The following is a 139,119-nucleotide window of genomic DNA, read 5'->3' on the forward strand; positions in this document are numbered from 1 at the left end:
ATCATATGCCAGCACCTGGTGCTCGTGACTTGGCCAGACATCAAGGCCCCAGCTGTGGGCAGATTGGCCAGTCTGCTCCAGCAATTCAAAGAGAATCTCTCCCACCCAGCCCTGCAGACCTGTGCCTCAGCTGGGGAGAGACTCCCAATAGTTCCAGCTATTCAAAGACCATGTGTGTTCTCCTCCTCCCCACCAGCCACCATCGAGGCTGACAAGGGAGCTGTTTTCTGCTCAGGGGGAGGTGCCATGTGCACCCTGGTGTGCCAGCCTGTGGTTCTGTCTGCATTACCATCCCACTGCGTGGGGCAGTGGGATGCCTCAAATGTGCAAGCTGGGGTATGTGAATTGTGAGGGATTTGGTGGCCAAAAAGGGACCATACAGGAGAATTAGCACTCTGGTTGCTATTGAGCAGTTCCCCAGACAATGGAGAAGGACTGATGGTGCCTTTGACCCCAGTGTGGAACTTCTGGATAGCAGAAAAAGGATCAGGTAATGAATGCACCATCCAGGAATTGAGGGGCCCTGCCTCTGGCCAGGGAAGAAAAGGGATTACCATATTTATTTGAGTGCATGGATTTGATGGCCTGGCACACCTGATCAGCTGGCTGTGCTTCTCTTAATGTAGCCCTCCATGTGCCTTGCCTTTTTGGCAAGAAAGAATGCACACGTGGCCCATATTTGACTTAGTGTTGAACTTGACAGAAGTTGCTAAAAGATTGAAATGCTTTTTAGCTTAATGGAAACATTAAGGAGGCATTCTCTGGAGCTGCTGGGGAAGTGCTTCTTGCCCCAAGCAGTGCTAAGGATGCCAGACCAGTGTTCTCAGGGGTACACCTGCTGGTGAGATCTCCCCGTGCCTTGTTCTTCCAAGGAGTATTTGAATTTTCATCAGCACAAAAGGCTAACTCAGGCAATTGTGCCATGCTGCAGATTTGTCAAGGAAGTGGCTTCTGGGTCAGAGCACTGGCTGTCACTACTCTCGTCAACTACTTCAATCTCACAGAAGAGTGAGGAATCAAACTTTTTTTATTCTTTGTAGTCTTCAAAGCCTTTTACCTGCACAGTGTCTTACCAAAAATAAAGAGCTAAAGCTTTTCAGTCTCTCAAAGCAGTTCAAAGGAAAAAATATTTCCAGTTCTGAAAGTCATCTGTTCTGACGGTCTTTGAATTAAATTATCCTTTTTTGTTCCACCTTTCGGAAACCAATCCCTAAAATGCATTAATTATTTACATAATTAGCATTCACGTGTTTTTTCTTTTAGGCTAAGCCTGGTTTTCTAAAGCTAAGAGAAAGTGGCCATTAAGCTAAAGCTCTTATAGCAAATTCCTTTAAAATAAACAAAAAGTACAGAGCTTGCCCTGAGTTGAGAAGGGGAGAAGAGGATGACAAACAAATTGGCATCGATACACCAAAGCCTCCTGAAGTCACCTTTGTCCAGCCCTTCGTGCACTTGACTTGTGCGTGACTCTGCCTGCAGCTCCCGGCGTTGCTGCCGACAGCAGCCGGAGAATGCTCGGGCTCCCCCCTGTGTAGGAGATTCCCTCTCTGGAGTGCATGAAGTTGACTTAAATTCATGCCTGTTTGCAAAATGCTTTAGTCAGTGTGCCTCTCTTGAGGAAAGGCAACCTTTTTCTCCAAAATAGAAAAAGCAACATGACGGTTTACCTACTACACTGGAAAGCAGTGTTTTACCGACTTCACATCGTGAAATTGCAAGTCTGTCTGCAGGAGCAAAGGGGGATCACATCATACAAGAACATTCCTCTTGGCTAACAGTGACAGGCAGGTGTCTGTCCCACTGATAACAGAAACAGTAGTTCTCAGATTTATCTGGTTTTTAAGAAATTTCTACTTTAAATTCCATTTGAGGCATATTTTGATATATTGTGTAGGAGAACTGCAATTTTGCAGCAACATTATTAAAAAAAAAAAAAAGACATTTCCTTCTTTACCCTATTCCACTTTTTCTTCCTCCCTTCACCCTTTGCCCCAAATATCAAAGATTCAAAATACTCTGCTTTATTATTAGAACAATGCTAATCATTTTTAGTTTTAAAATTGTACACAGAAGTATTTTACTTGAAACAAAAACAATATCTTAAAACTAGACTTTTCTGTGCCTTCAATGACTACAGCAAATGACTGGCCTCAATTGCAAGGTTCAGATCTTAGCAGTTATTAAATATCAAATTATAGAAATTAAATATTATGCAGAAGCCATTAGAAAAATCTCAACAAGTACTAATAGATTAGGTTATTTTTTTTTCCCGATAAAAAATATTAACCCTTATTTTAAAAAGCTTTACTCTCTGCAGAGGAGCATGATGCTTTTTCTATGTGACCAGCTTATCCAAAACACAGTGTGGTTAGGAAATGAGGCATTTTTCCCTCTTGGCTAGTTTTGATGAAAGCTCTCCAAGTTGCACATTGTGTCTGAACATTTCTTCATTCATAGCATGTGCCCATCGAAAACTGTTTTCTGTTTGCAGCATTTCAGCTGTACTATTTATAAGCTCGTTGAACAATGCTAGTAGGGGCTGTAAAAGGTGTGTATTTCATATGCAAATCACTAGCAATAATTTTCTACAATTACACATAGTTGCTTGCATCATTATTTTCATAAAAATGGGTTTAGCAGGAGAACATTACAGAAAAAATGTCTGTATTGGTAAGATTTATTTTTAATCAAACAATTTTATTTATATCCAAAGTATAAAAACTGCGAATGTCCCTACCTCTGCTCACATTATGTAAGACCACAAGCAATATACATGGCTTTTAGATGCAGTATGCTAAAATATCTTTGCAGAAAAATAAACAGGGTTTAAATATGTAGTATTTCTTGAAGATGACTGCTGCTGCTAAAAGCAGTCACCTTACTAATGAGTAGAAGTATTTCTTACATCAACTTTTATGTAAAGTAATTGCTTTCAATCACATTCTGTTGTAGTAATAATCACCAAGCAGGTGTTTTTTTTCTTATTGTAAACAGGTCCCTCCGCCTACAGTTTTTATCAAAAATCAGTCCAGATTGAATTTTCACCAATATCAAAGGGAAATTCCTGTTGGATAAAACTCATTCACCTTTTAAATTCATGGTTGTTCTCAAAGGCACTGCTGTAGGGTATGACTAGGTTATACTAGAAGGGTTATAACTAGGGCATCAAGTAGCCATGAGCCAGAGATCCACGTTAATGCAAGTTCAGAAGGGAAGATTCCTATCCACTCAAAGAGCAAGGTTTAGGAGTAGCTTCCCAACAGTAGTGAGGGTAGTAGTAGAGAAGGGAGAATCCCTAGCTGCTTCTAAGACAGTGACTTGTTTTTTTGTGAAAAGGACTGTATAACATGTTGGCCATGACAGAAGCAGCTGGACCTCAAAAAACCTGTTTCAGTTTTGGGACCTGAAACAAAGAGGATTCCTACTATCTGAATAGTGCCTCTTTGATTCAAGAAAAACAGTTGTTTACAGACATAATAATAATAATAATAATAATAATAATAATAATAATAATAGTAGTGGTAGTAGTAGTTGTAGTAGTAGCAGCTAAATCATCCAGCTGCGTTCTCAAAGAAACCTCGTTTTCTACATTGCTTCACAATTATTTTCTTTCTAATATTGTTACAAGCACTTGAACTTACATATCTAAGTGAGGTATGAGACTATGCAACTGTTCCAAAATATTCTTTCTCCATATAATGGGCAAGATATGGAACTGAGTGTTAAGCACACAAAGGAGAGCGTGCTGTTTGCACTTGATTGGGAGATGTGGATGTCTTTGGGAGAAAGGACTTTCCAGGCTGTATTTACCTCTTCTGGGTGTAAAACAGAACTTGGCAAACAGACCTTTATGGGATAAATGTTTGATCGTTCAGAGTTAGTTATGGTGTCAATAATAGGATGACTGTGCATTAAGTGAGCGTTGCTTCTTTTTAAATGCAAAGCTGTGAAATAACGCACAATGGCGCAGTTCTTGGCTGAACTAACAGAGAGTAAAGAGAACTGCGATTTCATTGCCAAGAGATTAAAAGAGGCTTATGCTTCCAAGAGTGAAGTTGCTCAGATTTGTCAGTTTTTAAACAGTTATGGATGCAACTGATGTCTAAGTAAACTGCTGCAGCACAGAAGGAGAATTTAGGTTGCTTACTGGGTTGAGTTACTCTATTCTTGAAGCTCCTTTAGATTTCTGTTCTACTCTTCCACTTCAGCTTCGATCTGAATTTTATTTTAAGCTTTTATATAAAATTCTTCTTCCTTTGGTGCTCAAGTGTTACATAGCTGCTGTCTTGCCAGTACACTCTGATGCTACTTTAGGCTAGAAAAGGGTTTTCTTATAATGAGTGTTCATTTTTTGAAACTTCTTCTCTGTGAGCTAAACTCTTAAGATTTCCAACTCACATGCACTTGGAGATGAACCGTCTTGTTTTTAAAATCCAAAGATGCCACTTATATATATTCTCTATTTTGATATCCTTGATTCAGCAAGGAACACAATTACACATCTTGCCCATCTCTCAGTCGAGCTAAATAGCAAATTTTGAAGTTTCCAGTGGCATCTATCATTGTATCTAAGAACTAGAAGCAGTGTTGCTATAAAATTAAAATAAATCCCCAGAGTGTAATGTAAAAATTCTGTTTCTTGAGGAAAAAAAGAAAAAAGAAAAAAAAGCAGAAAAAAAAAAAAGCAATTACATTAACTGGCACTCTAAACCAAGGTTTCCCAACTAGTACAGTATTTTGCTGGCAGAACCCTCCAACACTGCTTGCAGCCACAGGAAGTTTAAAAATATAAATAAAGTTCAGATGTCAGCCACTGTTCATCTCTGCCTGGGTTACAGCAATGTATGGGTATTGCCCACAGCATGTTACTTGTTCAGTATTGTTGCCTGTGGCCAACAGAGGTTCCAAATATTCCTGTGCAATGTGTCCATACATGTCCTTTCAGTCGGACTTGCTGTGAAGAGCATGAAGGTATGCAAAGTTTGTTATCAAGTTGCTTTATTTGCCATTAAATATATTCGTTTTATAAATTTTGAATTGCAGAACACATTTTACTGCAAATCAGATGAGTTAATTGGACCGATTTTTTAATGGTGCCTGTCAGACCCTTTTAATTCAAGGCAGAAAATTTTGGAAACTGCACTCTTTTTTTTTTTTATTTTCCCTCCCCCTCCTCTAATGTATTCAGTCTCTTTGAAGTTTATTTATATCAAATACATGCCTAAATAATTTAAGGTGAATTCCAAGCTGCCTAATTTAGGTATCTGCCCGATTTGGGTGAGTCAGTGCCTGACTCCTGACACCGCCGGAGTTCGAGTCCAGCCGGACACCCGTGTCCCCCCTGGCGTCCCTCTAGAGGGCAATCCTGCCCGTCCCATCCAGCCCCGCTGAGCCCGAGCCAGCCCGGAGGAACCCGCAGGAAATATGAGACTCCATCCATTTGGCCGTCCCCAGGGACAAGCACCCTTCCAGCAAAGGCTGGAACCACATTCGGCTTAAGAAATGGCACTGTATTGCAGAAAACAGCCGCGTGGCTCTGGGCTGCCTGGCGGGAGCGGGCGCCTCCCCTGCCTGCTGCACACACGGTGTGGCCAGCACCAGCAATCACTGAAAGCCAGCCCAAGAGCAGCAGAAAGGGGTCTGGCTGCCCGTGTGGCCTTGTCTTTTTGCACAAGGGGCTTGTTTGCCGATTAGAGTCTTAACATGAAATGTATGTAAGTTTCAAGGAGCTGGCTCTACACCCCACTGTTTCTCATCTCCTTTCCTTCCGGGCTCCATAACTCTTGTGTCTGGCTGCACAGTGGCCTAGTTTCAAGATGTGGTGAAGTGATAGACGATGTACTAGTACCATAGCAATACTTTTTACAGAATGAAACTGCCAAAATTAGTTCCTGCTTGAAAGTGGTTTTGACATCTCATGCCACATCTCTGCCTACTGAGTGCTGTAGGCTATTGCAAAGATCTACAAGAAAGAAGACTTGCTGAAGGTTTCGAGTTGGATTCTTGCTTATCCCAAATGTTTGCAGCACAGGAAGCAAAAAGGCTTCTAAATTTAGGTTCATTCTTCTGCTCCTTGTCGTCGTACCAAGCACCAGCACACTGAGCTGTTCTGAGTCCCAGCTCAGGGACAAGCAGTGCCAGCTCTGCCACCTCCCTGCCAGACGCCGTGGTTCCTCACCCCTGCCCAGGGGAATCTCTGGCCGACTGGATCCTTTGAACTAACTCAGAGAAGGCATTCTCCGGGGAGGGCTGGCACCTCAGAGTTTCTACAAGTAAAGGTCTAGGGACCTGCCACCCTTAGAGAAGTCCATACAAGTGCAAACTGTGCTTTCAGCTTCCCTGGGGTTCTGAGCACATCTGTGCTGGTGACTGAAATCTCCTGCAGTTTGCTCAAGTCAGTAATGGCTCAAGAGCAGTGGTGATTTTTTTACTGAAGAGTTCTCTCGCTAGAGCACCACTACTCCCCTCCCTGGTGACCTGGAATTTTTCACAGATTGCCGCAGTGTCACAGAGTGGCTTTTGAGCCAAAGGCACAAAGTGGGGAAAAGATGAACATTTGAATAAATGACGTGTATAGCACAAGTTCAAATGGTGAAAATAAATGGGACTTGTCTGGCTGGGAAGCCAATCTAAGCTTGCTACCTGCATTGCCTGGAGACAACTTGGCTCGTTCCCTTTCCATTGAATACTGTTATTGCAACAATATGCTCGTGCTACTTTATGCTTAGCTGAGGCCCTTCAGGTCTCCTCCTGGGCTTGAGTCCCTAGTAGCTACAACGCCTCAGGCCAGCACTACAGAGCAGAAATGAGGTGAAGTTCAAACTGGCAAGGTATTTTCTCAAGGGCTCTGAAATTGAGTTTGGGATTCCACTGGCTTGCTCTTGCCTTATGGTTGCCTTTCCTTAGCTCCACTAAGTAAAGCATTCAAGTAAAATCCAACTGAGATCTAGCGCTACTTAGCAGCTGGGCCGGGTGTTAAAACACGGTACCCTTTAAGAAAAGCCTCAATTATGCTTACGATAAAGGAGGGGGCAAACCACGTAAACGTCGGTGTTCATAGCGCTAACAGGCTCAGAAAAGTTCGCGGGAAGTGCTCCTTATCTCCAAAGAGAGAATGATGCGCTAACTGCTAACTTCTCTTGCTAATAAATGTATCCTTCGTTGAAGTGATTCATCGGAGGAGTTACAATGCTGGTAGTTCCCGCTTTTAAGGGCTCCTTTTAACAGCTGTCTATCAACAGCAATAATAAAAGGAGCAGTCAAAGTTAAAATCAACAAACTATTATCTGTTAGGATTATTCATGGATATGACACTGTAAACATACCAAAAGTCCCAAATGCTAAATTTAGAAGAGCGACATAAGTGGAAGAACAAAATTTTAGAGAACTGCATCTAAAGAAAGCGCCAAAAATCTGAAATGGTGAGGATTTTTTATTTTAAGAGGCACTCTGTGTATTGTTCAGTTCAGAGGAAACAGCATGTGACTAGGAAAGTGCTGAGCTATTTATGGGGCAGATTTATCTGAGATTTTTGTCCAGTTATTTCTCAGTTGACTTACATGACTTTGTATTGCTTCTGAATTTAAAAAAAAGTTTGAAAAAACAAACGAAAGGTTTATTTATCAGTTACATTCACAGCACTGCTCAGAGCTCACGAGTTCTACCTTCACATTTACTTGCCGCTTGCACGGTGTGTATTTGCCTTGTACTTCTATCAGATACATCCTCCATGCTGCACAGAATCCATCATGCTTCATGGCAGCATCAGCCCTCACCTACTTATTTTATAATAAACACCTTTTATAAACATCTTTAGACTGAACTTCTTTTACTCTGGAGAAAAAAAAAAAAACGTAAAGCAACTACAATATAATTTGAGCACTTGGCTGTGTACTTTTATTAACAACAAAATTAATCTATTTATTAGGAACAGCAGCGCTGGCCGAGTTCATTGTGTAAGCAAAACATTTCACGAAAAACTGCCAAGTTCCAAAGGTGTGTTATATATAGACAAAAAACATAACTGCTAGAACTGGCCATAGGTTACAAAACCAGACTTCGCTCTCCCACTTTTTTTTAAAATTATTTTTTAATCTTTGGGAAACGGTTTGGTTTTCTACAAGCTGTTATTCGAAAGGGCACGTATGATTTGGCAGACTAATGTAACGTCTTATGTGCTCCTGTCAATTTCAGGGAAGATAAAATCTACAAGGATACTTAATTAAAAAAGAATGCGATGTCTGTTTTATAAATCACTGCTGCCATCTGCCCCGCAAAAGCGGAGCATGGAAGCGGTCTTGTGTTTAACCAGCGTGGGAAAAAGCCTGGGTCTGAATTAAACCAACTTACTGAAATAACTTTTTTTAAAAAGTACAGGCTTAAGCCTAACGCGGCACCAAACACCGGCGTTTCCTACTTGGCGCTATGCACAGAAACCCGCGTTAAGGTCACATAAAGGCGGGCGGGCAGCGCTCCCACGGGCGCTGCCAGCTCGGGGCAGCGCCGGGGGCCGGAGCCTGCCGGGCCGGGCAGAGGCTGCGTGCGGGTGTCACAGCCCCGTGTGTGCGAGGAGCTCTCGGCGCGTCCCCCAGCTCCGCCCGCAGGGCTGCCCCGGGCTGACCCGCGGGCACGCCGGCGTGGGGACGGATTTACGGGATCGGTGCGGCCGCGGCCGGGGTCTCGGGAACAGCCGGGCGATCTCTCCGCCGGCCCGGCCGGAGCCCGGCTCTGCCTGGGGATGACCCGGATCCCCCCGGTTTTGTCGCAGCCTGGCGGTGGCGGGACGCGAGTGGCGGGTGGGTGTTGGGAAGGCGCGCGGGGGGATGCGGGACCGTGTGCCCGCGCGCGGCCACGTGCTCGCCGCCACCTGCCGTGGGCACGCGGCCCCCGCCGCCGCCTCCCCCGCGCGCGCACGTGCGCGGCCCGCCGCCCGACTCTCCACGCGAGACCGCGCGGAGCGGCCCGGCCGCGCAAAGGCCGGGGAGGGCGGCGGGGGGAGCGCGTTTTCCGCGCGGCGGCGGCCGCCGGCAGCGAGCGCGCCCCGTCCCCGCCGGTCCCCGGCCCCGTCACGCGGGGCCGTGTCCCTGAGCGGCGTCGGCCCCACCTGCGGGCGCGGGGTCCCGGCGAGGGCGTGTCGCGGGGCGGGCGCGTGGCACCCCCGGCGGCGGGGCCTCTGCCCGCGCGGCACCGAGTGGGCGGCGGGGCGCGCGCGGCGCGGGGGCGCGCGGGGTCTCCAGTGGGAACCGCGCGCGTTCCCAGTGGCAGCGCCGGGGAGGGCGGGGGGTGGGGAGCCAGGGGACGGGGGAGGAGCGGGCCGCTCTCCCCCCCCACCCCCGCTCCCTCCCTCCCCTGCCCCTGCCCCGGGGCGGCGGGTGGCGCTGGCCGCGGCGGGTCGGGGCTCGGTGTCCTTGTGCGGAAATGACACACGGTCCCGTCACGTCACGCGAGAGCGCAGCGCGCGGACCCTCGCACACAAAGAGCGGGGGGGAAGCGCGGGTTCCAGCGGCGGCCGCTCCAGCCGCCCCCGCCGCCCCGGGGCTCCCGTGGCCCCGCGCGGAGCAGAGGTAAGTCTCGCCGCCGCCGCTGGTGGGGACGGGCGCCGTTCCACGCACCCCACGGCGAGCGGGGAGCGCCGCCCCGGCGGGTGGGGGAAGAACGGGGAAGGGGGGGGGCCGAGCGGGGGAGGCGCGGGGCCGGCCCCTCCCCCGGCCGCCCGCGGGCCGGGGCCGCGCGGGCGGGGGTCTCTTTGTTCGCCGCTCCGAGCGGCGCTGCGGCGGCGCGGGTCGCGCGCGCCCGGCCCGGGTGCCTCCATCCGCGGGGCTGGGGGAGGGGGACAACGGGGAGCCGGTGGGGGGGGGCAGAGGAACGGTCACGCCGCCGTCACCTCCAGCCTCACCTTAACCCCTTCCCCCTCCTCCCCCGCGCGCCGGCCACATAGATCCGCCCGGGCAGGGTTCGGACCGGAAGCACCAACCGCCGCCTCCGCCTCGGGCTCGTGGGTCTGACCGCGGAAGCGGCCGCGGCCGCGCCGCGTGCGGGGCGCGCGGGGCGTCCCCCGCCGCAGCGCCCGCCCCCGGGCGGGGCCTCGCGCCGCCGCCGCCGCGCGCGCCGCTCCCACGTGGCGGCCGCTCCGCCGGCCATCGGTAGGCGCGGGGGGAGCCCCGGCCGCGCCCGTCCCCGCCACGGGCCCGCCCGGGCACCGCCCCGGGGCTCCGCGGGGCCACGCGTGCCCCGGGAGCCACCGCCGGGGTCAGGGTCCCGCCTGTCCTATCATACACGGCGGGAGGAGCGGCGGGCGGGTGGTTGCGCTGGAATTCGTGTCGGTCCTCGCTGAGTCGCGCTCTGAGGGGCCCGGTGAAGGGCACTGCGGGGGAACGGGCCGCCCCTGGCCCGACCGTCTCCCGCCAGGTCACCCGCGGCTTCCCCTGCCCTGATCAGCCGCAGCCTCCGCCCGGATCACGCTCACCGCTCCTGCCCCGATCACCGCCCGCTTCCCCGGCCCCGATCACCCGCTGCCTCTACCCTACTTTTCCCTGCGGTGTGTCCACGCAGCCCTTTGTAAATAGAAGGGAACAAACTCTGAACCAGCAGAATGCGAGCCGGCCGCAGGCCAACAGCCATGTGACGGCTCCCACATAGCGTTGACGCAGTCCCAGAGTTTTTTTGGGTTGAAGTGTGAGTAGGGTTTGTCGCTGCCACCTATAAACACAGTATATGCCTGACCCATGGGGCAGAGACATCTAAGCAGGGAGAGAGAAACCTTTTCCCTGTTTCCAACTTTATTGATTTACATCTCGTAAAACAAATAATCACCCATGTATGTTCATACATACTTCTTATCTCCTGCTAAATCAAACTCAGTATTGGACCAACTGAGTTTTTATCTTTGCTAAGTATTTTCATAGGTTAGGTAAGTTCAGTGGATAAAAATAAACAGAAGGTAAATGAAGTTTGGAGGAGAATTTAAACTGCACAAAGTTCAGGTGGAACAGTATTTTAAAATAAAAGCAGAGTGAGAGGGGAGAGAGGAAAACAAAATGTTTTTAATAGACCAGTGGAAAACACGTGGTTGAAGAAAAGACAAATTCATGCATTACTGCTGGAAATAAACCAGGTTAGTGTTTTGCTGACCCCTGCAAGATTAAATTGCTGTTTGGTAAAAGTACAGAGGACAGATTGAGAAAACTTCAGTTTTAGGCAAATTGTGAGAAAACTGAGAAGAGTGATTTTGGTTTGTTGAGTTGTTTTTTTGATTGTTTTTTTTTTGTTTGTTTCTTTGTTTGATTGGTTTTTTTAGGGGGTTTTGTTTGTTTTTTATTTTTTTAATCTGCATATTTAATTTAATTAAAATGAAATATGAAAGGCCCAAATTAAGAGCATAACCTCTTAGTCCTACTGAAAAAACACCATTGTTGCAGGCTGGCTTCAGTGGAGATCTGAGGCTTCATGTCCTGCTCCAGGACAGCAAAGGAGGTTTTCAAAATATGAAAGTATAGGGATTTTTATTCTCCATAAGAGTAGTGCTTCCAACGACATCTGCTGGTTCCTTAAAATCTTTTTCTTCATAGTTTTAGAACTTTCTATTCATGTATTCGTAGTAAAAATGCTTGTAATGTTGGAATACTGTTTTCTACAGTACTTAGTTTTACAAGGGTCAGTACTGGATATCAAGAACAAATTTTATTGAGAAACAAGGCTGCAGCACCCTATTACCTCAAAATGAATAGAACAGAAAGCATTTGCTTTTAGTATTTCATATGCTGTCTACTTGCAATTTTCTCTTTGCTCAGTTAAATGAGGCAACATTCAGATCTCAGTTTCTTTAAGATGGGTGGTCAGTTTCAAATAACTCTCCTGGTTTTTGTTTGGTAGTGTTTTTTTATTAAGGTGATTTCAGGTATTGGACTTCTTTGACCCTCTGCTTCTTCAAAATTTATAAGGCCTTGTCAAAATTATGTAAATTTTGTTGTCAAATCACTGGCCCATAGACCTGAACAAAAGGCAAACATTGCCTTTAAGAAATACATTTTCCAGCTCTGTCTTGGAGTGGTATTTCTGTCTAATTTAGTTGAATTGAATTTGAGTTGCATTGTATTTTACAAATCGGAGGAATAAAATCTACCCTGAGGATAATTGCAATATTGAAATTATTGAACCCAGTGCTACAGCTAGGAAATGAAAGATGCAGATTACTTGGCACCCAAAGCAGAACGCAGAACTCGCAGTTCTCTAGGTTTGCTTCTCAGCCCAGCAGGAGAGCCTTCCAAGAGACAGCCTGGAGAGCAGCATGCACCCTGAACAGGAGGCAGCTCCTGGGCAGCCTGAGCAGAGGGCACACGCCTCCGGTCCTTTTTGACTCTGGGGCTGTAGGGCTGGGTGCTGAGAACTGTTATTTCCTCTCATTATTTCCAACTGTTCTATAGGAATCAGTCTTCTAAATCATCACGAGGGACGGAGTTCCACGCCATTGCCAGGCACTTGGAGCAGCCCTCTGCTCATCTGCTGTGTGGAATGGGACTGCTTCCACCTACCCACACCAGCTTTCAAGGCTCTGGACTTCCCATGGGAAGCTTTGGTTACTTTCTGTGGTTCACCCAGTGCATGTTAGGAAATATAGGCAGAGAGTCTGAGACAGGGAGCAGGACAGACACTTGAGTGTTTGCCCAGATTAATTGATTAATCATTGTCAATTGCTGAGAAGGAATATATGTACAGTGCTTTTGATTGGCTCTGGGTAAATCATACTCTAGTTACGTAGCGTAATACCATTGCAATTCAGTGATCAAGTCCTGTTACATGATGGTATGTGTAAGAGGAGGTGCTAATTTTGGCTGTTAAACAGCAGTTGAATGTACATGTCTTACAAAATTTAGCTAGTGTCATCTCCTTAAAAGATCAGCTTTTTTTTTTTTGTGTTCCTCATTTATTTAACTTTATTAGGATACCTATGCTGTAAGAGGGGTGTTGTATCTTTCACTGCATGCTGAAAGCTAAGGAAACAGAGCAGTTTATTCTGCATATGTTATCAAACACGTATTTAATGTTACTAACAAACATGTATGTCTTAACATTTGCCCAAAATGTAGAAGAACAGTTGATGTCTTCAGAGACAGTGCTCAAGAACACTTTTCATTATGAGCTGAGTTTTATATATGAAGCAATGTACCACCATGAGGCTTTAAAGGGAATAAACTTAATACACAATGTCTCAATCCCTGTTTTTTTAATAACATTCTTGTAGCCAATAATGAAGAATTAGGGACATTCCTGCCAACCTACATGAAGAAGCTAAAATACTTAGTGGGACGATGTGCATCCAAGAAGCAACTTCTACATTTTTACCATGCATTAGTGAATTGAACAATACAATGTTATGTAAGGAGTTAAATTCTAAACAGCAAGCTTCTATAAAACTGATAATCATCATTATTGTTATTATTTAGTATCTTGTTTAAGGTAGTGATTAATTTTCATTTATGATTAGCATTAACAAGTGTGATGAAATCCAAGTTGCTTTCCACGTGCAGCGTGTGTACAGTTTTAAAGTTTCCTGTGTGGTTTTCACACTATTTTTTTTTTCATTTGTCAGAACTTAGTATCTAAGTTATGGGAGTTCAAAGAGTACAGAGTTACTTTAGTTACAAACAGCAGGACAGCAGTATTTTTTTCTGGTGGAATTTTTTAATTCCATTTTTAAGTCAGGATGTGAAAGTGATCAGTCAGGCTTTCTTTAAGAATGATTGCAAAGGCAGAGAATTACCTTCATCTTACATGATTAGCAGGATCTTTTCTCCCTGTATTATGCTTTTATAATGATCAAAATCATAAGAGGGGTCAGGAAAGCATCCTTCAAGGCAAACACATGAGTAATTGTTAGGTGGTAAACAGGAGGAGGAGAATGCACATTATGGGAAGAAATAACTTATGAATCAGTTTGGATTCAGTTTTGTGTATCAATAACTACATACACCTTGTGCTACTTTGAAATAGCAATATGCATTATAATAGATGATATGAGACTGAAATACATTCCGAGTATGAGTTGCAATTTCTTCCCTTACTCATAAAATCTGTTGTACCAGTGCTTTAAATCTTTAAAGCTTCAGTGCATATTTTGGGTAGGTGCATTTTTGGTAGGTGGTTCACATGTTCTGTTCTACGTGCAAAAGCAGCATCAGGGTGGTCGTTAACACTAAATGCACAGAGAAACATTCCAAAACCTTGTTTTTAAGGTGTTCTTCCATGCTTTGGAGCTCCCAGCACTGCCCTATGCTTTGAGCTTCTCTGTTAACCATGGGTAATACCATTTCAATGTGGAATGTCATTACCAAAATGATAAAACAGTGCAGTTGTCATGACCTGGTACATTTTTGGAATAGAGGCAGATGTCTAAGCAAGAGTAATCGAAGTAGGCAGTGTTAAGTCCCTTCATTGAACTGTCTTGTTCATTGCCTAGTCTGATGAGAAGGGAGAGCAGGATCTGTGGGAAGGGAATTTGTCCAGTAGTGACAGACAAGGTGTTCCAGGTCTCCCCTTCGTTCCCTACTCCCTTGGATTTGGCTGTTGACATAGGTGTAGGTGTTTGGTTTGGAATCTTTCTTCCAGAGGGTTCACCAGAAAACAGGATGCAGTGCAGCATCTGTCTGTATCCCAGTGAGATAAAGCTGCCAAGGCTGGTTGCTCTGCCAGTCACAGCTGCAGGCGTGGGTTCCCAACTTCAGCACAGAGTGTTCACTCTTTCCTAGAACTTGCTAACAGCTGTCCTCTAGATAGCATTGAGTAATTATTAGGCTGAGGATGATAAGTATATTTATCTTCCGTTTTGAAAAAAATACATATAAGATTGAAATATGTTTTGTGTACTCAACATGACAAGGAACAACTGTTGGATGTTTGCTTTACTGTATGTATTTCTCACTCAATTGCTTTTTGCAGTATTTTGCCCCAAGATCTTTTAGACTTTTTTTTTTCATTCCAGCTTTGCTTAATCTCACAGTCTGGGCTAGAATGCTACCTCGAAACAGACTTTGACAGTGCTACCTCTTTTAAAGAGGAAGTAATTATTATTAGGAAGAACTGATGCACAGCAAACAATATTTTAGCAAATATGAAATGTTTTATCTTTAGTGGACTTGAAACAATCAACAAAATTGTTGTTAATCTTACATATACAGGGATGGATGCACAGACACGCTCAGAAACAGATACAGGCTTTTCCCCTTTCCATAAATCCTAATTTCCTGTGGAAGCAATGATGCCATTGCTATGTTGGTGCCTCTTTGTTGGCTCACTAGTCACCCGTGGGTCCACTGTGACCCAAATTTGAAGCGAGATGGTGGAATAAATAAGGTATCATTGAATAGTTGAATCAAGCCAGTTGCTTGCTGGTATGAGGAGAGATTTTAATTCCTCCTTTCCAGCCCAAACCTTGTGCATACTCCTGAGCTGGGCCCTTTACTTCTGAATTACAAGGAAAGTGACCCAGGAAAAAAAGAAGTGAGTTGATTTCTGACAGTTTATCAAGATGGAAGGTTAAGGTGGGCACCATGCTTGACCAAGGGAGCAGGTGGGGCTGCAAGGCAGGAAATCAAAGGGACAATTGAATCCCATCTCTTAACAGAAGCTGTTATATGTTTGATGTGCTTCATTTTCTCAATACCAGAGTTCTTACAAATCTCACAAAGAAGACAGGAAACTAGATAAGGAAAGAGATTATTACTAGGGCTCCCAAAAATGAAAAAAAAAAAGAAGTTCATGCTTTTTTTTGACACCAAAGATCTCAGGAATGGAGCACAGTCTTCTTAGGCTTCATTGTTTCTGACACTGATTTTCACTATTCACTTTTAATTGTATTCTGGCAGTTTTCGGATAAAAAACCTCAAAAGTTAACACTGTATTTCAAATTTGTGAAACAATGTTTTAATTCAGTGTTATTTGACCGGAATTCAGGGTAACTTTGGCCTGCCTAATGTTGTTTCCTTCAGAAAGTTAACTGTTGCTTTGCTTTAATTTTCACTTTTTTCCAGTATTAAAGAGTTGTTTTTCAGGTACTCATTTATCTTCTCCTTTTAGTTTGATTTTTTTCTCTGATAGGAATTCTTCTAAAGCATTCTTCCCATTTTAATAATAGTAATAGCAGGAATTAGAAAGAAAATAAAATTCCTAAATATTCCTTCCTAAATATTTGTTTCATCCACTGCCACCTTTTAATCTTCTCTTCTGCCTTTCTGGTTAACATTTTTTACTGTTTTGCTCCAATGAAGCAGTCTAGGATTATATGAAAAATCATTTTGATCTCCATTTTAGAATGTTCTGTAGTGGTATTGATAGATTTGCTTACTGTCACCTCAGGCTCTCACAGAAAGATTGTGTGTCACACTCCCTGAGCACTGACATGTGTTGGTCTTGTACCACAGCCCTCAGAGCCACGCCTAGTGCAGCATGGAAAAGTGCAAGGAAGATCCAGGCAGTAACTATCAGTGTATGTGGGATATCAGGGCAAAATATGAACTGTTAGTACAATGGGATTTTCTTAAGGTCCAGGAGGGCTTTCTGATGGTGCTGTGAGAAGTAGACTGCTGTAGGATTTTTCATGAAGAGCTGTAGTGGCTTGGTCTAAATCTCTAAATACTGTTGAGTTAATAAGACCGGGTATTAACCCATGTCAGGGTTTATCAGGTAGTTTAGAAGTTGGTGCAGGCCACTTAGCTTCACCCTGTTATGTTTAGAGAGTTTGCAGAAGTTTAAGTGACAGGATTATGGTACTGTTAGGCTTGCATAATTGATATATGGATCAATTCACAAATCAATACAAGTCCTGAAATAGGGAATTATGGTGGGTAAAAGGATAAGGTATCTGAGGGGTTTGTAGTAGCTCTACATCCGAGAGAGACTTATTTTTGTACGTGATGATGAAGACAATCTCATTTTATCCCCTTGAGGATGCCCTTTACAAGGCTGTGTATAGGGGCCATGTGGAAGATCAGCGCATCAAAGAGTATCTTGGCTTCAAGGGTGGCCCAGTATAAGCTGATTTTATAAATCTGTGCATCTTTTGTTTGGGTGCCACCTATTGTAAATTGTACAAAATCTAATCCAGAATGGAACTTCATAGTTACCATTACAGCCATCAATGGCCTACAAATTGAAATTCATATCTACACAGCATTCAAGTGTTTACAGAGTTTTTAAAAAGTGTTTTGAAAAGTTAAAAAAAAAAATCAGCATTATTCAGGAGAGAGATACAGACTATTTTTCCCTCCACAACAGATTCTCTGTCTTTCTCTCCCCATCTTTCTTATCAATTTCATTTTAATTCCCACTCCTGGGCTATGTGTACACTTTTGATTGACTGGTTTTATTGACTTCCACTTGTAAAGCAATAATATTCTGGGGCCAGATAAGCATAATGCTGCGTGTAGAGGAGCATGAGCAGAGCGTGACCGTTTGCCAGTCACCCGCTCTCCAGTTGAGAGTGTCAGTTTGCAGCTGCGTGCCCTGAAAGGGTCACTGATATCTGACCAAGTTGTTTGCTTTGTAGATCTCCAAAGATTCAGAATATCTTTTAGCAACACGTACGGAGATTGATATTTGCCCCCAAGTAACTTGCAAAATTATTTTTCAAGTAAACAGAAATACAGATGAGTTTTTCACGTGAGAAGTAACACTAAAATCATGCTAGCATAATACATATATTTGCTTTTCCCTACAAAAACCACATTATTTAGAGGCTGACAGAGAAAAAGGACTTAGTGTAGATCTATGTGCATTGTTCTGCTGGAATTGATGCAATTTATACCAAAAGATGAAAGATTTTTAAATAAAAACTTACTCCAGGATGTATGTTACCATTAATGATGAGTTTTCTTTCTGTGATAACTTTGTGTCAACCACAAGGACAATATGAACATATTTGACTGTAATAATAGTGATTTTGTACAGGGGGAAGACTTTAATACAATTAACTTCCATTTATATACTGCCAAGATACTACAGAGAAGGTTTGAATGAGTTTTAGATTTGTCTGTACCAGAAAAAGACGTAGAGTTTAAAATAGTTCCCTACCTGCTGTGTGTTATCAGCAATATAGTTTGCCTGTTGAAGGGTCTGTAGATGGCCATGAAGGTTATTGAAAATAACTAGTTATTACAAACATACAGACTGGAAAGACTGGGACTCATTTGTGGGCTGTTAACTCAATACTTCTAGATGAAAAGTTATTACAAGAGGAGATGTAGATATTCTCTGATTCCAGAAGATGCTGATATTTATTTTTGTGGTTTTGTTTTGTTCTTTAGTGAGATAGAAGATGAATTCAGCTGAAATCACTGATGATGATGAAGGTAAAATATTATACTTTGTATAATTTTTGATCAGGCAGAAATACTTGTTGATTTAAAGTATTTTCCACCTAATAGAGAATGCAGTTGGATCAAGACAAATTACACTAATGGTTTTTTTTTTAAGTTATCTAAAATAGGGCATTATCTTTGTTAGTCATTATTATTTCTGCTCTACATCCTTCCTCCCCTCCAAAAAATCCTCCTGTAATACTTTAGATTATTCTTTGGACAAGAAGATGTCATTTATTGGAAAATGGAATGATTTGACTTTGAGGTGGCCCCAATATACACTTACCATAGAAGTAATAAATATAATGAAGTTCTTCAAAACACATATTCATAAAAAGAAACAAATCACAGAACATTATACTAAGGATGTCATGGTTTTCTGGAGAGGGTGCTTTATCTTTCTAAACATTCTCTTTTTTCAGTAAAAATTCCTAAAAAAAATGTGAAAGTAGAAACAGAAAATGAAGATGAAGCTCTAGACTGCTCAGTAACTTCCAGATCTGCTGAGAAACACTCACTGGATGGTGCAGTGACTTGCCTCCAGGATTCCAGCAAACGGAAACAGAGCTCCCTTGGCTGTGATGGGTCAGGAGGCCAGCAGGATGCCTTACCCAGCGTGAAGAAGAGACGCTTTACACAAGAGGTGACTGCTACACACATGACTGTGATTTTTTTGGTTCATATTTCCTAGGCTAAATTCTCTGCTGCTTTAAGTAGAATGCAAGTCTTTTAACTAAATTTGCATTGGTAATGAGTTTGTTGCAAATGTGGCTAATCTTAAGCCAGTTTGCACACAGCTGGGTATTCTCTAAATAACATGGAAGTGATCATATTTATGAAATACACTTAATAGTTATGGAATAATTCATTTATGTGAATTATATTTTTGTTGTTCAGCAGATAACATAGGAAGGGGCAGTGACTTGGAGTAACTGGGCATGACTGATTACAATCCCTCTCCTGTCACACAGTCCCTCAGCTTGATCCTGAGTGGTAGAATCAGGGCTGTAATTCTTTCTTCTGTGACAAAGATTTAATGTCAGTAAGACCAGTATAAATTACTGTATTATTGGAAGGATAAAAATGCAGGGATGCAGAAGATTTCAGTCACATCAAGATGGAATGTATTACAGCATCTGGTGTGGCATCCCAGCTTGGGACAATCCAGATGTTTCTCTAGCCAGTGAAGGAGATGCCCAGTCTTTTCCATTATCCTGGTCTTGTGCTTCACCTCTCTAAGCAATGGTGGATTTTAATTAATCTCTTCTGAAATTGAGCTAGTTTCTTTTTGTCCTTGTTCTTTTCAGTAGGGAGAGCAATGATCATCTGTTCTGAGAAAAATCTTCTGCATGTGGGAAAATTCATGTGATGTTGTCCACTCTCAGTCCTTCCCTTCCAAGATTAAAATTCTCTTTTTTTCAGCTCTTCTTCAGGAGTCACCTTATATTTTTGTTGTTCCATTTGAGAGTCCAGAAAGACTAGTGTCCAGTGTTGGATAGTAACATCCACCTGCCACCCTCTAGAGCAGTATAATGACCTCCTGTTTTTCACACTCAGCACTTTATTAAAATAACCTCGATTCAAATTCATCCTCTTTTGAATAACTTCAGGCCCTGGGTTATATTTAGTTTGTGACCTATCCTAATGCACGTATCCTTTTCTGCTCTTCTGCTACCTAGCCACTTATTCCATGTTTTATTTGCACATTTCATGTCTTCTTTATAGCCATAGTTCTCTGTGATTCTTTTTCTTGACTATCATCTCTCTGACTTCTTACGGCTGCTTTTTTTCCCCTGAATGCCTGTGGTAGGTAGGTTTTAATCTTATTACACGGTTTCTTTCTTTTCCTTTCTCTTTTTCTTTTTACAATTGTTTTCCTTACATTCAGATTCTTAAAAGAGCTTTATAATGGTCTCTGAATGTGCTTGCTTTGCATTTTCCTGTTTGCCATTAATAAATTTTAAAGTTTAATTTGAATTTAATTATAACTTTGGATTTATAATATCAGAAGTTGACCCGGTAATAATGATGAAAATTCATTCTTGTCTGACCCCATTGAATCAGCATGTTTAGTTAAATAACCAACCAGAAATAGTCCTCAATCTTAACAGAATTTTTTAAGTTAATTACTTCTCTAGTACCAATATTCTGTTTTAATTGATGACTTTATTAACTATTTCTATTTAAACAGTGGAAAAATCTTAATTATTCTAAAGAATGTTGTGCTTGTATATTTTTACTGCATGTCATATAGACATCTATCTATGATATAAACAGAGCTGTACTTCTTTTGGGCTGGTAATTGTATTACTAAATTACTTTTTATCTGAAGAATTAGCTTTTTTTTTTTTAATTTTGAGTGCCACTTCATAATCAGGAATTAATTTTCCCTGATTTTCTTTAAAAAAACAATGTGTAGAAGATTGTAAGTCTAAAAAAGTTATGTGCAGCACTTTTCCATATTCTTATGTGTCTGAAAGAATCTATGTTTCTTGCCTATGTATTTATTTATTCTTTACTCCTGTGCTTGAATATTATGCACTGTATTCTTAGAGATATTTAGACTTTGTTTATTAAGCATAACAAAGGTCATAAATGGACTTGAGCATTGAGCAGAACAAAAACTAAACAACTTTTAAAACTTGGCTTAGGATTCCAAGAGAGTGTGTGAAGAGACTATTTTACAATTTCTTGTATTGGTCGATGTTTTGCAAAATACTGCACTTTGCAAATGTTCATAAAATGTTTAAAACATAAACACTTGCTGTGCAACTGTAGTATAAAAAGCAGCACTGTCTTACATACATTGAATCTCATAGAACAATATCTTTGCTTCTTTTTTGATAGTACTTTAGAACTGATGATCTTAAATGGGTGCAGTATTATCTGAAATTCATGGATGTTTAAAGATCAGTGTTACAGAAAACTAATTAGTTAAATTGGACAATTTACAAAAACCATGTATTTATGGTGATGATAGTGCTGTTCCCAGATGGAAACCATAGACAAGATAATTAAAAGCAAAAGAAAAGAAAATGAGAATGCATCTGAACTAAAATATCCTTAAATATTTTTAAGGCCCAAATGTTTTGTCATCTGCTAGGAGAACACTGGCTATATGTTTCTGAAATGCAAATATTCTGAAATGCAAATCCATCCCGCAGCCAGATCCAGGCACTGGGAGCTGCATTAGTGAAGGAAGAAGTTCAGCTGCTATCATAGTGAAGATCTGCTGTAGTTCTTAGCATGAGCTCCAGAGCACCGTGTCCAAAACTGAGACTGCAAACTTTAATGATCTTACTGTCAAAATAATGAATTAATGTTCTTTAATACACATTCTAATATTGATTTGGCCTGACTGTGTGTGAGGTGCACATCAATTGAAGTTACCCTTATATTGCCAAGTTTTATTATTAATTAATAAGGGAAAATAAACAGCAGGAGGTGAAATGAGAACTGACAGATACCTGGTGGCCCGTGGCAAGCTATTTAGCAGCAAGGTATTTTAGTAGTAGAGAAGGAATTGAAAGAGGCATATGCTGTTTTTGAAGGAATATTTGGTATATTCTCAGTTAACAGGAGTTTTAATGAAAGAGCAACTCAGGTGGTAGGTCTCACTGGTTGTGTAAGAAAAGTTTTGTTTTGTTCTTTAGATATAAAATAGTAAAAAGCTTTGTAATTCAGTTTGTATGCCTAACTGGGGAGCAGTATTGTGCACATTATTGTCAGTGGAGATTTTCATGGCCTGCTTTTAGGTGATGTCTATGCAGAGCTCTGTTACTACCTGGAACTTCCTCTGTTTCTTCACTGACAAGTACAGGTGGTGTATGACAACTTCAGTCCCAGCTTAGGAGCCTGCAGTTTGGTGGGGGCAATGTGGATTTCAGTTTGCTCACAGTCCAGTCGTTGTTCTGGCTTTATTATGAGTGGGACTGGAGTGGGACAGTCTTCTAACTGGGACCTGGAAACCAAGTGTCCTAGGCACCATGACAGCCAGGGATTCTGCACACTGAAATGCATCTCCTTGGCATTACATTTTTGTTTGATCATCTCTCAGCTTTGGATGTGCAAACACAAGGTTTTGTATGTAGGGTAATGTGATGTGAGAGCAGAACTTGGAAACAGCTTCAGTTTAATTGTATGCTGGTTTCTAAACTTGGAGTGGAAGCCAGCTTGTTCTTTCTGAGTCTCCTTTGAGTATACATTGCATTAGAAATTAAAAAATAATTAGATTCAATTTGTCACTGCAGTAAGCAGATGCCAAGTATGAGTACACATAGGGACCACATTGATTTCATGACTTACAGTTCTGTTTCTTAAGAAAGAAACCTTAATTCAAATTCCTCACTGTAGGACATAATGGGGCCTTAACTAGAATTTCAAATTTCTTGTGGCTCTCAGCTCCGACCTGAAGTCTGTGTTTCATTTGTTTTAATACTTGAATGCAAATTCTGTAGTGTTTTATCTAATTCATGTTCTATAGAACAATTCAAGAAAATTGTTTCAGTATAGAAACATCTACAAATCCGTGTTTTCTCATGTTTGAATTCTTTATGTTGGATTTTGGTTCTGTTTTATCTGTATCTGTATTCTTAACTTTTAAGAATTATTTGCAATATCTAAGTGTTTGTGGAAAAAACCTCAAATCAAGCCCTGCATATCTACTGTGAGATGATGAAAATGTTTGGTTCCAATTTCAAGCAATGAAGAATAAGTACAAATAATTGAGAACATTGAGTCCTCAAGAATTCATTACTAGTTTTATATAATTTATAAATTATATAAATTTCTATAGTTTAAATAATTTAGAAAGTTAGAAATCCATGAGTCTAAACTTCCTTGTCTTTCAGAAATAAAGAAATCTTCTGTTAGGCTTCCTTTAAAAAAAGATATTGTACCAAGGTACTTCCCACTTTTTTATTATTTAAATAGAATACCTTTTAAAAATTAATACATTTCTAGGATTTGTTTAGTACTTCTGCACCATTATAAAGAATTTTTAAAAACCTGTATATAAACCTTTCACATCAGAAAAAAAGAGAATAAGCATATTTTTGTGGTTTTTAGCCTTTGTGACATTTTCAAAAGCTAACCTAAAGAGAGTGCTGGAATGTTAAATGCAGTTGTTGGAGGCAATGGCAAGGTCACAGGACTAGGAGTCAGAAAATCTAGATGCTATTCTTGGCTCTGTTGCTGACTTGTTGCCACCCAAATTCTTGACAGCCCAAGATCCTCATATCCAAGGTGAAGCCTAATGATACTTAATTTGGGGGAGTAATTAGAGCTCTGTGGGTAGAGTACCAAGAATTATTATTGCATTTCTATTCCATGGGGAAAGCTATGAGCCAAAAAAGGGAAAACAAAAAGGAAACCTAAATAATTCTTTACTGTATTTTTATTTTTCCCAGTGAAATTATTAATTTTTATTGTTTAACACAAGTCCCCTGGAGAAAATTTGACTTTGCATATTTATGTAACAATGCCTGCTTAAGGAGCACATATTTATAGCTAATATTTTTAAGGGAGTGTTACTAATACAATATTTGTTCATTTGAAGGGTTCCCTTTCAAACATGAGGAACAGAGATGCTGGCTCACCCACTCAGGTAAATGCAGAGCAGCCAAGCAAGAACAAGAATTCTAATGTAACATGGCTCTGTGAAGAAGAATCCTTCAGTGACATAATCACTCCATCTTATAAAAAACCTCTTTATGGCATCTCACACAAAATCACAGAGAAGAAGAACCCACCAGGAGCAGAGCAGTTTGCTTCTTACGAGTTGTTTGAAAAAATCAACCCCAGCAGTCCCTCACAAATTCGGACTTTGAACGATCAACGCAAAAGAGACTCAGCCATTGCAGTAGCGGCAGCCACAGCAGATTCAGAATCAAATATATATTCTTTGATACAGAAAATGTTTTACACGTTGAACACACTCAACACCAATATGACTCAGCTTCACAGTAAAGTTGACCTGTTGTCTCTGGAGGTTAGCAGAATTAAAAAGCAAGTCAGTCCAGCAGAGTCTGTTGCTGACTTCAAGCCTCCCCCGGAGTACCAGCTGACTTCTACAGAACTCAAACAAATCATGGATCAAAGCACATCGGGCGGGGACCTGGCTTGCCGGTTGCTCGTGCAGCTCTTCCCAGAGCTCTTCAGTGACGATGAGTTTGGCAGGAGCTGCAGTGCATGTGGCTTTCTCAACAAAAGGAAACTTGAATCTCTTCATCTGCAGCTTATTCGTAACTATGTGGAAGTTTGTTATCCTTCTGTGAAGAATACAGCTGTGTGGCAGTTGGAGTGTTTGCCTCAAGTCAATGATTTTTTCAATAGATTTTGGGCTCAAAGGGAAATGGAAAACAGTCAGCAGAATGTGCAATCATCCAGTTTTTATGAGACTGAGCAGGTCGAATCCTCTCATTTTATGGAGGATAAAGAGCAGGAAGAAGCTTTGTCCTTGGACAGGAGTAATGTCATTGCCTCAGATTACATGCTGGATGCTCAGGATCTCAATGAATTTTTAGATGAAGCTTCTTCACCAGGAGAGTTTTCTGTTTTTTTGTTACATAGACTGTTTCCAGAACTCTTTGACCACAGAAAATTAGCTGAAAGGTACAGCTGCTTTGGAGACTCTGGAAAACAACTGCTGGATCCTCATCGGCTTCAAATAATCCGTAGGTACACTGAAATTTACTTTCCAGACGTGCAAGAAGAAGAAGCCTGGTTGCAGCAGTGTGTTCAGCGAATAAATGATGAGCTTGAAAGTACGTATATGGATGGAAGTGAATGTGACCAGATGAGAGATGACTGTTACGATTCTTCTAGTTTACCAGATGATGTATCAATCATAAAAGTGGAAGACAGTTTTGAATATGAAAAGCCTGGCAGACGGTCCAAAAAAATTTGGCTTGTACCCATAGATTTTGACAAACTTGACTTTCCCCCTCCTGATTTTGATGTCCCTGTCCCGGATTACCTGTTGAACAAAGAACAGATTAAAAGCATATATGAAAGCAGTCTTTCCATAGGCAACTTTGCTTCCCGATTGCTTGTTCTCCTATTTCCTGAACTATTTACTCATGAAAACTTACGGAAGCAATACAACTGTAGCGGATCTTTAGGCAAGAAACAGCTTGACCCCACTAGAATTAAATTAATTCGACATTATGTGCAGATACTGTACCCCAGAGCAAAGAATGACAGAGTGTGGACATTAGAGTTTGTTGGGAAGCTTGACGAGAGGTGTCGACGAAGAGACACGGAGCAAAGGCGCTCGTACCAACAGCAACGGAAAATCCACGTGCCAGGGCCCGACAGGAGGGAATTTCTCACCTATGCAATAAACCCTGAGAGATTTCGGGAAGAATTTGAAGGGCCGCCACTGCCACCGGAAAGAAGCAGCAAGGATTTTTGCAAGATACCACTTGATGAACTTGTTGTTCCTAATCCAGACTTCCCTGTGCCTTCTCTGTATTTGCTGTCTGACAAGGAGATAAGAGAGATAGTGCAGCAGAGCCTGTCAGTCGGCAACTTTGCTGCCAGGCTTCTTGTAAGACTCTTCCCTGAACTCTTTACTCCGGAGAATCTGAGACTGCAGTACAACCATTCAGGTGCTTGTAATAAAAAACAGCTTGATCCCATCAGACTGAGACTGATCCGTCATTACGTGGAGGCAGTTTATCCTGTGGAGAAAATGGAAGAGGTGTGGCATTATGAATGTATACCGAGCATCGATGAAAGGTGCCGGCGTCCTAACAGAAAAAAGTGTGATATACTGAAAAAAGCTAAGAAAGCAAAAAAAGTGACAGGCTCTTTAAACTGCTAAGACTTTGACCACTAAATTATTGTCAAGAGTATGCTTTGGTTTAGACCGAAGGGCCTGTTGGGAGCTGAGGGTTCTCAGCAGCTGGGACAGTCAGGCCCTAAATTTGTTGCGTTTCAGTGTGTGTGTTGCATTTCTGTTGGCACCGCAGCAGTGGGAAGTGGCTGACTACATTTGTACATGGGTAAAAGACCATCAGTGACAGCTATCAATGACTCGCTAAGAGCATGATATTCACTGGTGCAAATACATGTATTGAAACTATTGCTCCACTCCCCATTTCTGCATCTTCTTTTTCTATCACTTTCTAATAATAAAGAAGTTTTTTTTATGGTTGTGCTCTTCAAGAGCAGTTTTTCATTATACCATTATAAACAGTATTTTTAATTAATTCAGATTTTGAAATGTGTAGACTAATTTAAATTTGAATGTGCCATTTTCATTGGAAATCATTGGAATATTAGACTTTGCTTTTACAGTAACTTCAGCTTCACACTTGTTTTGTTCTTCATGATATTGAGGTACTGGAAGTTATAATACTGTGTCAAAGAGTGGGTCAGAGTGGTGTCATTTGCATTTTTGACTGTTACATTGGTTTTATTTCTAAAATCAAGAATTTCTGTTGAAGAATTGAGACATGAGCATAGACACTGTGGGAACGGTTTGTTTTTTTTTTTTTGCATTGACACCACAAGCCTGATCCTGCCCCCATGAGTTCTGTTATTGTTTTGTCCAGTGTAACTGCTGGAGTGACTGAGGATTGCTTGTCTTGGGTAAAGCCACCAAAACAGACCCAAGCCTATACCCATGGAATATCTTCCCATCATCTACTTGCCACCCTGTTTGTAAAATAGCAGAAGCAACAGCAACATCAAAAAGACCTGAAACAAGGACTTAAAAAAATTTTAGACCCTACTTTCTATCAAAATCATGATTCCAAAGGTTTCCAGTGTTGATATTGAATTGCATATATAAAAAGTATGTGCAAAGATTGGTTTTGTGGTGAAATCCAGTGTTTCAGGGTCCCAGCATATGAGCTGTGGTAATGTAACTTACTCTTTCCATGAGTGCAGCAGCATCTGAATATTTGGGTGTAGGGATAAGGAACTCCCTCACTTTGCCAAATTGTTTTAGTGTAATTAGTAGCTATTTGGAGACATAACTGTGTATGTATAGCTTAGGTTCATATGGTCAAGTTTGCATCTTTAATATCCTCAAATGTAACAAAGACCATCCAGAACCCAACATGAATTTGCTGTATGACTTGTCACTGGAGAGTGCTGCTTTAAAACTAGTTTTCTCTTTTTAAAAAACAATAATACTGATAGAAATGGTGAGGGAGAGTCAATTATGGATTCTTAATACAGTAAAGACAGTGGTTGCCTACAGAGCATCACTGGAACACCTTGGAGCAATTGATGTTCTCTGTGGTCCTTTTCTGTTGTTTACTTAGATGGGTCATAGCAAATTTTAAGTCAGTTCCAATGTAATTTTCTATTTTAGCATTTGTAAGGAAGTACAAAATATTTGATATTTTTACTTCAGATTTTTAGAATATCTTGTTCGTAGACTCATATTGATCCCTTTAAAAGGAAAACAGAATGGTTTTTCCTGATGGCAAGAACTAGTACATGTATTGTGTTAAACTGGGAGTAAATCATAGTTAGTAGCATTTGCTCATTTTGCCCATATGCTAGAAACATTCTCAGAGAATGTATGAAAAAAAGTCATGAATGTACTAAACAACACAATGGTACTGTTTATATCCATTTAAATGTTTCCTGTTGGTTTAAGTAATAGCAGACCATACTCAAAATGGATATCAGAGCAAATACGGCTATAATAAATCGAAATCATTTTACCAAAGATAAAGAACTGATACCACAATGTCTGCATGTGTTCATTTTAGTGCATAAATTTGTCAAATTGAATGTATCAAAAACCAAGACTCTCTTGTCATTGTATGTTACCTAGAAACTCTGTGAAATTTTTTTATGTGCACTTTTATAGGATATATAAAGTAACAGAAGATCTTAACAGCTGTTTAATTTGTAGTTGCAAATGGCTGGCCAAAAGGTAAGAGATACAATTTTATTTTCTTATCCTAATGTCATATGTTTCACCACTTAGCGATGTCAAAGCTCCCAGAAGAATTCAATATATATTGAACTTTTTTACAAGGGATAGATGTTAGTAGCTAGCATGCAAGTTTGAGACATACTGGCTTTTACTGTAGATGCTAATATTAAGTAAAAAAATCAGTCAATTGATATTATCTAAAAAGTAGTGAAAAAACCAATTTGACAACTTTGATCATAAAAGTGATAATTTTTGAAACTGGGTATAAAAATATCTTTGTTGTGGGTTTTTTTCTCTTTTTATTGCTGTGTACATTCCTTTTGTCCAACTCTTTACAACCCTTTCATGATTCGCTTGATTGTATGATTTATAACTGATATCAAGAAAATACAGACATATAAATAGTGGCATTGTTCACTAACACAAGCTCTTGCAGTGCATCTGAAGAACAGCCACTTCATCCAGTTGGTCAGTCTTGTAAATATATTAAAGGTATATTATTTTCATACAAGAGGAATGTTGTCTGGTGATTGTTCAGGTACAAGCAAGATTATTTTCCTATAAAGTCTCTTACTAAGGTCTGAGATAACCTTAGGTAGCTGGACAAATACATAAAGGAAAACACCCCAGTTTGCTGCAGCCATTTAAAAAGATTTTTCTGTCTTTCAGACTTCTTCTGTTTAAAAGAATAAACTTAAAATTTTGGAAGTGAAACTGTGATAGGAGGGTTGCTAGATATTGAAGTATTGGGTGCATAGGTAGCCATGCACTCTGACTTCCTATGGATGAGAGTTACTTTCTACCAACCCAGTTAAGGTGGCTATCAAGTGTCTCTACTTGTTACAGGGTAACTATATCAGCTTTCAGTAAGTATTGAATTGCCCATTTCTAAGCTTTCTAAAAGAAACAGTGTAGTATTATTATTTATTTTTGCATCTTATGCATTTTCTACAACTTAAACATTTCCTTAGAGGTTCTGTAAAAAATACAAAACAGCACATAAAAGGGAGGTGACGTATACATCAGTTTATTGCCTGTTAAGTGTATTCAAGTGACAGAATCAACAACAAGTGTGTTGGCAAATGAGAAAAATCTTTACTTGAAATCAGTTATGCTGATGCAGTGCAGCAGTTATGGATGCAGTGTTTCATGTTCTAAGAAATGTTTGTGACTTTTTAAATTATCTTCAAAATGCATACAAGTTATTTCTAGGTACATTTTAAAAATGCTGTCATTTGTCTCTTTTTAATTATTATTTGATGTTTATGTTGTAGGAGTGAGAAACAGAATTGTGTGCTCAATGCTCTACAAAGGCACACCAGGTCTAGTTTCATGCTGGAAGGGCTAAGATGAATACTACACCCCCAAGAAGCCCAGAAAAAATAATGTACAGGTTTTATTTATAATTTATTTTCATTCAGATTTCATTTTGCTGATTAAAGCGACGTGGAACAGCTGGAAAATTCAATGTCTTAAGCTTGCCTGGAGGGCAGGGCAAAAATTGACAAGTGCTCTTACTTACAAAAGTTTTAGTTGATTGCAGTTAAAATTTATGGAAGAACAAATGTGGCAGGTTTTTCTGAGTAAATTAAACAAACTCCATCACTGTCATTGCAAACATTTCTTTACTGCCTTGGTTTGACTTCCTGATTTTTCTTCCATTATTACTGCAAGTCAGCACCAATGGAGTTACAGATTTTTCCTCAGGAACATTTTGAAAGTATATTTTTTTAATGTGTCTGAAGTTGGTAAAAATGAATAGATTAAGTTATGGTTTAGTTTCTTCTTAATTCTCTCTTAAAATTGATTTTGCTAAGAAAGGCAGAACAAGCAAGAAATACACATTTGTCTTCATCCTTTCCTACCTACTTTTTTTGTTGCAGTAAATGTTAAGACAGATAAATTTCTGTTAGTAATAGTGCTTTCAAATCCTTATTTTGCCCTCAAATTCATTCATCAAAACTTCTCACTGGTAGTAATAGTCTTAATTTTTTATAGAAGTGTCTCACAGAATACATAATACCTGTGTTTGTTAGAGCTCACATAAATCCTGTTCTGAGGGGTCATCTCTCCTGCAGCAGAGTGCCAGCTGAAGGAGCTGTCCTGGCTTTGCCAGTTCTAGCACTAACAAAATCAAACCTCCATCACATTCACATTTTCCTTGTACCTCATCTGACTGGCAGATTAGCCCTTACACTGTATTATTTTTACCCACCATATTCCTTTTCATTTTTGTTATTTTCTGGCTGCTGTCATTTCTAGCTAATGGCCATGAAAGCCTGTGACATGAGCAGACCAAGTGCTTTCTCCATTTCCTGGTTTGTTCCATCGTGGAACTGTGGTCCCCACTGAGCATTTTTCTTTGATTAAAAATTCAGAAGGAAGAACTTTGATTCCCTTGGGAAAGGAAGAACTCTAATAGAAGAGAGATAAAGCTGTTCTTTTCCCACTTCTCCCCTTTCTTAGCCACACCCCAAGATGAAATTGAATAGAGCAATTTTTATCTATGTTTTTAGCTATGGTTTCCTTAATTTCTGTTTTAAAATTTAGTGAAACTGACTTCCCAGTCATAAAATGGGTGAAATCATTACATGTCCAATCACACTAAAATTGATGTTAATAGATGGAAAGAAATTATTACTGGATATTGGAGGAAGATCAGCTAATTTGTATCTATACACACAGAACACACACACACAAATGTCAAGTAATCACTCCCAATTTCCTTCACAAATTTCATTATAGCAAAGCAGCTGTTTGTCCTTGTTTCCACAGGCATTTTGTAGTCTTGTGTGTTAGAGGTCACTTCTCTGGAAGGCAAAATGTACCTTAAATTCCTTTCAGGAATGTCCCACTTTGGTTAGCTCATATGGTAGTGTGTTAGCAAGTTCTACAAATGTTTCATGTGAGAAGAAAATCCTAAGGTAACTGTCAGCAGTGAGAATGAGTCACTTGGTAGGATTGCATCCTACATTTGAAATCTGACCCCTTGTATAAAACCAGGAGTTTGGTATTATGTCATGTAATGTTGTCCCTTGTCTCTCGCTCCCTATCTCTCCTTGTTCCAAGAGTTCAAACAAAAGAGGGTCTTCCTCCCTGTAGTGCTTGTCTGTATGCAGAAGCACTGGAAACCAATAAATTTTAGCTTCAGTGGTGCTCAGATGTGCATGGCTCACATGCATCCCTTTGCTTTCCTTTCCCTTCCATGCTGAGCGCTGTAATTTGGTAGGTGCTGAAGGCAGACTGTCCTGTTCTGACATGCCATTACAGGAAAAAAGCAACCACCCCCAAAAAACAAAAGAACAAACCAACCCAACCAACCAACAAAACCGCAAACCCAACTCCCCATCAGAAATACTTGGGTGCTTTTCTGTTCTAAGAAAAAAAGAATTGCTTATTATGTGTGGCCAGAGGGGTTGGGGAATACACCCTGCCTCTCTGTCAGTCTGTAGGCAGCAGAACTCGGAGCCTGTTCAGGAGTGCCAGTATATGCCTGCTTTAGTTGACCAGGCTCTCTTCTGCCAGACCCAAGTCCAACTCCTGTGGGAGCAATTCCCCACTATTCCTGCACAGGGCTCTCTGTCCCATGCCCTGCTCCATAATGCAGGCTGGCCCACATGCAGCAGATTCTGCAGCTGTGTAGCACTGCTCCTGCAGCAGGTGAGACACACAAAGCTGCCGGTAATGCGGCAGGCTGTGCCAGGGACAACGGGCTCCTCCACCCACTGTCTGGCAGTGCTTGCCTCTTATGGGACCAGGCAAAGTCATCGATCTGTGCAAGGGCAGGCAGGCTGCACATTCCAGGTCCATTCCTTGACATCCAACATGAAAGTGGGTTTGCCTGTGATTAATGCAGAGGTGGCTTGGACAGCACAAGTTCACAGGGCAGCCTCCTGTGAACTTGTCAGTCACTTCTCAAGCTGTCCAAGCCTCCCCTTTCCACCTCTCAACAATATATTCAAGAAGCCCTTACATATAGTTCCTCCACCTCACAGAGTGGTTGAGCCCCAGATCAGTTTCTGTGTGCTTTACATGCCCCCCAGCAAAAACTGTGGAAGTGACATGCCTGTTCATACACCTCCCAGAACACATTCTGACCCTTCTTTGGGTCACAGTTTTAGGTCACATGATATTTAAAGGCTGCAGAAACAAGTGCAACCTGCTTAGCAGTGTCTGACCCCAATAAAAAGGTCTGATCAATAGAGAAGCTTATCCAGGAGAGATCAATGTAGCCGAGCAGAACAGCTACTCACCTTCCTGCTGTCATAGTTTTCCTCTGAGATCACCCCGCCTTGTGACTGAAGCTTTCTATTTTGAAGCACATGGGTACAGTTCCCTCTCCAACCATTTCAATCCTGAAACCACAGAGGGCTGTCTCATGCATCACAGGACTCCTGTAGGAAGTCTGCCTTTCTTTTCCTTAGCTCATACCACTGGTGGATTAACACTTCAAACTTCTGAAAGCCTGTTTCTACCTTCTGCTGTCAGTGAGGGCCCGGTTTTGGTTTCCAAAAGGCTTTTCCAGAAGTCAAAAATTTAATTTTTTGGCATAATACTGCATTTATAGTCTGTTCAATTCAAATTACCTAGCTAAGTGCTCTTTGTTATGTTAATTGCTCTCAGGGATGCAACTGCCCTGCTCATCTTGGATGCCAGGAAGGTGTTGACTTTTTGTTATTGTCACTGTTTTTATCCTGCACAGAACAGACCCTTTCAGATAGTTAATTTCTTCACATCCCTACCTTAGCTACTCCCAAGCCCCAGAGCATTCCTGGCATTTTTTGTGTGGGGTCTTCCTCTGGTCCTGCATGCTCTGGTGTAAGCTACTCCTGCTGGAAGTGAGGGAGTGTGTACATGCTGACAAGCATTTGACAGGTTGCTGACCAGCAGCTGGAGCTCACTGACCTATTACAACACACCTTGCTACTTGTTTCTCTCAGCACCCCTGGAGATTATGGCAGCCACTTAGAATAGCAAGAATAAGCGGAATTGGGGAACAGAGGATGCATCTATTTCCATTGCAGCTGTGCAAGTGCCAAGAGTGGTGACAGCAATGCCCACAATGAAAGTACAGCCCGCTGTCTTCCTCTGGGTGCTCTGCAGGGTCCCTTCACTTCTGCAGAGTAAGGATCACCAAAATCCCCTAGGAAAGCTTTCCAGGATCATGTCCTCTTAAGAACAATTTTTTTTTGAAAGGTTGCTATGCCTGTAAATCAATAGCTAGACATATATCTGCATCTTTAAACATCTACACAATCAGGGGAAAAAAAAAAGCAAACCAAGCAAAACAAAATGAAAAACCAAAACCCAACCAAACTAAAACCAAAACAAAACAGAAAGCAAACAAAACCACAAACAAACAAACAAGCCAAACAAAAAACAAAATCAAAACAAACAAAACAAAACCAAAACAGCACACATTTTAGCTATGCCTGAAGAAAGCAAGAAATTATTTTAAATCCTTCACTCAGCAGCCATCACTTTGAGGCTATGGAAAGGTACACCCTGCTTAAACTCAGCTATTGAGTAGCTGTTGCCATGAAAGAAAAAGTGTCCTGGGATATGCTCTTGCTGCCTCTTCAGGGCTATCTTTGTTCTTCTGGGCTCTCCAGACTAGGTTGGGAGCAGAGAGTACTGGATGAACAGTAGCTACCTGCTCCTACTGGCCAGCTTTCCTGCAGACACACAACTGTGTATGGCTGTCTAAACACATATAAACAAAAAGTCTGTGTGCCTCACAGTTCATCCAACAAGTAGGGTTGGAGGAAGCACGTTAAATGTCGCCAGTGCAAGTGGTTATTCCTGAGATGTCTGTCCTAAGTGACAGTATTTTCCTGAATTAATACAGACGTGAGCTTCTCTCCCCAGTATGGTCTGACCTTTACTCAGCTCCTTAAAATGTCTAAGTATTAAATATCTACCTAAATGCCACAATGAAATTGATACATGTCAATCTGAGATTTCATCTTCCTCTGCATGGTTAGTTAAACAGTAAAAATCAGCAGTACTACACAGAACTCCTCACTGATCAGTATTCTCCATGAGAGCTGAGAATTACCGCCATGGTTTACTCATAACTTCCTGACACACCTGATGAGAAGAGTGGCCTGGCTGAACAGAGAACTTTGGCTGGAACTCAGAAAAAAAAAAAAAAAGAATGTTTATGATGTCTGGAAGAAGCAGTAGGCAACTCAGGAGGACTACAGGGAAGTTCTGAGGTTATGCAGAGAGAAAAGTGGAAGAAACTGGAACTTAATCTGGCTACTGCCATAAAATACATTAAAAAAATGTTTCTATAAATACATTAGCAACAAAAGGCTGGCTAAGAAGAATCTTTTATTGGATCATTTACTGGATGGTTGTGGGTGGAAATGTACTGACAAAGAAGGTTGAGGTACTTCAAGCCTTCTTTGTTTAAGTCTCTGATAGTTAGAACAGTTCTTCTGCAGGCACTCAGACCCCTGAGCTGGACAACAGGGAGAAGAATGTAGCCCCCATAGTCCAAGGGGAAAGGGTCAGTCACCTGCTGTACCATTTAGACACAAGTCTATGGTGCTGAATGGCATCCACCCAACTGTATTCACAGAGCTGGTGGAAGAGCTCACAGAGCCACTTTCTATCATTTACCCCCAGTCCTGCCTCACCACTAAGGGTCCAGGTCACTGGAGGTCAGCCAGTGTGATGCCCTTTTACAAGAAGGGTTGGGAGGAGGATTTAGGAAACTACGGAAGACTGGTCAGCCTGATCTCAGTGCTGGGGAAGGCCCTGGAGAAGACAAAATTGAGTGCATCGTGTGGCATGGATAGCACAACCAGGGGATTTGGCAGAGTCATCACGGCTTTCTGACATGGCATGGATACTTTAAAAAAAAAAACAAAAATCAAATTTGGTCAAAGTGAAAAGCCATCAAAAGGCATGGCATGCCATCAAGAGCAGGGACATGGACCAAAACTTGCCAAAATTGATCCATTCAAATCCCAGAAAGAGAAAAGGACTTACTCTGAAAAGGAGATATGCTGAAAAGAAATGCAATTAAAGGAAAATAAGAAGAAAAGGGGGAGATTTAGTGGCTACAAGAAAGTGGTCTGGGAGAAAATGGCATGCAGTGCAAAGGACCAAAACAGGCCAAAACTAAACTCACAGATGTTGCAAAAGCAGGGGAAAAAATGAAGGAGGAAGACACAACTTGGAGGGGAAGATATCAATGACATGGCATGGATACTTTAAAAAAAAAAAAAGAAAGAAAAAAATCTTCCCCACAGTCAAAGCCATATGCCATCAAATGCAGGCACATGCAGCAAAGCTTGCCAAAATTGATCCCCACTGAAGGCCAAAACAGAGAGGAGGGACTTACAAACACTCTGGAATGGAGATAGCATCAAAGGAATTGGAGGAGAAAAAAAAAAATTGGGAAATTTGGTGACTACAAGAAAATGGCCCAGGATTATATCAGGTGCAGTGCAAAGGACCAAAAAAGGCCAAAACTAAGCTCACAGATGTTGCAAAAGCAGGGGAAAAAGTCAAGGAGGAAGACACAACTTGGAAGGGAAGATATGAGGGTCCATGACATGGATACTTAAAAAAAAAAAAAAAAAAATTCCTCTATTGGTCCCCATTGAAATCGCAAGATTCCGTTTCCCTTCCCGAAAGGAAATGAATCTTGAAACAGAATCTTGAGAACCCTAAGAAATAGCCTTACAAGAACTCTGGAAAGGAGATAAGATCAAATGAAATGCAATTGAAAAAAACCCCGAAAATTGGGAGATTTAGAGTCTTCAAAATTGGTCTGTGAGGAAATAAACTGCAGTGCAAAGGATCAAAACAGGCCAAAACTAAGCTCAGAGATGTTGCAAAAGCAGGGGAAATAATCAAGGAGGAAAACACAACTTGGAAGATATCAGGGACATAGAATGGATACTTATAAAAAATTCAAAAAACCAAAACTTAAAAATCAGTCTTGGCCAAAGTGACTCTTATCAAAAGTCATAGCATGCCATCAAATGCAGGGACATGGACCAAAACTTGCAAAAATTGATCCATTCAAAGCCCAGAAAGAGAAAAGAAGTACTTACAAACACTCTGATGTTGTCATCATATTGCAAAGCTCTCATACTTTCTCTGTGATTTCTCATGGGCAGCTCCTGACAGCACTTACTCCTCCTTCTTCACAGCACAGCCAACAAACTCCATTTCTCTTCTCAACCAGCTAACCCATTCTTTTGTAGCACTCTTCTTATTGGACACAGCTGTGGCCTGTTAAGGGCAGGCCTTTCCTAATCTTTGGTGATTAGTACAGCTGCAACTCCTCAGGTTTGAGATTACCTTCTGCACTGTCTTCTTACAGTCTATCCCCCCACAATTCCCCCTTTTCTTTTAATTACTAAGTTGCAGCATCTCTAGAAAGATATGTTTCAGTAAATTGATATTATAACTTTCACATATCTCACTTAGGACTAACAGTATAGAAATGTTCAGGAAACACATCACTGCAAGAACATACATTTCTGATTTAGTTTTGCTTTTCACAGTCTAGAACATCAACCTAAGTCTTTTCATAAATTAATGCTGTGTTTACTGTCTTTTGCAGTGCCCTTTGCAAAAGATAGTAAACCCAATATAAACATATTTTGTGTAATTTCTATTTAACTTCAGAATGTGTCTGCGCACTGACCTGGATTCATTACTCAAACTTACATTATGTGTTATCAGAAACTCTTATACTTACACTTCTAGAATATTGACAATATCAATAGCTGTACAACTTTATAAGACAACTCACAAGAATAAGTTAAAGGCTATATATTAGGGTAGTAACAAATCAACAGTTACATAATTTTATCAATAGCTATATGACTTGAACAACATTGATCCAGTATCTGTCGAGTGTACTTATGCTTATGGAGTATAAACTTTCACTTATGCCCAGTCCAAGAACAATAGTTGCAATTCACAAACCAAATGCACATTTCATCAGCAAACAAATACACCATACTGAATGATAGGGCTACTCTTTCCCCAGCTCCAACTGCTGTTTTAATAATTCTCTTCTTCCTTTTACAGTTCTTTGTTGTATTAGTTAGCCACTGCAAGCCTCTCTTGCCCTGCTCTGTTTTCCATGTAGATGAAACAATCTGTTCTTCACTTGCTATGTTATTTCCCATTGTGTCCCTCAGGGCTCACCTGTACCCCAGGTGTTGAAATCTGTCAGGTCTGGACCAGGCAGCCTCCCCTGCTGCTCTCAGTGCTTTGTTGGGCTCCATCTCCAGCTGCACCTCGCCCTACAGCCCAATCCCAAATCACATCAGGTTACTGTGGAGATGGCCACTATACAGTTTTAGAGGGCTTCTCTTATATGCTGTCTGTGCAGCTCTGAGCTCTGTCTCTCAGAGCTCCCTATTGCTTTTGTTCCAGTGCTTGTGCAGCAGCAACTTAGCAAACCTCCCCCTGTACTCCTCAGGGGCCATGCTATTGCCAAGGCACTGGCTGCTGCTGTGGCCATGCCATTTGCCACTTCTATCACACAGCTTCTGTGCTGCAGCACACACTGCCATGTTACTTCCCATTGTGTCCCCAGTGGCTCACCTGTACCCCAGGTGTTGAAATCTGTCAGGTCCAGACCAGGCAGCCTCCCCTGCTGCTCTCAATGCTACGCTGGGCTCCATCTCCGCCTCGCCCTACAGCCCAATCCCGGATCACATTGGGTTACTGTGGAGATGGCCACTCTACAATTTTAGATGGCTTCTCTTACACGTTGTCTGTGCAGCTCTGACTCTGCGTCTCAGAGCTCTGTGTTACAGCTTGCGTCCTGCTGCACACACTGCCATTCAGGGGGAACCCAGCACTGTCCTGGGTGTCCCCTGGACTGTGGCCATACCTTGGCAGAGCGGTGCAGGGCTGGCTCCAATGCACCAAATAAGTAAAGTGTGTAGCATCCACTCCTCAGATCCAGAACTCTTCTACTTAGGGGTGGTATCTCATATGTTGCCCAGACTTCTACGCTTCCAGGTCTGCTTGGCTATGACTCATCTAGATTTTTAGGCTCTTGGTCTGTCTGCTTAGCTCCTAGGCTCCTAGTCTGCCTAGTTCTACCATCTTATTGCTCTTAGGTCTGCAGTCATCTTCCTGAAACACCTCAAGATGATATCACTTAATAATCACAACCACCATGGGATCATGTCTTTACAGTTCCCTCTGCAGTACTCTACCCAAATCACCACAGGATCACATAGGGGTCACCAATTGTTTTTATACTATTGCAAAAGCTCCATACTTTCTTGACGAATTCTCATGGGCAGCTCCTCAGAGCAATGACTCCTTCTTCCTCACAGCACAACCAACAAATAACAGATTTCTTCTTGACCAGCTAACCCACTCATTTATAGCACTCATCCTTACTAGTCACAGCTGTGGCCTATTAAGGGCAGGCCCGGTCCTAATCATTGGTAGTTAGTACAGCTGCAACTCCTCAGGGGTGAGATTACCTTCTGCACTATCTTTATTTTGTTACATTCTATCCCCGCACAAGACACAAGTTTGAGGGGAAGATATGAAGGACATAGCATGGATACTTAAAAAAAAAAAAAAATCAAAAATCAATCTTGGCCAAAGTGAAAGCCATCAAAAGGCATGATATGCCATCAAGTGCAGGGACACGGACCAAAGCTTGCCCAATTGATTCCTATTGAAATCGCAAGATTTCGTTTCCCTTCCGGAAAGGAAGTAACATTTCAGGACCACAGTAACCAAGGAGATCTCATCTGATGCTGTGGTGGAAGCAGGAAAAATGAAAACCCAAGCAAGAGCTCTATGGCTACAGGAAATGAACCACCAGCATTTTCTCTCTTCCAAATGATGATAGCCATGTTTTCTGTGGGATATAAGAGCCAGCAGGACGTTACATGAATATTCATATCACATGCTCCTGATTGCATTGATTTGCCATCATAAAGACTTGGAATGTGACCCAGAGCAGTTTTCCATACTGTGCCAGCACTGGGCTGCCATTGCCATTGACTTCTGACCCCTCTCATGTGTCAGCTTCTCCAGGCTGGGCACCTCTGTGCCCATGGGCTGTGCAGGGTGGCTGTGCTGATGGACGCCCTGTCCCCTGCAGTGTCAGCTGAGTGGGGCTGGTGCACAGGAGCGGGATTCTGTGCTGGCTGTCACATTCTCAGGGGTTTCATGGCATGGAAAATGGATCTGCAGCGTGGTTCACTGGGGCTGTGGTGTTTGGTGTGGTGACATCTGCAAGGTGCTGGATTTTGCCTGCTGAGTCTTGTGGCATGGGAGGTTGTGAGGGATGGATGTTGCACTGCATGTAGGGAATGAGATGGATCTTTCAGGGCTTTTTTATGTAATCAATTGTGGCTTTCAGGTTAAAGGATCAAGTGTATGAGCAGCAGCAGCAGGGGAAGAAGGGATGTGTGGCAGTTCCTGTCCTTTCAAGGCCTTTCACAGGGGAGATGTGTCCAGCAGAGCTGCTTACAATCTGCCTCTGGACCTGAGCTGCTGGTAGAAGTGACCAATTCAGGTTCTGTTTTGTATTTGCCAACACTATTTCATGTTTCACCTGCTGTGATGGGTTGCCCTCAGGCAGAAGCCAGAACTCCACTGAGCTGTTTTTTCCCTCACACCCACGGGAAGGACAGGGGTGAAAAAGAGGCTGGAAAAACTCATGTTTCGAGATAATGGCAGGGAGATGACTCACCCCTTACTGTCATGGACAAAATGTATTTGACATCAGGAAAATGAATTTAATTCATTTAAATATAGAAAATAGAGCAGGATAATGAGGAAGAAATGGAAAACTTGATCCCACTCCCTCCACACCCCATTCATCTGAGGCTCAACTTCCCTCCTTCAGCCCCAGCTCCTCCACCTCCTCCCCCACAACAGCACAGGGCCAAGTCGAATAGGGGCTGCAGTCTTAACAAGTTGCCTCCTCCACTCCTAACTCCTCAAGCTGTTTCCCCAATTGAGGGCAAAGCCTGTTCCCTGGGTGTTTCACTGAGCCAGAGTGCACTGGGAAAAGCCAATCTCATCTCCAGGTCAGGGCAGGCCAGGAGAGCAGTCCCACAGAGCAGGCAGTCCTGTCCTTGCAGGCAGTGGGGTGCAGAGGACATGCGTGTAAGTCCTGTCATGTTCAATAAGAACTTTCAGAGTCACAGAATCAAAATAATGCACTTTATTGTAGAAATACAAATTTGGAATTGCTACTAATAAATACACTCACTGGACTATTGGAATATGATCCCAATATTGCCAGATGGAACGTGCCTGGGCTCGTCCGGCCCTTGCTGCTTGACCAAAGGCGGCAGCTGTGGTGTTTCACCTCAGAGACACCTTTGGCTGGCTGGATGTTGCAGCTGGCACTTGGAACAAGTCCAGGCAAGCAGGAACTCAGGTTTACCGCTGGTGGAAAGGCTTTAGGCGAGGTGAAGAGGAAAAGGAGATGGATTCTGCTGTAGAGTTTAATCCAGAGGTTTATTCCATGGTCTCAGATCTCTGAATCTTGTAACAGCTCCAACAGAATCCCGACCACATGGTCCCGTGACTTTTTAAGGACGGGGAAAGGGGGAGGGAAGGGGGAGGTGTGCCACCAACCAGGTGGGAGGGGGGCAGTCTCAGGGGACAGTGACACCTGGACTGGCCAATGACCCCAGGGCTGAGAAGCATCTTTGGAACTGCACCAACCAGACCACGCCCTTGCTGGAATGTTAAGATTGACAGACAGCACCCAGCAAGGGGGCAATGGGGAGGGGAAGGGAGAGGTTGGCACACTTGAGGGACTGGGATAGGTGGAACAGGATATTGCTTCACACGGCCACACTGGGCTAGCTCTAAATATATTTAGGAAAGAAGAAGAAAATAAGAGCAATGGGTAATTCATTTAGCTCAACTTCACCACCAGGTAGGCCTATGAACAGAATTTCACCAGGGTACAATCTGACAAAATCAAAAGAGCAAATCTTTACAAAGAAGTGTTCCCTGCACTGGGGAGGAGAGCAAAGCAATCCTGTTGTCCTGTCTGCACAGTGGGGTCATAGTCTCATCCTCTGCCAGGGAGGATTTGAAATGCCAAATTGATAGTTTTGGGAGAAATGCAGGAGAGGCTGCAGTCAAAATACCTCCTTGCTGCCATGGTGAATGGTGGTGGGCAGCTGTGGAGATGAGGGATACCCAGGGTTCTGATGGCAAAGGCTGTGAGCCTTGGGCAGAGGCTGAACACTTAATTAGCATCACTCCCTCTTCCTCTGGGCCCAGGCAGAGGTAAAGGGGCTCTGCCTGATGATCCATCAGCCCACCAGCAGACTCTCATGCCCAAACTAATCCCTTCACCACACAGGGGCTTAGGCATCGTTCCTACCATCAGGGCTAAATGACTTTGTTAATAACAAAAATATATCTCAAAGTTTAGCTAAATCTAAATATGATAATAATGTACTATGAGAATAAAATTTAGCTCGCAATAATTTAGCTCAAAAGATACAAATGAAGTTTTCATAACTTGGATGTTGGAGAGTGAACATCAGTATCATCTACACTGCCTGGAGAGCTGCATCAGAAATGAAATTACTTGTTTTCTACAGAAAAAGATCAACATTTTGCATGGGCTCCAGCTTCTCTCACAGATCCTACTTCATGGAAACCTCCCACTTCACAGAGGAGAGAATCTTCAGCAGTGCTTTTCCCAGCTTGGGATTGCTGAAAATCAGAATAAGGGAATGAACACCTGGAAAAGCATACAAATATATGTGTATAAGGAGTGTCATGATATTTTCTTTCTTCGTGGTATAAAGTATTGACAAGATCAAACATACAAAGTTGATGCTGTACATCACTAAGAAGGAGAGGACAGATTTCATGGCTCTGATGTGGGCATCCATGTTGAGGTCCTTCATGGAGTTGGTCTCCATCATGCGCTTGTGTCTCCAGAGAGAAAAGAGAAGGAAAACAGCAGAAAAGATGACTACCATGAATGAGGCAGCAAATACAAGGCCAGCAAGAAAATGAGAAGAGAAAAGATGTTTATCCTTTCTGATAGTTACTTCCCAAAAGTTTTCTTGGCAGGTGGAAGTGATGTTGTTCTTCTGCAGAGTTTCATGGAGGACATAGGTAACAATGACCATAGCCAGGGCTAAAATCTCTGTCCCCAACAAGAGCCAGGGCACCATCCTGTCAATTTTTACTTTCAGGTAGATGAAGAAGGTGTTCCTGAAATTGGCAATTTTTATGCAGTAGAAACCACAAAGACAGGCTGAGACCCACAAGTTGGAATAATTAAAAGACGTTCCAAACGATGCAAGGACTTGAAGTATGCTTTGAACATGAAGAAAATTGGGAAAAATTTTTGAAATGAGGTGGTATACCCATGCAAAGCATAAAAAGGAAATCCTGGAGCATCCCAGCAGCAGCAAGATCTTCTCATTAGTGTTCAGAGATTTCTTTTTGACCCAGGCAATGCAAAGCACACAAACGATGAAAGCATTTATCCACGTGCCAGCAAACACCTCCAGGGTGATGATGGCCAAAGCCATGGCCCCATAGGAAGTGACATTGGATTGCTGTGGAGGGTGAGAAGCTTCCATGGTGCGAGCTGGGGAGCAGAGCTGTGCTGGCCAAGGGGGCTGTGGCAGCAGAGGCTGAGGCAGGTCAGTGGCTGCTGCTGGTGGAGAGTCAGGGATGGCAAGAGGAGCTTTATAGAGCAGCTGCTGCTGCTGCTGCTGCTGCTGCTGCTGCTGGGGGGATTTTGGTGCCGCTGCTGCTGTGGGCACAGGGCAGGTGCAGGGATGTAAATGTGCTGGGTATCCCCTTACCCGGGGCCAGTGTCACTCTTGACTATTTGAATGTTGGTTTGGGGGGGCTGTGCTGGGTGACACAAACAGTGGAGACATTTTTCTGCAGTGGAGAGTGTTTTGATTTTGATACTGATCCCTGTTTGATCAGTGTCAGGCTTCAGGATCTGGGTTCTTCTGTCCCCTTTTTTGCCTATGATGATCATGCAGAGCCCTGACTGTGCTCAGCAGGTGAGGGGACTCAGTGTCCTTTTTAGTCTGAGAGTCTGGGTGCTGCAACGTTCGGCCCAGATGCTGGAAAAGTGGAGTTCATTTTGATGCTTCACGGGCATTTAAATCCATGTTTGTTTTTCCAATAGCCTTGCCTTATGAGTAAGTGAAGAGACCCATAGTGGGGCAGGTGATGGGAGCCAAGAAAATAAAGCTGATACTTCTTACAAGTTTAATTTGGAGCATATGGAGGGAAGGGGTAAAAACTGGGACTATTCCCTGTTCCAATCTCATCTGCTTGGGAAAGTGGAAGCTTTCAAAGATGGCACCATGCTGAATTTCCCCCACATTGCAGTTTCCTAAATCTTCCAGATGATTTAGACCCTGAAAGCTGAAAGGTTTTTCCCAGGCAAGTTGTGTTACACTCTGTAGGGCATGGACTGCCTGTGCCCTTTGGTTTGGTACAGGACCTGTCCCATTTGGCCTTGCACATCAGGACCACAGTAACCAAGGAGATCTCATCTGATGCTGTGGTGGAAGCAGGAAAAATGAAAACCCAAGCAAGAGCTCTATGGCTACAGGAAATGAACCACCAGCATTTTCTCTCTTCCAAATGATGATAGCCATGTTTTCTGTGGGATATAAGAGCCAGCAGGACGTTACATGAATATTCATATCACATGCTCCTAATTGCATTGATTTGCCATCATAAAGACTTGGAATGTGACCCAGAGCAGTTTTCCATACTGTGCCAGCACTGGGCTGCCATTGCCATTGACTTCTGACACCTCTCATGTGTCAGCTTCTCCAGGCTGGGCACCTCTGTGCCCATGGGCTGTGCAGGGTGGCTGTGCTGATGGACGCCCTGTCCCCTGCAGTGTCAGCTGAGTGGGGCTGGTGCACAGGAGCGGGATTCTGTGCTGGCTGTCACATTCTCAGGGGTTTCATGGCATGGAAAATGGATCTGCAGCGTGGTTCACTGGGGCTGTGGTGTTTGGTGTGGTGACATCTGCAAGGTGCTGGATTTTGCCTGCTGAGTCTTGTGGCATGGGAGGTTGTGAGGGATGGATGTTGCACTGCATGTAGGGAATGAGATGGATCTTTCAGGGCTTTTTTATGTAATCAACTGTGGCTTTCAGGTTAAAGGATCAAGTGTATGAGCAGCAGCAGCAGGGGAAGAAGGGATGTGTGGCAGTTCCTGTCCTTTCAAGGCCTTTCACAGGGGAGATGTGTCCAGCAGAGTTGCTTACAATCTGCCTCTGGACCTGAGCTGGTGACAGAAATGATCAGTTCCCAGTGGTTTTGCTGTGTCCTTGCTGGAGATATTTCATGTTTCACCTGCTGTGATGGGTTGGCCTTGTGCAGTTGTCCACCCTGGCCCCAGCTGTAGGTGAGTGTGAAAGGGCAGCATGTCAGCTGCCCCTTCACACTCACCTACAGTTGGGGCCAGGGTGGAAAATAAGATGGAAAACCTCATGGATTGAGATAAAGACAGGGAGATCAATCACTAGGTAATGTCATCCACAGTAGAGTCTTGAGAAGAACAAAATCAAGTTATTTCTTGACTATTGGAAATATTATAGGTTGATAAGAAACAAAGAGAAAATTAGAACCTGCTGCCTCTACTGTCCCCTTCTTCCCCAGATCAGTTTGATGCCTCTTTCACAGGTTCTCTACATCTTTCCCCTACATCAGTGCAGAGGGATGGGGAGTGGGGGTTGCAGTCAGTTCATAACAAGTTGTCTCCTCCACTCTGTCCTTGCACTCTTCCCCTGCTCTAGCAATGGTCCCTCCATTGGGCTGCAGTCCTTCAGCATGAGCTGATTCCAGCGTGGCCTCTGCATGGGCTGCCATCCCTCAGGACACACCCACCCCACCCATTGTGCTGTGGGGTTCTCCTGGGGCTGCAGGTGCCTCTCCTTTCCCCCACAGACCTCCATGGGCTGCAGGGCACACTTGCCTCACCATGGGCCTTTTCACAGGCTGCAGGGGAATTCTTTCTCCAGCACATTGGAGAAAGCAACCTATCCCCTCCCTTCCTTGGCCCTATTCTTCAGGACTGTTTCTCACAATATTCCTCGGTCCTCACTGCTGGGACGTGTTCCATCCGTAACTGGACTTCAATGCACAGAAGGCCACAATTGTTTCAGGATACAATCCTGGAAAACAAAATGAAATCTCCTCAGGGCAGGTGTCATGAACTTGTTATGGAAATATAAATTCAAATTCAAATGCTTCCTAGCCCCAGGAGGTGGATTGGCATGTTATAAAGTGGCATTATTTCTTTGCTTGTTTCTGGGCAGTTGCTGTTTAAGGAGAGTTGGGTAGTTTGGTGAGGCAGCCTGCTAGAATCAGTGGGTGAGAGGTTGCTCTGGCCTAAATGGTTGTATCTCTCAGTTCAGAAGCAGGGAGGAAGCTTTAGGCAGGTGAGATGAGAAATGCAGACCTGGCACTGGGTGTGAGGTAAACGACCCCCTGAGTACCAGCTGAGTCTCCTTCAGCTGGTAAAATAAATGACCAGATCAGGTTCTGCTCTGTTCATGCTGGTGTGAAGGAAACTTTCCTGTCTCACCACCCAGGAGGCCTCTGACAGTCATGCCCCAGCACCAGAGACTGTCACTGAGGGGACCAAAGCCATTGTGGGCAGCTGCCCCACTCCACTCCCTACACACACCATGCTCACAGCCAGACCAGGTTTCCTTACCAGCTTGGCACTGGGTTTCCCATAGTGGAGTCTCAGGCCTCCGGGTCTTTAAAGCACTTTAATCATGGCACAGTAGCACAGAAGCAGCTCAAGCTGGGTGCCTCTGAGGAGGTAACCCAAACAATTGGGTCCCTGGGATTTTGTGTCCTTTCTGTCTATGCACATGATGACTGGAGTGTCATCTTAAGTGTCCAGTCAGCTGGCTGGTGCCACAGGTCCCTGTGCCCTTTGCTGTGCAAGGCTTGGCACCATGCTTGGGACTCCCAGCACTTCCCCACAGCCTGCAGCTCCCTCCCATTGCAGCTGCTCCCTGAGCTGTCTGCACTGAATGTGTTCCTCCACACTGGAACTATTTCACATTTCACTGTCACGGTGAGTTGTCCTTGGGCAGCTCTCAGAGTCCCACTCAGTCACTCCTTGACTCTCACTCTGGAATAGGACAGGGGTGGCAAATAAGATGGAACTGCTCATGACTCAAGATGAAGACCTGGGAATCACTCCCCAGTTATCCTCACAGACAAAACAAAGACTTGACACAGGGAAAATCAGTTTAATTTATTGCCTGTTGAAAACAGAGTAGGATGATATAGAACACGGACGAAACTAGAATATTTGATCTTCACCCCCCAATAATCTCAGGCTCAATTTAACTCATTCAGAGATTCTCTACTGCATCCTCTCCTCAGGAGCATAGGAGGAGAGGGAATGTTGTTGTCAGTTCATAAAAAGTTGTCTCCTTCACTCTTCTCCTGCTCCAGCATGGCTCTGTCCCATGGCCTGCAGTCCTTCAGGACTTCTCTTTTCCCAGAGGAGCCACAATGGTCACTGATGAGATGAGCAATGTCTGGTGTTGGGTCCATTGTAGTGCCTGGAACTGGCTTTTCCCTGCATGGGACAGCCTTGACCTCACCTGGTTGAGATGACACAGGCCCCCAATGCAGCTCCTGGCACAGACACCCTGTACATCTGCCTGTGGGTGACAGTGAGATGAAGCTGTGGCTTCATCCCATGCTGCACCTAGCACAAAACCCGCCTTCCTGGGGCTGTATCTGAGCCAGAGTGCACTGGGAAAAGCCAATCTCATCTCCAGGTCAGGGCAGGCCAGGAGAGCAGTCCCACAGAGCAGGCAGTCCCGTCCTTGCAGGCAGTGGGGTGCAGAGGACATGCAGGGCTGGAGTGGGAAGGGGGCTCTGCACCCCCTGAGCTCCCCGGGGCCATTCCTGCCTTGCTCTTTGTGGCTCAGTGACCACCTCTGGTGAGTGACAGGGCTCAGCAAGTTCACACTGAGCTATCAGCCACTGCCAGGCACTGATACAGCCCATAATATATGCCACAGCACAGGGCCACAGCAGAAGGAAAGGTAAACCAAAATAGAGAGAAACCTATTCATTGCAACCATTTCATTCTGTGAGTACCAAAACATTTGTGGCTGGTTGGCAGTGTTGTTATTCCAGTTTTTGCAGCCAGTTTGTGTTCCAGTCTTGCACATTTTTCTGTTCTGTTAAGAGTTTAGAAATTTGGGAGAAAATAAAGGCCTTGCTGGTCCTCAGAGATGAAAGGACCTGGGTGCAGCTCAGTTGAATTTCCGATTATGGCAAATTCAATGTGTAAGTCTTGTCATGTTCAATAAGAACTTTCAGAGTCACAGTATCACAACTAATGCATTTTATTGTAGAAATACATATTTGGAATTGCTACTAATAAATGCACTCAGTGGACTAGCTGTAAAAAATATTTATGAAAAAAGAAGAAAGTAAGGAAGAGCAATGGGTAATTCATTAATTCAACTTCACCACCAGGTAGGCCTATGAACAGAATTTCACCAGGGTACAATCTGACAAAATCAAAAGAGCAAATCTTTACAAAGAGGTGTTCCCTGCTTTGAGGAGGAGAGCAAAGCAATCCTATTGTCCTGTCTTCACTGTGGGGTCATAGTCTCATCCTCTGCCAGGGAGGATTTGAAATGCCAAATTGATAGTTTTGGGAGAAATGCAGGAGTGGCTGCTGTCAAAATACCTCCTTGCTGCCATGGTGAATGGTGGGGGGCAGCCAGCTGCTGGGGAGATGAGGGATACCCAGGGTTCTGATGGCAAAGGCTGTGAGCCTTGGGCAGAGGCTGAACACTTAATTAGCATCACTCCCTCTTCCTCTGGGCCCAGGCAGAGGTAAAGGGGCTCTGCCTGATGATCCATCAGCCCACCAGCAGACTCTCATGCCCAAATTAATCCCTTCACCACACAGGGGCTTAGGCATCGTTCCTACCATCAGGGCTAAATGACTTTGTTAATAACAAAAATATATCTCAACGTTTAGCTAAATCTAAATATGATAATAATGTACTATGAGAATAAAATTTAGCTCGCAATAATTTAGCTCAAAAGATACAAATGAAGTTTTCATAACTTGGATGTTGGAGAGTGAACATCAGTATCATCTACACTGCCTGGAGAGCTGCATCAGAAATGAAATTACTTGTTTTCTACAGTAAAAGATCAACATTTTGCATGGGCTCCAGCTTCTCTCACAGATCCTACTTCATGAAAAACTCCCACTTCACAGAGGAGAGAATCTTCAGCAGTGCCTTTTCCAGCTTGGGATTGCTGAAAATCAGAATAAGGGAATGAACACCTGGAAAAGCATACAAATATATGTGTATAAGGAGTGTCATGATATTTTCTTTCTTCGTGGTATAAAGTATTGACAAGATCAAACATACAAAGTTGATGCTGTACATCACTAAGAAGGAGAGGACAGATTTCATGGCTCTGATGTGGGCATCCATGTTGAGGTCCTTCATGGAGTTGGTCTCCATCATGCGCTTGTGTCTCCAGAGAGAAAAGAGAAGGAAAACAGCAGAAAAGATGACTACCATGAATGAGGCAGCAAATACAAGGCCAGCAAGAAAATGAGAAGAGAAAAGATGTTTATCCTTTCTGATAGTTACTTCCCAAAAGTTTTCTTGGCAGGTGGAAGTGATGTTGTTCTTCTGCAGAGTTTCATGGAGGACATAGGTAACAATGACCATAGCCAGGGCTAAAATCTCTGTCCCCAACAAGAGCCAGGGCACCATCCTGTCAATTTTTACTTTCAGGTAGATGAAGAAGGTGTTCCTGAAATTGGCAATTTTTATGCAGTAGAAACCACAAAGACAGGCTGAGACCCACAAGTTGGAATAATTAAAAGACGTTCCAAACGATGCAAGGACTTGAAGTATGGTTTGAACATGAAGAAAATTGGGAAAAATTTTTGAAATGAAGTGGTATACCCATGCAAAGCATAAAAAGGAAATCCTGGAGCATCCCAGCAGCAGCAAGATCTTCTCATTAGAGTTCAGAGATTTCTTTTTGACCCAGGCAATGCAAAGCACACAAACGATGAAAGCATTTATCCACGTGCCAGCAAACACCTCCAGGGTGATGATGGCCAAAGCCATGGCCCCATAGGAAGTGACATTGGATTGCTGTGGAGGGTGAGAAGCTTCCATGGTGCGAGCTGGGGAGCAGAGCTGTGCTGGCCAAGGGGGCTGTGGCAGCAGAGGCTGAGGCAGGTCAGTGGCTGCTGCTGGTGGAGAGTCAGGGATGGCAAGAGGAGCTTTATAGAGCAGCTGCTGCTGCTGCTGCTGCTGCTGCTGCTGCTGGGGGGATTTTGGTGCCGCTGCTGCTGTGGGCACAGGGCAGGTGCAGGGATGTAAATGTGCTGGGTATCCCCTTACCCGGGGCCAGTGTCACTCTTGACTATTTGAATGTTGGTTTGGGGGGGCTGTGCTGGGTGACACAAACAGTGGAGATGTTTTTCTGCAGTGGAGAGTGTTTTGATTTTGATACTGATCCCTGTTTGATCAGTGTCAGGCTTCAGGATCTGGGTTCTTCTGTCCCCTTTTTTGCCTATGATGATCACTCAGAGTGGGGTTTGCACTGTGCAAAGCACATCCAGAGCTGTGAGATTTGTGATCAAGTCATGGAATTCTACTCTGAAAAACATTTATATTGCTCTGCTCTACCCTTTGTGTCTTTTCCTACCAGTCTGAGCTCAATACAGGCCAAGGGAATATGTAGATATTTTCTACATAAAGTAGTTCAGGGCATTATCTTTGTTGCCATCTGATTTTAGACACTATTTTAAGTTTTGAATTATACAAGATTAAAAATAAATAGTAAATTCCTTTTTAAATCAAATGTATCTGTCTTGTATCTTGTACTGGCTCTGAGCTCCAAGTTGACAACATTTCAGATTACATTATAACATGCAATAAAATTTTCCAGTGGTACCTGAACAATGCCCTGAATGTCCAAAATCCTGCTTGTTTTTCTCAGCACTATCAGTTTATCTAATAAAATGTTATCTTTCTATGACCTTTGCCAAAATTGCTCCTGTCAGGGAATTTTGCTAACCACCTTCTACTTTTTCATCCAGGGAGATATCTATATATGTGCTCCTATTTTTAATGTACACCTATTCATTTTTTCTACCTAGAATTATAGGTACTTATAATACTTTAAAAGCAGAGAAACTGCTGTTGTTATCCTCTGCTGTGTATTTCAGACCTGAATGCTGGAGCTGTAGGCATTTGACAAGTTCAGTCTTGTGTTGATTTCAAGCCCTGCAAAGGTAAATAGACTTACCTAAAAATTGGGAAGGTTCATGGGTAATTTTTTATTAAAATGTGGTTGGTGCCACTTTGATATGTCAGGTTTTCCAGCTCAGGAGACATTTGTTTTTGTAGGACATGAATTTCAGCACATTTCTCTGTCTGAGTTTTTCTGTGTTACATTGGAGTTAAAACCAGTGCAAGCAGATTAACAAAAGATATTATCTGCATTTAGTGACACCAGGTAGTGCCTGTGTCTAGGAATCCAGGGTGGATCTGCCCTTGGGTGTGGGAATACTGGTGCACAGCAATTTTGGGCACTTCATACAATGTGGAGTAAGACCAAAAGACACCTGCTGTACTTCCCAGAGTGGAAGAGCAGCAGCTTTTCCCATCACCGAGTTTTTCCCAGAACTGCAGCCAATGGAATAATGTGCATGCATTGCCCTCCAGGGAGGACAAAATGCAAAATGGTGCTGGAGTCCCTCTGCTGTGGAGACAGGCTGAGAGCTGGGGCTGTTCAGCCTGGAGAAGAGAGAGCTCCAGGCAGACCTTAGGACCCAGCACAGTGCCTAAAAGGCATCCAAGAGACTCCCTGTATATATATATATATATATATATATATCTGTGAAAGCAAATACATGCTCTCAAAATGACTTATCTTTAGACATCTGCTTTAGGTTCTTGAGTTTTAAAGTTAAGGGTACTAAAACCAAGTGGTTTTCAGACAGTTCTGCTTTTGCTTCATTTTTTGCTTCCTTTCTCACATCCACTGCCAAACATGTGGAAATATGGCCTTGGTGCTGTGTTTTGACCTCTTTGCTTGCCTGTGAAAACAGCCTTGACATGCTGTATCTTGAGACATGCTTATTTTTCTAGTAGTATGTCCTGTTCAGCTTAGGTGTCAGCAATAATCCTTCCTAAAAGAAAGTGTTAAAGAACATTCATTTATGTTAGGCGAAGGATTAGTGCTCTGGGGCCCTTCTTCTCTAAACAAGAAAAGATCTCTGTACTTTTTCCTCTGCAATGTTATCTCTTATGAATAGATTCCTACTTTGATTTGTTTAGAGAAAAAAATGTTGCTTAGCTTGAAGGGCTGACTTCTTTCTAGGACAGGCCCATTTCCTACTCAAAACCTACTTACTCAAGCTCTCTGCCTTGTGCTGTGGGTAGGGGTGTCATGGCACAAGCCCTTTTCTACCTAATTGCTGAACATAGAGGTGAACATCCTCACATCCATGACTTGTAATTTCAGATGTGAAATGGAGGAGCAGGATTCCATGCCTAAGCTAAAGGCACTCAGGCACTCCAGGGCACATGGGAGCGGTGGGAATGCTGATGCACAGCAAACTAGAGATTTATGGAGCCCTTCTTGACCCATGTTCCTGAGAAAGAAGATAGCCAGATACAGGACAAGAGTTTGTGATCTCTGAAACCCACCTGGAAGGTCAAGGATTACTGCTCTAAGTGACTGTTCTGGAGGCAGAGTGTGGCAGGTTGTGCATGGAGCATCAGATTTGGGATGGGATCAGCTGAGGAAAGACACTGTCAGGGGATTCATAATCATATCTCTCTTACTACTAATCTTTACAATGTGGTGTTAATTATTAATTGAAAGCAACACTGGGCCAAATTCTAATGGCACTGGAGTGCTATAAACCTGAAATAATTCTGCCTAAGAGCGTGGCTTTTCTCCTGTGCAGTCAAGGTGATAATGGTGACAGAAAACAAATGCAAGGGAAGGAGTCAGCAACTTTGGGCCAGAGGGAGAAGCTGTTATGAGAAGCCTGGGTGGGTCTTTCACCAGCTGCACTGAAGACATGAAGTTATCACATTCCTCTCTGCAATGCTCCTTCAAATGGACTTAGGTAGCTGATAAGAGCAATGCCAGCAGGTGCCATTCAGGAAGAAATCTAACTGTTATAATAATGTTTCAAAGGTGGAAAGTCTGATGCTTATTGGCTGAAGTTCCATGGAAAGCTCAGCAACGTGCCCTATATATTGCCAGAGATGAGAGGGAGCAGTTTCTGTTCCCACTGCAAAAATGGGCTCCAGCATCTTCCCATTCTGTGTGACACTTCTGCTGTGTTCTGTCTATGGTTCTCCAGTCTCTGTAAGTAAAACCTGATTTCTGTAGGCTCCTCTCAGTCCAGAGGCATCTCATACCTTATACTGGTTGTATTCCACTCTCCTCCAGGTGGGACAGCTCTCCAGTGAAGCTGGTAAGTGCTGTGGGAGCTGGTTTGAGTTCTGAAGCATTTCCTTCTGCTTGCTGTGAGCCACCACATCTGAACGCTTTATGTTTTGACTGTCTTGCAGATGCTGGAGCCGGTGAGATATTCAAAGACATTCCCCAAATCAACCTGGGTGAGTTCACACTTAAATTCTCATGAGGCCTGAAGAGTTGTGAGCATAATGCTGAATTTTCAGTATTGTCAAGGAGACTGATGGTCAGGTAGCTCATGGTAACAAGAGAATTAAAATCAAGTGAGCTCAGAACTCTCTGTGACACCTGAATATTTCCAGGACTGTAAGTCTATGTGAACAAAGGATGCAGATGCCTTTTGTTTCTGAATTTTGGACAGACCCATGGTGCTAAGGCAGAAAAACACTGTATGTATGATTTGGAAGGACTCTGCAGTCCCAACTGCATTTTCTGTCCATCTCTATATGATTTTTATAAAGTTTTGCAAACATGTTTTGCTACACAACTTAGATGTTTATTGATCACTGTCCTATTGTGTGACTCTTGTCACTGCCTGAGCGCAAGCAGAGCTCACCAAAGGTGACCATAGATAATTGTGCCACCACAAAGGCACTGCCAAGAAGACATTGCCATGAAGTAAATATCGAGTAGAAACTAGAAACTGCTGTTACTTTTATTGTTACCTGTAACTCAGTGTATGGAGGTTGGTCCTTATTTACTTTCTGTAGATGCCCAAGGACATTAACTTTGTAAAAGCAGGTTCAATGTGGCTTATGAAATGAAATATATTTGAAATTCATTGACACTATCTTTGATTAAATACCATTTCAGCTGCTGGACTGGACCTCTTTCAGGGTGATATCTTGCTCCCTGTAAGTAATTAAAAGCTTTCTGTTGCTTGTCCTAATTGTATTTTTGCTACAAATCAGCCCATGTCCCTACAGTAGGTACATCACCAGCTGTTAATTCCTTTTTCAGAAAAATCAGCGAAATGCCTTAAGAAATGAGACCTACAGATGGAAGTTCCCCATTCCGTATATTCTGGGTGATGACCTAGGTAATGCAGATGCTTTATTCAGATTTTATCGCCAATCCTTATTTGCACTGAAGACACTATGATTAAAATTTTCCCTTTTTCAGAACTGTTTCAAATTAGAAATGTTAAGCTTCCCTAATAACTACTTATTGTAGTCTTGTTTATATCAAAATTGTTTTTCTTTCTTCTACAGCTAACATAGCAATCCACAATTTAATCAAATTCAATAATTTCTCTTTTCAATCATTTTTCCTTTGGTTCCACATGTGTATCTGTACATATCTTACCTCTCCAAGGTGAACAAACTGCAATGTAGTAAGGGTTCAGTCCTTGTTTTTCAGACCTGAATGCCAAAGGGGTCATTCTCCAGGCATTTGAAATGTTCCGCCTGAAGTCCTGCATTGATTTCAAGCCATATGAGGGAGAAAGAACCTACATTTTCTTTAGCAAGCAAGATGGGTAAGGATAATATCAATTTCTGTTTAGTTTTGCTGTGTAGAATCAGCTGGGAGCTCATTCCATTTGACTTCAGCAGTCTAAAGGTTTGCTGTCAGCAGACAAAAAGAGGCCACCAGGAAAACAGCTCGCCTTAGATTCTTAGACAAAAAGCTTGCAAGCAGCTGCTCCCTCTGCTGACTGCTGTTTGGAGGATGAGTTCTGAAGGTGAATCCCAGCCTCTCTGGGTTTTCATCAACTACTTCCACTTTTCCATCTAGGGTTGTTTTCCATTTTGATGAAGACCTCCATGTACATCCTTTTAACTTACCAAGAATGTGAATGTGAATAACTAGAAGTTAAGTCTGGGAATTTTTGGAAGGCAGACAAAAAAAGAAGAAAAAAAAAAAGAAAAGGAAAGAGAAAAAAGAAAAGAAAAGAAAAGAAAAGAAAAGAAAAGAAAAGAAAAGAAAAGAAAAGAAAAGAAAAGAAAAGAAAAGAGAAAAGAAAAAAAGTGGAAAGACAATCTATTATAATATTTCTATTGTTTTGATATGGCTCCTTGTTAATGAATGGTCTCTCAAAATCTGAAAGGGTTTTAAGCACAGAGAGTCAAGTTTTTCAAGAACTGAAAGGATTTATTTCCTACAGCTAAGTATGTTTTGGAACAAAATGTAGAAAAGCACAAAAATCTCACTGTATCAGCTGTGAATATTTCTTGTTTTCCCAGAAGTTCATGTTTCTGCCTTCAGCTCTTCCTTGAGTGTCCTACAACACTTCTGTTACAAGTTTACAAGCACCATGATTTTTGACAAGTCAGTGTTGAAGATCTTAATACTAGAAATGTATTTTCACACCTCTGGCCAATGCAAAGCATGGTTGCTGTTAAAAAGGACCAAATGTTGCTGTTCTAAGTACTCCTGGGTCTTTTCTCTAGCTCAAGTTATTGCAAAAATGCTCAGCCTGTTTCAATGAATTTACTGTTTCCATGTAGGTTGCGTGTTTTATGTTTTTTGGCCAAATGGCAGCTGATGCAGGACAAAACTTCTGTTTTGGCTTTCAAAAACGCAGGGTGATCTTCCCTGACACAGAGGATAAGTAATGAAGTGATAGTTTCTGGGGCTTAGTCTGCTTTCAGGCTGGAGTATTTTTAGGGTATCAAGGCATGTGGTCAGCATCCAAATAATGTTTTATTTTCATATTAAAAACTTTTACAATCTTACTCTAAATCCAGTGAGCAGATTGAAAAGTTAAATACTGAGAAGAAAACAACTGAACAGAGAGTAAACTCTCCCTTTTTCTCAGGTGTTGGTCCATGGTGGGGGACCTGCAGACTGGACAGAACCTCTCAATTGGGTCAGGGTGTGACTACAGAGCAATTGTGGAACATGAGATCCTGCACGCTTTGGGATTTTACCATGAGCAGTCGAGGATGGACCGGGATGATTACGTCAATATCTGGTGGGATGAAATTATTGCAGGTGGGTTTTAACGTTCGAGTTACATTTTACAAAGTGTAGATTTATCAATATCCCATTTTCACTTCTAGATTTAAAGACCTTCCTAAGGATAGAATTTCAGAAAACAGTGAGCCACATCTGAGACTACTGTAATTAAGAAATTTTGGTGCAACTTCTCTGGTCAAACCCGGACATTGTTTAAGGCCAGAAGAGAGAGACCCTGCTTGGAAATCAGGACTTTATTTCCCCTTGGCTCTTGACTGCTCTGTTCTCTTATTTTATACAAATTACTTCCCCTCTATGAATCCATTTCCTTTTACCATGTAATGCAAATTGTAAACTTATTTAGATTATGAGTTTTGAGGTAGCTCTTCTGTAGGCCAGGATCCTTTCAAAATCTGAAAGGTTTTATATTCAGAGATTCAGGCTTTCCTGAAACTAAAAATATTCACTTTGCACATGAAAAAACCCTTGAAATTATTAGATCACATGGGAAATATGAAGTAGGGCTCTGTCTTGCTCTTTCCTATCCAGGTGTGTCTGCAGACTCTTGCCTTCAGGTTTAGTATCACCATATTCAGGACCTTTATGAGTTTCAACAAACTCATCACAGTCTCCCTGATCCCTAGACAGTTTTTCCTGTTGTCCCCTGTGAGATCTGATTCTGTATTACATAACAATGATATATTTGAAAAAGAGTGACTAGAAGTGGGTTTTAAAAAAAATTTTGATAAAAGGTGCAATTCAAGTCTCTGTAAGAAAACAATTCTAAGCTCCATATAATCTCAAGCCTTGAACTGAAGACGTTTGTGATTTGCAGAAGGGGAGGACAGCTGTTAAGCAGAGAAAGTGTAATTACCCACCAACAGAGTCGTATGCTGTTTTGTCTTTGAAAAAAAATGCCAAATATTCTGAAAACATTATTTGTAATTGTAAATGCTGGCAAGCTCTTTTTACTTCTATACCAAAGCATGTGAAATGACTCCCTCTTTTTGCCCTAGCAGACACCTTCATAATGAAAAACTTTCTCTAAGTACAAATTACTTCACCAAGAAACCATGAGAAACCTGTTTCCAAAAGCCATTTCAGTAGATATATCATATCAATGTTGTCAATCTAGGGTAAAAATGTCTTTTTCCCCAGAGATTGCTAGAGCATTATTTATTTCAAAGAAGAGCAGAACCTGAAGACGCTTCTGAGCTTCCATATTTGTTTCCTTTATGAGTTTCAGGGCCTCTCCTTCTCCATATATGATCTAATACCTGGAAAATGTTTGCATCAATATTCACAGATTCTGGAATGAAGTACATTAATCCTTAAACTTAATCCTTCAGGATCATTACTGTTAAACCATTCCTATTAATACTAATCTCACCTCCTATGTATTCCATTCTTTACAGCCCATTGATATTAATTTTTGAATTTACTGAAGTCACCTGTGAGACTTCAGTAATGGAAATGCAACCCAAAAGCTCTGCTTTGCTGTCCAAATGGCAAACACAAATCTTGCTAAGTTTTAATATTTTGTTGTGAAGTAATTGCTTTGGGGTATATAATTTGTGCCTTAGAAAACTGTATCCAAGGGGACATGGTAATGCCATTTCCTTTCCATTTTCTCTAAAAAGGAAGCACTTTTCTGTTCTTTTACCAGGCAAAGAGCACAATTTTGTGAAGTATGATGACACCTACATCACTGATCTGAACACCCCCTATGACTACGAATCACTGATGCACTATGAACCACTTTCATTTAACAAAAATGAAAGTGTCCCCACAATCACAGCAAAGATACCAGCATTTGATGACATTATTGGACAACGTCTAGACTTCAGTGCCATTGACCTGGAAAGACTGAATCGCATGTACAACTGCAGTAAGTCAGAATTTGACCATGGCAAACAATTTCTTTGGTTGTACTTGAGCCAGTCTGGTTCACCTCCTTTATGTCTCTAAACTCACAAAAGCTCTTCTCAGATGTGCTTGAAGAGGCATGGGACAGGACCTGTAGTGTGCAGATAAACACAATCAGTTTGTTCCCTTCTCATCCCTTTTTGGCTCTTCTCACTGTCATTATTTTAGGAAAGATTAGTCAAGGAAAGTCAAACCATCCACACTTTTTCTTCTGTGCTGCTCCCAGGAGTTCAGACCTGTGGTTGTGTTCTGCCTGTGGTGTGTGGGCAGCCTTGTTGTACTTTTTGAGGTGAATGCAACTGCACTTTGTCCTCTTTTACTGACATTTGGACTTAATCAGATTATTTTACACCTGAGATTGGCTAGGTCTAGAGTCCCACACTGCCTAGGTGTTTGCTGAGCTGGTGAAGATATTATCACTGATCATGGTTGTTCATGAGAAGTTATTGTACCCTTGGTGTTGCCAGCAGAAAGATCACCTTGAAGGCAAACCCATCCCAAGGTAACTGGTTGGACTTTGCTTGGAGTGGAAGGACAGAGCTCAAGTTAATGGGAGAACTGCTATGAAGAGCAATAACCTCAGCTGAGGAATGGTTAAATACACCAAGGCTGGCAAAGAGGCGCAAAGACAGTCACCATCTGCCACTGCCACAGGGGGCTTATTAACCTTCTGCAAAGAGGTCAAAGATTGTTGTCTTTATCCAGGGAATCCCTCCAGGAATCAAATGTTTCCTCTTTTGAGTCATTGGGCTCACATCTGCTAACGTGAGGGCTGTCTTCTCCACAGGATGGTTATACTACTGTAAACAAACCCCTCCAAAATTAAAGAAGAAATTTTAATGAGCTAGAAGCTCACTATGAGGTGACCATGTGTGTATTTTTTTTCAGCTTCAACTCACACCTTTTTGGACCAGTGTTCTTTTGAGCTTGAAAACATCTGTGGTATGATCCAGGGAACCAAGCATGACCAAGACTGGGTCCACCAACAGGGCAGTGTGATGGGGCAGGAGGACCACACACTTTCTGGGCGCTGTAGAGGTAAAAGAAGGGAACAAAACACTTTCTGAGCTGGGTTCCCCCAGGGTTGACTATAATAATGGATTCAGAGAAGTTGGTAAAGACTCTAGACAGTGTTTGCATTCCCACTCACACCAAACTTTTTCAATGTAGTGGAATGTTGTCCACACCAGAGAGATCAAAGGGGACAAGGAACAATCTGAACTAGAGGTCTTTTAAATATAACCTGGAAAACAATTTACTGCAACTTCCAAGGTCTGTGTAAGAGTTATATTACCTCATGATAAGAATCATACAGCACTTGTTGCCACTCCTAAATGTTGTGTTTGCAATGCAAATGGGAAGTTAAGCTTGTGGAATTCTAGTTCTGGAAGGAGAAGAAAGTTGCAAAGGTTTTATGATAGGAGTTCAGGGATAATTTTTATTTTGATGTGGTAATTTCACCATTTTTCAAAGGAAGACATTCTCAAAAATAGAGCAGTGAGTCTCAGTCACAGTGTGCTAGTTTACAGCTGAGAATAAGGATTAATTCCCAACAGGCAGTCCTGAAAAGAAATAGCTAAATTTGTCATTGTTTAGACAGGGTAAACTACTACAGAATTCCAAGATAAAAGAGACTTCTGTGGTAAATTTTGGCTCAGTAGAAGGAGAATGACTCCTGACTTAAAGCACATTCCTTTGTGCTTTGTTACTCTTTGTCTTGCTGCAACTCAGGAGTAGATTATTCCCCTCAAATGACCCACCAACTGGAAATAACAGGTGTTATCAGCAACCTTTATAATTGTTGTTGTTAACAACCTTTTATAATGCTGGTGGCCATGGATCAGGCCCAAGAATATAACTCAAGAAAACCACCTGATATTTTCTAGAAACGCATGCTTCTAACCCTCAGCTCATTACAAATTCTTAATTCTTTCTCTCCTCTTTCTTACCCTGTACAGTACAATTGTAACTGAAAAAGATAATTTAAATGAGTTTTTGAGATGATCACATCTTCCTGAGCTGGGCACTTAATGTGCCCTTAGGTTTTAACATCCAGTGACTCAGTACAAAATAAGCATCAATGTTTTTTTTCAAGAGTTAATGGAGAGGGGTGGGTACCTCTGAGGATCTCCAGAGTGTAGAAATGAATTGCATGGGAAGGGAGTGTCTCTCCTTTTGGCACCTCCAAAGGGTTATTGACACCATCAGGAATTTCTGACATTTTTGAGAACGGTTCTGCAATCATTTCAAGTGGGGGCAAATTCTAAGTTTCTAACATAGATGGATCCTATTTTCCCCAGATAGTTTTGATATTCTGGGTATTTGACTTATTGCTGGCTAAACTGAAGGAGGGAAAGTACAGCTAAACATTTAGGGAGTCTGCTGAAGTCTGCCATATTCTAATTGCCATAGGTACTTAATATTGCCTTTATTTGACTTTCTTATGGAAAAGCAGGTAGAGTCTAGATCATTTGGGTGTTTGTTACTATAACAATTGCAACAACAGGCTCACAGCCCTGCTTCTCACTTGGAGCAAGAGTGATCATACTTGGGTTTAATACCCTTAAAACTAAAATAAGTTTAACTGTTGGTTAAGTGTCATACATTGCATAGAACAATCTCTAGGAAGGTTTCTGTGGACATGAGTTCAAAATACTGCTACCATATGGAAAGGAATGAAGATAATTCCCCTGACTGATTAGAGAGAACCTGATAAGCAGCTCAAGACCCTTCACTAACCCTGCAGGAAGCTGCACTGCCTTTATTCAGCTGCAAGTATAACTGTTGGAACAAGATGATCTTGAGGTTCTTTCCAACCCAAACCATCCTGTGATTCTAAGATATGTTATCTTGGACAAGAGTCCATGGAACTTTCACACAACAGCTAAAAAAATTAACTTATTAATTTAATCATTGACTAAATTGAATAACTAAAAAGCAACACAATACAGATAAAACCAGACAATTTTGTGTGATACCAAGATATGATAGGTGTGCAAATGGTGAATCCTTGTAAGTATGAGGATAAAAGTAGACACTTCAAAATTAAAGAAAAGAACACTTCAAAAATGTTAATGGGAAATAGAGGAGCAGGAATTCTTAAGTAATTTTCTTATGGTGAGTCATTGAGTTTTGAAGTGTTTGGGCAAGCTGTAAAAAAAGACCTTCTGCATGTTCAAGATGAGGACAGTGTTTTGTGTCCAACCCCTGTTTATTATCTTTATTGCTGATAAGAAATTATCTTACTCTTTACAAGGTAATATAGTACATGACCTCTAAGATCTCATTTTTAGATTATCTTCAGTATAAATCAAGTAAAAAAAATGTATCTCCTTATTGCTTGTAGTCAACTCTGAATTCTCAGCTTCATATATCTCTGACATTCCTGAGGAGTCCAAATTCCAATTAGACCAACAAATGCACAACTGACATGAGCTGACAGCAGTGAGTTCCATATATGTGCTGAACTGCTACTCCTGTTCTTATCCCAGTCTGTCTTGGATGGTTGTCATGTGTCATTTCCTTTATTGTTCATGCTAAGTACTGCTCTTCTGTTTACTAAAAGAGTTCAGATGAAATGATGAATTTGCACCATGCAGCTTTGCAGGAAATGTGTAAACAGGCAGTGACAGACTACCCTTTATTCCCAGATGCTGGCTACTTCATGTACTTCAACACCAACTCTGGCCAGGCTGATGAGGTGGCAATCCTAGAGTCCCGAATCCTTTATCCAAAGAGAACTCAGCAGTGCCTCCAGTTCTTCTACAGGACCACAGGAAGCCCTTCTGACAAGCTGATCATCTGGCTGAAAGAGGATGATGGCACTGGGAACATTCGTAAGATGAGGAAAATTCAAACCTTTCAAGGTAATTCTGGAAATAAGATGAATATTTGAGTAAAGAGGATGAGTTGTCTTACTCTGCCCATGACTGACTCAGAAACCAAAAGATTTTCCTGAAGTTACCAGAATACCTTGCAATACAGCTAAGAATTTTGGTATTACATGAGCACATTTAGCAGAGAAATTGTGGGTTGTAATAATGTAATTTTAGTGCTTCACAGTAGAAGTCACAACATTCCTAATATTAAGTTGCACTCAGTGACTGAGAGGGAACCCAGGCCATGCTGAAGACCTAGTGACTGTGTCTCTACTGGCTGCTATATGATCTAAGAGTGGGCTATTCAGGTGTAAAATACCTGTGCTCCTTTGCAGTCAGTAAGAATCCCAGACTGATTTTTAGATAGTTGGGAAAAGCATATGCAGTTTTGGAAATGTGAACTGGATTCCCACTTTGGGTGATTTGCTAAATAGGACAAACTCAGCCACTGAAGCTCCATGTGATTTATGTGGTCAGAACACAAGACCTGTCATAACCTGCCTACATGAGGCTGCAGCAGTTTACAGTGAAGGATAAATACATGAAAAATTGTCAGGAACACATTGGGTCATTGATTCCCATCCTCTTGTTTAATCTTAGCCCTTAGGCTGTTGTCCTTTGTATTGGAGGCTGTCATTCCCTCACATGTGAAGAATTCCTTGTACAACATGTCCAAAACATTTAGATGACAAAACAATGTGGATATATTATGGTCACAATATCAACTTAAGATCTCTGGCCTTCAGGACTCTGTGAGGGATCCAGTTGTCTAAAAGTCCAGCTGGGATGGACAGTTAGGGGCAAGTTGCTTCATAAGGTCTCTAATCCCACTGATGGAAATGTTTTTCTTTCCTTTTACCAAAGCGGACAGTGACTCCAACTGGAAGATTGCCCACGTAACCCTCAACGCTCAGAAGAAATTCCGTTACCTCTTCCAGGGACTGAAGGGCAACCCCAGCTCTTCACTGGGTGGGATTGCTATTGATGATGTGACTCTGACAGAGACCCCCTGTCCCACAGCTGTGTGGGTCATTCGCAACTTCAGCAAAATCCTTGAGAACTCATCCATCAGCCTTGTTGAAAGCCCCCGGTTTTACAGCCCTGAGGGTTATGGGTTTGGCATCAGCGTGTTCCCCAACTACCAGAACAGTAGCTATGCTTGTGTTGCCTTCCACCTGTGCAGTGGAGAGAACGATGCAGTTCTGGAGTGGCCGGCTCTGAACCGCCAGGTCACACTCACAGTGCTGGACCAGGACCCCGATGTCCTGAAAAGGATGTCCTCGAGCAAAAGCTTCACCACAAGCAAGGACCATGTTAGCTCAGGTAAGGGATGTCTGCCTGGAGGAATGTTGTCAATGACAGCCAAGGAATCTGAGTAAGAGGACTGAGTGTAGGACTCAGAGCTGAGAAACTTTGGCCATGTTTCCCGATTTGGGACACTTTGCTGTTCACATCTTCCCTGTGTGGGACTCAGAATTCCTGCCTGTGAAAGATTGTATCAGATGAAAAGTGACATATATAAGGTTGATGTTATTATGGGATATCTGACCTTGACTCTATATATAGATTTTTCCCAAGAGCTGGTAATTCCCTTTCTACCTGTGGTTTGTCCATTGTGATAGGTGACATATCACCACAGGTTGATGGAATGACAGCAGGGTGCAGTATTCTGTCACTAAACTATAATTTAAGTTAAAACTGCATTTGGAGGCTCAGACAACTTCAACATGCGTTCATGGAACCTCAGCCTACATGGTCTGAATGCACAACATTCACCCTTTCTCATGGATGTGTTAATTCAGAATTGTTCAGCCTGGAGAATAGAAGGCTGAACAATCAGGGGGACCTAATTGTGGCGTTCCAGTACCTGAAGGGAGCCTGCAAGAAAAATGGAGAGAGACAATTGACAAAAGCAGAGTGCCAGGACAAAAGGGAATTGTCTTCAAACTGAAAGAGAGCAGGTTTAGATTGGATATTAGGAAGAAATTCTTTATAGTCAGGATGGTGGGGCACTGGAACAGGCTGCCCAGAAAAACTGTGGATGCCCCATCCCTGGAAGGACTCAAGGCCAGGCTGGATGGGGCTTGGAGCAACCTATTTTAGTGGAAGGTGTCCCTGCCCATGGCAGGGGGTTGGAATGATATGATCTTTTAGGTACCTTCCAATCCAAACTTTTCTGTGATTCTATGATAGAAATAAGAATAATAGGACAAAACTGAGTTTGGTACAGAATAAAATACTACACATGAATCTTCATCTCTTTCTACTTTTTTCTCGTGGATTTTAAGTACATACTTTTTAAGTAGGAGTTTTTAAACCCTAAATATGAATATGTTTAAAAAAAATCATAGTAATGACAAAAATCAGCTAAATTCTAAGCCATAGGTACCTACAAACTGGTCTGGGAGTGTCCTTACTCAGGAGGGAACTCTTAGCTGGTAACCATGAGGAGGCAGTTTGTGTTTGTTTAATTCTCAGGGAAAGAGAAGTTGTGGAATTTCAATGGCCTCACATAGACTAAGAATCCTCATGCAGACCTAACCTGAAGATTGCCTGGCACCTTTAGTTTGTTAGTCCTCTGGGGTTTGTTTGGGAATTTCAGGCCTGAACTTGATTTTATAGCATAAATCGCCTTTAACACAGTAATGCAGGAAAAAGTCAAATCATCCTTTGAGCTGCAGAACTTTGTGGTTCTCATTTTCTCTTTGCAGAGAGTGGAACTATAATATGGGATAAGCCATCAATTGCTGGAAGGTTTGATGAGTCGTGCAATTGCAACAGAAGTGTAGCCCGGGGTTGGAATAACTTCATATCTAACAGCCAGCTGAGACGGAGAAGCTTCCTGAAAAATGATGACCTTATTATTTTTGCAGAATTTAATGGTAAGGACCCCTTTCCTGATTCTCCTTACAAAATAGGTGATTCGTTCTATTTTGATACATTCAAATAACTCTTGACACCTGTCTCCAAGATCTCTTCTAATGGGGATCAACTTTAAAAAGCATTTCTCTGTCTTAGTGTCAGGTGTGTGAGGTTGACTAAAGTGATTGTGAGTTAAGAGGGATCTAAATGGCAGTGAGTTGTGAAATGGGAACTTCTTGGACACCTTTAAGCACCCTGACCAGTGGCTATGTCCTTTCTAAGCACCAAACATACTAAAGGCCATCCCCACTGTGTTTGTTTCCAAATAGAACAGCCTCATAGAACATCACAGATTTACCTAACTAGTTTCTGTAATATCAATATTATTTTCTATCTTGTGCTTTAAATACACAGAACTTGTGGTGGTACAGCAAGAGCTCTGTAAAGGGAAAATGGACAAGGAGCATCCTCTGGTCTAGAAAGCATCCTGTGAGCCCCTGATTTAAGGCATGCTACATATAGCATCATTCACTGATTCTGATGTCTTTCTCCTTTTTTTAAAGATATAATTCACCTCAATAACACAGAAGTTCCTGTTGAGCCTGTGCAATCTGCCCTCACGGAAGGCCTCGTGCTTGAAAGGCAGAAGAGAGCAGCCGAGGACATGGAGCCCGTCCAAGACCAGCTGCCTTATCTGCCAGACCCATGTGACCCAAACCCTTGTCAGAATGATGGAGTCTGTGTGAATGTGAAAGGAAAAGCAAGCTGCAGGTACCACAGACCTCCTCCCTCCTTGTCCTGGCCTTCTTCTTCAAGTAATGCAGCTAAAAAATACTCAGAGCTACGGAACTCGGAGGCCTAAGCCATCAGGTCGTCAAGGAGTAGTAGAAACAAAGTACTTTACCACAGTTGCTAGCTCCTACCAGGAGCCAGGAGGGCAGGGTTCTCAGCATAAAGCAAAGAAGCCCCATTCTGTGGTGCTTCCAGGGTGTATAAATAGCCTCCTAACAAGGCAGGAATGTTGTGACTTGAACCCCTCCAATGGGAACTGCTCATCTGGGATAGTGAGTGTGAGGACCTTGGGGTGAGGGCATGACAAGGCTCCTGATCCACTGAATCTGTGCTTTGTTTTCCCAGGTGCCCATCAGAACAAGCCTTCTTCTTCACTGGGGAGAGGTGTCAGTCAAGGCAAGTCCATGGGAACATCCTGGGAATGTTGATTGGTGGAATTGCTGGAACCATTGTCTTAACTGTCGTCCTCGTTTCCATGATGGCTAGAAGATAAAGAACTGCAGGGGGCACAAATTTCAACGTGGTTCATAAGACACCCATTTTCAATGAAAAATGAATGTAACTTGGAGAAAACCAGTTATCATATGGATGAAAAGCTCTGCCAGCGGCTTGGCAGCAATCTGTTTTTTTTTTCTGAGGGATGTGGCAGTAAAAGTGTGTCATGTAGAGCTGCTGTCTGATAAAAATTCATACGCTCCCTTTCTTGTGCGTATTTTGAAAGTTTTGTTTCTTCATCCCATAGCAAGCAGAAGTGTTGAGAGCCTATGCATTTACTCTCAGCCATGGTTCAAACTTAGATTAAATAACTGGTTGAACCTCTCAAAACACTGTTAAAAATCACACCAAAACACCTGTATTAAGATTCTGGAAATATTCCTGCAAAAATTGCTCAAGAACCCTCAAGGGTACAGATACTTATATAAGAAGTCAGTACATGATCACTCACTTTCCCTGGAGCTGTGCTGGTGTACTTACACTAATTAGCTATTACACAGAATTAATGAACTCTTGCCCATACCACCTTGCCCATACCAAGCCATCATAAGTGCTTCTAACTGTAGAGAACAGTTTCCCATCCTGATTCACCCCGAAGTTCCAGGAACAGGTTCACCATTGGCAAACACACAAATTCCCTGACAATCAAACAGAACTGTACCACTTGGCTGAGTATTTGATACTGACCTCAAATCAAAATCTTCATGATTCTACCATATTGTATATTAAATTTTGCAACATTTGTGTGCATTATAAATACTTTTCAGGTTCTTCTCAAGACAGGGGTCCTGCCTTTAAAGGTGTACAGGCTTGAAAAAAATGGTTCCACAAATGTAGTATTAGAGCAATAATTTATATAAAACCATTCATCCTGCCTGGCATATGATGATTTATACTCACTGTAGAACTTATTCTCTGAGTCCTTCAAGCGTGTCTCTCCTCTGAGAGAAGACCCAAACATACAGACTTTACACAAGGCACACCTTGCATTCTAAACAATTGTATGCATTAAATAAATGCAGTCCCCTCTGTGGCAGAGGGCATCAACCATCTCTGTCTTACCACATTACATATCAAGGGAAAGAAAAATATTGTTAAGGGCATAAATCTTCCTTTTCTTCAAAAAAGTGCCACATGGAACTTTCAGTCTTTCCATCTGAAAGAAGACCATGCAGGAATCATCACGGTCTTCATTTTATGTAAGTCAAAAGGGAAGATCTGAAATGGGCCTTCTCGGTTGGAAATTTTTAGTTCCAGAAAGTCTTAAATAGAAAATGGAAACCACAATGGCCTTTTCAGACTCTAATATGAGGGTAGAAGAGAAACTGTGAGGTATTTGTGTATCTACACAGGCCTTTGGGATCATTCAGAGAGTTGATAGGGGAAATACCAAATCCACTGGACAGCAACCGTGCGAAGCACTGCAGTTCATGTCTCAGTACAGCATAGTGCTAAGCACTCACTTAAGGGCTGAGAGTTCTTCACTCCCAATGTCCTTTCTTGCACATGAAGGCCTTCAAATCCTTGTCATCTCTTTTTGGATTGGCAGCCTTGTAAAATTCCTCCTCTCTCAGCTTCCCTGCCTTACACATTAACCAGAAATGATTATTCCAGAAGAATTCACCAAGGCACAATTCAGTCAAAATGAAGCAGTCTGCTTCCTGGTGACTCCCAGGAACTTTTTGTGTGTGTCATGAAGAGGTCCTTTCAGAGTTACATGATTTAGCACCGGCAGTGCTTCAGTTAAGCAAGGAATATGCCTTGGAAGTATTTTCAGTGGAAGAGGTGGATGGCTCGGAAGAAGATACTCTGTATTTGCCTGCAAAACAAAGCACAGGGGTTAGACAAGTTGTCACTGCAAAGTAAGGACAGTGACAGCTGTGCTGGTGGCCAAGGTGGCTCTGCCTTGTCCTGCAGCCCTGGCACTACCTGGATTACAGCAATACCAGCAACCACAGAACTCAGTGTGTTTGGTGACACAGCCAGGATGTGTCAGCTCGAACTCCCAACCATGCCACAGGGCAATGATTTTCTCACAAAAATGAAGGCACTTAGTGCTTCTCCCGGAGCACAGGGACACATCCAGAACACAACACATTCACAGGCTCCTGAGATGAATCTCAGCTCCCTCCCTCCTATGGCGACAACGCTCTAAACTAAGACCCAAGTGTTACTATCTTCTCTGAACAATGTGTAGATACAAAAATTGGACACTTAGAAATTAAATGTTATTTCCAGAAATGTTTTTTGCAAGATGAAGTCATAACACTAAAATGGTGATGTCCACAAAATGGCAGCCAGAGAACATTTGAAGAAATACAGTTTCAAGGTGGTGAAGAGTACATGAATGACAGATGAACTGTGCCATGGTCTCATTAAGCTCAAAACAGAGCTTACTTAGTGGGATTTAGAATTGGTGAAACATCCAATAATTGTTTAAGAGATAGACAATTTCACTGCTAGCATTATGCTACAATTGACTTATTGCAGTTCCTTTGCATTAGAAGATTAAAAACAATCTATGGATGCATGGAGAGACAAATAGATTAATGGATATCAGGACAGACAGACCCTGAGAGCAAGAATGAAGGCCAAATCCTGTTTGTGCTTCAGTAAGGGAGATCTGTTGTCACATACCTGTTTTCCCACATAAGTTGTTAAAGGTTCTTGAAAATGGGTAGCTCATAGCAAGCATTGGTGTCACCAGGATCAGAGAGGATGACTGAAAGAGAGAAAAATGCTTTTTGTCAAAAGGACTTTCTTTGTAGCCCCATTTTAGGGGAAAAAAAAGTTCCAATAAACTTTGTTTCAGTAGTATGAGCAAACAATCCACAGAAGGCAAAGCTAGATGTTTGTGAGGTATCAAGTTCACACATCTGCATGTTTATGGTGGTGATAGGAGGAGATCAACTTCAAAAGAAACTACCAGGCACAATCTGTTTGTCTCTAACTCTTGGCCAGGGGGGATGGCTTAGGCTCCAGAGTCTGTCCTAACAGGCAGTATGGGATCCTCTTCTCTTAGCTATGTCAGTATGGCCATTAAGGTAGCCACAATAGCTAAGATTTTTGTGAATGGGAATTGTTCTTGACAGCCAGCAGCCTGAGACAATCCGAGGCAAATTTTACTTGATACGCTAGAGGGCATTAGAACACAATCTTTGCAGTCCAGATGCAAAGGAAGGAAGGAAGGAACACTTTGCTGCTAAAATTAAGTTTCGTTTTTGGTTCTGGAGTGGTTGGAGAATTTAACGTGATTCCTCCAAGGATGTATTAAAAAAGGCATGAAAACCACATCTTTTTCTCTTCAGTCCTTCTTTGTTATTTAGTTGTACTTTGGTGGGGGAAATAAGGCAGTGTTTTGTATTGTCACCTATATCATAAGGTGGTAGAGAAAGAAGGTAAATGAATCACATATAAAACGCTTAACAAAAGACTTTGATATTGCTTTATTTGCTCATTCTCAGACCTCAACAGGCTGGAGAAATGTAATGACAGGAATCTTACGAAGTTCAGCAAAGGGAAGTTCAAAGTCCTCCTGCCCCTGGGGAGGACCAAACCCAATGCCAGGACATACTCAGGGCTGTCTGATTAGGACAGAGTAAAGATGGAGCCAGACTTTTCTCCTTGGTGCCCAGTGGAAGGACAAGAGGCTTTGAGAACAAATGGAAATCCCACTTAAGATGAAACTCTTTCACTGTGAAGGTGGTCAAACACAGGAAAAGGCTGTACATAGAGCTTGTGGTGTCTCCATCCTTGGAGCTACTCAAACCTAACTGGACACAGCTCCGAGCTCTAGCTGACCATGCTCTGATGGAAATGTGGTGCAAGATGATCTCTGGGGGTAGTTTCCAATTTCAGCAATTCCTGCAGAAACTGGAGTGATTTGATCCAATGCTGTTCTTCTGAACTGACAGTTCAACCTTAATGGACTCCTTAATTCCTTTGAGCCTGTGTTCTCATCTTCTTAATTATCCTTGCTTTTAAGTCGGCTTCCTAGGTCTTTAGCAATACCTGTACAGGCTCTTCTGAATAAACCCTGTTCAGATACCAATATAAAATCAAGCTTTATTGTCATATAAGGGTGATGCCAGCACCATTGGCAGCTCAGGAAGAGGGGGGGGGTGGGTGTTGGAACCAGATGATCTTGAAGGTCCATTTCAACCCAAAGCTTACTAAGTTTCTTACACATCCTTACATACCTTTTTGTTAAGGTGTTATAAATGCAGAAGTGTAAAATGAAACAATAGTTCCCCAAGAAGTTCCCCTTGCATTTCTCTCAGATTGTGAATAAATACTAGTGCAAAAAAAATTCTGTTTTCTAACTAAAAGTTTTCAGTTACATTTTCTAGTTTCTTTCTTGTGGAATTTAAATCAAATGTCCACTAACTGCCTTCTCATTTTTTACCAATTATAGTGAAAATAATGAACTTTTAAAAAGGGGATATAATCATATTTATGTTGTTAGTGTCCTCTGTGACTTGTTCTAATAAATAATCCAGAATTTAAAGTGCACTGGACAAAAATAGACTACTCAGCAGTAACTGAAGTGCTTTTTTAGGTCAAGATTCTAACCTTTGATTGCTGTGAACTCCATTTGGATGATGAATTCCTCTTCAACAGGGCTTCTTGTATCTATTTGTTAAAAAAATTAGTCAATCAGTAAATACAGAAATTCTGTTCAAATTCCAACAGTATTTTGACATAATGTAAGAAATAGTTGGAATCCTTACCTTCTTATCCCAGAGAGTCCCAAACACCAAAATGAATAATCCCTAGGAGACAGATAATTACATTCATTTTGATGACAGCAATCTTTAATTTCAATATCTCATAAATATCTCCAACATTGTCCATTTAAACTATTAAATGGTACTATTTAAACTTTGAACTCTTTGATACAGAGCATTTTTCTAACTGCTTATCACATAGGGACTGCTCATTTGGCAGCTCCCCAGGCCTGGTCTATTTAAATTCTGTGTTGATCTGGTCTACAAACTGACACAGATAGTTTGGTAGCACTAAATGTATTTGGAAAAAGGAATGTGTATGTATGGAAGACATGCTCTACCTGTGCTCTCCAGACAAACTAGGAGGTTCCAAGAAAAAGGCCAGTGAGTTTGGTTTGAAGAAAACAGTTTTGATGCCTCTCTTAACAATGGGAAATCTTAAGTATTCTCTTTAAAGAGAGAGTACACATAACTATATTGTCCTTAAGAAACTTCCTTGTATTGGGATCCTACTGACCACCTAAATACATGGCAAAAGTCATACTGACTGAAAACTCTTAATGGTATATTTTTGTCAGTTCTTCTCTTTATCATTAGTACTCAGCTGATCTTGGTGACTTTCTTGTGGTTTATACTGAAACCCAAAAAAGGCATAACACGATACCTCCAGCTGCACTATAAATGGAAACAGGGATGCTGAAGTTTGCCCACCTGAACACAACAGGGCTGTTTTCCTGGTCTTCAGCAGTGAAGTTGATCCCAAAACTACTGGCAAAGTAGGGAGTTATCTTTAGGCCAGCTTTGTCTATATGGCACATCTGCTAAGGCAGCTGAGAATATGAAATACTGCTGAATTCCTGGAATGGCTTTCCCAAAGAGCCCTTTTGGAATAAGGATGTGTTAGGCAAATTTAAGCTTTTCCCTGGTGTTCTTATGCCCTGCCAAGCACACCACTGCAATAATGTCTCCATGTTAAATCATAACAGAGGAAACAAAAATGCGCACAACTCACCTGCAAAGCATTGAGCAGACTAAAGAGGATGTGGAAAGCTGGATTACTGTTTTTGATGATGATGGCAAGGCCAAAACCCCAGGTGAGGCCTAACAGTGGTGTCAGGATGGCCACGCTTTTGCCAATCTGCAACAGAGATTTCCTCTCCTGCCTGCTTGACCTATCCCCAATAGTTGGCCTCAGTATTTTTATTATAACAACTGCGGCAATGAACAAGTTCGTGGCCACAATGATCAAGGCAGGTATGACAAAGGCCAGGAGAGCTTTGCTGTCCTGCCAGTTGAGCCAGCAGACATTCTTTCTTGTGTAACTGTTCTTTGGCAGTGTGACAGCGATGGTGGTGACTGCAATGACAAAGGGGCACACGTATCCCAGGCAGAATGCCACCGTCTTCTGAGCAGTCTTACTCGTGTTGTGTAAGATGAACACCAGTCTGTAGAAAAGGATGAGGCCCAGGCTCAGCATCCAGAAAAAGACACATAGGTAGAAAAAATGGATGAAGAAGGTGGCCATGATACAGATGTCTCTGCTCATCTGCTGGTTTTGATCCATGATGGAGGCAGTGACAATGAACCAAACGTCAGCAATCAGCAGTGATGTAGCAATGTTGAGAATACAGACATGGCGCATGTAGGAGGTTGTGTTGTTTGTCACGTACTTCCAGACCAAGGATTCAATTATGATGCAGACCACCAAGCTCACTATTGAAATGGCCAGGCCAACGTAGGAAATATAACTTTCAAAGATTAGCTCGGAGGATCTATCAGGTGACATCAGGATGGAGAATGATGTCAAGTGATTGCAGGAGCAAATGACATAATGTTCTGACTCTGTGGGTGTGCAGCCATGATCATCCCAGTCCCCACTGTGATTGTTGAGTGTGAAGTTCCAAAAGACACACTTGGGCATCTTTAGAGACAAGTTTTCCTTTGCAAATGTCATATTAATAGCAAACTTCTGGCTCCGGTGGCTGCTCAAAGTTGTTGTTATCAATAAACCATTCACATATTCAAATGTTTTCCGGGGCAAAACATGTCCAAGTTTTGAGTACATCACACTGACAATGGTTGAATTTTGGGTTAGAGCCTGGATTTCAGCTTCACTAATGAGCACATTGACTGTGAGGTTTCCTGCACTGCGGAAGTCCTTGTTATAAGCTGTGTTGTTATTTTCCTTGACAACTACCCCTTGGAGCTGAACGCTGTTTGCAGAGACGGAAGGAATGGTGTTATTAACTGGTTGGAGGTTCAAGGAAAACTTTTCTACCGACTGTAGTAACAAAGAACTTTGTCGTGTCTTCTCTTTATTCAGGTCTTCCCAAACTTCAGTTGTGGAATCGTCAACAATTAAGTCCACTGTGGATAAGAAATTCTGGAACAACAACAGAATAATGCAGTTACTGAAATCCCACACAATTAATTGTTGTTTCTGATGGTAATTTATGCATGGTCCTAGAAGTGCCTTTTAAAAAAGCCCAGCATTTTCTTATTTTGCTCAGTCCAGGTCAAGTTCTTCAGTTGTTAACCCTCTGCATACTCTGTTTGCACGTTAAGGTTTCCAAAAGCAGAGCTGTGTGACTATTTTTTTATATATTATTTGGTACTTTGGCATTGTTTGGCATTTTTAGCATCTCCAGCCTTCTTTCCTTTCTTTCTCAGTGTTCTTGCTGTCTTTGATTTCTTGGTGTCTCATGTAGGGCTTTCTATCTATCTATGACTATCAAACCTTTTTGCACTTTTCTGTTAGAAGAACAGTGCTTTTCCTCTGGACCTCATAATCAAGGTTCCCAATTATTTCTAAGGTTTCTTCTGTTATTCATTTGTTGTTACATTCAGCTTATTTTTCTTGCTTGATCATGGCTCCTGGAATTTACTCTCCCTATTCCCATTTCACCCTTTTTTCCTATTCCTACTTCTACTCATGGAATCATAGAATCACAGAATGGTTTTGACATTTAAAGGTCATCCAGTCCAACCCCCCTTCCAGGTGGGAGGGACATCCAGCTTCATCTTGGACACTTCCAGGGTTTAGGGCATCCACAACTTCTCTGGTAAATCTATTCCAGTGCCTTACTGCCCTCACAGCAAAAAATTTATTCCTAATACATAATCCAAACCCACCCTCTTTCAGTTTAAACAATTTTTTCTTGTCCTGTCACTACAGGCCTTGATAAAAAGCCTTTTTATAAGTCTCCTTTAAGTACTGAAAAGCTGCAATAAGTTCTTCCCTGAGTCTTCTCTTCTCAAGGCTGGACAACCCCAACTCTCTCAGCCTGCCCACACAGGAGACCTGCTCCAGCCCTCTGACCATTTCTGTGACCCTCCTTTGGACCCATTCCAGCATGTCCACATCCTTGTTGCCCTGTGGACCCCAGAGGTGGATGGAGTGCTCCAGGTGGGATCTCACCAGAGCAGAGTAGAGGGACAGAATCACCTTCCTCCACCTGCTGGTCACATTCCCTGTTAAGCAGCCCGGGACATGTTTGGGTGTCTGGGCTGCAAGAGCACATTGCTTGCTCACGTCCAATTTTTTGTCCATCATCCCTTGTCCTTTCCTGTCTTAGAATGCCGCAGATATCCATGTGTTCCTAAAATATTTCTAATTGCTAAGCAGCTTCTCTTTCATGCATAGACTCCTTGTCCTCATCATTTTGAGTTTTCATAAACTTCTCTGTATCTTTGCTGTCACTTCATCTATTCCCTTAATACTGTCCTGATCTTGATCCTAAGCAAGCGTGAAACTTCTTCAGGGAAAACATCATCCTCTCTGACAAAAGAGGCCAAAGGGCTTGGTCGGTGTAGATAAGACTTAAAATAAAACCTTACCTGCATAGGGAGCTCCTTTGCCTCAAGTGGGATAGAGGAGACCATATCCAGGATGGTAACAATTGCACCTAGGTTTGCTGAAGAATTGTTTATTGTGGTTAGCTCCTTTTTTGTCTGTTCCTTAAGCTGTTCAAGGTAGATGGGTAGTTGAGCTTTTGCCTCAGTGCTGCTGACCAAGGACTGGAACAGAAATAACAGCACATCACATAGGAAATCCTCTAACCTGGCTGACATAAAGGTGACTCTGGATGGTTTGTGGATGGGAAGAGCACTGTGGGATGATACCAAGGCTGCAAACCAAGGCCTGGCACCCATCTGTCAAGTGCAGTGACCAAGGGTGTGGGCACTGTAGGAAGGGCCTGGGGATGAGGCTGGGCAGTGGTCCAGAGTTAATCCTACAGCCTCACTGTTGGTGTGCTCTATAATAGGCTCTGGGCTTGTGCCTGAGCATAGCTCAGGGAACACTCCAGGCCAGGAACTGCTCCTTATGGATGCCATGGACAAGGTCACCTTGCCTGGGAACAGAGCATTCATGTGTATGGACATTATCCATGCAGTGCCTCAGGCCCTCTGTGTCCTGGGAGGGGCCTCAGCTCTTTTGGCTGGTGTAAATAAAGCCAAACATTCTTCATATCTTTAAAAAGAAACTTTCAAATGCTTCATATATTTTAGATTATGATAAGCAAAAATCATGTCACCAATACTTTTTCTCCCCACCCAGCTCCCCATCCCAGCCTCCACAGACCCATGAGTGTTACCTCAGCACCACTCAGCAGGTCGTTTATTGGTCCAGACAGGCAGTTGTTCCTTAGAGGCTTCCATGAGCTGTTGATGCACTGGTAAGTTATATTGCCTCGAGTAAAACCTTCTGGATTTTTTACATCACAGCATGGCTTTATTAATATGGCGTTTTCTGTTCCAATGCCCAAGCTGTCTGAGCAGGAAACTTTCTGACCTGTACAGAGAGGAGACAGAGATAGAAAATAAGAAGCAGGAAGATGAATGAATTTCCCCCACAAAATTTGTGATCTGTTCAAAGATCTTTAAATTAGGATTTCAGTTTACTGTTTTCATTAATTATGATCTTTCAGGGTGTATATGTCTCAGGTTCCTTATTTTTATGAATCAGGAAATTAAAAAGGCAACCTAATAAAGCTCCAATTTTTGAGTACTGAATCCAATCAACAAACCAACACCCAAAGACTTAAATTTATCTGTTAAACTACAGGGTTAGACAGAGCTGGAGTGGGATTATATTGAACATCAAGAGAACAATAATTAATACGAAATTTATTCTGTTAAGGTACTCAGTACTGCTGTAGTACTAACAGGAAATTCATTAAGACCTTCATAGTGAGGCCTCAACACCTTTTTGATGAACCGTGGGTGTTGCTAATTGTGTTTGATTGGCTTAGTCATATCAGTAAGTATCTGCTGATTAAAGTGATTAAAGTAATTAAAGTAATTAAAGTGTCTGCATATTTATTGCCTAAGAGAGTGAAATCTGGCAGATACAGTGATTCAACTGTAGGTACCGCTGCTGTGGAAAAAAGAACATTTCTGCATCAGGGAGATGTGCAAGATTTCTTCCTTTCCAATTTAGAATAAAAAGAGCTGAAATACCCAAACTCTTGTCAGAACTAAACATCAAAGCTGGATTTAGCAATGCTGAATTCTAACTACAAAACATTCCCCGCAGAGCTGACTGGAAGCTGCCCTGGTCTCTGCAGCACCTCACAGAGGTTGCCCTTCTTGTGTTCAAAGTGGAAATGCTCTCCCACAGGCTGTCCTCCTGTGCCTGATGAGGCACCACAGTCTTTGATCCTTGCTAAATTGTTAGCAAGGAAGCTGGAAACTGCATGACCACATTTCAACACAGAGGATGAAGCTTGGTGGTGCAGCCTGCAATAGTGATCAAATTGTCACTGTTTTGGAACATACTGGGTCCACTCTCAAATACAGCAAAGACAACACATCTCGTCTATTTTTTTTTTAATTACATAAAACCCGATATTTTCCTCTGTGTGTAAAAATTTCCCATGAGAAAAGGAGACAAAAGTTCTTGGATAACAAAAACCTGTATCTGTTAGATGTCACTGGTGATGAATTTGTGGCACCTGATTCAATAAAGATATTGTAATGTCCTATATAACAGCTATAAACAGTAACTTTTCTCCTTACCAGGTATCAAGTGCAGTCTTATCTGTTCACTGTCAACTCCCTGTCCGATGACGTTGACAAATTTGCAATACGCCAAAACCTTTTTCTCTTTGTTGCATTCTTTTTCTGTGTGATTGTACATGTAGCAAAGCAAATTGTCTTTTTCCCTTTCCTCTGTATGGATGGATGAAGACAGGTTAACACAGATTTGGGGTCAGCCAACTAAAACCAGCAGAAAGCATTGACAAAACTTTATTTCCTGTGGGCACTAGAAAAAAAACAACTTTCCTTCGTGAAAAAGCTCCCTCTCTGTATGCTGATCTGTCCCTCTGTAATAAATCTGGCAGCTGCTGCATGATCAATACATTTTCATTTACTGCTGTGTGAGCAAATCCTCCCCAAACCCTCTTAACTGTGCAGTAATCAAAATTTGCTTTGAAAATAATTTTTGAGAATACTCTTCCTGCCTTTACCACAAGTGTTTCAGTTAAGCTGGGATAGTGTTTGGCTGTTCTTACATGGTTCCTTTGAACTCAGGATCTGTGCCACACTCCACTGCCCTTCAGTATGCCTGTGCCTGAGGGTGGGTCTCCAGCTGCAGTCTCTTCCAACAACATCTTGCCTTTTTCTTAGCTACTGAAGTCCTCAGTCTCCACCTGCTTTACTACTCAGCCTGTTATTTTTGCACTCCTGCGTGTTTCCTGAGTTATTTTTGGTAGATCATATTTGCCTTTTTTTTTTTTCAAAGTAACATTTTTATAATTCACTCAAAAAATTCTGCTGTATAAAAAGCAACTTGCTTGAAAACTTATCGTATATAAAAACACGTCAGGGAAGTTGCAGAATTGCCCTAAATTTGAAGACATAGAAGCGTAGGCTTTTGTATTGTTAAAGATGTGCTCCCTGTATCTTCAAAGAAAATTGAGTTGTTTTTTTGAATTGCATTCTTAATGGGTTACTCGACATTTTTCAATATTTAGTAGATTTTCTTAAGTAACGTTTTCTCAGTATTCATTTTAAAAAGTGGCAGAATGGAAGATAAAAACAAATAAAAAGAGTTCAGCAATTTCCAAGCTGTAGAAGGATCAGGATGCTCACTTCTCCCTGCCTAGCAAGTCAAACCAAATGTTGAGTTTACCTATTATGTATTTTTCACTATAGCAGTGACTTCAGTATTAATCCCAGACGTGTTCCCCAGGCATGCTCAACATCCTAAAAAAAGTCCATTTCTCTTTTTTTGCACCCTCAAAAGTGCTCTTGGGTTGTCATGAAAGCAGTAAACATGACTTGTTTACACAGACCTAACTGAAAACAAAACACCCAGAGACTGGGTTGTGACACAGAGTGAAACTAATGATTCTGCAAATTTATTGTGTCTTACCAGCTTGAAATTCATTTTGTTGAACCACAAATGTAACCCTGTAGTCTCCCACAGTCTTTGCACTTATGCAGCACTCCAGAGCATGCGGCACTTGGCACTGTATCGATGTTGCAATGGGGTCTATCAGGATGTTCTTCTTCAGGGGCAAGGAAACCACCTCGATGGTAATGTTGGCAGAACTGTCCAGGTTTTTCTGGGAGAATGTGCAGATGTAGGTGCCTAAAAGAAGTGATACAAAACCATGTCTCAGTCAACAGAAGTGCTCCTCAGCTTTTGCATGGTCATGAATGATGAACAAATATAATTCTGTTGGCAACATCAAGCCTTGGTGTCCTCCAACACTTAAAATTTTAACCCTGGGGGCTTTTTATTTATTGTGGCCAGGCTGCACAGTGATTTGCAGGGCTCAGGATGCTGTAAATTATCCGGTACAGAGATTACATTGCCTTTGTAGCCAATGAGACCAGATTTACTCACCTCTCCAGTACTGTGAGGCAGACTTCACTGTGAGCACAGACATGGCTGGGATTTTGCTATTTTGGATGCACGTATCACAGTCTACTGTTTTTGTGTCATTTCCAGACTGGATTTTCCAACTAATGCTGTCATAATTGCTCACATCACTTTCACATGTTACATTGAACCCGTATCCCTCGGAAACTGTTGAGTTTGTGCTTGAAGATATTGTTATGTGGGCTGAGACAACACAGGACAAAAGTCACATTAGTGAGAGTTACTTTTAATCGTTTTCTCACAAATTCTGTGTGCCACAGAGGCCATCTGTGCATTAAAGAGCTGTTGCTCTGTGACAAGTCCCTGCCCCTCACCTTTCCGCAGGTACGTGACTGCGATGCTTCGAGCGTGCCTGGCTCCGTGCCCGGTCTCCATTTCACACGTGTATGTGGTCACTGCACCTGACTTCTCAGGGGGGCACAGGGACTCACTGATGTTGAGCTGGTATCCAGTGCAGTTTCCACTCAAGATGGTTACTCCTAGGGAGCAATAAGCATTGTTTAAAGGGCTATGGACGTCCAAAAATACCTCTGAAAAGCACAAGCAATTACTCCAGCCATGGAAACCCTTGTGGGTTTGTATGTAATTGACATCATGGCACTTTTAACTCATCATCACTGAAGTTCATTCACATTTTTTGCTGTGGCAACACTCACAGAGTGGCAGCACACAGCTCTGTGCTGAGATTCCTCCTGCCAAAACCAGCCAGAACACAACCACACTGCTTGGAAATCTCAGGGTCAATCAAAATGAGGAGTATTCTGGTTAAGCCTAACCTCATTATCTGTGATATTTAGGGTGAGTAAAGGTAAGTAAAACAGGAGTAAACACTGCAGATTTTAATGTCTAATTTTGAAATAAAAATGTGGAGGTACTTGACACTCATTCAACTTAAAATCTGAAGAGTGCTGGTTTAGCTGCGAGCACTAAAGCTGTCCCACGCTGCAGCTGGCAGCACAGCTGACATGAGAGCAGAGCAGAGTTTCCCCCAGCTTTCCTGGGGGAAAGCCTGGCCACAGGGAATGAGGGGTAAAACAGCCCATTGCAGTGGGCCAGGATCCCCTCTCCCTGCAAGCACTGCTGCACTCTGGTAACTGTCCTTTGAGGAAGTGGGGGCATGCATGACCTTTGAAGATTTTATCTCAGTTTGCTGTCCTGCTTTCTGCAAAGTTTCATTTACGGCCAATAGTTAACAATAAACAGTTACTTCATACTCATAAAATATTAAGAGGGGCAATAGACCGTTTAGGGTGATGGTTCATAGACATTTATGAGCAGTTCTGTTCATGTTACTTTGTAGCTCTTTGTAGTACACTTACTTGGTGCCTTATTAACTCTGTATATTGGAGAGCCTTACGGGATGCCTCTGACTCAACTGGTATGTGAAGTATCACAGCTACGGGTGGAGAGACAAACAGTGCTCATATTTATCTGCATTGCAGCTGTTTCACAGTGTAGCACTTGTACCTCATGACTGCCAAATCTCAGTATGTGCTACATGAAAGATCTTTGTACCCCAAGGGTGATTCCGCAGATAGCAGTACAGGCTGATTTGCTCTCATCCCTGCACTCAAAATTAGACCATGCAGAAATAAACTTTCTGGAAGAAGCTGGTGTGTTGCTGGTCCAGGCAGCTGTTTCCATCCAGGATGGCACAGTTTAAGGCATCAGTGTATGGAGATGCCTGAAACCCCACTGGCACCTGCACAACACATACAGAGTCTGTCCTTCCCCCTGCCACTTTTGGAGCATACCCTGTATTCATTCATCCTAGGACTTTGGGGCAGCCACTTAGGAGGAGACTTTTGATCAGTGAGCAAACCTAGCAGGTGGAAGCCAACCTTTTGTTAATCTTACCTGTAATGTTGATTGTTCCATTTACTTTCCAGGATACTTTAAGTGATGTCAAGTGTCTGTCAATGCAACAGGACAGCTGAAGACCCTTTGCTTGCACTTCAGGACTGTTACATGTGACATCGATTTCCTCCAAGTTTGGAGTGACATGCAGTGGAAAGACAGATATTGTTTCTGTGCCATTGTGTATCTCTGTGTGATACAGACCACTCCTTATGAACACGCAGCTATAGGAACCTGTGAAGCATAAACAACAGTTTTTGCTGAGTTTGCCTTTATTTTGGAATTAGGAACTACTTCCACAGCTGGTTTTCACGTGTCCTTGCTCTGCAGTGGCTCTGCTACTTGCTGATCAATATGTATCCTCAGGTCACCTGCAGAATGCTTTCTGCAAACCCCTGGTGCCAAATGGATCTAGATTAGGATTCACTGTTGATGGGTACCTGAGATATGTGTTCTCAGACCAAAATACTTCAAATCTGGCTGAGTAGGTGGTTTTGGGATCTGTATATTGCCACAGTCCTTCTGGCAGCAGTATGTCATGGTAAAAAGATTCCTACAGAGAATAGGTGACAAGAGAGGTGCCCAGGGCGGACTCCACCAGAACTGGCCTCAGAGTGGAGGCTCTCAAGCTGCTCAGAAGGCACTGCCAAACAGAGCAGAGTATTTATCACAGAATCACAGAGTATGCTGAGTTGGAAGAGACCTGTCAGGATCATTGAGCCTAACTCTTGGCCCTGCACAGGACACCGTGTGCCTGGGAGCTTTGTTCAAACACTTATTGAGCTCTCAGGCTTGGTGCTGTTACCACTGCCCTTGGGAGCCTACTCAACCACCCTCTGAGTGAAAAACTGTTCTCACTTATCCAAAACCTCCCCAGACTCAGCTTCATGCCAGCTCCTTGAGTCCTGTCCCTGGTCACCAGGGAGAACAGATCTGTACCTGCCCCTCTGCTTCCTCTCATGAGGAAGTTGAAGACCACAATGAGGTGTCCCCTCAGTCTCCTCAATGCTGAACAGACCAAATGACCTCAGCTCCTTCTCATACGTCTTACCCTTCAGCCCCTTCACCATCCTTGTGGCCTCCTTTGGACTCTGTCCAATAGCTTGATGCCTTTACTGCCCCCAGGACTTGAAGTGAGGTCTCCCCAACCTAAAGCAGAGCAGGACAATCCCCTCTCTTGCCCGTCTGGCAATGCTGTGCCTGATGCCCCCTCAGGACACGGCTGTCTCTCCTGGCTGCAGGGCACTGCTGACTCACATTCAACTTGCCACTGACCAGGACCCACAGGTCCCTTTCTCTTTATCAGCCACTCTCTCAGGCACCAGTCCCCTGGATGCAGCCAGGCTTGGTTTTGAGATTGGCAATAGGAGCTCCAAATTTCCCACATATTTTAAGTATGTGGACTTCCCTTCCCCACTGGGATAGACAAATGAGCAGACCACTTACATAGGAGTGGAAACATCCAGGTTCAGGGCATCCTCAGTCCGAAGAATTTTGGATCCACTATTCCTACTTCACATACATGGGCCCAAATACCTGATCACAGGCTACCCTTTTTGAAGTTGAATGTAGAATTCATGGTCCAAAGACACGAACTGAGTGGAAGCTTGAGCCCAAGCTCTGATAATACATAATAATTCCCCTGATAGATCCTCCCAGAAAAATGCTGTCAGTTTACCTGTTTCTGATTTTCAAAAATCCCTAAACATGCAAAACTCTAGCTCTGAGCTCTGATTTAGCTAGGTCATGTGTGTGTAGGGGGCAAGGGCATTAAGGACAAATTCAACTACAGCCTCCAGCCACCACACCAAAAGGGTGGGAAGGCCTCACAGCCATGCAGTCACCACTATCTCCCTGGTAGGAAAATGAAGCCTGGCCCTTAGAACACCCAGTCATGTACCATCACTTCAGTCAGTTCACATCTTACTGGCAATGCCAGTCAATACGTAGATCACTAATGAAAATAACAGGAAAATTATGAAGGGCACTGTAATTTTCATATTTCCTCTAGAAAATGCAGCCACTGCATTCATATTTGCTTTTTATAGAACTAGCCACAATAAAGATTTAAATTTGCTGTTTTAACAATGGAAAATCATACCAGAATCCTTCATTGTAATGTTGGTAATTTTAAGAATTGATCTTCTGGATGCTAAAACTGTCTCTATGGAGTACCGGGAGCCAGCTGAGATGGTCTGGTCAAAGTGATACCAGGTCACATTGGAAAATGTTGAATTTATCTCACAGGTCAGTCTTACTGTGTCCCCTTCAAAAATGTTCGAGGGTTTCACGGTGAAGTTTGTCTGATCTGGGAAGACAGAGAGCAACATTCTGCATTACTGTCACTTCAGCTTACATCTTTATGGTGTCTTTCATCTTATAGGGGTCCCAGGTGCTTCGTGTCAGCTGCAGGGTACCACCTTTGATACAGGCCATGGGATTTTCCCCTCAACATATTCTTTAGTATCTTTCTCGGCTAAAAATTCCAGAAGGTTTTATGCAGAGTTAGAAGAATTATTATCACCACCACTACTTTCTAATTAGATTAGCTGGGAGGAGAAGCAACCAGGTTGAAGTAATCCTCTGGGACAGACAGTCCAGCACTTGGTGCACTGAGAGCAGAACACCTCCAGGGCACTTGATCAGCATCTGAGTTGTAACACACTGTCCAGCAGCAGCATGGAAAATGTGCCAAGGAAGCCAAGGGGAATGTGTTGTCATGTAAACTGCTAGAGTTTTATGTTTTGCTTTAAAGAGTAGAAAGTGCTGACAGCCTGACATTCTTAGAGCTGTCTTGGTTCTGGAGGTGAATTAAGGGTGTTCAATCTTCCTCCCCTGGACTGACCACATCAGGGATCATTTAGAATAATTTAGGCTGGAAAAGACCCATGAAATAATCAAGTCCAACCAATAACTGGAGTGGAGTAGCTGGAAGTGTTTGGTTTTTCATGGGAGGTACTGCATGCATGGTCCTCTCATGAGGGTCCTAAGCTTTGGTGACACAGGATAAAATGAAACAGCTAAAAAAGAAATGTTTCTTGAAAGTCCAGTGCCAAATCATCAACAGTATAGGGCAACTACATGATTCAGGCAAAAAATACTAAAGTAAAGGTTGAAGGAAAGTACTGAGAGCTTTAAACTTACTAGTGATTACTCTTGTGAAGGTAAATGGGCTTAGCTGGTACGATGAATCCAGAAACTGTGGTACAGCTCTGTTGGAATCTCCAACCTGAGTGAAGCTTGCTGCTCCTGTTCTTACTTCATAGTTCACAAAAACACTTCCAGGGCTAAACAGATACAAGAATCACATGAGCACCAGAATTAAATATCCTTGTATATTAGTGCTTTTCTATGTTGTGGTGACCCATCTTGCATGGATAGGAAGACCTCACAGGATTCCCCTGTGAAGACTCCTCTTGGGACTCAAAACTTGCTCTGTTATACCAGAAAGTTGTGCTACAGCTCTTCCCTGAAAAGGAACACCTTTATGTGACACCTTCCTTGTCTGATGTTCATTTCTAGTAAACTTTCCTTAGAAACCTAAAATGCAGCTGCATTTAAATATGTGTGGACAGCAGCAATGTCTCTTTTATCCAAGGCTGTATCCAGAGTCAATGTACTATTCACCTTCCTTATGGCCTAGAAAGTGATAGGTTTATTTGCATTCTTTTCCCCCTTGGGTGGAGCTCAATCTTTTCCATAAAAGGCTTTCCTGCAGATGGGGAACAATTGTGTTTCTTGGACTTTTGCACAGTGATGAATTCTACCTACAATCCCATTTCCATGTTCATACTTGGGCTTTGCTTTGCAGTGATTATTCTGCTATTCAGTGTGTGCATGCTGGGAGTGGGTTCTAGGCAGAGTGAATGTAACCTTTGCTGACTTGTATCTCCTTGAGACTGGACAGGGAGATTTGTGTCTCCCAGGGAAAAATGAAATTATTTACTTACCTAAAACCTAATACTGTTGCCGATACAAAGCCTGGTAGACATCTGTAGCTGGCATTAAACTGTAAACAAAGACAGGTGAGATGGTGTAAGTCCTCTGTGTATTACTGAAGTGTGCTTAAAATAGGAAACTCTCAATTCCTGATGTGAGTAAGGACATGTAACATATCTGATACAACAGGCCTGGTGCTCTCCTGGTGTCATGGAACACATTTCTGCTCATGGTTTCATTCCATGTGTACCCACATGGATTTAAGATAGGACCAATAATAGGATTTTTTTTTTTTTTCATGTTTTATATACAAAAGGTTCCTAAATACTTCCCAGTGTATTAAAATAAATGGGAATATTTTCATTGGCATCAATGGAGTCAGCTTTGCCCCACTTTGCAGCTCCCATTGCTGCACACTCCCCAGCTCCCCACAGAGACACTGACAACCCAGGCACTTGGGGTAAACACCACATTACTTAGGGGGCTCTCAACCTTCAGAGATTAAAAAAATAAAGTCATTACTGCTTTTTCAAGGTCCGTTTTGTATTTTTGGTATAACAGAGAGGAAGAATCCTTGAGATCATCCTGGAAGTCTGAGTCAAGTCTGACTGACATATTCATTACAATGGGCTCTCCCATACCACATGACTCTGTAAGGAAAGACAGAAAAATAAATGCAAAATAATAAAAAACAATGCTTTTGAGGTGAAAATCTGTCTAAAATCGGATGAGATTAAACTTTCTTGGCTCAATGAAAGCTGAAAGTCCCAAAGAGGCATGGGAGTGATTCCAGGAGTTGGGGCTCCAAATGCTCCAAATATCTGCAAGTGTTTGGGTCAGTGTGGGCCCATATCACAAGGAGAAGAGCTTTAGACCATCACTGCAGACTTTCCTCCACATTCACAGGCTGAGTGGTAGCCAGCTCAGTCCTGATGTGCTTTTTCATCATACCTTTCATCACTGTTCTGACCTCTAAGCAGTGTGTGAGCTGCACAGCAATGAAGTTCTGCCCTGTATCTTCTCACCTTCAGTCTGGGGCTCACAGTAGGGTCCATAGAAAGGCATTTTCTGCATGTAGCCACAGGGCAGGGCTGGTTCCAGGCTCAGAGAAGGGCAGGGCATCACATCACTGCACACCGTGCTCGGCCAGGCATATCCATTTTCACAGAAACAGCAGCTGCTATTCTCACCACTGGGCAGGCAGACTGGAGTCAGACAGACAGAGAAATTCCATGAGAATGGGAAATGGGGCATAGCATTGCAAGATAAATATCTACCTTTCTGTGTCTTCATGACAGGGATCTCTAAAAGTTGCCCTTCTTGTGAGTTCACTTGAATGATGCCAAAATGATGATCTGACAGCTTTCAAATTTTATTCTAGTAATTGTAAATTACTAACAAGAAATGGGAACCAGACTGGCACAGGGAAAAGTCTGATCAATTGCTTTCAAGTAACTGAATGGAGATGTGAAGTCTGATCCTAAAAGTTTACCTGGCATACTGGCCAGGGTCCCATAATATTTTTCAGACTGAATGTTTTTAAGTCACTTGAGCTGAAAGCAAGTGTATAAGCTTTTAGAGATTGTAAGAGCAAGATTATTCAGAGTCCCAGTGGCTAATGAGCTGTTGTGTTCTGGTTGTTCTGTACCCTGGCAGATGCTATGTGAGAGGAGGTAGCATAATCACTAAGTGCTTTAAAGCACTAAAAAAAAGAAACCAATCAAAAAAACCAAACCAAACCAAAAACCAACCCAAAACTAAAACCACCAAAACAAAAAAAACCCCCAAACAAACAAACAAAAAATCATACCAAACCAAATAAAAAACAAAAAACCCAAACAAACAAAAAATCAATCCAAACCAAATAAAAAACAAAAAACCCAAACAAACAAAAAACCAACCAAACAAAACCAACCCCCCTCCTCAAAAAAAAAAAAAAAGGCAAAACAGAGCACATCACTGTAACATTTTCTGTTCTTAATGATCCATTGGCAAAGTAAGATATTAACAAATTGATTTTCACACATTACATCTGAGCCTGAAGGCCTTTATAAGATGCATTTGCATCTTGCTTTGGAAACTGTTGAACACTTCCTTTTGCTGCTTTATGGCTCAGTGATAAGAAGGTATCAAATCTCCTCTGCTGTTGTAAATGCTTGGTGTGCTTGTATATGCTCTGCTGTATTACTTGGACAGATGTTGCACAACCACAACTCGTGTAGTAAAACCTGTCTCACCCTGTAAGAATAGGTGAAGTGAGCTCTATTTCATGCAGCCTTTCTCTGTCAGGGTCAGAGTACAGCCTCTTACAGCCATCTATGTTCCAGATAGAGGAGGAGGGAAGTAAACAGTCTGATAACTGCTGTCACAGCTTCCTGAAACTTGAAAGCAACTCAGACTGCTTGTTAGCCAAGCTGGAGCAAGATCCTTTGGCTCAGGCTTCCTCTGGCTTTGTCCCTTCCTTAGGAAAAGCATTCAGAGCTATTCCAAATGCCAACATTATATAAAGAGGAGTGGTGAGAGACAGATAACAAATATGTTGTTGTGTGCTACAGCTTCAGCCTTGCTGGGTCTTTCAGCAGGAGCAGAGATGGTTCAGTTTTGCTGATTCTGAAACATGATGGGTGGTAAAAGTGGGAGACATCAAATACTGACAAAACCCCACATTATCCAGAACAAACAAATCAATAACCAACCCACCTGTTGTAATGCTGATGTTTGAAACTGTTGTTTGTACATTTGAAATATTAATTGGAAGATCAATGTTTTTCAAATAGTCTTTGATTGGCTCCAGATAAGATGAATCCTGCAGGCTTACTTCAATGTCAAAAGTATGCTCCGGAAAGGGGATGTCAAGAACAAACACTGAAAGAGAAATAGAATGAGACTGCAAAGCTGTGTTTGAGGGTAAATCACAAATTGATGGCCTCTAGCATTTGGGGTCTTTGTTGCTATTTAATGGTAGCTGAGTGTGGCATTCTGCTTAGGAAATCTTCTTGCTCCCCACTCAGCAGATATTCTGCTTCTGTTCTATCTGCTCCTTGTCTGAACAAAGCCAGATTTCTCTGGTGTCAGAGCATAGGAAGCTGATACAAATGACATAATATATTCATAGAAGAGCTGTCTCATCCCTTCTCTCCTTAGAATCAGTAAGTTGATGGGTTGCCAACCACAGACTGAGCCATATAAGATTATCTTGTCTTTATCTCATCCTGTGAGTTTTCTCACTTTATCCTTCTGATTCTGTTCCCCATCCCACTGAGGGAGAGTGAGCGAGGGGAGCTGTGGTGCTTGGCTAGGGTTAAACCACAACCACACCTTGTCCTTGATATTCCCAGCTCAGTACATCAGGAGGTACTGTCCCTGACAGTGATTTCACCCTGGGTCTACTGGAAACCTGCTCTGTTACCATATATTTGTGTACATACTGTTTCGCTTCTGCCTTTGCATCTCTGGGAAGAAGCTTTCTTGCCCTAGCGTGCTGTCAATCTGTGGGAAAAAAAAAAAAAAGGTGAAGCTCCATGCAATGACAAAGTGAAACTTCAGCTGCTGTTGTTGGCAAAAGAAATTAGGGAAGAAGATACTGACATAGATAATTTTTTCCCACTAATCTTGGCCTCAAGTGTCCAACCTCCCACCCCATCTTCCTCTTTAAACAGAAAATTTCTATCTTCCCAGCAGGGAAGGGTTAAGCATCAGCAAAGGGATGTACTGAGTTTGCAGATGCCTCTTTGCATGTCTCTGCAAGCCAACTGTCCCAGTTCAGGAGGATTTTTGTGTCTGAGCCTCAAGACCTCCACGGGGCTGTCACAGAGCACTTAGTCCTGGGCCAGCCTTGTGAACTGCTTGGGAAACCTGGTCACTCAGCATTTGAATCCAGAAACTGGACTTTGATCACCTTTTGCTTTCCTCTGCAGCAGCAGAGCCAGGCTGAGCAGGAGAAGAAAGCAGACTGAAAAGCCTTGGCTCCAGCTCAGTTTCCAGGTCAGCTATTTTGGGGCCATCAGTAAGACACAGCTGACCATGGCAGGGGTTAGCACCATTTCACTCTGGCTGGGTTTACACAGGCTGCAGCCAAGTCAGATTCAGACCATCTTATCGTTTTTTTATCTGTGCCCTAAAAATACATTGGCACCACTGTTAGCAAGAAAGGCTAAAGAACAAGCAAAGACTCAGGCAGGAAATTTGCAGCTTTGCCAGTTTCTTGGTTCCTACTGAAACCTTTATTTACAGAAAGGGTGAATAGCTTGGCAACTCTTGAGTCGTCTCTTTACATAAAGGAACCATCTGGTGTGTGATTAGAGCTGGGTTTTGTATCACAGCTGTGCTGGGGTGAAGCTCCACACACCCAAGGAGTGCTGGCACTTTTTGCACTGCTGGGATGTACCTTGGTTGGCTGCAGGAGTTACAGAAAGTGCCCTGTGACCCACGTCCTCCTCTAGGTTTGGACTCAGTGGTTTCCTCTTTCAGTTATTCTCCCAAACAATCAAAGGGTATTGCTAGGTTGCTAAATACTTCACATATTTCACACCATTAAGTAATGACTCATCTGCAGGCTGTCCCATGATCAGTGGTGCTAAAAAAAGGTGTCGCTTTTTTTTCATGAAAACTCCTAAGTGCTGAGATGAAGACTCAGCTTGAAAAATCAGAACAAATTAGATATTTGGCCACTGTTAGACATCTGCTGAAGCACAAATGGAGCTGCTGCAACCAGACATATCCTGTTTTGCCAAAGGAGGGGGTAGTGGTAGAAAGAGCTTAAGGAGTTCCCACCTTTCTCTTCACATTTCCTTTCCTTTTTTTTAACTTTCTCAAAGAAGGAGGTTCTCCATTTGCTCACAATGGAGAAGATAAAAGAAGTATTGTCTGGCCAAATACTAATTGTGATGACCAAGAATTGATAGATTTACCAGATTATATTTACTTCCATTTGGTTAGAACCTTGGTTTCTCTGTTCTTCTTTTGTCTTTTTTGTTAGGGAAAATTTTTCTTTTTTTGTTAGGGAAAACTGTGCAGAAACTGTCTGTTAACAAACACAGGATGAAGCACAAAATGGCTTTCCATACTTCATACTGTAGGTGAAACAGAAAGGATCTGTGAGGATTATTGAAAAAGTGGGAAATGAAAGTGAAATCTCAGTTCATGGGCAATATCTAAACACAAATCCAGGAGTGGAGTTTTGGTCATGTGCACTTGTCCTGCTGTTGAGACAGTCCTGCCACCTACCTGCAAATATGTCACTTCTAGATATATTTGGTTCCTCTCTCCTAGGATGGGTGAATTCCATCCAGGAGCAGTGCCCCCATATATGTTATGTAGACTTAGCTCCAGGGACAGTAACTGAAACTCCTTGCAGACCAACATAGTGAGAAACAAGATGTGTTTTATTCAGTGCCTTCTGGAGAGACTTTAAACTGGGAAACATGAAGAGCCCAGTTTTGGATTTCTCTACCTCTTTTATACACTCTGGGTTCAGATTCCCCCCTCCTCCCAAATATTATTCTGACTTCTTCCAAGGTTTTGTGGGTGTAAAGGAGAACATCAGGCTGATACAAGCAGAGATCCAATGAAAACCAGTGGGGGTGGGGAAGGATACTCACTACGTAGGACAATGGATAGAAGTTTGAGTGCTGTGGTGTCTGGCAGCAGGCTGAGACCAGCAGGAAGAGGCAGTGGAGACCTGTAGTTGTTGGGGATGGCATTTTGCCTGGTGACTTTGCTCTCCAGCCTGAAGTCAGCTGTACCTACTCAAAACAGGAGAAAGAAATTGTTTGAAGAAAGCAGAGTCCTGAGCAGATTCCTATCAGGGACAAAGGAGGTGCTGGAAATCTGCCATGACAAAAGTTGACTTTGGATCTTCAGATATCCCTCTTGGTGGTACTTGGGAAATGCACTGCCAGGAGATGAGGGAGCAATAAGGAATGTTGCTGCAAGTCAGGGCCTGTCCTCTTGCAGCAGGGAGAGCTCTGCTACTGGCTGTATCCCACTCTGGAGAGGGTTGTAGCATCACCGTGGGCTCAGGTACAGATGTCTGTGTGTCTGTTACCCCTTGGCTAGCAATGGACACAATGAAGAGTGGCATCTCCTGGAAATAATCTGTGTTATCTTGAGGTTTTAGCACACTTCTCCATTAATTGCACTGAAATTAACAAATAAGTAAACTAGAATCTAAGGACCATGTCACACAAGAATGTAATGTGGTGCCTGAAATCACACACACACATATCCACACCCCAATAACATTTTCTACCTCATTAATTCCTGAGCTAATTTAGTCACACAGCAGACTGGATGATGAAACATAAAGGGAGAGGTAAAACATTCATGGACTCTTATAACAAGTGCTAACACATTTATGCAACCAAGAGGAATAGAGAAAGGGAGGTGAAGAATCCATAAAGGATAAATATTTTGCTGTGAATATGCACTTTCTGGTTATTCCAAACAAAGCACTTTCTTAGTTCCAGAATTAACAACTAGTAGAGAGCTAAAGAAAAAGAGAAGAAGGCAGAACCCAAGAGGATTGTGAAGATCATTTTAAGCACTGAGGAAAGGCTCTAAGCACAGTACTGGACAGAGCCTGAGTGGATAACGTCAGTTCATTATTAGAATCATGAACTCTGGTAAAATTACAATCTTTTCACATTGAAAAGGCTGTTCATCCAAACTCAAGTTTTGCAATGCAGTGAGTCACTAGGGGAAAACAGAAAAATCAACACCTCCTGAGATCAGGGGCTGCCTATTGCAACCATCATTTATCAGAACTGATGCTCCCAGGCAGGCTGGGGCTTTGCTGGCACTTTCCTGCTCAGATGAGTCCATGACAGAAAACAACAATATGAACATGATCTGTGGTCTCACCTTGTGAATTGGAAGAGGATGGCAAGGAGTTTATAGCCAAGCATGTACTTGATATCACCAATGTGGGGGCCCAGCAGGGACTCGTGACTTTTCTCACCAATTGTGGTTCTTAGAGGGATCCATCTGGAGTGGGACTTCACGTGGGTACTGACCTGGTTAAAAGACAGGAGGCAAAAGTAGGGATAAATTATTTTCTTTTCCAATACAGAGATGTTATCACCAGAGCTCTGCAGGAATGAGGTGTAAGCCTGTACCTTACTCTCTGTCCTCAAGTGATGTGGAAAAGGCAGTGGTCAGTGATGCAACACCATGGAAAATTTTACTTGGTTGAGACTAACAAAAGCAAAGTCTGCCTGTGAAGATCTGCATTGGGGTCACAGAAGACTGAGTGACTTGATCATGAAATTCAGAACTCATAAGTGTAAGGTAGAAAGAAATGATCATGGCAGTCTGTATTCCGTGATGGAACTGACAATTACTGAACTGACAATTACCATTCAGAAATGGGATCTGAAGAAAATGTCAACTGAATTCTGAGATGCAATTAAAGAAGGAAAATTAATTTTAAGATATTTTAGGATATTAATGGAGGGAAAAAACCAAAACCAAAACAAAAAACCCAAAACCTCCAAACAACATAAACAAAACAAAAACAAAACAAGAGTAAATAAAAACAAAATCAAATAAATAAACAAAGAAAAAATTCCCTCTTTTATCTAGACATCTGAGCTAACACAGTATAGCTGCTCTTATACTCCTATATGGGAATAACCAGAAAGGGCATCAGAGTGACTCAGAGTATCTTCCTACCCCACTCCAAAATCAATTGAAATAAGAGTGTTACAGGCTTTTTTTAATCCAATCAATGAATGGCTAACAGAATTGGGGGGAACAATGTAGAGAATTTTTTTCAGTTTCTTTGGCATGTCTGTCACTATATCCAGAATTCTACAAAAGAGACTATTTTCCTATTTTGAAGACATCATCCACTTGTAACAAACTCCGGATTTCCATGGATCTGGCTGATCCCAAGATCACAATTGATTAAAGTGGATCATAAGGGAAACATTATAAGCTGTGACATAAGTTCTTGAGATAGTGACATGACTTAATAATTGAAGCACTAACTAAACAAAGGTCTCTGGTAACTTTGTATATTCAGGATATTCTCAGAACATATGGTAAAAAAATTTAATCTGCACAAAGAGTTTGTGTTACACCAGTAACAGGTTAATGAAACAGATAATAGAAAGGCAAAAGGGTCATTAAACAAAATTTATGATGAGAGTAAACAACATCTGGCAGAGTTTTGCATCTATCTTTTGCCCTGCTCCCCAACTTGCCTTCATATTCAAACGTTGTGGGTCAGCCTCTATTTTCAAACACATCTTCTGTGTGACTTTATGCAGCTGACAGCAAACACCCTGTTAACTGTACGTGTCAGACACTACATAGAGGACAACTCATGTAAATGAGACCTGGGCTGCTACTCAGGCTTTGGTAGCTATTTAAAGCTCCAAAACATTCCAAGCCAGTATCTAGAAAACCAGAAAACCAACAAACAAGTTGCAAGTGGGGAAAAGTATTAAATGTTCTTCTCAAGCAATGTGGGTATTCTCTTTGTTTATTTAATTTCTCAATGAATAAAGCATTGGTGTAAAACTTTTAGTGAGCAAATTCTCAAGTATCGGTCTGCCTTCAGTGGGCAAAGCATATGTGCAGACACATTCCTCATTTCTCATACAAACTGTCTCCTGGGAAACAATAAGTATCTTCAACTTATAAAGACCCAGAGAGATAAAGAAGTCCAGATTTGCTACGAAATGCTCATTCTCCACAGCACTCAGCCTGGAAAATATTGTTTAAAGTTAATACTAAAATGCTGAGGATTCCTAGAGGTAAATAGCAAGGTCTCATTTTAACCCAGGACATAAAGGAGATACATGACTTTCTTATTAATTTTTCATTAAACTTCTCTTTTTCATGAATGCTGTAAAATAATTACACCTTCTCTTGCAAATCCACCCAGCACAACAGTCACCATCACACATTTTAGAAAATAAAGACAACACCCAGAGATTTAGTATGATTTACCTTCTCAGGTGGTTCAAAGAGAAGATCTTCTAATTAGGTTCATCTTAAACATCACCTGCTTTCCACCATAGCCCAGTCTGCTCTCTCAAAGAAATATTAAACCACAGGAACTTTTATAATTAATTGAACAAGTTATTGCTGCCCAGAAAAGAAGTTGCCTCTAGAGCCTGCACTCAAATTTCAAGTGTGAGACTGAGCAGATATGCCACTGCAGAAAACCCACAAGGCATTTTAAGAGGAGATATTTCCTGATACCATTCATCAGATTGTACTCATTATTTCCCCCTGCACTGATCTGAGTCCCTCAGTGTCTTATCTGCAGATTAGTGGACTAACTTGTTCCCCTGCTGTTACTCACCTTCTTTGTTCTAACAAAAGAGGGTGTTGAGGACTGAAAGCAGCAAAATCATGTTTTGTAGCTATGGCAAAATGTCTGTGGGCTATGACTTAAACTCTAAAGGAGGAAATCCCTAAAATTTTCCTACCTGAGCTGGCAGCCTGCTTGCTGGGCCTGGAAGGCTCTGTGGAGACACATTTATGCCCTTGGAGAAGCTGCACAGAGATGCAGACCTGTGGCTCTGATGGCTATGGGAATTCCCAGAAAGCAGGGGAAATTCTGATGTGTTATGGATGTTCCTACATTGAACAATATCTGAGCCAAGAACACACAAAAAGGGGACATCTGTCCAAGTAACAGTGGAACCCTTGTCCCTACAGTGTTTGATAACAGTTGGTTTATCAATGGAATTTGTTTCCACAGCAGTGTGTGAGGCAGTGACTGACTGAGCTCTGTGGAAACCCCTGGGATTAAGTTCATGTTGTGGGGGAATTATTTTTTAAACACTGATTCATTCAGGAGACAGGTCTGTTTCCTTTTCTGCAAACCTGCTCACCTGCTGTTCTCTGCAAGGTGGTGAGTCAGACCTCAGCTGTTTGCAGCAGTTTTAAGGTGATTAAATTGGCATGACTGATGCCCTGGTTACCCTTACAGCATGTCTTTGTCTTCACTGTTGTGGTGCCATTGGTCTGATTTATTGCCCACTCAAGCTGGTTCAGGAATCTCAACAAGTAGAAGTCCAAGGCTACATCTACAGTACTTAAATGCCACCACCTCTCTCTCTGTAGACTGGTTTTATTGATGGCCTTGGCCTTCCAGATTCTTACTCAGTTTAACTCCCTGTCCCTGCAGAAAACTAAAGCAGCAATAAGGTGTCCAGCTAACTTTTATCTGAGTCTGATCAGCTTAGAGAACATCTCAGTTAGTGCCAGAGCCAGAGCAAGAAGAGGAGCACCTAAGCGGCCCCAAGCAGGGAAGGGAGATGGAACAATGGTTGGCAGACAGGGCAGGAGGGTAAGGACAAGGAGCACCTTTTCCTTTCTGCCCTGGCAAGCTGCTCAACACGAGTTCATGCTCTATCCCTAGAGAAAAAACTGATCATTTTCTCCCAAAATTGCTCCCTTGGCTGACTGCTTGCAGGTTTGAATGATCAGCAGTGCCAGTGCAGAGGCTGAGATGAAGAGGCTGAAAAATTGGCTTAGGCTGAGTCACCTGTGCCTGTGGTGGAGTCACACTTTGCACATTGTCAGGCATTGACTAGAAAACTGGTCTGTGTCAAACCCACTTTCCCCAAGCTTTTGTGTTTTGTTTTTTTGGTTGGGTTTTTTTTGGAGTTTTTTTTCTTGTTTTGGGTTTTTTTTTGGTGTTTTTTTTTGTGGTTTCATTTGTGATTTTTTTGTTGGTTTTTTTTTTTTTTTTTCCCAAAAATTTTAGGAAAGGGCATCTTGGGGTGTGAGAATGGGAAAGAATGTCCGCAAGGCTTTCTTAAAAGAGAGTTTCTGCTCAAGGCTTATCATCAAGCTGCAGCCTAAAGGTATGAGAAATCTTGGTTTACTTTGCAGGAGAATGTGAAAATTATACAATGTCAGAGGATTAGGTATGTAATCAACTTGGTATGTGAGCACAGGGGATGTCCTGATTGTCCTGATGTTTTTTCCTGTACTCATTCATCACATATTGTCATGTCACCAGAAACTGTGAACTTCCTGGATTCTAAAGTCTCAACCCCACAACATTTTTATTTAAACATTTGAGTCTGCCATTAGGCTTCACAGGCTCAAGAAAGCAAGAGTTGTGCTAGAGGACACTTGCTCTATCCAAACCAGGGCAGAGCTACAGGGATCCTGTAATTCACTGGAAATGTGTTGTTGCAAAACCATGTGAACACATTTCATCTGTCACGAAAGACAGGCTAGGGTAAGGTTCCCACACAGCTGCACCCTGGGAGATACTGTTCAAAGAGAAAGCAGATGTGGAAACAACTTAGAAATGAAGCTGTTGCAGCTCTCTTGACTCACCCTTCCTCATTCCAGTCCTGGACATACCCCTTTCAGTCTCATGTCTAGAAATTATTCTCAGCAATTTGTGTAATCAAACCCCACAGTCAACTGCATCCAAATGCAGAAAAAAGATGCCAGAACCTCTCAGAAACTGGATGCAACACTGTAGATTCTTACACCATCTGATATTCTTGAGTCTGAATTTTGTGTGTTCAGACACCCAAAATTGTTTTTAACATGTGAGGACAGAGTGAATCCCAAGTATATTGGAGCTAATAGGTAGTTTACTTTGAGATAACAGTTTTTGAGATGAATCTGACAATGCCTGGGGCTTCATTTATTATCTCTATCTGTTTTAGATAGTTTTGCTCATCTCAGTCTTGCAGAAATTATTCTGAAGGGAGTCCTAATAATTTGCTATCTAAATTCGCTCACTGTAACAATGTTGAAAAATGTGGGTTTTTTTGGTTTTTTTTTAGCAAACATTTTTAATTGGAGACCTGGGAGGTAACAAAAGTGCACTGTGTGATGCTGTTGATGTTTTGGCTGGAGCCCTGTGTCCGGATATTGCTGTATTGGAGAGCATCCAAAGGAGAGCTAAGACAAGAGCATTGTATAACCTCAATGACAAGAGCCACAATCTCGTGAACAGGCTGAAGGTTGTTCAGATTAGATAGGACAAGGCTCAGGTATGGACACAATAACAGTTTGTTCCTTGAAAAAGGACTGACATAGATGTTCACAGCCGCAGCTGGCTGAAGTCACACAATCTGAAGCAAAAGTAAATATGCTGCTGATTATGGAAAATATGTAATTATAACATTTAGAAGCACAAAATTAGGCTACCCAGGGTGGCTGCAAAGTTTCCTTCAGCAGAGGTTTTTAAGAAGAGGCCACACAATTGCTGACATGGAGGAGAGGCTTTGATTCTGCTTCCATGTGGGTTTGTGGCAGTGGGTTGATGGGTAGATTGTTTGGGGATCTGTGTTCTCAGAGCTGTGTTTGGACTGACCAGGGCAATGATTGTTCCCCTGTGCTTGACACTGGTGAAACATTAAAAATCCTGTGCTCTGTTTGGGGTCCCTCATGACAGGAAAGCCACTGAGGTCCTGAAGCATGTCCAGAGAAGGACAACAGAGGTGGAGAAGGGTCCGGAGCACGAGTATGGTGAGGAGTAGCTGAGGGAGCTGAGGGAGCTCAGCCTGGAGAAAAGGAGCCTGAGGGGGACCTTCTCACCCTCTACAACACCCTGACAGGAAGGTGAAACCTGGTGGATGTCGGGCCCTGCTCCCGAGGAACAAACAACAGGACAAGAGGAAATGGCCTCAAATTGCTCCAGGGGAGGTTTAGATGGGACATTTAGAAAAAGTTATTTGAGGAAGGGGTGGTCAAGCAGTGGATCAGGCTGCCCAGGGCAGTATTGGAGTCAGCATCCCTGGAGGTATTTAAAAGATGTGCACATGTGGACTTTAGGGACATGTTTTAGTGGTGGATTAGCAGTGTTGGCGTAATGGTTGGACTCATGACCTTAGAGTTCTTTTCCAATCTGTTATTCTACCTTATCCAGGTTTAGGCATTCCTTTCTTGACCTTTGCAGCACAATATTCTCACAGGTTTAAGCAGAGAGGAGGTAAACTGTGCCTATCAAGGGTTTCCCCAAAACAGTATTTCCAGAGGAGGGCTATGGTTCACACCTTTTTCTACATCAGCTCACACCAGCTCACATTTTCCATCCTTGTTTGTGCAGTATTTATCTTTCCTTTTGACCTATGATTATGCCTTTAGATTCCTCTATTCCTCTGTCAGCCTTCCCGTGAATTGTTGATGACCTTTTTACATAGCCAAATAATCTACATGGAAAATGAAAATAATTTAGACCCAGCTATCTGAGGATCAGGCTCAAATCATACCATGACCACACAGGACTTCCTGCAAGGAGAGAACAACTCTCTAGGACTCATGTTTGCAGGGCACAGTAGCTGAAATAGCAACCATTTAGCTGGATAACTGGGAGCACAGAGAACACTGCCCAGCTGAATGTCCAAATTATCACATTCTCCATGCATTCCTAATACTCTGAGAGCAGCCAAAAGAAGTTTCTGTGAGCATTTTTAACACATTCTGGACGGTGCCAGCCAGTCCTGCAATGTTTTCATAGCCCTTCTGGCACAGTTCACAGTTGGACTTACTGCTTGTCACTGGAGAACAGCAATCTGCCAGATCAGTGAGGGCATTCTTGCATGAATAAGCATCAACTGCCACAGTCACTGGCTAAGCATTATTTCAGGGAAGGGGGAAGGTGAGAACCAGCCTGGCACATTTGGAGAGGCATGAACACTGCCCTGGCTGCTGACCAGCTGTACAGCTGACCCCTTTGGGAAGGTACCACACCAAGGCTGGACCTGTGGCCAGCCTCTCCCATGGGGTTGGGTGACAATACATCTGCACTTACAGCCACATCACTGTGTTAGGACAGAAAGGGCATCTTTGGCAGGGTGGTGATGTCCCCAGAATTCTTGGGGATGGTCCTGTGCACAGCCAGGAGCTGGACTCAATGATCCTCATGGGTCCCTTCCAACTCAGCTTCTACTGTGATTCTGTGATAGTTCATGGCTTCTGTGGCCTTGGCAGTGTAGCATGATAAAGACACCTGGGTTCTACCAGAACCAGAAATAACATGCTGTTGGCATTCTGTATAATCCCTTGCAGCAGGTCTGCCTCTATAGATGTTCTCTCAGACCTGGGGGTCCTTATTTGGGTTCCTTTGCTCAGGTAACCTCTGTTCACTCAGAGGGACCTGGCCTATTCCACCTTATCCTTCTGTCTGACTCACCAACTCTGTCTCTTACAGGCAGACATATTTGTAAGCTTTTCTTATCCTGCCCGTCATGTCTTTTTTCTAGAATCTTTCTGACAACATTTCTCATTTGATCATAGACTTAATAAAATAAAAAGATTTCCTGGTTCTGGATTCATCTTAAGCACAATATCCAGTTCCTAAGCTCCCCAGTACAAGAGAGACTCGCTGAAGGGAGCCCAGCAAGGGGTCATGAAGATGATTAAGAAGTTGGAGCATCTGTCATACCTGGAGAAGCCAGGAGAGCTGCTTAGCCTGGAAAAGGAAAGGCACAGGGGGATCTTGTCAATGTCTAAAAATAACCAATGAGGGGACCTAAAGATATACCCACCCTGGAGTGGGTTCTCTGGTAAGGGGTTATAAATGCAGAAGTGGAAACAAGCAGTTCTGTTTTAGAAGACACAGAGTTATGCTTCCCCATGCAGCCATCCCACATAAAAGTATCTTCTTCCTGTTGGCTGTAACCTTTCTATATGCTGTGTCTGAGAAAGCTGCCCCTCTTCTACCGAAATGGAGATGAATACACCTTTGGCATCACCAGGAAGAAGAAAACAACCAACCTTGCAGGCACAACACATCTTCAACCAGCAGTTCTTTGTGAGGTGGATATTAGTCCACAGCCTCAGTTCTTGGCCCTCTGCTCTGGCTGTGAGACATGTCCTGGGTCACTGAGGCCAAGAGCTCCCTGTGTGGTCAGGCAGACATATTCTGTTTTAAAGCCTCACTGTAAAAGCCCTCAACTCTGTGCTTTTTACTCCTTTATTCACACTGAGAGACCATTCTCCCCCCTTTCTAATGGGCTCTGCTAGCTTAATGTCCTAAACAGATTTGCCCTTGGTTGAATCCTGGGACTGTCTAGCCCAGTTGGTTCTTATCCAGCAAGGGCTATAGCAGAGGCCCTTGGAAAGAGTTTTACAAAAATGAAGTAAGTTTGCAGCAGCTCATCTTCAGAATATTATTTCCACTTCTGGCTATCAGAGCTACAGGGATTTCTGGAGGCCAAGGCAGGTCATTGGTGTTTAAGAGCCCTAATGGCATTTTAAGATAAATGAAGTAAATTACAGGAAAATCTGTGAAAGTGTGCAGAATACATAATTTGCAGGAACAAGGAGGTCTAAATTCCTTTGCTTGCTTTGAATCTACCACTCATTAGGGTCAAGTTTGATCCTTAATTGTCAAACTAGATAGCACAAATTTTTCCATGGCCTCTTACACCGTATGTCACTTTTACATTCCCCATCAGCTATTGAGGACGAAGAGTCCTGTGCCATTTTAGCACAGCAGTCCTCCTTGCCTCTTTGGTACTTGTTCTGTATCTTTCCACTTTGGCTGGATTTTTTTTTTGTAACATAGTTAAGCTCAGTTACCCCCATGCCAGCATTTTCCTGTGACTTGAACAACTCTGCCTCCCTCTAGGTATTTTGGATGAAGCCTATGGTGCTGTGAGATCTGTGGGGGTGAAGGATGCCTGGAGAGAGGAACCTGGAGCTGCTACAGGTTAGAAGGTGTGAAGGGGGAGATCTGCTGCTGGCACAGGCACAGTTTGGCTCCATGGCTGCCCAGTAGCAGCTGAATCTTGGTTACCATTTGCAAACAGCTAAGGAACATTTTCCCAAAGTCTTAAACTCTGGGGCTAAAGCCTTGTTTTCAGTGCCTGTCCAGTTTGTTATTCCTCAGCCACAACAGAAGAGTTTTCCTTTCTCTGCATAAAGCATGACCTTTGGGTAGTGCGTAATAAGTTGGATGATCAGACAATGTTTGTTTCAGACAGAAAACACACAATGCCTTTAAGAAACACACACCCAGGCACAACAATATTTCATGGGAGAGTTGGCTGAAAGGGAAAGGGGGGACAAGGGAAGTTGCACTGACCTTAGATAACACATCTGAATGAGAACAAAAATAAAATAAACAGAAATTAATCAAGGACACAAAACTGAACTGCTTGGTGATAAGGATTCAAACAGGCAATAAACAAGCTGTGGCATGCTTTCTTTGTGATGGTTGTGGAGCTGTGTTATTCCAGCTCTGTGCCTAGCATGGTGCAGGGGGCTGAGTTTGATGGGATGCTCAAGGATCTCTTAGACATGAGCAGAGGTTTTATTTTCTGTGGGAATAGAGGGGTAATTCTTATTTTTGTTGGTTTTGTGGAAATAAATGTCATGGCACTCACAAGTAAAGGGATGAATGTTCCCCATGCCACATGGCATGTTAATATGCCAGACTGAAAACAGTGATAGCTGCAACCAAAGTGAAATGGCATTTAAATCAGCACTTTACGGGAAAAAGAAAGCCTTGCCTAATTCTTGTCTTCTTCCTGATAGTTCTTTCTCACTTCCACTTGTGTTTTTCTCTACTCCAGCTAATTCCTCCTCCTTGAGCTTCAGGTTAGAGTTTTGTAGAGAAGGAACAAAGAAAAAAAGAAAAAAAAATTCTTGCCAATTAATTCCACCCTCCTTTTTCAGCCCTTTGTTGCAGCTTGGTACCACATGTTTGGAAAGACTGTGGAAAAGCACACACCATCTCACCTCTGATAACTGGGATGGAAGAAGAGATGTACCCATGAACCTTATCTTCTCCTTGTGCTTTTTGGAGCATCTGCAGTGGGGTGCAGGCCTAATTCACAGTGAGAAGTAACACAACAAGATATTTGAAGCTCAGGACTGTAGCAGTACTGGGGAAGGAGGAACTTGCCAGGTACTCCCATATCAATTAGTGAAGAGTGAGGTCTCACAATATGTATTGCAGGAATTTCCATGGGCTGCAATGAGTTTTGGATTGGGTCCCTGAGTCAGGCCAGACATGGGTTACTTCTATAGACTAAAGTACTAGAAAGTCTGATGACTGCATGCTTCCTGCTCATTTCATTTTATTAACCTCTTGATTTTTTTCCTGTTATTACTGCAGCTGGCTGTATAGGAAGCTCCTGTAAGTTGTGTAGGTGTCAGCCTTTTGGAGTTTGTACAATAGCGCTCTGGACAGAAGGTGTTTCCTGTCTGAGGGCCTGGCTTGTCACACGTAGCAACAAAAAGATGGAAGTACAAAATAGCACCCACATTTTGCACATAGAATCATATAGATGGAGGGAAATCCCTCAAACCAGTGAAGGCAGGTCTCTGTTGTCCATATCTCTTAATTGCCTTCTCTTATGATGAAGCCTGAGAGAAAAAAATAATTGTTTCTATTTTGTTCCACTGATTTCATTTCCAACCTTACTATTTTTGTAGTGATCTGTCTTTCAGAGCACGGGAGAACTCAGAAAGGCTAAAAAGTGCTACTATTTATCTTCTTGGAAGGCTGCACCTGTCCATAATATTTTCAAATTTTTCTCAGTCTGAAGATAAGCATGTCTAAAATCTATTATTCATTAAAGTCTTCTGAACACTAGTAAAACAAACAAGTCCCATCTGTGTTGATGATACTGTGGCTTGATCTCGCGCCTGATGCCAAGGATGAAGATGCTTATCTTCAGACTGAGACCAGGGATGATCCAGACTTGTGAACCCCTGTGGTGCTTGTTGGGTTTACATTGCATAAAAACACAACATTGCAAAGACAAGCTAAACCTGATGACAGGTTTGACCATGAGATACAGCACCAAGGAATGGCATTTCTCCAGCCACAGGGTGCCTTTGGAGAGCTTAAACAAGCACCTGCTGTGAGATGTAGGGCCTGAGTAGATGAGCTGCTGAGGTCTCTTTCTGCCTTTCTTTTGGAGGCCTTGTCCATAGTTACCATGTTCCCTGTCTCAGCCAGTGCTAATGCCAAGATTCACAGGAATCCTTCAAAGAACAGCATGGGCCAGGGGCTGTTTCCAGTCAGCAGCACAGCCTGGGCTCCTTGTTTAGGGAGAAAATGAGAGTTCAGGCCCGTGGAGGGGAGCTGTGCCCTGCTGATGGCCTCAGGATTAACACGCCCCACCCTGCTGCTGGGACACTGTTTCTCCTAATTCTAGCACGGCCTAAAATAAAATCCACATTCCAAGAACAGGAAGGTTCTCCAGTTCTCTTCCAGCTCCCTCATCCCCCAGCTCAATGGGATGAAATTGGTGCTGAACTTTGGTTGCATCTCCAACAAGAATTTTTCTGAGGTCTTTGTGCTTCTCCCTGCTGACTCTACAGGCAGTCTAGGCCTTGCTTCAGTAGGAACCTCCTCTGCTTCAACACCCTCAAAAGCACCTGTGCGTACACTAGGGACAAGGGAAGTTCCATTACCTGCTGTCAGATGGATTAAGCATTTGAAAGTTTGGTACTATGATGCTGGAGCAGTGCTGGAAGAACCATTGCAAGGCTGTTAGAAACAAGGTGTTCAGGAAAAGAGCAGGCAGCTTTTAAAGCAGATTTTCAATAGTAACATAAAAATCTCCCCTAAAAGGACATGCTGAGAGATCTGGGGCTGTTCAACCTTGAGAAGAGAAGGCTCCAGGGAGGTCTTTGAGCTCCTTCCAATACCTAAAGGGCCTACAAAAGGGCTGCAGTGACAGAACAAGGCGGGGGGGTGGCTTTAAACTATGAGAGAACAGGTTTAGATTAATTATTAGGAAGAAATTCTTCTCTGTGAAGGTGGTGCAGCTCTGGCACAGGTTGTCTACAGAAACTGTGGCTGCCCATTCCCTGAAGTGTCCAAGGCCAGGCTGGATGGGGCTTGGAGCAACCTGGTCTAGTGGAAGGTGTTGCTGCCTGTGGAAAGGGCTGGAATGAGATGAGCTTTAACACCCTTTCCAACACAAAGCATTCTGTGATTCTATGATTTTACATGCAGTGTGTCCTAACTGCAAAAAGAGACAGTGTTTATGAACAGCAGTTGAACCTTGAAACAGGATGGATAACAGGAGGAAGGAAGGAAGGAAGTGCCATCAGTCCTGTTTAATTGCCAGAGACACTTGAGGCATGCACAGGCTCATCTGGGACCTCAGGCCTAGGATCAGCCAACCCAAATTTTAGGGACCATGTGCAGGAATTTAAAGAATTTCTCTCTCAAAAAGGCACAATGAAACAATTTCAGGAACAAGGGGCATTCTGTGAGTAGCCTGTCATAAGGCACGTAGGGACATCTTAGGAATGAAGATGGCTTTCACACACTCAGTTTAATGGTCATGGCGGGCCAAGCCTGTGCTCACAGGATTGAGCCAAAGCAGGAACTCTAGTAGAGCTTTTCCTCTGAGCATGAACAATTGGGGGAAGTTCTGTCGTTTTGAGGAATTTCCGAAGACAGTAAATTACATACTTGATCACAGCTCTATTATGTTTTGAGGGAAGGCATTTGGAAATTAATATTTCATATTAAGATTTAAATAGGGCATGGATACAGCTTTGCTGCTCACAAGCACCCTCAAACCTGGCTGCCATAGCATTCTCCATGCTGGTGAGGTGAATTTAAGCAGACCCTGGGTTGGCAGCAGCCAGCCTTGTAAGCAGACTCTGGCTATTGGTGTGCCTCAGTTCTCTGCTGCCAAACAAGGATGATATTTGCTGTCTCTGCTTCACAGGGTGCTTAGAGAGACCCTGGGACAGGAAAAACCCATCAGTGACTGCACTAATGATCTGATAAAGCAAAACTTGTGGAAGTACCTAGAAGGCAAATGAGATGTGGCTCCCTTTTCATCCAGAATGAAGGAATTCAATGCCGGGAGAAGGATATTAGATGACCTTTGAGGTCTTCCTGAAACAAGTATTACTTTGTGTAAATCAGCCAATAGAGATGACACAAGGGAGTTCAAAGGTTCTTTTCCTGGGCTGGGAAAAAACTTCTGTTTATTCAAAAGTGGCCCATTGGAAGGTGTCTGAAGAGTGGGCTAGATATCCTGTTGTTGTGGGCTAACCCTGGTCTGAAGCTAAACACCGACACAGGCACTCGTTTTCTCCCATCTGTCAGAGGAATGGAGCAGAGAATAGGATGAGAAAAAGTACAAAAACTAGTGGATTGAGATAAATAAAAGTTAATAAAGAAAGAAAGAGGAAAGAAAAAAAAAGTGATGTGAAGTCAATCCTTCACTACCTCCCACAAGCAGATGTATATCCAGAAAATGTCCAAGCAATGGCAAGTTTGGAAGACAACCCTGACTTCCACCGCTACTTTTTTGTTGCTGAACATGATGCTATGTGATTTGAAACATCCTTTTTGTGAATTCAAGTCAGCTTTCCCTGTTTTTATCCCTCCCAACCCTCATCCCACTCACTACAGAGTCAGTGGGAAGAAAGGGAAAGCCTTGACACTCCGCAAGCACTGCTCAGCCATAGCCAAAATATTGGTATGGTGTCAACACTGTTTCAGCCACAAATCCAAACAAAGCACCTTATGAGGAAAGTTAATTCAATCCCATCACACCCATCTTGTTTGGATTGCTCAGATGGGAATTATGATGGAGAGGGAAGGGTTTTGGGGCAGAATTCATTGCAGGCTTCAACAGGAATAAACTGAAGTTTGTAGAAAAGATATAAACTGTGTGAAGACATGGTGGACTAAGGCTACAACATCCATGTCATGTTATGGGATGGCTGTGAAAGGGAAACTTCTTCCAACCACCATCAACAACAGATAAGCACTTGGAATAGGCTGCAAATGTAGTCAAAAACTCCTTAACAAAGTCCACTGGTGCAGCATTATAACATGCAAATATAGCAGTGTAATTACTAGACAACCTGCTACAGTGAATTATCTGCTCTGCAGGAGCTAGTATTTTCTAAAAAAAACCCCAGCTGAACAAACAAGGAATCAAACATTCGTCCATCAGAGAGAAACAAGCCATTGCAAATCTTTTGCTATCTCTTTCTCATTTTACCTGTTCCTGCACACCCACTTTGTGCATTCCATCTCATCCACATTCTCAATACAACCAGTTCAGGGCCACTATCACGGCCCCACAGTTCCTGCCCTCACCCAGTGCTGGCTCAGTCCCCTCAGGATGCTGCCCAGCATAGATAAGGGGTAGAGCTGCTGCTGCTCCTTACCAGCAGGGCAGGTGCAGGATCAGATTAACCCATGGGCGGTAACTACCCCCAGGCAGGCTGAACCACAGGATCAGGATCATTTGAGAAATAAACTCTGTATAAACATGCAATTGGAGTGGATCTGCTCATGAATGTCAATTGAACCCTTTTTGAAGCTCATGGTCCTGAGAAACTCTTTCATGGAAAACTGGAAATGGTTTTCTGCAAGGAGTTTGGTTTTACTGTAGATTCATCCCATTTGATCTTGAAAAGCCATGATTCTTGCTCAAGGCTGAGATTAATTCTAGCAGCAAACTATTTCAGTTTCAAGTGCAATAAAACCCCAGAATAATGCCGTCTTTGTGGATGATGAAATTCACTTCCATACTTATCTGCCGTCTTCTGGGAAACTGTGAATCACAGCCCTGAGCAGTAGCAGCAGCAGGTAGGTTTCTTGGTCAAGATGAATGGGTTAAAAAAAGGAACTCTAGTAAAGGCTGCACTGGTCTTTTGTGTTATAACAATGAGAGGAAGCTCTGCCTAGTTTGAGGAATTTCCCACGTCTCCAATTCAGATGTTGGAGAACTTCTTTATTAAGCCTGCCTAAGAGGTGTTAAAAAAATAAAAATAACCAAGAAGATCAGGACAAAGATATCTTCCCAGTGCCTACGCATGTTCTCTGTGTTTGTTTTTTAAACCTGGATCACCGGAGGCAAACTCAGATGAATTTAGGGAAGTTAAATAGTGACAGATGCCAAACAGTCACAGCAGGTTCCTGCTGAGCTGGCTGACCCATCACTGAGTTCAGTTAAGTGTCACTGCTACCCAGGTGCTAAAGTTTTGCCTCTACATTTATTTAAATATCACTTTATTCTGCAATGTTGCCAGACATCACTAGACAGGTTAAGTGACAGAAATAGATGAGGAAGTTTTTGGTTGAGAGGAAAATCTATGGGTTGCAAAATACCATTTTCATCATGCAACAGCAAGTGATAGAAGCAGAAGAAATGGAGCCTCAGGCTTTCAATTTCACAACATCCTTTGCTTTGCTCTTTCCTTTCTTGTCACAAGCCCATTGCCTCGTAAAACTGCCACTGAAAGTGTGAGTTACAGCATTTAAACAAAAACACCTTTCTCCCCCAAATCCAAAAGCTCCTCATGCACATAGGTGAGCATTGCTTTCCTATGATGGGGAGAGAGAAACAAGGTTGTACAGGGTCACATCACAGCACTGCTTTTTTCCTGAATCATGACCATTTGAGCAAAGTGGATACTTCTGCACCAGAGATGTTTGGAAATGGAGCAGAACTTTTGGGGATATAGACATCAACGGAGGCAAAAGCATCAGAAAGCTTCTCTGTATCCCCCCCTGACACTGAACACTGGAAGCAGCAGCACTCCAGCACAACACCATAAAATTTGCTTTCATTTAAGCAGCTGAAAACACAGATAGAAAAGAATGGAAACAAGATAAATGTGATGCTCAAAGACAGTATGCAGCAGTTCCTCAGACTGTCGCCCTGGGTGCTCCAAATCCCTCTCCCCTGTCAGCAAGTTTCACCTAATATGAAACTGAAGGGAGATTGCTCTTAGAAGAAACAAACCTGTTGTATACAGCTAACAAAATACAGTGCTTGCATCTGCACTACAAATTCCAGCCACTGCAAGTACAAAACAAAGTGGAAAAAACGAAAGACATTCTAAATGCTATTGCATTCACTTTTTTTCTCTGAAACTCTGCAGCACAATTTAGGAGGTAATAAACGCAATGAGGATTAGCACAGCACTTCCGTGCACGTCCCTCTTTACCCCTGCAGCCCCAGCTTAAACTAAAGCAATCATAACCTCTATTAGCATTCACTAGCCAAGTGAACAGGCAGTAGCACTTCGTCAGGAGCTTGGATGGCTTAATTCATACCCTGAACAGACAAAACCATCCTACAGAAAACTGTCAAGTAATCACCACAAAATGAAACCTGTGACGATTGCAGTCCCCCTGGCAAAAACCTGCAGCAGGTTTATTGATGATGCAAAGCTTGCATTACACTGTCAGAATCTGTCAGAATCAAATTCCTTCAAGCCACCCTTGCCCTCCCCAAAGCATAAAAGCAATGCCACATTTCACACACAGCATCCATACCTGCAGGGCAACAAGTGCTGGTCCCCTCCGAGTCTTTTCCAAACTTGTCCTCTTGTGCTGGGATGGAAACTTCCCATCCGCGTGTCACCTCCTGCCTCAGCCTTTGCCCTTTGTTTTCCCAGGATCTGGAGACACACTTGCTTTTCCCTGTGTGCTGTTGCTTCTTGGGCTTGGGGTTTGTTTTTTTTGTCTTGCTTTTCTTTTCAGAACAAATTAAACAGCCCGTGAGCAATTCTCAGTGAGCAGAGAAAAAACCTTTTGGCTTGTGGTGATTCAATCAAGCAAACCCCGTGACCTCCCTTTCCTGCGATCAGTGGGAACTGATCCCTTCTCCACCAGTGTAGGGTGGAGTTACAGCTAAAAAGCACAAGCTTGAAAGCTGGAAGGGCAGGACAGGTCTTCCTCCTCCGTTTGTTGTGTCAGAGAACATGGTGATTCCTGCTGCTTTGAAACACAGAGGTGACCTCTGGCCAGGAAGGAACCTGGAAATATTTTCTAAGCAATTTCCTGCTGTTGGGGGGAAAGTGGATGTAAGGAACACTTGGGCGGGGGTGCTAACAGGGCTTCTGGGGAGTGTGATTTCAAGGTGAGCAGAACACTTTTTTGGTCATCAGGGGTGTGAAAGTAAAAGAAATTAATTTTTTTTTTTAAACCCAGGGTAAGCTGTTCTGAGAGCCTCAGTTTTCACTGTACTGAATAATCTGGAGCCTAGAGGTGCTCCTCAGACTTTCAGCTATGGTGCCTTTCATTCCCCAAGGTGCTGAGGTACTCTGCAAAGTAATAATGGAGAGCCATTCCACATGGAGCTTGTGTTCAGCAACACCCAGCAATGCAGCTGTGCCACAAGGGCTCCTTGTCAAGGTGCAGAAGAAATCTGGGCAGGCTCATGCATCAAGAAGAACAACTTTTCCTGGAATGGCCCATAAACTGCTCTGTGCAGGTCCTTTTGCCTCCAGCTGGGGCTCTCAGAGTGGATTTTTCAAGAATTAGCCAAATGATGACTGCACCCCTGGAAGGTGGGGAAGGTGCCCCACAGCTCAGTCCTGTTTATTCTGATAAATAAAGGACACTGTAATGGCTTCCTTAGAATCACAGAATCATAAAAGGGTTTTGGTTGGACAAGACCTCTAAGACCATGGAGTCCAACCATTAATGCTGCATTGCCAAGCCCAGTGCTAAACCATGTCCCTAAGCACCACATCCACGTCTTTTAAGTTCCTCCACCACTTCCCTGGACACCGTGGTCCTTGCTGTTGTCTCTCCTGGCTTTGCACCATCTCTGCTGTTCTTGCAAGGGAACTGCAGTCCCATGGGCCAACATCAACCCATCAGATGGCCCATGGCATCTCTCATCTCTGATGAGAGGTATCACATTCTACCCCTTGACTGTACAAGTAGCTGAGAACAGCCTGCCCCTCTGTGTTTCAGGGTCTGACTGGGGTATGCATGGGTCATATTTCTGAGGATGTCTTAAGATGGAGAATTGCATCTGGGACTCCAGATTCTGCATATAATAGCACCCTTCTTTCTGCACACAGCAAGAATTTATTTTAGCAACCTGATATCTCCACTCAGGATCACTTTTAAGTTACTCTACCTGATCCAGTTCATACTGCAAAAGCAAGAACAAACATTTGGACATTTCACTGTTGAATACACCTCACCCACATGCTCACTGACATACTTTTTCTATCAACAGAAAAGGAGAAAAAGAGATAGGGGGGAGTCTGGGCAACACACCCCATCTTTATGTGCTTTTGATTAATGGTGTGATCCATATTTCCTTCTATTTAACAACAACATCAGTATCTGGAGCATTGCACTACCTATATCTAATAGAAATCATTATTGCCATGGGTCACTAGAAAGAAGATAAAGCTGGTACTTTCCTTCATCACAAGCTTGTCCTGTCATCAAGGAATGTCATGGCTAGCAATGCTCTAATGTGCACGTGGACAATAAAGGGATATTTCAATTGTCCTCGTGATCCTGGCAGATGGCAAAGAATTAAACTTTGCTCATATTGGGGGGAGCAAAGTTTAATTCTTTATTCCTGGCTCATTTTGCTGTAGTGTGCCAAGAAGGAAGGAAGTAATGAAATGTCTCATTATACATCTGACTTGAGGAATATATTTAGAATTGACTCTAGTGCTGAAGGCTGCATGGTCTCCAAAAGGAGCAACATGCCCTGCACTGTGTCCCTGCAGCCAGTGGTCAACTGAAACTATTTATGTTCATGAACAAGGTCTCTGAAGATGACTTTTTTTCCTAAAGCACCAGGAATTCATTGCAGTGACAGAACAACAAATTTGGGTACTCAGAGTACTTTGGTTGTACACTACCATCACTTAGCTTTATGGGTTTCTTTTAGGTTGAGGTTATTTGGGTTTATAATGAGGATTTTTTAGGCTAGTTACCAGACTTGTATGAATTTCATTATAGCAGGATGATCACTACAATATTGTGTAATGTAACCATCTAGTTGTGAATGGCAAAAAAGATAAATGGATATTTAATCTTCTAGGGGAAAAAAAAAGCACAAAGAAAATGTGGGAAACTGAAGCTGAGAAACTTAATTGAAAAGCAAAGGTCCATATTTTTCATAATCCCAATAATCAATCTTACATGTAAACCTCAATGTGATTCACTAATACTTGACATATTTGTGTAACAGCTGGCTGCTTTCCTTCATTTTTCTTCATTATTTGCCTTAGATAGAGGTATAGCTACCTGACATCATTATTTGCCTTAGATAGAGGTATAGCTACCTGACATCCTCAATAAAGGGCGTACTCTTTCAGCCTTTAGACTTACTGACCTTTTTTATTATTAAATTAGGGCTCTGTCTGCCTCAGTGCACTGTGGTTTTAACAACATGTTTTGTCTGACGTTATGTAAAGCTTCATCTGCTAAAAGCAGTTATTGACAATAGGCAGCCAAGGGCCTTCATAGCTGATAGGAAATCCCAGTGCAGAGACCCAGGCCAAAGCAGGGATTTGTGGAGAATGATGGAGAACTCGTTGAGCTTCTGTGAAAGCCAATGAAGGAAGTGGAAAACGCCTGTTACTGGTAGCCTTTGTGCTTGTGCAATTGTTGGATTTCCCTAGCAGAACACATGTGGTAATTCCTCCAGAGATTTCTGAGTCCCTTCCCACAAATCACAACCCACCCATCCCTTTCTGAAACTTCAAGCAGCTTCCTCTGGGTTAGCTGGGCCCTGTTTAGAATGGATGGGTGCAGGCAATGGCCTATTTTCCCATCGTTTGATCTGACAATGGACAATGAAGAAAATGCTTTTTTAATGGTGCACTACCAAGAAGAAATGATCATCACCCTAGAGGCTTGGGTGTGGAGAGCTCTGCAAAGCTTATCCTACATAACATGGGGCTTCAAGACTCCATACAATGCAGTGTGCTGTGGAATTCCCACTTATTATTGTAATTATTTGCTCATAAAAGTAATTAATGGAATTAATAGTAACAACACAGAGAAACCCAGCTGTAAGGACGGTACCTTTGTGTTGAAGGTGTACAGACCCAGAGCTCCAAGAGAATGGGAAAAGTAGTAGCTGAAGATACAAAGATGGGACAGGGTGTGCTCACAAGGAATGATCCTGGTCCTGACACGTCAAAGGGACAATGCTCAGGCTAGACACGTGTGCAAGAGCAGACACCAGCAGATGGAGATGGAAGAATGTTGTCATCACCAGGAGGTGCCACCAGTGAGATGGACAGAACGCATGGAGATGGAGGGAAGAGGCTATCTCCTGGTGCTGGAGTCAAGCAGAACCTGCAGGACTTAGGCAGGGAATCTCTTGAAGTGTTAAGTGCCAGTAGTGCACAGACTTTGGCATGGGAGCACATCACACACACAAAGAACTCAGCTGGGATTGCTTTCAGGGCCAAGATCTTTCTTTTGAAGTCCGATCAATGTGGCATGTAGCATCCCATGAACTCTCTGCTCTCAGTCCACTGCAGTTTTAGTGGCACATAGTCCAATGTGGTGGGAAAGTTGATGTGTTCAACTGTGATTCAAAAAAATGGTGTTCCTCTCCTGGGGCAAGGGGTGGGAGGGTGTAGCGAGAGAGTTACAGGCACTCTTCTTCTCCTCCTGTCCCCATGACAGGCACAAAAGTGGGGAGATAGATTATGTGTATACTGCCTTTCCTTATGGTCTCATGTCCTTTCACTCAGTACTCAATTCACTTAGTATTGATTTATTTACAGGAGAGGAAGTCTTGCATAGATAAGTGTTGGGAAAATAAACTTGTCTAGGAAGATGTGTCTTTAAAATCCTTGCTCTGACAGCAAATGTCACCTATGAGATTAAGGTACAATACCTTGGGCAGGTCTCCAAAGCATTTTCCAAGCTTAAAAGGTGAAGAAGAAGGGATTGGCTATCTGTGAGAGACTCCAAGCTGAAAGAACATGGGCTATGCAACGATGCCTGACTCCCATCACACTGACTGAAGTGCACGTCAGGGCATTGTGTATATATTTAGATTTGCCTATCCTTTCCAGTGAGAAGAGACCTTTTCACCCAGTCAGAACATCTTTGTGGATCATGGTGGTAAAGAGCATTCTGGTCATACAGCTGCCTTCCAGTCACCCCTCTGCCCCAAAAGTCCACCACACCAAATGTCCATGGAGGAGAGATCTCTCCACGGGAACTTTGGAGTCACACGGATGACTAGAGGTAATTGAGCACAAAGAAAGGCAAATTCAGAAAGGATTTATTGATTCCAGCTTGCAGAGTCAGTATGTTTAAATAAATAAATACATATATACATATATATAGAGAGAGTCTATTGATTCATCAAGGTAATTACTCTTTTGCATAGAAAATGTCTAGGCAAAGCACAAACTTCTGGCTATACAGAAACCTTGTATTTGGTACAATTCCATATGAAAGGCAGTTTTTTTGTGTGAATCTGATCTTTTTTCTCCTTTGCAGACATGAATGAGACCATCACATGTTCCTTCTGACACATAGGTCCAGCACCCAGACCTATCTTTTTTATTAAATCAAATTATTCTTTGCTGTCTTTCCTTGCTCTGGGACAAGAAGCACTCTTTCTGCTGTCAAAAAGAAGACAACAAAGCCACAAATATCCCTTGGCCACACATCCTTGGCACTCATAAGAGACAACCCCATGTGTATTGGAAGAAGAAAATTGATTTTTAGCTTTGTGTATTGTGACATTTCTTAATTTCTTCTATAACACTTTTTAGGCGGATCTCACAGTTTCTCTGAAAGACAGAGTGTGGTGAATGAGTGTTTTAAGGTCTCTTAAAGAATCACCACCAAAGGTATTGGGAAAAGCAGATTTAATAAAAAAGTGAAAGTGCAACAAAGTTTGTTGGCAAGATTCACTGTTCTACTTAACTGGATGGTTAAAGCACATAGAGGAAAAGCAAACTAGAACCAAAAATCAATCAATCTAAACCTGAAATTCATCCAAAAATTATCTACATGGAGGCTGATGGAGAGTCTGTGTGGGGAAAAAGGGTAAGGATAGAAAGGACTAAGAAAGATCTTCCTGTTGAGTCACAAGGTTCAGATCTTCCTGCTGAGTCACAAGGTTCAGAGTAGATCCCCTTTCTAAACTAAGCCCCAGACTTGACCAACAGTTTAGGCCTAAAAGGTTTAACAGCACTTAAATTTAACAGCACCTAGTCTATAGCTTAATTTGAACAATTTAACAAAACATTCATATAGAATTTCCCACAGACACAATAGTAACTCACAGGCCTAATCTACTTACAAATCTGAAGTGCTTAAACATCTAAGAGAGCAACATTCATAGCATGTTTGCATATTCACACTCACATATTCACACTCACAACATTCAAAGTGTGTTTGCATATTCACACTCACAAATAGACACACCTGAAGGAAGGTGTATAAGGTACATACCTGCAAAAATTTCCTGAATTCAGGGAAGTACTGATGCCAGACACCTTTGCACCTTTTCAGCAGGTGAAGGGTTGAGTCTCAAGGAATGGGGATCTCAGCTCAGGATCTGTCACTGTCCCTCAGCTGTGGTCCCCCAGGTATCTCCAGTGTGGGAATTGTGTGGCTCAGAGAGGCCCCACTCAGAGGGAGGTGCTGGTCTCAGCCCACTGGAGTCCTGGAGAGCTCAAGAGGGTCTCACTTTGGACCCCTGTTCAGAGAGTCACAACAGAGCTGGTTTGGTCGCAGTAGTTTTCCATCTTGGCCACAGTTCAGGTCGGTACCTTTCTTTAAAAGTTCAAAACCAAAAATGTTCCACCTGGGTGGTTATTTAGGGAAGAAAAATCAGTTCCCAAGGCTGCTAAAACCCAGGGGGCTCCTTAGCCAGCACAAGTTCCTGGGAGCAGACAGTGTTTTGGATAAGCTCAGAGGAGCTCAGCCCAGGGGCTGTTAGGCAAGGACAAGTTTTAATGAGCATTTCTGAGAACATGGTGAACTCCACGAGGGAGTGGGGGATGCACCACCACACAGACACTTTGCCATTTCTCGTAATGTCAATGTTAATAAATACCTACACATTTCTTCTCAGGGCCAGGCTAAAGAACAAACACCTAAAGGACAAATATGTTTTATTTGGCTGCTTAGCAGCTGGAAAAGCTGTACAGATAGTCAAACACAGTGAAGTGGTTGCCAACTACATGGTGAAGACAGTTGTCAGGCCAGCAGCCAGACAGAGCCAGGCAGGAGTCATGGGAGTTGCATGATGGTGTTAGGAAGGATGGAAAGTACAGAAATGAGTTGGAGGCACCATTGGGAGGCAAGGGATAGATCTGTTGGAAATGCAGGAGAGAATTGGGACCTGAGACTTAGAGAGGACACAAAAGGACTAGAGCAGAGTCTAGGGAAGGTGAGGGGGCTTGACTGTTGCTATGGGGAATATTATAGGGAATTTGCTGGGACTCCAAGGTCTTGCAGTAGAAGGTGTTGGATAGAAAGCTGGGGAAAAATTCCTTACTTCTATGTTTCACAAAACAACTTTTTCTTTTTACAGTTCTGTGTAAAGCAGGTGGAAAATTGCTGAAGAGTTCCAAATGCTCCTGCACCCTGAGGAGTCCAGAGATGCCCAGGCCAGTAACCAGAATATGGGGCACAGCAATGAGCCTGGAGCCAGAGCAGCAGATAAAGGCACCCTGGCTCCACTGCAGGAGCATTTAAGCAGATTTTGATCTGCATACTTGAGGTAAAGAGGCAGTTCACCTGAATTCCTATCTTCTAACAGATTTCCTTGTTTGCTTATAGCTCTATGAAATGAGGAAATTTGGTCCTGTAAGAGCAATAAGGAAGGGTAAAGTTTATTTTCTTCATAGAGTGAAGGAATCTGGTACAGTTTAGCTGCTTATGAAGAGAATGCTGGCAAAAGCCACTCCCACTCCTCCCAAGAGGAGACCACTTGGTAGAATTTTTGCACTGGCATGTTTGTGTTGGACAAACTTCCACCAAGAGGCTTTGCTTTGTACTTGATCTATGATGTTCATGAGTCCATTTGCTGATTTTTACTCAAGATAGATGAGCCATAAGAAACTGAATTCTACTGCAGATCAGAACCACCAAGAGATATCCAAAATGCTATGCAACATGTTACCCTGGACCTTCAAGTGCTTTCCATTGGCATGGAATCTCCAGCACACCTCCTGGCTGACTTGCAACAGCATGTTCCCAAGGAAGTTTCAGGATGTTCCCTGAGAAATTCACAGACAAACCAATGAAAAGGCATCTTCTGAGAGACCTAGAACTTGGGTTACAGCTAACAGGAGAAGGAGAGACCCAGTGCCAGGGAGCAGAAGCCAGCTGCTCTGCATGACCAGCACCCTCACTGATGGGCACCACCCTGTGGCACCCAGGCAAGGAAAGTAGAGCAGCTCTGCTGACCAGCTTAGGCCTCAGTCCCACCAAATGAGCCCATAGGAAAGCTGCAGGTCCAAGGTGAAGCCAGGAGGTCACTTCAGCAAGTCCCTGTTGGGATTAGCAGGGTATAAGGCTGGGCACATGCAGGCGTGCAATGTGGCTTGGCCAAGGACCAGGGAAAACATAAATGTGGCTCCAACACAAGGCAGGGTTCCCAGTGAGGTGTCTCCCAGCTCTTCACACCTTGGCTGTCTTCCCAGCAGTGTCCTCCCTGGTTACACAGCTGTACCCTTGCAGAGCTGACCTTGGGCAGAGGGAAGACTCAGGGGAACATAGAGTTTCCAAAATTAATGTTCTCAGAGCCACAACAGTTCTTAGACATCTGAATCTATAGGAACTGACTACTGGGGGTATTTCAGTGCATCGAGGTGCAGTTATATGGCAAAACTCGAAGTTACCTAAACCAAACATCTCAAGAGGCAGCACCTCATTTCTGAGCATCTGCTCCCACCACAACACTTTGCCCTCAGTTCTGTGTCCTGTCTTCCCATTACACAAGAGAGGAGGTGGTTGCCTTGGGGCTCAGATCCAGCTGAAGGAAGAGCAAAGTGCTGTACACCAGGTATTTGAGTACCCACTCACACCTTGCTAGATACAGGATCCTTCTCTCAGCAGCACCACTGAGAGCCTTTTTCCTTGGTGGGGGCCTCAATTGCATTAAGGGCTTTAGTTTGCCAGACTTTCTGCGATGGAAAAGTAAGGAAAAAATGAAAGTGACCAATAGGGAAAGACAGATCAGAACAGCAAAAAAATTAGTTTATTAGCAAGGAAAACACTCATCTCAGAGTGAGAGAACAAAGGAGTAAACACCTAAGGGGTCAAATGCCACACACGACCCTGATTTAACACTCATTTCCCCAGATTTGAGACCAGAGTATGGCTTCTGCTTGGCCCTTCTCTCATTTGCCAGCACCAAAAACACCTCTGTGGTATGGAGTCACACCAGTCTGACCCCTTAGGTTAAGCCTGGCATCTGCCACCCATGCAGAGCTGATGAAGGGGTTGTTGAAACTGAACCTGAAAGGCTTTGGGCCAGATGAGGATGGTGGTATAAACTCATTCTCTTGGATCTGCTGGGACTGCACGGTGTTGGTATTTCTGAGGTAAAACAGGTATGGGGATAAGGTGCTGTGTCCAACAACAGCTTTGGCTGGAATGTGCTTGTGCTTTTCAAAGGAAACAATTCCCTGGCCAAAACTAAATGCCTGTAGGGATGTCAGTACTTAATTGTCACTTCAGGTGCCAAGTTCTGTGTCCCTTATCAACAATACCGCTCTTGATTACTCTGAAAGTCCTTATCAGCCATTGTCTAAGCCTATAGACAGACACCTCTGCCTGCTCAGTACTGATTTGGATAAATCCATGTTCAGCTTTATAGGCTTTTGAGAGTCCCTTCCTGAGGAGCTCCACCAGATCCATATGTTATCCATGCAGGGAGGCATTTGTGTGGACTACAGACTGATTCTGGCCAAACCAAATACCTTGGGCTGCACCTTCCAGACTTGTTTTCCCCCAGAAACCTTTCAGAACTCACTTCTAGGAATGACTGGAAAGCCTGTGGGATTGTGGCTCAGTACAGAACAGATTTGGGCAGAAAACTGTCACTGCACATCCCAAAAAACCCCTCCAAGAGAGAAAGAGGATCACAGGACAGGGCAATACCAAACAATCAGGTTAACACATCCCAGAAATGCCATTTATGGATTTAAAAGGTCTCTGTGTTTATTAATCAACACACCTGGCCCTTTTCTTAGTGCAACACAAAGGTGGTTCCTTCTGAATGGTTAGCACACAAATGGATTAAAAATATCAACAGTGGATTGTGTATATGAAAATAAACCCACTCTTAGCTTACAGAGGGCATTCAGAAAATTCAGCTGACATTGGGCGTGGGTTTGACCTTATAACTGGTCCCAGTTGAACAGAAAGGACAGAAATATTTATTGAATTTTCTCTCACTCCACTTTTGCACCAACACAACTTCATTGGCACAAAAATAAATCCTTCATTGACAAGGGGGGATGGAGAGGACAATTACACCTATGGACTGGCAGGTGGAGCTCCTCCTCTGGAATTCTTCCTTCTCAGTCCCACATCCCTGAACATGCTGATCCTTACAGAAGGGCTGATACCTCACAGGCTCTCTCTCAGCCCAATTTTTGGAGTGTCCCATCTGTCTGAAGGACTGGGGAATGGAGACTGAAGATAGTTGAGATTAGAGGTGGCTGAAAGCTGGATTTTACCTGCAGCTGAAATTCATCACATGCTGTATAACATATATCCTGCTCTGGGACCTTAAATGAGAATCTCTAATAGGGTCTCCAAGAGAAGGAAATATAAGGAAAATACTTTGAAGTAAAAATAAAAAACCCTAATTATCTGATAAATGATACTGAGATTGAAGCAGAGCCTTATCCAGAGGTGTGGAGGATTTAGCTCATCTTTTCTAGCTGGTTTCTAGCACGTGTAATGCTGTCAGTGTTCCATCCATAGATTTGTGGACTCAGGCACATTTCCACAACACTTAATTTGTGACAAACTAACATTTCTCGGCTAAAAAACATCCATGAAGAAGACTAACAAGCTCCCAGCACTGGCTTTTCTCCTTGTTCCCATCTGCACACAAGGCTGATCCAGAGCAAACCTTCTACCTTTGTCTGGGTCAGTTGCACATTTCCTGCATTTATTGTTTGCCCGCAATCCTTCCTGTTACGAAAGGGAAGCTGGCAAGATAAATTTCTTGGGACTGGTCTGCACTTGAAAGCACTGTCCCTGTCCTAACCCCAGGGAGCAACACAGAGGATACATTCTGTCCCCTGACATCCCTCAAAAAGGTTTCACAGGGTGAGGCTGTGCCGGTGGCAGCAGGCGAAGGGGATGTGGATTATGGGAACAGGTTGGGTGGATGTGGCACATTCCCTGCTCTCTCTCCTTTCCCCAGGTCCTTTCCACAGCATCTAGCTCAGCACACTCAGAGCAGAGCCCCTCACTGCTGCTGGGCTTTAGTCCTGCCAAGGACCACACAGCACTACCAGCCAATGGTTATTCATCTGGGCAGCAGCAATCTGTGCACACAAGGCCACAATGCCCACTCCCATGGCCACAATGCCCACTCCCATGGCCAAAAATCAAGGTCAGGTGGGACAGGCACCAGTCCTCCCTGACCCTGATGAGAAGAAGGCACCAGTCCTCCCTGACCTTGATGGGCAGAGCAGCTTTTGCTTCCTCCTTCTGCTCTGAAGCTTTATATTTGGTCAGCTGCTCCAGATGGAGCATGGCCCAGCTTTCACTTCAGTTCTGCTTGGAAATTCACATCAATGCAGCTCAAAACACGGCAAACCTGACCAGCCTGAGCTGAGTGCTCCTGTTGGTTGCAGGTTGTCCAGTTTCAGCTACAAAGGATGCTAGTAGGATGTCTCTGAGAGGCTTCTGATGAGCAAAGTCTGTTTGTCTTGTCTCAAATAAACAGGTGATACTCTCTGATAAGCTGACAGGATAGCAGCAGGAAGGAAAACCTGAGGTATGGGTGTCGAGCAGCATTGCTGGCTGAGCAAGAAAATAAATCTTACCCCTTTTTTTTGTGGTAGGGAGAGGCAGGGAAGTCTTTCATCCAGCCTGCTTGTTTTAAAGGGAAGTGTTTCCAAGAATGGAATATTTACTTAATACTAAAGTGCAGTCTTTGCCAAGCATTGAAAATGATAGGTTTAGCTGTAGTTGTCTAGCAAGAGCCTGACTACTTTTATGTTAGAACTGCTGCAGAAATCCTGAGATTTTTGTACCAGCCTCAAAATTTGCCAGGCAACTCCAGCCATTCTTTCTAATTGGGAGAACTAAGACATTGGGAGCAGTAAGTTACCAACAATATTCAAAGTCCTTGGGAGACACAACTCTTCCAAACAGCACAATCATTGCTCAGTCCTCCCTGGATCCCTGTCCCAGTTTTAAGCTGAGTTTTAGCTGGCATAAGCCCCATCAGGACTGCATGGCACGCTCCAGTCAAGCTGCCCTAGCAGATTATCACTGCTGTAAGTAAGCCTGGCTGCTCTTGCTCCCTTTGGCCTCACCTTCCCTGGCACCAGAGGATGCCCTGCTGAAGCAGTGGATTCACCCCATGGAACTGGCAGGCAACCTCGTGGATGATTTCTGAGCTGGCTTTTGTAGCCACTGTGGCAGGATGAAGCAAAGTGGCAGATGGAGGAACTGGTTGAGATGCCACTGGTCAGGGACAAGAAAGGGACATGCTTAAGAGTGTGGGGAGATGATCAGTTCCATTCAACCCCCATGTGTCACACAGAGGAGAGGAAATAAAGTCTAGTGAACTTACCCACATGAAATTTCCTGTTTGAGTGGTTTCAGCAGAAAATTTGTATCCTCCCATTTAAATATTATACTTAGAGAGGAATTTTGCTCAGTGCTACCAAGAAGTCCTCGTTTTATTCAGACAAGCAAGATGTTTGCACAGATACTTCTCATGGGACCTCAGGCACAGCTCCAATGACTTTCTTTAGATGTGAAGGGCAAGTCCTTTTAAATCAGTTTATTCCTCCCTTTGGGAGCAGTGCAATTCCATTTTGCTCCCTAAGCAAATGAGAAAGCACTCCATGCTGTCAACCCAGGGGACTGCTTTGTACTGCAGATGAGTTTTCCTACAAGAAGGACCCTCTAACTCCCCGTGCATATGTGACATTTGGAGGGAAGGAATGAGCACCTCATTTGTGCCAGCCTCTAAGTGATGCTTGCTCCCTGTTTCCCAGGGCTGCTCCGTGTGCCCTGTGCCATCTGCAGTGAGCAGGCAGCAGTTCTGGATGTGCCTCCAGGTCTCATCCTGCTCCTGGGAAGCTGCATGCAGCTCTTCTATTGCCAGTGTGAGCAGGAATTGGAGTTTTCCTGGTGCTCACACAAGTCCATGAGCACCTTGAGGCACAGCGGGACCCTGGGGTCAGAGAAGGTGCTCGTGGGAGTCGCGTGAGCTGATTTGTGTTTATGCAGCAGCACACCTGTGCAGGGGGTCTTGTTTTCAGGGAGCAAAGTCCTCATTAATTTTATGAGCACAGCAGCTCTTGGCACACAAGAGCTAAAATTCCCTATGCACTCACAGGAGAGACGAGCTGCTCAGGCTTTAGTGCAGCCAGTGGTTAATAGGATTTAATAGGCACCCACCAGAGGTGGGCTCAGATGGGGTGGATCACTAGGAAACCACCCATCTTGAGTCAGTCCAGTCAGAAAACTGGAAGAAGGAAACCAAACTGGACACTGGTGAGCTGGCAAAGGATGAATCAGTTGATTTAACAAACAGTGGGTTTTCAAAGGAAGAAAAGGAAAATGTTAACAGGAAGATAATGAGTTACACAGGATACCTAATCACTTCTGCAAAGCTTGATCTTAACTGGTGGCTGTCCTTATCTCAGTGCCCCCAGGGAGGCAACAGCGAGATCAAAAGCTCTGGAAGTGGGAAGGTGGGTTTCCAGTGCCATGAGCTGCGCAGGTCTCTGAGCGCTCACATGCTGAGCACTCACACGCTGGAGGGCAGGAGCTGCAGCAGAGGGAAGGACAGACCCAGCACAGCCAAAATCTGCAGAGTCTCCTCCCACAGAGGGGTGTGTGGGGAAGGCAACCCCTGCAAGCAGTCACACATCAGTTCTCCATCAGCGAGGGGCAGTTCTGCCTCTGCTGCCCACCCTGACTCTGCAGCTGGCAGCCAGGGACGGGTTTGGTCCAGTATGTTTGTTCCAACCTGCTTAAAGCAATTCTTGGTATTTATGGCTGATGCAGAGCCAAAAATATGTCCAACACCCAGTCAGCTGGCTTCACTTTGAGCTACACAAATCAAATCAGCCCTTAATTGAATTCCCCTCTGTTGAGGCAAACTGGAGCTTGAGCACTGGGATTTCCTTGGATTGTTCCCTCCGGTGAAGCTTTCATGATGTTTCACTCCTGTGCCTGGCACTTCCTAACGACCTCACACAGAGCTGTATGCAAATCAGCTTAATGAGCTGGGGATGCTCTCAGCTGGCAAGAGGGAGGAGCCAGTAGTGCCGAGAGCGTTCAGGTGCCAACACCAGAGTCAAAGGCAGCACTCTGGTCTCCTACTGCCAGCAGCTACAGTGAGACTTGGTGGATTAGACTGCTCTTTCCGCAGTCCCACCGTGCTTGCACTCCTTGCAACATGATCTAAACTGCCCTGTGTTTGAACTGCAGGGCAAGGAGCCCCGGGAGCCATGGAAAGCTCCTGCTCCTTGGGAGCTCTGTGTTCCATGTGGGTGCTGCACTCCTGCCCCAGGTCCTGGTGGGGAGCACCCTGGCCCTCACTGCTCCCTTGCCAAAAGGGCTGCTGCAGGTTTGGTGCAGGTTTGAAGATGGTGGCCAGGTTCAGTCCAAGTCCTCAGGCAAGTTGAGGTAATGAGGCAGGCCTGAGGTCAAGCTGCAAAGTCAGTTTGCAGGGCAGGGGCAGGGTCACAGAATCACAGAATAATGAGGTTGGGAGAGACCTCTAAGATCATCGAGTCCAACCTATGCCCTAACACCTCAACTAGACTACAGCACCAAGTGCCATGTCAGGGTCAGGATCCAGGTAATCAGACTCAGAAACAGCCCAGTGGTCACCAGACAGATCCATGGAATCATTAAGGTTGAAAAAGACCACTAAGGTCACTAAGTCCAACCATTCATCCAGCACTGCCAGGACCACCACTAAACCATGTCCCTAAGCACCACATCCTCGTGCCTTTTGAACATTTCCAGGGATGCTGATTCTACCACTTCCCTGTGTAGCCTGTTCCAGTGCTTGATCGCCCTTTTCCTGCAGATTTTTTTTCCTGATATCCAATCTAAATCTCTCTTGGCATAACTTGAGGCTGTTTCCTCTTGTGCTATTGGACACCCCTACATGTGAGGCAGGTCCAAATAATGGGATCAACTCTTGGCTGTGCCACCTCCAGCCTCACCCCAAGCCCTGGGAGCTGAACCACTCAAGTGGACAAGCTGAGGGTGCTGCCAGTACCTAATTTCTGGACAGCATCCCACCATCCCCACGACCAGATGGTGGGCTCCCCTCCCTCAGTCATCCTCCTTCCAAACTGCAGGTGGTTTTAGGCAAGATCTTTTCACATCTTGTCACATCTTTTCATAGTGTGTGGTCACTCACCTCATACTCCTCCCCCTAAGTCACTCCAAGACCCACAGGAACCCTGTGCCCTTTCTCTCCTCTCTGAGAGGTGACAAGAAGGAGCTGAGCTTCCGTGTCACCACCTTTCTGTGGTGACAAAGGACAGTTTCTGGCCATTTCAGCTGCCTTGGCTGCTCCCCATCTTGGGGCCAGCCTGCCACCTCGTGTTCAAAGCTGGGGGTTTTCAGGGCGGTTTAGCACAGGCATTGAAAGTACCTCAGGCGTTACTTAATTGATTTGTATTTAGGACTCCTAAAGGCCAGAAAAGATGAAGAAAACCTTGAGGAGCTTCGCTCTGTGGGGCAGCCAGGATGCAACAGCAACCACCCCAATGTCCCCAGTGTTGGTTTTGGTGGCACAGCTTATTTCAGGTAGGTTCTTGCCTGAAATTAATTTCTCAAAAACAAGGGTGAGCACTCCTGGATCCCCAGCAGATGTTTAAGACTGTCCCTGCTACAGTGCAGGATTTGGGTCCATTCTTGTTGTGGCATTCCCTGCAACTGGATGTGATCTTTCTTGCCTTGAGCCTGGCCCATGATTTGCAGCACCCATACAAAAATGCCCATGGAAGCTCTGTTGCTTTGTTTTACTGAAGCTCTCAGGGATTACTGAGGTGCTCATGGGCATCAGAGACAGAGATATGAGCTCCAGGTTCTACTTGTAGCCACCAAGTGGTGTCTGGGGCCAGGACAGATGCTCGGGGCACCTTGCCCAGCCCTAAATATCTGTGTGAGCCAAGGACTCCAGGTCCTCACACACCTCAGGGACTTCATCTCAAACTGGAGCCTCCTTGACTCCTTCTTGGCTCCTTTTATTTCCATCACTCCTAACAAGCATTAAGTGTTCATTAGAAAGGATAGATGTTTATAGGGTGTAAGATTTTTTCCAGATTATTTTTTTATTTTACTAAATACTCCTGAGAGTGTGACAAATCCTTTTCATAAATCCTATTAGTGGTTAATGAACCCAGAGGGACATGTGACATCATCTTGTTGAGCTCTGCTGTAGCTTTCTACAGAGATTCTCTTTTATTGCTCCTGTCTTTCATAGCTTCTTTCTTATTTCTCTTTTCTTCACCATCACCCTTTCTGCCCTTGGTATGCCATTTTCCTCCTGTCTCTGTTCCTTCTCAAGTAGTGGGATGTGCCATATGTGCCCCACTCATGGGACAGGCAAACAGCACAGGTGTGATGTACAGAGACTCTGCAGGATGGCAGGGTAAAATATTCACAAAAAATTGCATTTGCCCAGCTGTATTGACTTTGGCAGCTCCTGGCCAAGGGGTGGTGGCATCTGGGGTAGCTGTTCCCTGCCCTTGGCAGGGGAGTTGGAACTAGATGATCTTTAAGGTCCCTTCCAACTCAAACCATTCTGTGATTCAATGATCCCAGGAAGGCAGGAGTCTTCACTCAGCTTTCACAGTGGACATGCAGGGACAGCTGTAAAATGGTGACAGGTCAGAGACAGATTAGAAATAGGGAAAATATTTTTTTGTCTTCCTGGTTTTGGGACTAATTTCACACATAGGCCTGATTCTTCTTCTTCCACAGGCAAAGAACTTTACAGCTGAGAACTTTCCACCAGTTTGATAACAGTTATCATTCACAGATACACACATGGTGTCATCACCAGCAGGTGATGACTCAACCAGGCACTGCACAGTGCATCACCGTGCCAAAAGTCAGTTTCTGGGGCTAAGTGGAGGCACCAGCTGCTTCCTGAAATGTGCTGGACATCACGTGGCAGGTCTGTGTCTGGTGTAAGCCGCAGATGTCATGCTGAGATGGTACAATTCTGCCTCGTGAGTCACCACAGGCTGAGCAAGGCAGGGTTGAGCTGCTGTGTCTGAAGTGAGCTTCCCTTTCCTTCTCCTGACTGGGCTAGCTGGGAATTAGCCTGCAGGATCAGCTGTCTGTGTGTGCTGAGATGAGCCAAAGGAGGGCTCATGATGACGGTGATGATTTTTCCCCATTAGCGGCGGGCTGCAGACACAGTCTGGCAGAGTGGCACCCATTGAATTCTGCCTGGGTATTGAAGAGCCTCTTGGCAGCCTGGCTGGAGGATGACTTATGGGTTTGTTTACTTGCTGGGCCTCCAACTCATGTTCAGTGCAGGCCAGGCTGAGTCAAATGTTCACATTTTGCTAATATGGCATGTGCACATCAGGCATGAGGAAACGTGCTAGAGCTGCAGAGACCCAGCCATGTGTGTGCACTCCTTGGGTTCCTTGCTCCTGCATTCCAGTGCTGCTCGAGGCAGGAGGTAAGGGCACGACAGACCCTGTTGTTGGTTTGAGCCTTGGCTGCTGACCTGCTTATCCAAGTGCAAAATGCTGTGTAAGATGATTAAATCATCTTCCAAAGAAGGCCTGGAATCCTGGCTTTTCCAGTAAACAACCAGGTAACTGTTTACTGGAACAATGTGAACCCTGGCCAAGAAACTGTGCAGAGCACTAAAAACATTGGAAATGACCCCCATACGTCCTCATAGCAGCTAGTCCTTTAATAAGATGAAGAACAAGCACAAGGCAAATTTCCAATTACTTTAACATGCATAAAAAATCAGCTTGTGCCTGGTCATGGCTCTGTGATCTTACAGTGGAATTGCTATTTGGTACTGACTTGCTCTTGCATCTTTATTGCTTATTTAAAATGTGCCACTGCTTGGACTGGAATTTCATAATAGCAGCACTTTAGGCTTCCACGTCTCTTGCCTCAGAAAACATCACATTAAAACTTGCTCAGCTGTACAAATCCCAGCCCTGCAGACAGAATACAAAACATCACTGGCGCCTTCCTGGGCTCCCTGCAAAGCACTGGCAAAGCTGACCCCAAATCTGCAGCAGTGATCACACCCCTGTGACTGTCCCCTCTCACCCAACTGTGACAGTGCCCTGCTGGCTTCTGCTGCAATGTGACAACCTCAGCACACACCACATGTACCCCAGCACTAGAATGCACCTCCACTCCTCCACCAAAGTGTGTTTACCTCTGTTATAGAGCACAGCTTTAAATTATTAAGCAATTTCCTGCCTCCAGGGAATGGTGTTTCTGGCCTGAGGAGGTGTTGGGCTGCACAGGTAATGCAAGAAACTGATGTTGTCCTGGTCTTGATGCTGTCTGTGGTACCCAGAACTGCTGGGGGTTTTGTGACGAGTGTCCCCTGTCCCAGCTTTGTCCCACTGCTGTGGGGTGACATGTCTTTCTCTTTTGCTAAAATCTAACTTGGCTCATGGACACAATATAATAGCCTTGAAAATAGGGGGGAATCTTCTCTCAGCTCGCTCCCACAACCAGTGCCACACCCAGGGAGCCAACCTGCCAAAATTGCCTTCAAACCCCCTAAGATGGGAATCAGGACAGAACAACCCCCATAATGCACAGTAGGATACGGTCTTGCTGTTTTATTGAGACAGAGGGAGATGCAAGTGATTTTTTTTTCTCTTGGTTTGCCTTGTAGAATGCTTTTTCCCAAGTTCAGGCCTATCCAAGCATGGGAAGAATCTCTCTTGGACATTGAAAACATCTCCTCAAGTCCTGTAGGAAGACCTGGAGTGCTGAACTCTTGGCTGTGTGGGTCCAGGTGCTGAGGGGCCAGGACAAAACCAAAGCCTGTTGAGCTGAGCCCTGCACAGGCTTGCTGGTGTTGGCCCCAGGGAGCCAGGGTGGCTGGTGTGGCCCTGGACAGTGACGAGCTCTTGCCAGAGCTGCCTGTGGGTGACTGAGTGACCTGTGGACCTTGTACTGGCAGCAGTGCAGAGCCTCAGCCAGCTCAGAAATGGGGAGTCAAATCAGTCCCATGGAGAAGTTAATTGCCAAACCAAGCCTGGTCTGTAGGACTGGACAGCTGGCACTGGATAAACCTTTGTGACTTCGCTGGATCAAGGACCAAGAATGTGGAAAATCCCATCTAGGTTTTCCTTATGATTCTCTCCCATCTGGACCTTGTTTTCTCACAATCTTTGGTTTTCCCTTTGGAAAAGACTTGTGCCATTCCCTTCAGCAGCCTTGTGGGATGGAGCTGACCCCATGCAGAAGTGTTGAAGGTTGCTGAGGTGCAGGTGGGCACCTTGTTGAGACTGGGAATGAAGGTGAGCAGGGTAAGAGGGTTCTGCTTCCTGGTGTTGCACACCTTCTCTCCCAGCCATGGGTAGTTGTGTAGAACTGTGACATTTTGGTGGAATATGGGAACTTTCTGAGCTCTTGATGTGTACAGATCACAGGTGGGCATTTCCTTCTCACAGGAGAATGGACAGAAGGTGTCAGGAGCAAACGGCAAAGACTTCTGAGGCTGTGGAATCCTTGGTACCCCTCACATCTGTTGTGTGCTTTGTGTTATAGAATTATAGAATGCTTTAGGTTGGAAGGGACATTTAAAGGTCATTTTGCCCAAGGTCCCTGCAATAAGCAGGGGCATCTTCACCTAAATCAGTTTCCTCAGAGCCCTGTCCAACCTGGCCTTGAACACTTCCCGGGATGGGGCATCCACAACTTCTTTGGGCAATCTGTGCCAGTGTTCCACCATAATCATTATAAAGCACTTCTAATTTAAATCAATCCTTTTTCAGTTTAAAACCATCACCCTGTGTGTTATTTTAACACACAGCTAAGGAGTTTGTCCTCCAATAATGCTCTGGACAAAAAGATCCTGTCCAAAAAGATATTTAGCAGCACCATTCCTATATAGGCTCCTAACGTGTGGCAGCACCCATGGGAATTCCTGTCTCTCCTAGGAGCTAGGTGCTAGCTGTTCACACATCTGCCTTCCAGCTGTTTTTTTGGCAGATGTGCAGTGACCTGGGCTGGCTGGAAGAGAGAAAACACCAAATACAGGGTGTCCTGCATGGGAACAGGGTTGGAAGGGGATGTTCTGTGTCTCTGCCTCCAGCTCACTGAATCACATCACCCATGCCTGGCCAGCAGCATCCATCAGGCATGCTCCTGGCACGGTGCCTCCATGCACAGCCCTCTCTCTGTTCTCCTGGGACTTGTGAGGCTGAGCTTTGTTCAGCTTGACAGAGGACATAAAGAGGCTAACAAGAAAACTCCATAGGAATTCGAGGAGGCAATCACAGTCTTCAGGGAACTGGGATGAAGTCATGGCAGAAATACACAGGGAAATAAAATAAGATAAGCAAATATGGCTAAATCAAGCCTAGTGCAAGACAAGTCTGAGCTTCTATTTTCAGTGTCACTTTTTTGCCCCTTCCAGTGCTTAAAGAGGGCTTATGGAAAAGAAGGAGAGTGACTTTTTGTGACTGTGTTCACAGGAGTTCTTGGATGAGGCAAGAGACGAGAATGTTGACTCTATGTTCAGAAGGCTTGATTTATTATTTTATGATATATATATATATATATTACATTATGACTGTACTAAAAAGAAGTAGAAGGAAAGGTTTCCTCAGAAACTAGCTAGGCTAAGAATAGAAAAGAAAAGAATGAATAACAAAGATCTGTGTCTCGGACAGAGAGTCCAAGCTATCTGGTCTGTGGTTGCCCATTAATTGTAAACATCCAAGATGGCCCAATCACAGATGGACCTGTTGCATTCCACAGCAGCAGATAACCATTGTTTACATTTGTTGCTGAAACTTCTCAGCTTCAGCAGGAAAAATCTTAAGAAAGATTTTCACAAAAAGATGTCTGCGACAATTTTTACTGGGGCAGATAGTGAGAGGGCAAGGAGAGATGGTTTTAAAATAAAAGAGGAGAAATTTAGATTGATTATTAGGAAGAAATTCTTCCCTGTGAGGGTGGTGAGGCCCTGGCACAGACTGGTCAGAGAAGCTGTGGCTGCCCCATCCCTGGAAGCGTCCAAGGCCAGGTTGGATGGGGTTTGGAGTAACCTGGGACAGTGGAAGGTGTCCCTGCCCATGGCAGGGAGGTTGGAACACGCTGAACTTTAAGGTCCCTTCCAACCAAATCACCATTCTGTGATTCTGTTATTGCCACGAGTCTGTGCCCAGCTTTTCAGTACAAGCACTTTGGAGTTCACCAGATCTTTGCATATCTATTCTTATGAAGGCTGCTTTTTTCTCTTTAAATTTTGCATTTGATTTGCTAATGTCAGCCTCCAGAGGGCGAAAACCCTTCGGAGAGACGCTGGGAATCGTTCCAGCCAAGCTGGAGGTATCTGCTTGCAAAACCGCAGCAGAAAGAACGTCATAGAGAATTCCCCTCCCTAAAATCGTGGACTTTCTGACTCATTTCTGTGACGACATCTCCAGCTCCCAAGGGTGACTACTGCTGTGGATGGGATGAGGGAAGGGGAAGGTGAATTTCTGAGTCAGGGTTTCCTGGAAAGCTTTAGGGATGATGAAAACAGCTGGTGCCTTCCATGATGCGGGAATTTTTTTGTTGGCTTGTCCCAAAAGGTGCTTCACAAGCCAGAAACCCCGGGGGATGCAGGAAAAGTCCCAATGCTGGTAATACAGAAGTTATTAGCTTCCAAATATCCTCACAAAGTGCTGTGGGGAAAAAGGGGATCTGCCACTTGCCAGCTTCGGAGTGGGTACAAAATCCTGCCAGATCAGCACATCCTGGTGCTCTAACCCTGACCCAGAGCCCAAAGCCATGGAGAAATACGTCCCAGAACACCCAGTTCTGGGACATATTAAAAGTTAGTTAAAGCAAGGGCGGGATGCTTTTAAAACAACACACACATTGCTGCTTGTTGAAGACACCCAGTTCCTGGAAGTGCTGAGTGCTTGCTCTGAAAAAAACCCAAAAACAACCCAGATCTTTTGTGTATGTCTACAGAGAAACTGGAAAAATTAAGAACTGGTGGGAATATCATAATCTTGGACAGCAATATTATTGTTGAAAAAAGGTGTTCTAAGAGAGTATGGAGATAAGATGGAATGAGACAGGAGCAGTTTGGGAGTGAGGAAAAGGGAAATGGTGCTGAGGAAGAAGACTAAAGAAATGGGATTGCTGGGGTTCCTCAGTGTAAGGAATAATTCAGTATATACATACACACACATCAGCTATACCACTAATAAGCCCACTCTAAATAGTATAATTCAATTCTGGAATGTATTTATGGTGAGATGGGAGGTCACAAGCCACAGGCTTGCCCCAGGCATGCTGCTGGGCTATGGGAGGATGCTGCTGTCAGCAGCAGGGACCCAGCACTGCTGCATCCATCCTGGCAGCATCACTGAAACAGGCTGAGTAATTAAATCATTTACTGCTACATTTCTGTCAGATCTCATTACACAGCACCTGAGTTATTTTTCCAGTTGAGTGATTGCCTGGATCCTACCATGGCAATGTTAAATATCCCATCCCTGATGAAAACCCTGGCAATACCCTCAGAGGGGATGTTTGGTCAGGGCTGACATTTTCTTCTGCAGCAATGATGCTGTCAGGATATAATCCTGATGTGGAAGTGGCCCTGCCTCATCCATCATCACAGCTCACCATGGGCAGAAGGGGAGAAGTTCAAAGAAGGGATGCAGGGAAGATCAAGCATGAGTAGGTCAGGACTTCTCATCCTCAAAAAGAGGTGGGTAGAAATGTGGTGACGCTTATGGAACTGGGAGAAGACAAGTTCAGTGCTTCAGCCACTGACAAATAAAAATAAAGAAATAGATGGATAAGGGCATCAGCTGGGGTTGCCAGGCTCAAAACAGACAGATCAGCCAGTGTTTGGTACAAGGTCTGACACAGAAGCTTTGGATGGCAAAGGCTTGTCCTGCTTTCTCCAGGGAGCCCTGTGTGGTCACAGGAGAGAAACTCACAGAGGGTCACCCAGCACCCAGAGAGCCCAGGAGCTTGGCTCTCCCCAAGCCACAGACAGTCTGAGACAGGAGGGTTTGCAGAGGAAGTTACATCACCTTTCATTATGCTTTTCCCAGAAATCTGCTTCTGGAGCCAGGGACAGAACCATGGGGAAGTGGGACATGGTGTAGCCTGGTACATCAGCCCTGTCCCATTCCTGCAGCCCTCAGGCTGATGTAAAGTAACTGCAGCAGAGACAGCCCTGGCACAGCCTTTGCAGCTCACCTCAGCTGCGCTGCTTCTTACCTTGCCTTTGTGGCACAGGTGTGGGAGGCTTGTGCCAGCACAGATGCTGTCCTGATGCCAGTGCAGTTAGAGAAACACCTGGAAACAGATTCCCCATGTTCATCCTTCTGTGATATGCCAAGCTAAGGGGTCTTCCCTCTGCCTCAGCTGTCTCTTGTATGCAATAAAACCTGAACTGTTTTTTGCACAGTCCAGCATTAACAGCACAGATGGAGCAACTATACTGGCATATGCATGGCTTTTAGTCAAAAGGAATAAATTAAAATGGACACAGGGGCCATTTCTATGGCTAGGAGTGGCGTAAATATCTCTTACAAAAAAAAAAAAAACCAACAAAAACCCCAAAAAACCAAACAAAAAAAACCCCCCCAAAAAACAACAACCTCTCCTTCTCTCCTTGTCTGCTTTCCCATCTGAAATAACCACCCTGGCCAAAATCTTGCGCAGATCTGGTTTGGTCTCACAACAGTGTTTTTAAAAGCTTCATATTTTGATTTTTAATTTGCATGGATCTGACATTGGAGGGGCTAAACATGAGCACAGCAAAGCTCATGTGGTTTTTTTTTTCATTGCCACTTTTCAGAGCTTTACTGTGTTTTGAAGTGGTTTGTACTGAAGAAGTGTCAAATACAGGGAGTGGAACAAGGCTCTTGTCAGTGCAAACCCACCTTCACAGCATTTCCCAAACATTTTGCCTGTGTTCTGCATTTTGTGTCAATGTTCAACATGCTCCTTTCATTTCATTTTTCTTCTTTATTTTTTTCTCAGAATAAAAAAAATAAACCAGACAAGGTTTGAAGGCAGAGAAGATGCTGAGTGCTTCAGAGAGCTTTTCTAGCAAAGCTTGTCACATCCTTTTTCTGGAGCTGCTCAGCTTGACAGCCTGTGAACTCTCATTTCTTTAACCAAAGCCCTGAAAACACGATATTCTGCTTAAACTACCCTAACCCTTTAAACTACTCTAACCCTTTATAGCTGTTTAAGCTGCTTAAGAGTCAGCTACTGGTTCAGATCAATTCAAACGCTGAAGTGTGGCAGAGTAGCTGGATGCTGTAAACTCCCCTGGCTTTGAAATTATCTCAAAATTGAAAATTGTTCAACTGGTAGCATTTAAATATTCATTGCTCTAAATCTAAGAAAATTTGCTTTTAAATAGGATTGAATTATGAGCCTCAAAGAGATTTGCAGCACAAAGCCCCTTTGCAGGGAGCCTGAGTAGCAGTTTTAAAATTATTAACTTGTGCAGCTAGGAAATTCCTCCTTAAGTGGCATCCTTAACAAATGCTTCACGAAATTGCCTTCAACGATAAAAAAATACAGATGCAATTAATTTGTCTTGAGTCTTAAACCTCACTGGCATCAACAAAACAAGTGTCTTTTATCTCCCTGGCTCCCAAGCTGAGTGCAAAGCCTGGCAGTGACATAAAATCAGTACAGCTCAATGGTTTTGTGCTCGTTTCCTCAGATTCATGACACCAGTTGTGCTGGGGATGTGCAGTTGCACACGTGGACAGGCACAAACCCAAACCTGTCACTGGGGTGAGATGGAGTGAGCCCAGTGCCAGGCACAGGGAGAGTTGTTTTAAAGTTCTGAGCACCATGAGGGCCACCCTTTGAAACTGCAGCAGCCCAGGCAGTTGTGTGCATCAATAACAGAGCCCATGGGGGGGTGACAGTTTTTGGCCCTTCCTCATAGGGGTCAGGAGAGGTGACATCAGCCTGGGTGAGGAGCAGATGCCTCCATGTACAACATGATGTGATGTATTTGTGGCCAAATGTTTTTCCAGCTAAAAGAACAGGATGTGACTTTCCCGGCTGAACCAGGGCAAGACCTTGTTGAGTCACCTCTCCAGCCTAACTGTGGGAGTGAGTTAAATATCAAACTCTCCAGCAGAGCCCATTAACCAGCTCCATCACTGCTGAGAGCCACTGGGAAGCAGTGGGAAGGGATGGGGTGATGGGGTGATGTGCTGGGCATTGAGCTCCTTTGAAATGCCCAGCAAAAACCTGTGGGAGCCTGCTCACTGCAGCAATGGGGATGGATGTCCTCCAAAACACCATGTGTCCCATGTGGGGCTTGATGGGACTCCCCCTGCACCATCAGCCCAGCTGAGAGCAAGTGCAGGTGCTTGGCACAGAACTTGAGCACCTACATCCCACAAGGAGGTCCTGCAAGCCCCACTCAGCCCTTTCAGAGACCACAAAATCATAGAATGGTTTGGATTGGAAGGGACCTTTAAAGGTCATCTAGTCCATCCCCTTGAGCAAGATATTCAACAAGACCAGGTTGCTCAAAGTCCCACCCAACATGGCCTTGGATGTTTTCCAGGGATGGGGTATCCACCACCTCTCTGGTCAACTTATTCCAATGTTTAACCACCTTCATTGTAAAATGAGGGTGGTCTAAATCTACCCTCTTTTAGTTTTAAAACATTACCCTTTGTTCTGTGACAACAGGACCTTCTAAAAAGGACCACTTAACCCTCACAGACTCCAGCCTGGAACTGGTGGCCAGGCTGGTAGTGTTGGGAGCGTGTTGGGCACATGGCAGTGTTGGGACACAGGGACTCTCTCTGGCCTTGAATGAGGAATTTCAGGTGCTTTAGTGTCCCTGGCCATCCAGGCTTTCTAGAGCCAGAGGATGGGAAGTCTGTAGAGCAACTTTAATGTGGTAACATCAGCTTGCCAGATGCTCCAAAAATCAAGAAGTGCAGGAAAATAACTGCTTACTCTGGTCAAAATATGCATTTCTTTCTATTTTCAGAAAAATGTCTCCTTTGGAAGGAAATGGCTGCACATTTAGAGATGGGAGGTGTAAGATGCCAGCATTTCAGTGCTGAAAATAACACCTTCTACTGTTTATCCAGTTCTCGGGGAGAAAAGTGAATAATGACACAGAGGATGGGTGCTGCAAACCTTAATGTCACACTGTCACCCCTTCCCTCCCTCCAGCTGGAGCTGCCAGTGGAGAGCATCTGGCCTTCCTCTGAAAACCACCTGCAATTTACTGCTCCAGCATTAAAGACTGGACTGTGAGCCCAAACATCAGCCTTGGAGCAGCAGGGTGTAAATCCGTGCCCTGACCATGGGACCACCACCTCTAGGGCAGCTCTTGATGGCACCCTGCTGTCACCTCCAGTCTGGGGGAGGTCTGGGAGAGCCCAGCAGCTCTCAAGCCTCACCTAAGAGATGTTAATTGTGCTGTGCTTGCTTGAGCCCCAGCTCTATAATTACAGTGCTGCATCAGCAGGCGCTGATGCTGCAGTGATGATCATGCAGCTCATTTTCCAGGAGCTGCTGGGACTCCAGACAAATGAGGGGTTATTTCAGGTGACTCACCTGTCATGGAGTGTCCCTGTGTCTGTCCATCCCCTCTGAGTGCAGGTTTGCCTGTAACAGCAGCGGTGGATTTTTTATGGCAGCTAACCAATTAGTCTGATTGGGAAATGCTCCTGGAATTTGAAACATCGTCCTGTGGGTTTTATATGGTGACCCTGGTGGGTGACACCTGAGAAGGGAGACGGGACCTGGCCTGGGGACACAGCCCCAGGGCAGCACTGGGTACAGAATCACAGAATTGTCAGGGCTGGAAGGGACCTCTGGGGATCAACCTGTCCAACCCCCTGCCAAGGCAGGGTCACCTGGAGCAGGCGACACAGGAATGCATCCTGGTGGGTTTGGAATGTCTCTGGAGAGGGAGATACCACAACCTCCCTGGGCAGCTCTGGGGCAGTGTTAGAGGTGCTGACCCCAAAGGGAGGTTTGCTGCCTTAGGGAAGATGATTTTACATCTTCAAACAGCCAAACCCCAAACTGGAGGGTTGAGTCCCCTGTGGTTTTTGTACGTTGGGGCAAGTGTGCCAGAAGTAGTGGAGAGCTCTTTTAGGATGCACACCAGGTGCATCACTGCCTCTTCCACTGATACACATCTCTTAATTTAAACTCTGGCATGCCATCCTAGTTTGGTTCCTTCAGAAGGGTCTGGAATGAGGTAGAACACCTGTGGGTCAGAGTGTCAAGCTCAGTCCAAGACCCACATGGCCGTCCATGGCAACAAGTCTCTGCTGGCATCATTCACCCATGGGGATCATGTACAGGAGTGCATCACCCTGGGGGTGGATGCAGGAAAACAGCCCCTTCCAGCCCTTCCCACCCCTCATCCTTCCCCTCTGAGATCCTCAGGCATGCAGCTGTAGGACACAGAGTAGGGAAAGCAGAGCAGGACAAAGGGAGTAGGAAACAAAAATAGTGACTTGAGGGTCTTTCATTACAAGGAGCACAAAACCCAGGTTACTTTTAATTTTGCCATCAAAACAGCTTTTTTTGACCTCAGCATGGAATTGCTCAGGTGTCCTGGGGACACACTAAGCTTCTTCCACAGTGTGTGCCCACACTTGTGAGTTCAAAGGACTCAAAGTTCTGCCAGGGACCTGCAGAATTTGGTTCTTGCCAGACCAGCTTTTATTTCCCTGCCAGATCCAGAAAATCTCACTGATTCAACTCTGGCTCTTCATCCCTCACGTTACGACTGAGTAGCTGCATTTGCTGAGCAAGTGTCACCCCCAATTTCTGTCACTGCAGGAGGGAGAAGAGCCAGGGCTATTACGTGTTTATTATAATAATGTTCCTATTTCTAGGCTAACAGCAAGACCAAGGGGTATTTTGCAGAAATCTGTGCACTTTATACCAGGCAACAAATCCTGATTCAGCCTGTTCCATAAATTATTTATCACAATCACAGAAAGTTAGGGGAGGGGAAGGCTGGATTAGTCCAGACAAGGCATTTGATGGAGGTGCAGTGAAAGCAAACCCACAGTGAGGAAGGCTCCTGATTTCAAAAGGGCAAAGCTCACAGACTCAGCATCACCAGAGCCTGGCTGCAAATGCCACCTGTATGAGGACAATCATGACCTTCTGAGCCTGGAGAAGAGAAGGCTCCAGGGAAACCTCACAGTGACCTTTTGTTTTTAAAGGGAGTTTATAAAAAAGAGGGAGAGCAACTTTTTACAGGTGCAGATAATGATAGGACAAAGAGGGATGGTTTTAAAATGAAAGAGGAGAAATTTAGATTAATTATTAAGAAGTTCTTCACTGTGAGGGTGGTGAGGCCCTGGCACAGGTGGCCCCATGAGAAGCTGTGGCTGCCCCATGCCTGGAATTGTTCAAGGCCAGGCTGGATGAGGCTTGGAGCAACCTGGGATAGTGGAAGGTGTCCCTGCCCATGGCAGGGGGGTGGGATGAGCGCTTTAAAGTCCCTTCCAACCCAAACCATTCTGTGTTTTTCTGATTCTGAATGATCCAAGGTTAGTGCAGAGGTGGATGTTATTTCAGCTTTTATCAGTGTGCTGATGGCATGTGGCTGTCTCCATGCATTGGGTGTACCAAGGAGAACTGAGGTACACAGCAGCAGCAGCAGCAAAACAGGAACCTCTTAAATGCCCAGGCATGACACAAAACCCTGAGAAAACCTGACCTGAGCACAGAAGAATTAAAAACAAAAGCTAGGGAATGGGATCATGGTCTTCAAATACCTCCAGGAAGGAGCCAAGGGGCAGCCAGGGGAGGATAAATATCAAGCAGGGAAAATATTTAGTTTAGCTAAAGGACCATATTGACACTTGAGCAAAAGAGGATTATCTGTCCATAGACACATTTAATTAGAAGAAACTTCCCATGTATTCGAGCAGAAGAAAGCAGAGGTGATAGAAAAAAAAAGGAGGAAAAAAAGGGAAATAGTTTTCAAGTTTAAATGTAATTTTTTAAAAGGAAATTTTTTAAGATGGCAACAGCAGGGGTAGGGGAAAGGGTTCATGTCCCATTCTTGCACATCCTTAGGGGGTGTGACTAATGGGAGGCTTAATTCATCTTTACTGTCCAGATTGTTTAATTTTTGGGGTGGTTCCCATGCCTAATTTCAGCTCAGGAGAGCTCACAGGCTGCCAGCCTGCTTGCAGGGCCCATCCAGGGAGCAGAGGGCAGGTGGGTGCTCCCTCCCCACAGGCCAATTTGGTGGTGACATCTGGCCTGGAAGTTGGCAGAGCATCAGTGCATCCTCTTCCCATCACTGCCAGTCCTTGCTCCACCATTGCTCCTCCTGCCACAGAAATGATGTCCAGGTGCAGGGAAAGGTCCTTGGGAAAGGAGGAAAAGGAGAAAAAACACAGATGGAGGAAAAAATTGGGGTTTCACCACTTGTGGACAGCTGTGATTTTCAGGTGTGAGTTCCCTGGCCCTGTGGAGTTTTGCTCTACTAAGTCAAATTGCTCCATGCCCCAATATTGTGTCTTTCTTCCATCAGTGTTATGGGCATCAGGGCAGAGAGAAGGAGCATCCCTGCTCTGGGGAGACAGGACAGGCTGGGGAAAAAGGCAGGAGTGAGTGGTTTTCTCTGGGAGGGATAGGGACTGAAGATAGAGGACAGGCTGCTGTCTCTCTGGAGCTGGACCTTCCTCCCAGCTGCACTTGCTGAGATGGGGTGAGAGGAAGACAAAAAATCTAACCAGGGAGCCAGCATGGCCATAGATTTATAACCAGCTCAAAAATCTCACTTAAAGGGCAAATTAATTAATGGAAAGCATGGTTTGAGAACATTGGAACATTTGGGAACATTGCCTCCATCCTTCCCTTTTTCCTGGGGGGACGGGAGCTGTCAGGGCAGGACTTTTCTCTGAATTTCACCCTGAATTTTTTCTGATCAATTTTCTTATGTGGAATTTGATCTCTGTCCTTCAAATTTCCCCACTTGAAAATGACAATAACACTGCCAGTCTCAGTAGAAAGGCACCTGGAGCTCTGCTCACCAGGGAGAGTGGCAAGACAGCTTGTTATTCTTAAAATAAATTATCAGTAAGAGAAGAAGCCACAAAAAGCATTCATCAGCTTTTGAAGGACCCTGTAAGATCAATGGTTTAGTTTGTATCATTCTTGCCAAGTATTAGTCTGGAAAACTCAGAGCTGCCAGAAACAAAGTCAGGCAGATTAATGTCCAGCCCCAGTTTCCCGCTGAGCCTGACAGGTCCTGGCAAAAGCTCCTGTGCCCAGAAATGTATTTTGAGACCATGCTTATAGATTATTCCCTTCAAATTAAATCCAGATGAAGTTAATCTCATCCATAGAGGGCAGAGAGCAGACAGGTGAAGCTGGTGCAGCAGCCAGGGGGTTCCCCTGAGAGGATTGGAGCAGAAACTGGGGAGCAGGAGCAGAGACACAAGTGTGCATTGGCTACAAGGGCTTGGGGCACGGGGCAGCAACTGTGAGCTGCCAGAAACACCCACAGCTTCCACAACAGGCAAGGCAAGTCCTCCATTATCCACCCAGCTCCCTCCACCCCAGAAAGTAAGGAAAATTTAATTAGAGTATCCCAAAGAAACTATAAAGCTCATGGATGCTCACACAGAGAAGCAGCAGCCGTATCCTAAATGGTGTGATAAACACCTCAGGGGGTGCCATCAGGCAGGTGCCTAATGAGTACACAAATGATAGCTCTTATTTCTCCTCCATCTTCCCATTTCCTACCAGTTGCCCTGGAAACTTCCCCCTCGAGGCACTCACAGGAGCAAAGTCCAAGAGGAGAAAAAACCAGATGCAAACCCTTCATGGTGTAAAGTTTGTGGCTAAGCGATGTCAGGGGAAGATTTTGGAGTGAGCTGTGCCTGTACCAACCTGCCTCCCTGCCATGCACTGCACAGCTCAGCCCTGTGGCCCCAGTGATGAGCACAGACCCCCAAATATCCCCCAGATCCCACAATACCCCCAGATCCCACACTGAGCTTGCAGGACACCCTCAGCATCGCCTCTGATGTCCCCACAAGTTGTTCACACAAAGGCTGCCCAGACCATCCCTCCTGCACAAACACTGATGCAATCCAGAGATTTGGCTGATATTCAAGGAGCCAGAGGGGTGAATGATCTCCCAGAAGACCCCGGGGTGCTTTTCCAACCGGGATGTAAGCAGCCACACCCAGAGGGTTGCAATTAATTCCCCATTAGCATAAACTCCAATTTGGCTAAGGTAGGAGGAAAGTGCACAAGATGTCTTGTTCTTCTGCAGAGAGCTCATGCAAATCATGGGGTAAAAAAGAAAAAGAGAATTTAGAAATACAATCCCAATGCTCATTTGCACTGGAGGAATTAAAAGGCCCTGATCAGCAGAGCCAGCCCATGCTGAGGATGCCAGGCTGTGCTGGAGGCATCTCTGGAGGGCTTTGTCCCAGCAAACACTGTCACCCTAAGGTGTAATGCAATGTCCACAACTCATAGTCCAGCCCCAGCAAGCAGGGCTGGGGCAGCAAACATTTTGTGCAACCCACAGCAGAAATTTCAGTCTCTGCTCTGAAGCAAGATGCCCACAGCAGGCAGAGGAGGCTGAGCCCTCATCATGCTTCCTTGTGCCTCTGATTTCACAGGCACTGCCACCCAGGACTGCCACCCCAGCACCCAAATTCCACCCCTCAAACACCATGACTGAGCAAGGGCAGGCAAGGGGCAAACCCCACCTCTCACCTACAATGCACTCTCAAGTACATTTTCAATGCAGATTTTGTAAAAAATGCACTTTTATGCATATCACATATATTTATAAAGATCTTTATATTCACACCTTTACCTTTTTAGCCAAAGACTTCACCCATTTGAGATGCACATCACAGTTTGTGCATTGCCCACGGTGCCTTGACTAAGACAAAGATGAGAACAAGGACAATCTCTGCTGCCATGGAGTTACGCCTCCAGGTCATGAACCCATTGATCCCACCTG

At 43.5% G+C, this 139,119-nt stretch overlaps 5 protein-coding genes across 12 annotated transcripts; 2 read left to right on the forward strand and 3 right to left on the reverse strand.

The window, feature by feature from the left end:
- Positions 1–8,942: 8,942 nt before the first annotated feature.
- BEND3 (BEN domain containing 3) lies at positions 8,943–28,209 on the forward strand. Of its 4 annotated transcripts, XM_071439369.1 has the most exons (4): positions 8,943–9,563; positions 18,297–18,341; positions 18,773–18,993; positions 23,908–28,209. In XM_071439369.1, the coding sequence occupies exons 2-4, from the start codon at positions 18,308–18,310 to the stop codon at positions 26,173–26,175; spliced, it is 2,523 nt and encodes an 840-aa protein (XP_071295470.1). In that variant the 5' UTR covers positions 8,943–9,563; positions 18,297–18,307; the 3' UTR covers positions 26,176–28,209. The 4 variants fall into 4 exon arrangements, with proteins under 4 accessions (XP_071295470.1, XP_071295498.1, XP_071295479.1 ...); XM_071439397.1 differs by lacking the exons at positions 8,943–9,563; positions 18,297–18,341 and adding an exon at positions 20,076–20,160 and having other exon boundaries at positions 18,887–18,993; XM_071439378.1 differs by lacking the exons at positions 8,943–9,563; positions 18,297–18,341 and adding an exon at positions 20,076–20,156 and having other exon boundaries at positions 18,887–18,993.
- A 13,676-nt stretch (positions 28,210–41,885) lies between these two features.
- LOC139591430 (taste receptor type 2 member 9-like) lies at positions 41,886–42,847 on the reverse strand. Its single transcript, XM_071430013.1, has one exon. It carries the CDS (start codon positions 42,837–42,839, stop codon positions 41,886–41,888), a length of 954 nt encoding a protein of 317 aa, XP_071286114.1. The 5' UTR covers positions 42,840–42,847.
- A 5,643-nt stretch (positions 42,848–48,490) lies between these two features.
- Positions 48,491–49,444, reverse strand: LOC139591490 (taste receptor type 2 member 9-like). Its single transcript, XM_071430145.1, has one exon. It carries the CDS (start codon positions 49,442–49,444, stop codon positions 48,491–48,493), a length of 954 nt encoding a protein of 317 aa, XP_071286246.1.
- Positions 49,445–55,416: 5,972 nt separating this feature from the next.
- MEP1A (meprin A subunit alpha) lies at positions 55,417–65,754 on the forward strand. The gene is made up of 9 exons (XM_071439467.1): positions 55,417–55,706; positions 57,337–57,558; positions 58,485–58,634; positions 61,247–61,462; positions 62,339–62,797; positions 62,977–62,983; positions 64,190–64,356; positions 64,900–65,107; positions 65,474–65,754. Exons 1-9 carry the CDS (start codon positions 55,541–55,543, stop codon positions 65,619–65,621), a joined length of 1,743 nt encoding a protein of 580 aa, XP_071295568.1. The 5' UTR covers positions 55,417–55,540; the 3' UTR covers positions 65,622–65,754.
- A 703-nt stretch (positions 65,755–66,457) lies between these two features.
- On the reverse strand, positions 66,458–91,031 carry ADGRF5 (adhesion G protein-coupled receptor F5). 5 transcript variants are annotated; one of them, XM_071439414.1, is made up of 21 exons: positions 90,899–91,031; positions 89,638–89,781; positions 87,466–87,526; positions 86,738–86,902; positions 85,063–85,242; positions 84,560–84,687; positions 84,049–84,107; positions 83,243–83,385; positions 82,200–82,406; positions 80,099–80,332; positions 78,556–78,720; positions 78,206–78,424; positions 77,729–77,947; positions 76,369–76,521; positions 74,946–75,142; positions 74,188–74,367; positions 71,363–72,733; positions 70,354–70,395; positions 70,196–70,255; positions 68,261–68,345; positions 66,458–67,442 (listed from the first exon to the last, which is right to left on the reverse strand). In XM_071439414.1, the coding sequence occupies exons 2-21, from the start codon at positions 89,737–89,739 to the stop codon at positions 67,363–67,365; spliced, it is 4,050 nt and encodes a 1,349-aa protein (XP_071295515.1). In that variant the 5' UTR covers positions 89,740–89,781; positions 90,899–91,031; the 3' UTR covers positions 66,458–67,362. The 5 variants fall into 5 exon arrangements, with proteins under 5 accessions (XP_071295515.1, XP_071295526.1, XP_071295533.1 ...); XM_071439425.1 differs by lacking the exon at positions 76,369–76,521; XM_071439432.1 differs by lacking the exons at positions 87,466–87,526; positions 90,899–91,031 and having other exon boundaries at positions 89,638–89,720.
- Between the last annotated feature and the right edge of the window lie 48,088 nt (positions 91,032–139,119).

The sequence above is a fragment of the Agelaius tricolor genome, unplaced genomic scaffold (assembly GCF_023055355.1).
Source record: "Agelaius tricolor isolate 1412-34295 unplaced genomic scaffold, bAgeTri1.0.p SCAF_1, whole genome shotgun sequence".
In the NCBI taxonomy this organism is placed as follows: Eukaryota; Metazoa; Chordata; class Aves; order Passeriformes; family Icteridae; genus Agelaius; species Agelaius tricolor.

Excerpts from the sequence above, each read along its gene's own strand:
- BEND3 (XM_071439369.1), top strand. The coding sequence starts at position 18,308 with ATGAATTCAGCTGAAATCACTGATGATGATGAAG. Across the intron at positions 18,342-18,772 it reads AATCACTGATGATGATGAAG|TAAAAATTCCTAAAAAAAAT; the intron begins GTAAAATATTAT and ends CTCTTTTTTCAG. Across the intron at positions 18,994-23,907 it reads AGAGACGCTTTACACAAGAG|GGTTCCCTTTCAAACATGAG; the intron begins GTGACTGCTACA and ends GTTCATTTGAAG.
- LOC139591430 (XM_071430013.1), bottom strand. The coding sequence starts at position 42,839 with ATGGAAGCTTCTCACCCTCCACAGCAATCCAATGTCACTTCCTATGGG.
- LOC139591490 (XM_071430145.1), bottom strand. The coding sequence starts at position 49,444 with ATGGAAGCTTCTCACCCTCCACAGCAATCCAATGTCACTTCCTATGGG.
- MEP1A (XM_071439467.1), top strand. The coding sequence starts at position 55,541 with ATGGTGGGGGACCTGCAGACTGGACAGAACCTCTCAATTGGGTCAGGG. Across the intron at positions 58,635-61,246 it reads ACTTTCTGGGCGCTGTAGAG|ATGCTGGCTACTTCATGTAC; the intron begins GTAAAAGAAGGG and ends CTTTATTCCCAG. Across the intron at positions 64,357-64,899 it reads TATTTTTGCAGAATTTAATG|ATATAATTCACCTCAATAAC; the intron begins GTAAGGACCCCT and ends CTTTTTTTAAAG.
- ADGRF5 (XM_071439414.1), bottom strand. The coding sequence starts at position 89,739 with ATGCCATCCCCAACAACTACAGGTCTCCACTGCCTCTTCCTGCTGGTC. Across the intron at positions 86,903-87,465 it reads GCAAAGGCAGAAGCGAAACA|TGTTTGTTCTTGACATCCCC; the intron begins GTATGTACACAA and ends TTTCTCTTTCAG. Across the intron at positions 82,407-83,242 it reads CTTCACAAGAGTAATCACTA|ATCAGACAAACTTCACCGTG; the intron begins GTAAGTTTAAAG and ends CTGTCTTCCCAG.